Source organism: Eschrichtius robustus, chromosome 1 (genome assembly GCF_028021215.1).
Source record: "Eschrichtius robustus isolate mEscRob2 chromosome 1, mEscRob2.pri, whole genome shotgun sequence".
NCBI lineage: Eukaryota > Metazoa > Chordata > Mammalia > Artiodactyla > Eschrichtiidae > Eschrichtius > Eschrichtius robustus.
In genome coordinates, this window is record NC_090824.1 from 146220923 (window position 1) to 146365101 (window position 144179).

Sequence of the window (144179 nt, forward strand, 5' to 3'; positions counted from 1 at the left end):
TACTTTATAACACGACATCTGGGGTAGATATCTGCTATAGTCAAAATTTCTATTTTTTTCCTCTTCCTAAAGATATTGTTCCGTGACATTTTTGTAAACAGTAGTGAAAAGGAGGCAATGATAAAAAGAAGTGGTAACATGTCCAGGATAATTAGTTACTAAGCAAGTGAGAGCAATTAGTCTAGACAACCAATGAATTTTTCTCTTAAAATATTTTCAAGGGTAGGTTTATTTTCAACTGTTTGTTAAAAGTCTATTTGATGCGAATTCTATGTCTGATAACCTATACTCAATTACTATTCAAAAACTTCACACATATTATTACAACTGTAGAACTTCAATACTGTAGTGATAATAAAACTTGAGAACCAAAGAACACAGATTTCTTCATGAATTTATTATACAAAACGCCCCCAGAGTATTTGATTTCTCTTATTCTCACTTTCATTATACACAAGAAGCACAGGAATGAGAGGCCTTTTAAGATGACTGTAGTAGCATGAGGGTCCCTTGCATCAAGGTAGTGTACATACCTTAACAGTGTTCTAAAGGCTGGCCCAGAAAAACCCCATGTTACTTTATCACAATATGGAAAGCAATGTCTTCTTTTTCCACTAAATTATGGTGAAAAATGTCACTTTTATTTAGCATTATGGTACATAACAGTTAAGTCTCAATTACTAAAAGAATTAAAATAATTCTTAAAGACATCCTCTTTCCCCCTCCAATGATTTGAAAGTTGTATTTTTCCTGCCAATTTCAAACAAATCATCAAATTGATCTGTCATAGTCAGTTAAAACAATCAGAGGCACAAGCTCAGCACATTAGCTGTAACTTGTAGTAAAAGGATATATCAATATGTCTCTTCTCAGTTAAAAATACATAATCCTTTTATTTTATATTGCAATAAAAGAAATTAACAACACAGACACAGAAGACTAGAAAGGGGAAGAAACTACTTACTTCTGAATGTCCAGTAATTTAAACCAACCTGTACTTTTCCATAGTACATGAAAGTATTATTTAACACTTACTTTTTGAAATAAACTTTAATCTTTGGGGATAGACAATGTAAATAGGACTTAAGAGTAATAGTTCCATTCACTTCCAGGTCTCTGCTTACTGTATGATTAGGTAAAACAAGGCACAGTAGCCATCCTTTCCATTATGTTCCAACACTGATCATGTGCCTTGATAAAATGGCTGATTAGATAAGATGATGGCAACATGAAGGGAAGACTTTGGATTGTCTATTTAAAATGCGGGTAATAAGCAATTAATAAAAAATTTATTTTAAGTGCACTTTCACATGCTTTATGTTTATAATAAACAACAAACTTCCTACCTTTCTTGCAAAGGGTTTGACTACCATTTCTTTTGGCCAAATGCACTTTTCCCCAGTAAACTTAAAACAACAACAACAACAACAGTGACGACAACAACAAATCCCTGTCCTTCCATATGCTAAGAAAGAGGATTGGCTACTGAAACAGTTCATTGTAAGACACATGAAGACGACATACTGTGGCATGAGTTGTTTTTAATTTGTTGTGCTGTTACTAAAGTAAAGTTCTGAGGGTTGCAGTTAAACATTCCAAGTTCTCCCTTCCATCTTTATTGATTTTAAGATTTTGCACAGAAAACTCTTTGGGGACTAGAACAGCAGCAACTGCATCACACTGTTTTCAAGATTTCAAGTTTCAAAAGCAAATTGTTTAAAAAAAAAAATACAGCTCCTGATTTGAGTTAGATACAGGGACAAAAAAATAGCACATACTTGAAGGTTACATGGTCTACAAATGGTGGCAATATTTTCCTTGGGAGAGTAGTTTGTTGGTATATATTTTTTAAATATGCAAAAAGGCTCAACCTCAAGCAGTAATAAACACAAGCAAAAGTGATTTAACCCTTAAAATAAATATTCAGAAAAACCTCTCTGTACATACAAGTGAAAGAATAAGTAACACTTTCACGCAAGAAAAAAAAATAATAATAATAATAAAGGATTTGTTCATGTAAGTAGCTGAAATCTGCTGTTCCAGCCCACATATCCCCAATAAAGAAGGGAGGCACAGACATAGGTGACTACTGTGGTTCACTATTTTACAGCCTTTTTGTACTGGGTCACTATCACCACCAATTTTATCCCTCTTGTTATATTTATTAAAATTTTAAATTTTTTTCTTTCCCTCCCCCCTTTTTTTTTGTTTTTTACAGCATGCCAAATCCTTTGGCATAAGTGATGGCCTTCAACAATCTCTCTTTAAGTTTTTCTTTGCTTGAATATTCCGGAAGTAAAAGGACATTAAAGCAAGTATGAGATGTAGGTAACCTATATAGAGAGAAAGGGGAAAAATAGGAAAATAAGTCATGGGAAATATGCTCAGTATTAAATGATCCTACTTTAGATGGCATATATGTTGAGATGGTTTGCAATGCAGACTATACATTAATGCAAGTCATGGATAAACTTTCTGCTCTTGCCATACAACTACCAAACAGCAGTTTGTCTCTATCTCATAAATTACTCAATGCTAATAATGATGATGGTCGATGATAACATATTGCATCCACAAAATTATTACCACATACCAGATATTGTTTTAGGTACTTAACCCTGAGAGCTCATTTAACTAAATTTTCTCACAATAAACCTACAGACTGGGTGTCAGTTTCCCCACTGTAGAGTTGAAGTCACTGAGAAGTTAAGTAACTTACTCAAAGGTGGAGGTAATATATTCAAACCTCGTTTCCAAAATTTCAAAGTCTGGGCTCTTTAATGCTTATTAGAAATATTCCTGTATGACTATGTAATTGATTTGATAACCAATAAATTTACATTAATACCAAGTAATACAGACAATACCAAATAATATCAAATAATGTAGAAAACTAATAGAAATGTTTCTATACATTCAAGCTATTAAATATACTACTGCTCACATACGGTCGCTATGCACCAAATGTTAACTTACACGATGGAGAGGAAACACAATTAATGTAAAGACTATGAAATCAGTGATTCTAGCATAATCTAGGACTGAACAGACAATCTCCTGAGCCTCAACTTCACCATTCTAAACAGATGACATAATATGGCTTTCAATTAAAAAATTCTCAACCAAAAACTAAATGAATCACACCAATTTATAAAATTTCAAATCAAGTGAACTCCATAATAATTTTTAACCTGGCCAGTGTTCAAAAATTTTCTCAAACATTAACAGCAAAATATTCTCTGAACTAATATTTCATGTGGTTTGAAGATTTCTATATAAAATTGCAAAAGTGCTCAGAAGCTTCTGGATAGATCACACATGTGTAATGTGGAATGCAAGGTTTTCAGTATACAGTCACAATTTAATAATTACCTTTCTGTGTCTGGGCCATTTTTGGCTATAATCATCTTTAATTTTCCTAGTCCGCCCACAGGTGCCCTGTCTGTGCCCGTTGTAAACTGCAAGAAGAGTCTTTTCTGCTCATCTGTAAATGAATGAACAATTTCCCAGAACTCCCTAATGAGAAAAGATAAAATACTGATTTTAGTTTGGCATTCATTATAACGAGCACTAATGTAAGTCTATGATTTGCATTAAAACCATAATAGGAGATAACCTGGAAGTTAATATCAAGTATCCTGAAGATTCTTTTCTGGTCATCTAGGACCTAGGAATTCCACTACGCAAATTTATCTGAAGGAAACAGTTTTTAAAAATATAAGAGCTCTTGTTCATCACTACATTACCTACAACAGTAAAAACTGTTAAACCTAAGTGTCCAACAAAAGGAAATAATTATGTAAATTGTAAATATATAATCAGTAAATCAGTAACAAACAAAAGACAAAATGTGTGTACTGTGAAAAATTAACTCTGGATGTCTTCAGGTGTGTGTGTGTATTTTATTTACCCCTCCTTCTTTATTTTCTTTGTCTACGTGTGTGTATATATTTTATTTACCCCTCCTTTTTTTTTTAACTTTGGGTTTGTTTGTTTGTTTGTTTATTTATTTATTTAATTTCTGTGTTGGGTCTTTGTTTCTGTGCGAGGGCTTTCTCTAGTTGCGGCAAGTGGGGACCACTCTTCATCACAGTGCGCGGGCCTCTCACTATCGCGGCCTCTCTTGTTGCGGAGCACAGGCTCCAGACACGCAGGCTCAGCAGTTGTGGCTCACGGGCTTAGTTGCTCCACGGCATGTGGGATCTTCCCAGACCAGGGCTCGAACCCGTGTCCCCTGCATTGGCAGGCAGATTCTCAACCACTGCGCCACCAGGGAAGCCCTACCCATCCTTTATTTTGTCTGCTCATACCTTACACAACTTTGGGGGAGAAGGTGGTACAGATTAGAGACAAAAGGAAAAGAAAAAAAAATAAAAAACAAACCCCACACCTAAAAGTACTAATAAAAAAGTATACAATTATTATATAATCAATATCAATAGTGAGTGCTGTGGAAGGGGAGATGGGGGATTATTCTGATATATCTGTCATCTGCAGTTATTTTAAGAGAATAATTTAATCCCTGGCATTCCTAAAACCTATGTGATAAAAGTCATGTTATAATGATGCTTGTTAAACTTACTCTAAAAACATAATGCAAGCACATTAAGAACAATCCTGGCATGCTTGTTTGAATAATAATCCATAAATTTAACATACACACTACTTCTCAGATAAAAATTTTTAAGATTTTAGAAAACAAAAACATTTTTAATTGGTGAAAGAACGCATTTTTTAAATTTAATTTTTATTTTATATTGGAGTATAGTTGATTTACAATGTTGTGTTAGTTTCAGGTGTACAGCAAAGTGATTCAGTTATACATATATCCATTCTTTTTCAGATTCTTTTCCAATATAGGTTATTACAAAATACTGAGTTCCCTGCCCTATACAGTAGGTCCTTGTTGATTATCTATTTTATATACAGTAGTGTGTATATGTTAATCCCAAACTCCTAATTCATTCCTCCTCCCACCTGTCCCCTCTGGTAACCATTAAGTTGGTTTTAGAAGTCTTTGAGTCTGTTTCTGTTTTGTAAATAAGTGCACTTGTATCATTTTTTTTTAGATTCCACATATAAGTGATATCATATGGTATTTGTCTTTCTCTGATTTACTTCACTTAGTATGATCATCTCCAGGTCCATCCATGTTGCTGCAAATGGCATTATTTCATTCTTTTTTATGGCTAAGTAATATCCATTGTATATATGTACCACATCTTCTTTATCCATTCCTTTGCTGATGAACATTTAGGTTGCTTGCACGTCTTGGCTATTGTAAATAGTGCTTGCAATGAACACTGGAGTGCATTTATCTTTTCGAATTATCCTTTTCTCCAGATATATGCCCAGGAGTGGGATTGCTGGATCATATGGTATCTCTGTTTTTAATTTTTAAGGAACTTCCATACTATTCTCCATAGTGGCTGTATCAATTTACATTCCTAGCAACAGTGCGGGAGGATTCCCTTTTCTCCACACCCTCTCCAGCACTTATCTTTTTGTAGTTTTGTTGATGGCCATTCTGACCGGTGTGAGGTGATATCTCATTGTAGTTTCTATTTGCATTTCTCTAATAATTAGCAATGTTGAGCATTTTTTCATGTGCTTTTTGGTCATCTGTATGTCTTCTTCGGAGAAATGTCTATTTAGATCTTCTGCCCATTTTCTGATTAGCTTGTTTTTTGATATTCAGCTGCATGAGCTGTTTGCATATTTTGGAGATTAATCCCTTGTTGGTCACTTTGTTTGCAAATATATTCTCCCATTCTGTGGGTTGTCTTCTTGTTTTGTTTATGGTTTCATTTGCTGTGCAAAAGCTTTTAAGTTTCATTAGGTCCTATTTGTTTATTTTTGTTTTTATTTTCATTATTTCAGAAAGATATTGCTATAATTTATGCCACAGAGTGTTCTGCCTATGTTTTCCTCTAAGAGTTTTATAGTATAGTCTTACATTTAGGTCTTTAATCCATTTTGAATTTATTTTTGTGTATAGTGTTAGAGAATGTTCTAATTTCATTCTTTTCCATATAGCTGTCCAGTTTCCCCAGCACCACTTACTGAAGAGACTGTCTTTTCTCCACTGTATATTCTTGCCTCCTCTGTCATAGATTAATTGACCATAGGTGTATGGGTTTGTATCTGAGCTTTCTATCCTGTTCCATTGATCTATATTTCTATTTTTGTGCCAATACCAAACTGTTTTGATTATTGTAGCTTTGTAGTATAGTCTGAAGTCAGGGAACCTGATTCCTCCAGCTCCATTTTTCTTTCTCAGGATTGCTTTGGCTATTTGGGGTCTTTTCTGTTTCTGTACAAATTTTAAAAATTTTCTTCTAGAAAATGCCATTGAAAATTTGATAGGAATTGGATTATCTGTAGGTTACCTTGGGTAGTATAGTCATTTTGACAATACTGAATCTTTCAATCCAAGAACATGGTATATCTTTCCATCTGTTTGTGTCTTCGATTTCTTTCATCAGCATCTTATAGTTTTCAGAGCACAGGTCTTTTTTCTCCTTAGGTAGGTTTATTCCTAGGTATTTTATTCTTTTTGATGCGATGGTAAATGGGATTGTTTCCTTAATTTCCCTTTCTGATCTTTCATTGTTAGTGTATAGAAATGCAAGAGATTTCTGTATATTAATTTTGTATTCTGCAACTTTACCGAATTCATTGATAAGCTCTAGTTTTCAGAAGAATGCATTTTAATATTTATTTGAAAGTTCTTTCCAGAAACTTGGCAGAGAATGTCACACTTCCTACATCCATAATTACAATTCTAGTTTTTGATATTCTAGTATTCCAGTATACAATTTCTATTACCAAAATGCTAGTATTTTTGTTGGTGTAATGCCATTATTTCTAACATAGCTTAGCAGCTTTATTAGAATTCTTGGCTCTCTCCACTTCCCTTCCCTGACACTCTAATATCCTCCCCACCCTTCAGTTCTTGCAAACCCCCCATTCACCTAGAGAAAACAATTTAAAAAAAAACTACACAACAGGACATTGGACATGGAACGTACAGGCACAACTCTCAGGAAGGAGTGAAATCATACCACAGTTTAGGTCATTCCTTTTGGGTGGCTGGCAAGAAAAAGCAAGTCTGCTGTAACCCAGAGCCCTTTGTCAGGGCAGAAAAGCTTCCTCACCCTTCAGGAGTGTTCTAAAGCCAAACTGATCAGCCACACCTGAAGAGGCAGACCAACGGGTGCCCTTGAGTAGAGGAGACAAACCCTGAAGGAAGCAGCAGACCAGCAGTGGTCACTGTGACAAGTTTAGCTGTTTCTCTGGTTCTTTCTAAAAAATTAGAACTTAAAATATTAGGTTAGTATCAGTTTATATAATGAAAATACTTACTGAGCAAAATTCTTCTTTCCCTATAAGTGTTATGTTCTACATTAAAACTGTGAACTAAGAATGCAACTATTTAGAAAACTGAAGATGAAAAAAAGAAGTTGTTGTGTTTCTACATTAAAGTGGTAGCTGTATGGATTGCATCCCACTCACATCTTCTAAAACCTATCCAGTATATAAAGGAGACAAATTCCAATAAAAACACCCATAATCTATGCCTAAGTTAACTAGAAAAACAGAGTGGAAAACTCAAACTGACATGTAAACTGGAGTTTATATATACACCTGAGTCCACACTAGCAGAGTTCAGCAGGAGCTCTGTGGAAGAACGGGGTGTGCAGAATAACATGGGCTACGGTTCACCCGAAAAGGGCAGAGCCCTACCCCAAGAGTGAACTACTAAGGGCAGGTAAGAGCACTGGCAACAGGAAAGTATCTTGGACCAAATATGGCAGTCTTAGGAAGACATCATGCCTGAAAGGGATAGGGGGCACCATGGAAAGCAGAGGTGTCCCTTGAAAGTAGCTTCTGGTTGTAAAGGGATGAAAGCAGCTGACAAAAATTGGCACTAGTCAGGTAGAAGGCACTGGGCCACATAAACACACATGGAACTCAGTGAGAGATGGACAAATCTGAAATAGAAATTAGAATTCTCTAAAATACTCAAGAAATATGCAAAATAAACTTGGAAATAAAGCTAATTTATGTGGTGACTAAAGAAACAATATGACTAAAATTTCTACTATGGACGTAGGAGGTCAGAAACAGAAAAGCAAAAATAAAAAGTATTTTTAAAAAACTAAAGAAATATAAAGTATTTAACTGCATAAACATAATAGTTTTCATTTGCAAAAAAACCCCTGTAAGCAAAGTCAAAAGACAAATGACAAACTAGGAAAAAATATCTGCCAATTTATTCAAGTGCTAATCTCCCTAATACAAATATAAAGTTTCTAAAAATTAAAATGACTGAGCAGCAAAATGAGCAGAACTATAAAAATTACTAATAGCTCTTAAGTATAAGAAAAGATGCCCAAACTCCCTCATTCATAACGAGAAAACCACAAATTATAACTACACTGAAATGCCATTTCTCAACTAACAGACAGGTAAACAGCTGAGTTTAACAACACACTGGGTTTGGGAAAATTGTAAGAAATGAGATACTCATATATTACTGGTGGGAGTGCAAAATGTCACAATTTCTGTGAAGGAGAATTTGGCAGTATTTAGCAAAATTACATATGTATCTACCATTTGGTTCAACAATCCCACTTTTAGCACCACTTCCCAATTTAATGATGTCTCTACATATGTATGGAATAATCCGTATGCAATATGATTCACTGTGACATTCTTCTAACAGGGCTGGAAATAACCAACATGTCTGTCTACACAATACGACAGTATTCAGCCACACTTTATTTTTTACTGCTGAAGTAAAAAACGTAATAGGACCCAGGGTCTCCTAACAACACAGCCAAAATGTCCAGCATACAATCCAAAATCACCTCTCAAACCAATAACCAGGAAAATCACATGAAAGAAAGAGAATCAACCAATGTCAACACTGGGATGAATAAGATACTGGAATTAACTGACAAAGATTTTAATGAGGTCATCATAAAAATGATTCTACAAGCAATTACAAGTTCTAGTGTTTCAAAACTGAAACATTAGAAACTCTCAGCAAAAATTAGAAGTTATAATAAAAAAGATCCAAATGGAAATTACAGAACTAAAAAACAGAGTAAGAGAAAAATACGAGACGGGCTCAATAGTAGAGTCAAGATGACCAAGGATAAAAATCTGAACAAAAGAGAAAATAGACTGAAAAAAGATAGAGCCTCAGGTACATGTGGAACAATGACAAATGACTGAACGTTGGTATCATTAGAGGCATAGAAAGAAAGGAAAAAGAGGGATTTCTCTGGTGGTCCAGTGGGTAAGTCTCCATACTCTCAATGCAAGGGGTCTGGGTTTGATCCCTGATCAGAGAACTAGATCCCGCATGCATGTCGCAACTAAGAGTTCACAAGCCACAACTAAAGATCCCACATCCACAATGAAGATCCTGCATGCCACAACTAAGAGTCGGTGCAGCCAAAACAAATAAATAAAGGAATACTTAAAAAAAAAAAAAAAAGGAAAAACAGAGTGGTACTGAAAAAGTATTTCAAGAAATCATGGCTGAAAACATCCCGTGTTTGGAAAAAGACACAAACCCAGACTTAAGAAGCTAAGAAACCCCAAATAGCACAAACAAAACTGTTCTTCAGAAATAAAGGGGAAGTCACCCACAGGCAAAGGAAAACTAAAAGAATTTGTCATTAGCAGATCTGCCTTTGAAGACTAACTAAAGGAAGTGATAAAAGATGGACTCTGAGGCAAACAGAAGAAAGAATAGAAATAGTAGAAATGCAGGTACATACAACAGCCTACCATCCTCCTCATGAATTTTATAAATCATATGTGATGACTGCTACAAAAATTATAACAGCATTAATATTCAAGACAACGATATTTAAAAGTGGGGTTTTCCATACTTCACGGGAAGAGATTTTGATAGCAATATCACATATGTATAATGTAATACCAACAGCAACCATGAAGAACACTATACTAAGCAACACACACAAAAAAAGAACACTAAAGTCATGAAGAAATCCTTAAAAATGTTCAAGTAACTAAGTACCCCACAGAAGGCAAAAAGGCATCAACAAGGAACCATAAAGAAACAGAAAACAAATAAAATGGCAGACTTGAGCCCTAACATACCAATAATTACCTTGAATACAAATGGCCTAAATATACCAATTAAAGGCAAAGATTGACAGACATGAGTCAGCTATTTTTAAGAAACTCATTTCAAATTCAGCAACAAAGATAGGTTGAAAAGTAGAAAGACATAAAAAGATATATCATGCAAACAAAAAGCAAAGCAATACAAAACCAGGAATGGTTGTATCAGATTCAGAGCAAAGAAAATTACAAGACATAAAGAGAGACCTTACATAATGATGGGGGCTGGGGGTGGGGTGGGGAGTCAAATTAGAAGTATGGGATTAACAGATACAAACTACTATACATAAAATAGATAAGCAACAAGCATTTACTGTACAGTACAGGGAATCATACCCAATCTTATAATAACCTATAATGAAATATAATCTGCAAAAAAAAAAAACACGATGTTGTACACCTGAAACTAACACAATATTGTAATACTGCAAATCAACTATAGTTCAAAAAAAATTTTTTTAAAGCATTCACATATGATCTTAAGATATGTATCAAGCAGGAATTATGTTATATAAAAGATAGAAATAAAATTAAGACCTTAACTTAAAAAGTAATTTCTCCATAAGGAGGAGCACAAGATATCTTCAACTATTCTCAGGGAAACATTAAGATGCTACACAGTCATAACTATCTGTGGTCAATAATATCACTAACAGAGATACTGCTGTGATAATACTCACAAGTGAGGTTATCCTTTCATCATGTTATCTCAACCCTTTTATGGGTCACCTTTGAACTTCAAGTAAATAGCAGAACCGTGGTTGCTAAAAGTAAAAAAGCTCACAACTGCTGCTAGAAATGACCAAGGGTGTGCTAAATAGAGGAAATATCAGTAACCTCCCACAAACCAGAATGAAGAATAAAATAACAGAACAAAAGAAAATAATAGAACATAAAATAATATAAAATATTTATTTCTAGATACAATTGATATTCATTACGGTTTTCACACACTTGAGTCTTAGAGTAATAACCTTCAGAGACAACCTCCAGGAATGCCTTCCCATCTCACTCCACCAGTGACTGCCAAAAGGGCATCTTTGTCCCCTTAAACCCACCTTAGCAGGAGAGGAAGAAGCCTATGTCTTTCAGGATTGGACAGTAGTAAAGAAAAGAAGACAATAGCATTTGCTGGGAAGCAGTTAAGACTGGGACTGGGAATCTCTGCTTCTTTCTGTGAGAATTTGGAGTCTTCAGATGTACAATAACAATTCTAGTATGTATCTTGCCATGTTGTAAGGATTAAATCAAAGAATGTACCATTTCACACAAAAGATGCTTCATATAGGGTAGGTAAGTAACATTTCACAGAGTTCAAAAGAAAGGAGAAATACTCGGAAGTGATAGTTCTATTTTCCTCATCATGTAACCGGCAGTAAGCACATTCTAACCAGAATTACTAGGAATATTAGATATTTTATACCCCCAATGCAGAAAAAAGCATGCCACTTACATAAAACACATCAGTCAGGAAATAAATCACAAGATTAACAATAAGAACTGGTGATTGATTATATTACAAATATACCTCCAATTTTATAGATTGAGAATTTGTGAGTTTGCTTATTTGGGAAGTAAAACCTGGAGACAAAGGTCCAAAGCATAAAGCACACACCCCTTTGGTGAATTAAATCTTCCTTTTAAGAACTAAGCACCTTACCTAATCACAACAGAGTCCCTGGTATAGCCACCATCATATTCTGTAGTTTCTTCTAGTGCTTGGAAATCTAGATTCTGCAAATTCAAGAAAACATGTCTTAACATCTATACCACACTATTACAAACAATTAATCAATAGAAGATATTTTTGCAAACCCTTGCTTTCTTACCCGGCTTCCACAAATAAGCAATTCGATTTCCTCTGGTCTGAATAAGTACTTTAAAGGAGATTCATTAGTCACCATATGAAAACCTCTCCGAAAAGCCTTGAACTGTTTTTCTACTGATTTATTGAGAATGTAGTCAGAATAGAGATTGACAAATTCCTGCAGAAAATATTAACCACAAGAACATCTTATAATATGCAGTACAACAAAACACAACGAGCTATAGGGCTGCATAACTTTTTTGTTTTTATTTTCCCAAAGAAAAAACATTCAAGAATATTTTTTAAAATTCAAACTTTACACACACAAAGGAAAATACCTTTAACAATTTCACAGCTCTCTATTATAGTCAATATTAAACTGTAAAAAGGTCATGCACAAATAAGTTGATACAATTTTAAAGTTCTCTCAATTAGGTATGCAAACAAAGAGACATTTAAACCATTTATACATCAATTTATAAAAGCTAACATTTTTAATAAAGTGCAATGTACTGGATATGTATAAGCAAACAAGGAGGTCGCATGTTTTCTATTCTAGAATATTTGGGGAGCTGCCTACTGTATCCAGTTCAACAAAAATATTGGTGTTTTAACTGATGCCCAAGCTACTATACCAAATCATAAATGGAAAACATACTTTTGTATCCTAACTTAGTGAATATAATACTTTATCAAAAATTATATTAATATAAACACACACTTATTAAAGGTTTTATACATATCATAATTTCCCTGTTATGTTCTGGGTTATTCCCCTGTTTCCAGATGCATACTTTTCTAGTCAACAGAAAACACAGAACTGACTTCTTTAAAGTATTCTTTAATACTTTTCAGATGTATACTTAAGGCACATATATGTGTGAGTACATTAAATGCAATTATCATCTGCTTGGTTATAAGGACCTTAATTACAAGGTCCCTGTTTCCCTCCCCTCTACAGCTTAATATGAGAAACACCCCACTTCATGCTTTATACCACAGCCACACTGAGCCATTCACTACCTCCTACGCACGCCTTCTTTCTCTAAAAGGGGCTTAGTGCCCAACCATGTGCTCTCATACCAGCTTACAGCCAAGATTTAGAAAACTGTGGTTATTTCATTTATAATAACTTGGTTACTTGATTTCTTGGGTCTCTGTATGGATGATATTAGATACTCCTTTAAAAACTGCAAGCATATATGATTTAAAATTCTGTTAATAAAGAGGAAAGACAAGGATGACATAAAAACATTTATTACCTTCCTGTTTTCATTTGTAATTGGAATTTTATCACCATTTTCCTTTAGATCATACATCATTGGATTACCAAAAAGATCCGTCTGAGATATCTGGAAAGTGATCATCATATCATCTTCCACATTCCCTTCATACTCCAATAAGTCTTTTAAACTCTGATATAGAACCTAACAATCAGAAATGGAAAATTAAGGCTACCACAGAACTACAAAATACAACAGTTTGTATCACTCTTCTTGGGAAAAGATTAAAAAAAAAAAACCTTTAACAATAAGAATTAAAGCATAGATAGTATTCTTGCCCCAAGAGTTTATATGTAGAAACTAAAGAAAGACTGTCAGTCATTGGTGATGTCCCATTCTCTGCTGAGAAACCCCACACCAGCTACTTAGCTATGGATCTCACACTGTGCTCTTATGAGAGCCTTAGAGGTGTCTCAAGGTTAAAGAGCGGCTGTAGCCACCAGCCCCTTATTCAGCGCAGCTCTGATTTAACTGGGCAATTTCATGATTTCATTAAAAACAAACAAACAAACAAAAAATTAAAAACACTTTCCTACAGAATCAATCTTTACAAAGCCAGCTTGCTGACAGCAATATGTAGAAAAGTTCCCCTTCGAGTTTTTAAGTGTTTATGGTACTTCAGATAGATTAAAGCAACTTTATCTTACTAGGTATAGATATTAACAAAGATTCCAAATGAAAGCTTTAGAATTTTTATATAAATGAAACTCTATATTTGCTTTTAAATAAAATCTAAAAGAGAGAAGAAAAAATGACCAAAGACTTACAGGGTGAGAGTCTCCCAGGTCAAGAAAAGTTCCTTTTTTCCCCATTAGCTTCCTGTAGACAACCATGGGAAAATGTACATCCAGTATACAGTTATTGTAAATAGCCAGACCCAGTACTATGCCAATCAGAGTGAACTGACCCTCAGTTTCAAAAGAGGATGGATTAAACCAAAACAATTTTGTAGATTCATCATATGTGAACATACCTATAAGAAATGATTTTTAAAAATACATTACTTTCACATTTTATTACAGACTGATGAACAAATATTTATACATATAAAATATAAAAATATACAATAATTATACATGTAAGTTTATGTGCACTACGTATAGAAATATTTTTTCTCTTACATTAGCACTTGAGAAAACAAAGTTCAAATACATATGAATGTTATAAATTGTGGCAAATGGTAGCATATATTTTTAAGAAGCCAAGGAAATAAAGTAATAAGGCATTTTGGTGGCATTTTCTAAGAAGTTAGGGAAAATGTTCATTAAATTCAAGTTCTCTAATCTTCTACTAACACAAATGAAAAGTTAATCTGCATTCACACTTTATCCACTCAATCGTTGAAAAATAAATGTAAAAGGAAAAAAGGTTAATCATACTTTGAAAATGTTTCACTTATAAAAACATATTCAATCCATACATACTGTTTTAAAAAACAATTTTGAATTTCATTAAGGAAAAGTCTGTGTTTTCCCCAAATTGCACAATGGTTCCATGAAGTTTTTCCAGCACCTTTCTAACAAAGATGCCAAGTACTTAAACTCAGGTAAACTTGATAAACTTAGATTATGCCCAAAAACCAAACCCATTTAATACACACATTAACTGTGAGCCAGTAAGTAAAACAAAAGTAATTTGTATTTGTAGTCTTCTTTCAGTTTCACATGGTCTTCACTATTTTAAACGCAAGCTTGGAAACCTTTTTGATATCACTCATTTAAAAACAGGAAACTGAATAACCATTAACAAGGTAGATTTATCTCCTTCCCTTTAAAGAAATATCTAAGATAAAAGTTAAATGATATTTTAATTGAATTAACAATTTCATTTTACTAAAATGTTTTTCACTTGCTACTGTGAAACTGAATGAAAATATTTTAAGAATTAGGTCTGGAAAACAGGGGGAAGTTCCAATAGAACAAACTTTAGAAATCAATAGAGCATATAAATCAATTTATAAGTTTTTTAAAAGCTTTGAAAATGTTTCTTCATTTTCACATTCAGTTTAAGTTAAATATAAAGGTAAATTTAAAAGGTCCCCTTGATCATAAGAACATGAATTAAACTAAGACATTCTTCTAATGCAATTTAATGTTCATGATATAACATTTTATAAATTATCCAATTCATACTTGAATTTCACAGTTTATATCCAACTTTTTTTACAGGCCTAAGTTACAATACCCACTGAAGTGTTTAAAAACTTCATTTAATTATAAATATGGTATTAACAGGGTCAGAACAGTTAAAAATAATTACAATTAATAACTTTGATGAAATATCACAAATGTATGTCCTTGGTCTCAAGGGTAATAAATTACAAATTAATCAGAATGTAAATTACACAGGTCACTACTCTCATCTTTCTGTGTGAAAGGTAATAATCTTAAAGTTCAAGGAGATACCATTTGGGGCACATTTATTTTCAGGTTCCTGGAAGAAAAGCTCCATAAAGGGTGGCTCTTCTAAAATATTCCTTTTTGATATTTCTATTGTCAGCATTTTAATTGTTTTACTATCAAGTGGAACTGTTTAATGTATGTTTTTTCTTAAAAGTATTTCTGCATATAATGTAAGTATACTTTATAGCTAATGTTTAACTTTTTTAGATACATCAGAACCTACAGCTAAAGTTTACCAAATTTATGAAGCTCATAAATTTTCTTTTCTATCTCAAAAAGGGCATGGTTCTATGTGTCTAGGTTTACTTTGAATGAATTACATACAAAATGGCATAGCTTTCGGATTAACAAACATTAGCTAAAATACAAAGTCTTAACTATTATATTTATGTCATGAACTCAAAATGTCTATTTTCATTTGCAAGTAGACTAAGAACAATTACAGAAAAGTCAGTTCACTGTACATACTGAGAATCAATAGACTTTACCGGTTCAATTCTCAAAGCTTAAGGAAAATGATCTGTAGTACTCTCTGCCACATTCTTCACAATTATGATGGTAGCTTTTGAGAAATTCTTTTCCTATAACTGTCATGCATTCAATTTTAAAAGTAAGCAAACCCAGTAATCAAGTAGTTATACTGTAGAAATTGAATCAGATCGGAATTATACAATAGTATACTACCTAAGAAGCTGTTGTCTTTTTCCTGTCCTACTTTGCCAAGTTTGTCTATTACATTGTCTATCAGTGAAACCCAAATTCTTCACTTTTAGACTGATATATTATAGATCAGTTTTTCCCAAACTGTGTTCAATGAAAACTCTTCTGGGAAGCAAATACTATTAGATGCAGGATGGAAGAAGGGTTCTGGAGTTCAAAAAGTTTGGGAAAACATTACAATATTAAGCCCAAGAAATCCTGTAGCAAATAAACCAAATTAATTTGATATCAGCCAGTGTTTCCAAACTTTGAGCATGATACACTTGTGAGACATTCCCAACAGTCTTCAGACCATTATTTTATGAAACTCTTGTCTCAGAAATGCTATGGGTCAGACTTCCCTGGTGGTCCAGTGGTTAAGAATCCACCTTCCAGGGGCTTCCCTGGCAGCACAGTGGTTAAAAATCTACCTGTCAATGCAGGGGACATGGGTTCAATCCCTGGTCCGGGAAGATCCCACATGCTGTGGAGCAACTAAGCCCGTGTGCCACAACTACTGAGCCTGCGTGCCACAACTACTGAGCCCGCATGTTGCAACTACTGAAGCCCACGCACCGAGAGCACATGCTCCGCAACAAGAGAAGCCACCGTAATGAAAAGCCCGCACACCGCAACAAAGAGTAGCCCCCGCTCGCTGCAACTAGAGGAAAGCCCATGCGCAGCAACAAAGACCCAATGTGGCCAAAAAATAAAAAATAAAATATTTGTCTAAGTTATCTAAATAAGAACTTGAATAAATGAGTGATGCAGGATCAATCCCCAAAGTCCACAAATTCAGTCATTATCTGTGACTCTAGGTAATCCATACCAAAATCTCCTTCTGTTGCTCTTCATAACTGAAAATATTTATAAACCTAGGTAAATAAATTCTTAATTCAAAAAGATATGACACCATGATCACATCACTAAAATATTTACCAATATCTGGATTGAAGATTTCCTCCACAACCAGCTGAAAAAATTCTTTGGAAACACCTCCCTCATCAACTCCTTGTTCTCCTTCAAATTCCACATACAACTGTTTCTTCAAGTCTGCAGGATTTTCCATAGCGATCATCTCTAGCTAGTGAGTGAAAAGATAAAGTGAAAAGGTGAATGCCAGTATTAGGATGAAAGAAAATAAAAATAAGGTGTAGGGGTAGGGAGCAAATAAAAGATAATGTTTTTGATATATTTTAAATGGAAACAGGAAGCAAACTGGTAAAAAGCCAGTGAAGGCAAAGATTCAGTCTCATAGATAATGGAAAAATAGGACAGAAAAAAAACCAGCATAGAATTCTAAAAGGGTTACTTTCTAACTACTGATCTGTCATGAAATTAACACACGGTAGAAAATTAGAATTAGGTTTTCTGTAATTATGTATATAACAAACCTGGGCAGTAAGATTAGGACATGGAAAAAGGTCAAGATAACAAAAATGCCTTAAGTAACTACTCAAATTATTTCAGGAAAAACAATGGCATATAGAAGTTTGACTTCAAAACTGTTCACTTGTAGTTCTTTATGTTTACTAGAATAGAAGCTCAAGAATTAAGTCTTAATATCTATTAAACCATAAATAAAACAATTTCAATTAAGAAAAATACATTTAGGGAAGCAGTTTATGGTCTCCTAATAACACCTTAGGTACAAATTACCATTTTAATGGATTAGAACATAATTTATATCCACTTTTTTTTGAAAGCAGATGAGACATATACTTGCTTATATCCTTACTCTTAACTTCTTACCAACAGTTATCAAACCCCAGTTTCAACATTTCTTCAACTGTAAATCTTTACCAAATACTTTTTGTATCTATAGAATAATATAATGATTGCACTCAGTTATTGAGATTAATCATAAAATCAACACTGTATTCTAACGTGAAATATTTATACTGCAATTTGTTGTCTTATGTGTCGGAAATTTAATAACAGCATGCCTGACTGATCATCCACCTTATTTGCTAAAGTGACTTTAAATCTGCCAAAACAGAATATATTTAAGGGTGTTCAGGTTTTTGCAACTATTCCAACTAGAATCTTTAAAATGGTTTTGAGCAATGCAAACATCATCAGAGTAAGTGTACTATAGTCAGTCCTAAAGTAATTACTTTAAGTAACACACTAGTTTGTACATTCTAGTGTGTCTATAAAAAATAAAATCTCACAAATTCATGATTCAGGTCAGTTGCCCTAGATCAATGTTCTTAAAGCTGCCAACTGCAATTCATTAGCGGGTAGTCCAATCCATTTAATGCAAACCAAATAAGGGAAAAAATCAGAATGCATTCCACATAGTACTGGCACCTACTGTTCTGTGAAACTTTTGCTTCAATTATATGTACAGGCAGTTATGCACATGAGTACTGGAATGCTATGTAAAATATCTCTTACTAGGGGTTGCAATCAAAAACATTTGAACAAAGGCCAAAATGATCTCCTGGATATCTTCGACTTTTGGATTCTATGATTCTGTGAATTTAGAATCTTTAGCTTTAAGGAATGTCTATCCCGTACAACAGTGGTATCTACCATTTGCAAAATCATTTTTATGCCAAGTTGTATTAAGATAATTTATTTTTGAGACAGTGTCGCTGTGGAAAGATTGAGTCAAATACTCTGTATTAGTCCCAACTGTCACTTAACATAATTTTTAACCTTTAAACTTTAGCAAGGAACTCAGTTGAACCTGTTTCCTCATCTGCAAAGGGGGAAAAAAAATAGGATGGTATTCTTCACACTGCAAAGTTGTGAAGGCTTAATAAGAAAGAATGTATGAGAAAGAGTTCTAGAGTGGGTGATATTGTTAAGATAACACATCATATTGTTAACTTTTAAAACACCTCTGCTCTTTGAACAAAAAATTCTCAATTTGATTTTATAGCCTAGTCTCAAATTTTGGAAATAACTTAGGGGAAAAAAAATAGTTCCAGTTGGAAACCTGTTTCAAGTCACTGGCTATAAAGAATTCCAAGGACTAAGTCAGAATTATCATCTTAGCTCAAATGTGGTTTACCCATCAGGCCAATATCCCGTATTGCCATGAAACGCATTGCTAATTCCTTCTCCCAGCTTCCACCTGCCTAGGTGTTATAGAAATGTACATCAATGTTTATGTACACCCTTACAACACAAAGACAAACCGGCTTCTATCAGGTACAGCTAGCTATTCCAAGGTGGAAAAAATAATTTTCTGTTATTTATGTGTCCTGTATCTCTTCCTCACTAACATTTATAACTGAGAGCTGACTCTGTGTCAATGTGACTGATACTTTTTAAAGGATTTGGTGTAGTTTCTAAAGGATTCAGAGGCCCTGTGTTCTAGTCTTAGCTCCACACAAGACACTTCATATCACAAGTGAAGCAAATTTATCTTCACTCTTAATAAAATGTTACATGTCTGTCCATTCCCACCAATCTTCACTCCACTCCACACCTTGAATGCCAAAAGAATTTAATGCAATATGTTCTATTATTATGATAATTATAAACAAGTCACTTTATCTGTTTTAGTTTCATCTGTAAAATGAGCATAAAAATATATCAATAAGTTAATGTATGTGAAGCACAGATGAATTCCCTGCACAACAATTCTTTATAAATACTAGCTCTTATTATTACTTTTATTTTATTGGCTCTCAAATTTTTTTCAGGCTTGGCTGAAAATTTAACGACTCAGCTATAACGGAACAAAAACATTCCGGTATTAACAACAAACCAATATATAGCACTTCATATGCCAGGACACTTTACACGTATCAACTCATTTAATTTTCATAAGAATCTTATCAGGTCGGTAATATTATTAATCCTATTTTACAGATGCATACCCTGAAGTAATGAGATTCATAAACTTGCTCAAGTCAGTCAGTAAATGGTAGAACAGAAATTCTAGTCCAGACAGCAAGCTCTTTACTATGCTTTACTGCCTCTCCTCAATGACTAGCAACAATCTTTTTTAAAATATTGAGTGATTTTCATTGTTATGCTCTTCTGTATGTTTCAATCTTTTTTTTTACAATAAATATATATTATTTTTAGAATAAGGACATATTCAAATGTAAATATTTGTAGAAAGAATGATTTGAAAAATAGACTGCAACTGAATTCCGTGGGAGAAAATTTCCCATTATTAATTTTAGATTATCATTCTCAGATATACTACGTGGTTCTATAAATTATGGTATAACTTATGACATCAGTAGCCTATCTTTTACAAAACTTACTTTTGTGGTAACAAACACATAACAAAATTTAGCAATAATTATTTTGACAAAGGCCATTATTAACGGACTGCATTTATTTTTTCTTAAAAACAAGCACTTCTAATTCACTGTTCAATTAGAGAAGACTTAAGAATTAAATAGTAAAGGTATATCACTTTATGTAATAGACACATACCATTTAAAATTGAATTTTTTTAATCAAAAGCTATCTTGAAGGCAGGAGAATATTTGGAAATTGGAAGAATATGTCAATGAACAGTCTTTAAAAGGGGAATTTGCATGCATCCTTTAATTAAATTCATTTATTAGTACACAGACCTGGATTTTTACATATAGGTTTTCTTAAAGTAGGGTACACTTTGTATTAATTTAATATGGAGACTGGCAAAAGACAGATTATGTCAAATGTATCCTGATTCATAGTCGAAAAAAAAATTCCTTAATGGTATGGATATTTAAGTAGAAGTAGTAGTATTCAGATAAAATAGACGTCTCTAATACTTAAGAATGCTTAGGATCCGTAAGAATGGCTGGCTTAAACTACTTCAGTCAACTTACTAGAATCTACGTTTAAACACTTTGCTAGTGAGTACATTAAAACTATTGACTGGAATGAGATTTTTAGATTACCTGGATATATTTAGTTTTTTCATTTCTCTATAAAGAGATGAGGAAAAGTTGTTTATCTTAAATATAAAGTTTAGATGTCTGGGTAACAGCCAAATCATATAATCACATCTGCCTGTGAGACCAGGAACCCTGAGTTCTACTTCCAATTCTGTTATTAATTTCTGTAGGTCAGAATCTGAGTTTCATTTTCCTCACATGTAACAATTAAGGAGTTTGACAAGTTTCATTGTTTTAAATTATTTTACGATGAATCTATGTAGATCTACTTCACTCTCTTGCTCTACTTAAAGGACATAAATCAGGTATGAAGTTCTTCAATTCAATTAGAATAAATCTTAAGAAACTGCAATGGCCATTGCATTAAGCACAATATAGTGAATGTAGAAGATACAATTAAACATACCTAAAGGAGCACAGAAGAATCTTACTCCTAAAGCACTGTAGGTCAACTGACAAGTAAAAGAATCAAGTTTTGTTTCAATAATAACTAAGGGTGTCTATCAAGGAAAATGCTGGGGACTGGGTTAGACAGTATTAGTATAGCAGGGCCCAGAAATAAATGAGTGAGTGATTTTTAGAAGAGACTGAGCATAACCTCTTGGCAGTAGGGCTTGCATTTGTACCTATCACCTTTAATATGTTCTAGTTCTTATTTTTGCACTTTCCTATCCAACTCTACATCTTAGCCATTTCTTTTGGTCTTTAGATCTCTACTCAAAATTCTAGGACTCCCTGACTAATCTGAACCAAGTCTCATACCACCATCACCCCTTACCCCTATGCCTACAATCCTCATCACTCTCTTAAAGCCTGCCAGTTCTTAAACATGTAATTGTATATAAAAATGGCCTCAATAAATATGTATATATAAACTGTACCAACAGCCATCTCCCAAATACTGGTTTCCAGTCTGGCTTTATCAGAATACCTGGGGTTACTAACAGAAATATATATTCCTAGGCTATACATGAGAGCTCCTAATCTGAATCTCTAGTGGGTAGAATTTAGGATTTTTTTTTTTTTTAAACAAATTTCTCATTCAGATGCGAAGGCAGTTTGGGGCACCTCACAGACAGCAATACTGTCTTCCAAAATACTCATACCCTCAACTCAATTTCCTAACATAAAAGGTAATTAAAAAAATTTTTTTTACATCTTCTTCCCTTGAAGATGCTTTGTCTAAGAAAAAAGTGACAAATTATCTAAAAGATAATTTAAAAGAACATACAAATAGATAAATGTTATTAGCAAAATACTGTAAAAACCTCATCGCATTAGGATCGTTCTCATTCAAATGAAAGCTGAGTTCTGAGCCCGTTTATCACTGTACTATTTCCTACGGAACAACAAAAAGCAGTAAAAATAAGTCGTAGGGAGAAATATTCCAGTAATTTAAAGGTGTAGGGGTAGTTTTTAAACGATTCTGATATCTATTTGTGGAAAGATAACATATATTTCATTGATTTTTAAAATTTGCTTTTCTGTTTTCATATTTTAACATCTCTGAAATCAGGATATAACATAAAATTGACAGCATCTCAAAACTAAATTGGCAGCATTTGTTCTTTTTAGCTGTAATAAAATAATAGTGTGTCCTACAACCAGTGAAGGTATCTTAGGTTTGATAAAATATTGTAAACACTAATACTCTTATTGTCATCAAAAACAGTTCCTCTAAAAACTCCAGTTAGGAAACAATTTGCTACTCTGGTTTGAATTATATGGTACATGAAAGCAAGGAATGTATTTTTCTTTAAATAAAAAAAATCTATAATCATTAATTTACTACCGCTCCCTCCAAGCTAGTCAGTCTTACAATTAATAACTGAAAAATAAGACCCAATAGAAATACTCAAGAGTGCCATATTTTCCAGGAAATAGTCACTATCTTCCAGGCCTCATTTATAAACCAACGAGTAGATGAGCTCCAAGGCTCCTTTTAGCTCTTAAAGTCTAAGGCCCTATATAACCTTGATTAATTATTAATATTGAGCATACCACGAAGTTTCTCATTTCCTCTTCTCTTCCTGACCCTACCCTGTAGTTCAAAATTAGCAGGTCATAAGAAAGTGGTCAATAGGTTTATTTCGTTTGTCAAACTGTGATATAAAAAGATGAGGCTTAAAAAAGGCAAAGTAGATCTTACTGGGGAATAAGATGTTGAAAATCCATCAGTACTTCTGAGAGTGTACCTGAGAGGATCACCTTAAACTACTTTTTGTTATTAAAACACTATAACTTTATCATGATCATCATCTGCTATGAATGTTTCCCAAAAAATTGGCAGATTATCAATTTGACTTCCAAGACCTATTTTGATGCTTTTTATTTTTAACCTTTTCACACTGTGTTATTAAAGAAGGAAAGAAGGGGAGGGAGGGAGGGAGGGGGGAGGAAGGGAGGTAGGGACGCGAAGGGAGGAAGAAAGTTAGCAGTAAAATCTGCTTAATGTGTACCCCTAAGAAGCTCCTCAGTGGTCATGATTCATCTTTACATCTCTATTGCTTAGCAAACTGCCTCACACAAAGGGTTTCTGAAGTGGTAATATTCAAGTACAGATATTATCTAGTGAATCCTAATTTATAATAGGTCAATTGATAATATTTAGCTTTGACATAATTAAGCTGAACTCACTAAAAAAACAATTTGTTAGCATAATTTAAAAGCTCACAGTTAACTTTACCCTAACACTTGCTCAAAGGACATCCTTATAAACTAAAATGGTTGTTTCCTCAAAATTCTAGAGGATAATTTTTAAAACAGAATAAAGTAAGTATACAATAAGCACCTAAACTTTTGTAGGTTCTTAGTCTTGCTTTACTAGGGGGGGAAAATGGGATGCTGTGGGGGAAGACAGTAAGGCTCAGTAGATTTCTGAGAAGGCAGCTAAGTAAGGTAGACAATTTTTTAAAACTCTGGATTGAATGTTACAGAGAGTAATTTCATTGTTTTTAAAGGCCAGGTACAGCTTTTGCTGGAAACAGATGAAAAGATCCTAACCCAAGAAGACAAAGATAAAATGTGTAGTTTGGGGATTTGCAGTTCTGCTCTAACAACGGAAATTCATAAGATAGACCTCAACATGCTTTCCATAAAATATCATCACACCCTTATACAATACCCTATCATTCTGCTAAACTATGGAAAATAAGTTGCTGGCTGTGTGATGATCAGTTATTAAGTATATTAAGTCAGTAGTTATTCATGTAGCTCAAAACTACTAAAGTAAAATTAAAAGGGCACCAGAAAGCAAGCAAGCAATGATAATTACTCCAAGCTACTACTGCCCCTTTCTGTCTCCGGTGAAAAATTGCCTGAGTTGCTTAAATAATGAAGAATCTTTTTTCAACATTAGAAACCTATTTGGTATTAAAAAAAAAAAAAAAAACGGTAACAAAGAAAAGCAGCACAGAACCTCTGCAACTTTTAAATTTCTAAGATGTCAAACAACTTTTTCCACTGGTTTAGTTTTATAAATTCTCAGATTTAGACAAATCCATTCTAAAACTAAAATATATTTTGAAATAAATTTCATTACTTTCTAGCTATCTGTGTCATGGGTTCTTTTCCTTTATTAGTATAGAAGACTGACTAGACTGACTATATCTTAATTTTAGTTGCCATTAAATTTTACTTGAAGTTGATGAAAAAGAACTAGCAATGCCAGGTACATCTAATATTATAAATACAATAAAATCCTGTGATAAAGAACCCTATAACAAATGTAAATGTTGGTACAATGTGATTGGCAATTGGTTTCTGTCTTCTGGCCAGGCTTACATTCTTAAATAGGGGCACTAAAATTCTTATTTTCTGTGGAGGGAAGGAGTGAACAAAAAGCAACCCATCTGGAGAAACAGGGAGCTAGAAGGTGGGTACCTGTGTTCTCAGTATTCTCCCAGTTCAGTCTCCCTGGATTGTGTTGATAATACAGGCACCATTAATTACAAGATTCCTGGAATAGTTGCTGTTTTCCCAGAAGTTCCAACCAACTCCAAGGCCCAGTGTAGTCCATATGTATATGTAAGTAGGAAGAAACTACCACCATCAGGCAGTGCCAAACAGGGACCTTCTGAGTGACCCTGAAGGAACTCCTACCAGCAGCATGCACCACCTGCCCGGGTCACTTCATTAACCTTACAATAATGCAATACTCAACTTCACAGTATGGCATTTTTAGACACCACTTATTATTTCATGGTGTGGTTTTATTCTACCATTTCTCCCCATTAAGACTTGACATTCACTTATTATTGGGTATCTCCACAACCCCCTTGTTTCTGTGCTCTGCAACATCCACTTCTCTTCTGAATGACAAAACTTTGGGGTTAGTTGTCAAGATTTAGAAAATTTATTCTTTTTCAAAGAGAGAGTGATCATGACACAAGACAATCAATATTTTGTGGAACATTTATGAACTTGGACAGGAGCAACAAAAATATAGTACTTACATTTACAATAAAAAAGTCCATGTGTTCCTATACTATATAATCATATACATACATTTTCCCCCCAAAGAGTCACTTATAAAATGAATTCACTGAACTGTATCACAGTCTCCCCATCATTAGGTATTCAATCTAGTACTAATTTTTAAACAGTAGCCCAACTTACCCGGACGAGTGCATCATCTATGATATGGTCACGTCTGACTTTGAGTCTCAAATATGGATTCAACTGCTGTCCTTGAACTAAGCTGTAGAGAACAGTGATTCTTCGTTCACTGTACATGCGAATTCTATTGTCATAATACAATCCCAAATTCTTTGTGACAGCATTCAATATAAAGGGACATGTCATAAAAGAGAATTTGTTCTCTGTTTCTACTTTGAAAAAAGTATAATCTTTATCCATTTCTAGAACATCATTCAGTGGTTCATTAATAAACTCTTCAAAAGGGATAAGTGGTTTTCGACAATCCAGAGTTTTAACAGCAAGTTCAGTTTCTAGTGGGTCCACTCGAGGACCTTTCTTGTTCCTTCTTTCTTCTCCCAATAGCTCCTGAAGTGTCAATTCACTGGACTCAGGAATGGGCTCTTCATCATCTTCTTCATTATGATTTGTGTCCACTTCCCCTCCCACTACATTTGCATAGTAAACCATTTTCAAGCACTTGGAAGCAGCAACAATAGCATCATCATCGTTCACTAGATTTCGATTGTTAAAGTCAGTGCTTATGACTTTGTATGTAATAAGTTGCTGAAACGTTTCCATCATTCTCCGAATCTGGTCTGCACTGTATTTAGACCACAGTCTGACCAGTTTTCCTTGGGCTGCAAGGGGTAGCTTACTCATTGCTTTGCAAAACAGTGGCAAAGCCATTTCCAGATATTCAGGACTGTGGAGATTTCTATTCTCCATGACAATAATGAATAAATTCAGATAATTAGGATCTCGGGAGTATACATTGTGATATGTCAAGTCACATTCCACATTAGGTGACAAATACACAAGTGCATTGAGAAAGGCAGTTTCTATTTTTTCATTAGAGAGCAATCTGGTGTAGACCCTTCTAATGGCCTCAATATCCACAGACACATCATCAGGACCTAATTTTTGTAAGTTGTTATCTCCTTGTGAGCTATCACTTATCCTTGAGGAAGATGCTTCTGAATCTTCTTCCATAGCTGCAGCAGAACATGCAGCTTTTTCCTTTTCATCTTCATCTTTGTCTTCATCCTTTCCTTGAAGAGATTTCAGTTCTTCCTTGGTGTGTTGTTTGACTTTCCGAAAGCTTTGTACCAATGCCTCAGCACTAGAAAAAACTCTTCCAATAACACGAATTAAAGGGGAATAATCCTCCCTCTCTCTACATAATTCTAGAATTTCATATACCGTCTCTTCTGTTAGGTAAGTCACATCTAGAAAATTAGGAAAAAAGAGAACATTTATTTTCATAATATATATGTATGTTTGCTTTCTTTAAATAAGTTCTAGTGAAAAATAAAATCACCAAACACGTTGCAATAAATACCATTTATGATTTACAACTCTTTTAAAAAGTATCTTAATACTTAGGTTCAACCAACAAAATATGCTTACTTATTTTTTTTAATGTACTGCTAACAACTTTACTCATTCTTTTATATTCTATATATATTCTTATATATAGCTTTTAATGAGCTCAAGCTCTTTTCACAATGATGGTATATATTAACGTGCAGTTTTAACTGTAAATATGAACCAAGATATGATGTGCCGACTCATCACAATATACCGCTTACAACTTCGCTTTATTTTAGAGCAGAAACACCACTATTTTTCTGAGAGGTTTCTTTCTTATTTCACTACTCTGCTTTCAAAAGACTAGGAAGGCAAGGTTTTAAGAAAGATTTCTTCAGAGTCCTCTTTTGGAAATAGCCCTTGTCCTAAAACCAGACTAGTTCCTTTCTGAGTCTTCCTTTCTGAGTCTTAAGTTTTTTTTTCAGGGTGGCCATTCTGTGGGTGACCGAGAAGGATTAATGTATCATTTCCCATAAGCTCTGAAGTTGACAGACACTGCCATCTGCAGCCAGGTTGGAATAAATCTTACACAGTGACAGGAAATAGTTACAAAGCAGTGAAAACAATAGGATGGGAAGAAGACAACTTATGAGCAGACAAGTGAAACAGACTACTACGTAGTCACCAAAATCTGTTTCCTCTCCTTCCTGGGCACAGAGTTGGACACATTCTCAGCTTTCCCAGCTTTTTGAGATAAGTGCTACTTTCAGGCTAATGCTTTTCTCCTTCTGGCTAATGGGATGATGCTTCTAGGATGGTTCTGAAAATCGTGTTAAAGACAGTGCCATTACAGCTGCAACTCTGAATGACTGCATGAACCAGAACTCTCTGCCAATCTAAAATATTATGGCTGTTAGATGAGCTAGAAACAAATTTCCACTGTTTGTAATAAGCTAGTATTCTTTCTGGGGTCTACTTAATACTGTATTCTAGCTGATCCTTACAAGTAGAGAAGCCTTTCATTTTCCCCATCTTGCCTTCAGAGTCTTTAAAATACAAGTAATGACCATCTCCCCCTAAGCTGATATATTACCACTGTTTTTGCAGCTTGTAGTATTTAAATCCATGGGAGTTTTATTATGATTTTCTATTATATCCATTCTTCCCCATAAAGAAATAACATCATAAAAGGCAAAAATGACAGGAGGCCCTGAAAGGCCAGACTGAATATCAACTTATTACACATTTTCAGAGTTACCATAATGTTAACAAATTAAAATTCTAATGTAATCACAGAAGAAACAAAGAAGAAGAGAATACTTCAAGGACTTTTTGAGATAAAAATCTCTGGAGCCATGGGCAGTTGCAGCGGTGAAAGAGTTTGTTGCAGTTTGCTGGAATTCATTTTACTTCCTTCTCATATCTGTCTTTAAATATAGCGGCTTAGGCCCCCACTGTCAGCTTTTGCCATTAGACTTTTTACATTTGTTATTATTCACTTTCAGACAAAACGAGATAAACCTATACCTCCCATTCTCTTTAACAACAAAATTTAAATCTATACATACACTCCCTTAAGAGGAATAGAGTAAGTTTGGAGGTTACAGAATGCATGAGTGCTTAAGGTGAGTGCCACTGCATGAAATACATTAGAAAAAGAAAGAAAAACTCCATGTGTTCCTTCTCTTTCACTTTTCTTACTCGAGAAGAAAATACAAGCACACACACAAAAATGAATTTTAACATGCTGTTTTCTAAAACTCCAAGTTCTCATCTTACTCAAATGTTGATTTATTTTGTGCAGTTTAATATGAGCTTTCATAATGTTTGACTTTTTTCAAAGAAGTTACCGAGTACAATGATTGGAGTGAAAAACAATGTAAAACATTCAAACTCAAAGAGTAGTAAATCCCAATGCTTGGGAACATCATACAACAGGCAATGTGTTGATTTAACACCTCATATCATAAAACTCCCGGGCACTTACCATGAGTTTCAGCTAAAAAAAAAAAAAAAACAAAAGAAGAAGAAGAAAAAAACTAACAATTTTAAAATTAAAATTAGCTTAGCTATAATGCACTCACCCTCATGATGTTATCAAAAAAACTCAAAAAGAACCAAACCCACCCTACATTCTCTCACTTATTTTCTGAGATAAGCCTACATAATTACAAAATTTCACCTACCAAAGCTGAGAAATATACCCCAATAACACTATTTTTTGTTATGACTTGCATGAATATTAGATTACTAGATATAAAATAAAATGTTTTAACAGTCACCAATTTATTGCATACAATAAACAGGAGCATAAACGATTGTATTTTAAATGAAAATACAGAAGTAAAAATATTTCAATCCTGTAGTCAAATGACTACATTAATAAAAGAAGTGAAAACAGCCTTTAAACAGAAGATAACCAAATTTCACTTTACAAATCAATTCTAATAGCAAAGAAAAGAATGAATGCTCTGGGCAGAGATAATTCAAAAACCCTGAAAGGGGGTGGCTGGGCGTGTGTGTGTGTGTGTGTGTGATCCCTAATGACTATAAAACATGTCTGGCATTACTCAAAGTACTCAAATGTTTGACAGGTAAGACTAACCGATTACTAAAAGTATATGAAACGTCTAATGACCAACCACAAGATCTCATTCTCAACTAACAGAAAGTTGAGTAATGCTGGGAAATACCCCAAAACTTTTGTGTCCTGATTAATAGCAGTTTAGTTTACATGGCTGTATCAACTTAAATTTTCTCTTGTGATTACTTCTAACTCCAAAGCAAGTGCTATAATTGTTCTGTATCTGAAATGTGATCCTCTGAAACTGCTCTCTTTCCTCCAGCTCTCTAATATATCTGGGCAGACACTTTAGGCTGGCTAACTCCAAATCTATTCACCACATTTACCCCAGCATGCCATTGTGATAGAAACTGAAAACTAAACACTAGTATTCCAATCCTCACTTGCATTGGGGGACGGTATGTGACACAGGTCTGCCAGTGACCTAAGTGGAAGCCTACTGGTGGACTTCTGAGTATTTGTTTTCCTGATAAATGAGACAAATATGACTAACTCATACTTTGAGTAGAAAAAAAATCATTTATTCTTATTAGCAGATGTACAAAATAAGCCAACTAATATCATTTTCAAATTACCCAAGCAAAGACTATACAGGTCTCCATAAATTATAAAACTGTCCTTCAAATTTAAAAAAAAAAAACGTGTTTACTAATATTTTGAGACCACTTTTCATACAGGCCAGTAAAAATTATCGAACTGTGGAAGAAATAAAAATGAAGCACCCCAAATAAAGAGCTTTTGTCATTTTGAATTAACTATTCAGATATGTTATTTTACAGGAAAGAGAACAAATGATATATTTTGTCTGTTAACTCTAAGAAGATGTATTGGTAAAACAATATTACTGACAAAAGTCTTAATCCCTTTAATCAAAAGAGTGACAGCCTTGTCATCAAATACTTAAGCAGAGGATAATTTTAGAGTCATGTAGATAATCCTATCTTCATTGTGTCAAATGGACCCTTATACTTGTAATGAACACATATAAAATTTCTTAATATGATTCCTACCTCTGCTTTTATATCTGCTTCATAGTAAAAGACAATACAAAATGCAAATGGTTAGTGAATGAGCAGCTTCCAAAAACCGAACCACAAAAATACCAAATTTTATCACACCACGAATCTAATCTTTGGTCCTTGCTACCAGACTGTCAACACCTTCTTTTATGGGTCATAACTCTTTAAGAACGAATCCTTAAGGTTTGTTCTATTCAGGATATTTAGGCATCTTCTGCTAAACTTCAGTAACCTCTTCCTGAAGAGTGTGAAACTGCTAACTGGGAGCTTATTTCGCACTATTTTAATTGGAAAAAATTATAATATGTTCTTATGAGACCAGGCTGCCCCAAAAAAAACAAAAACAAAAAACACCTAATTTCTTAAAATATAACCAGAACATAGTAACTATCTATTATAAATAACTATCCAGTTAGGACATAGGACATTCTGTTTCCTAATCATCAAATAATAAAGTTGTTAACAAAGAGTTGCCTTGCATGCAGTAAATATGGCTTATCTTACAGATAAGCAGCGTTCTAGACCCACGCACCCTCTGTTGGCATGACATGCTCTTCAGAACATCTTCAAGTGATTCTGACATTCTACTAATTCTACATAAAATGTACTAATACTTTATTCACATGGTGTTTTGTTTAAAATGTTAAACTGAGTTTTTCAGACATAAATGTAAATTAGTTAAAAAACATTGCATTTTGAAATATAAACATTAACGTTTGAGTATCAATAAAAGGAGGTACTCTACTGAGAAAACAATAAATGAGACATTTTTGTATGACATACCTGTATATTTTATGATATATGTGTATCTGAAAAATACTCTTAATCTATAAAATTTTAAACTTAAATTCTTATGCGAAAAGAGTTTGGGGCAGACTATTCAACACCTGAAACTTTGTAACTACAGCTAACATATATAATTAACACTCGAAATAAAAGTACTAGTGCAGTTACTATATTTATAATTCCTAGTAAAAATATACTATAGTAAATACAGGTGTTGCAGGAAAAAGGGGGCAGGGGGAAAGAGTGTAGTATATTGGAAGAAAGTACAATGAACTGCTAAATTATATAGACTTGAGCTTAAACAGTACACAAAGACTGGGGATAATCACCCAATAAGTACCTCTAAAATGAACCACATAGCCAAAAAGAAGATGGGTACATCCATCCTGTACTATAACCCCCAAATGGCTTGCTGCCTTCAACTGTGGCAGCACATCCTACATTCACAGTAACAGTTGTTCTTATGGTGCACACTTGCTGGGGAAATATGTATAATGCAACTTCCACATTAACATATTGACAACGTTCACTTATTTATCTAGTGTGTGAGCTAATTCATGGAATAGAAATATTCATGCAATAAAGCTGCAATAAAGTTATGAAAACAGTTTTATTATGGAAACAGAGTAGAAGCTATTAACACAATTCCATTTCACTAATTAATTTAAACTTGATTCAAATGACGTTACTGAAAACTTCAGAGGTAGTATCTAACTTCTATATATTCTAAACAAAAAGCTTCCTCTTTTAAAATACAATTACCTCTGGCAGGACTGTCAGTCATTCAAAAATCTGATTAACTTGTTTCTAATACCGATTTGCCTTCACTGGGAGAAAGAAAGCTTGAAGTTTATTAAAAAGAAAAAAAGTTTTAAAAGTTTTGGAATACAGGATCATTTAGAAAGAAAAATAAGGCTTGGGTAAGACTACCATTGTTAGGTAATGATTCTTGGCAGTATGAGTGTGCCAAATGCCTGGGAGAAGGTGAGCAGGATACAGGAAGAATACATTAGGAAGAAAAATTGATTATTTCTCAGGTAACTATTAACAACATTTTGCCTTGCCTTCAGAAACAGAAAAAGATCACTGATTCCTCTTTCTGCTACTTCCACTGTATAGTGCTCGGGTTCCAAAATGCATGCCAGATATTTAGTCCAGCTATTCTAACATCTAAATGACTTTGTGGCCTAGTTTAGGTTATTAACTACTACTTAATACATTTTTCCTAGTGGAAAATATTTAAAATTTCTAATCAATCCATTAGCAAAGGAACTTTTGGGAATATAATCTGCTTCTAATTAGAGATCATCGGAACAGTAAAATAGAGTGAAATCATTAACTCAGTTACTAGTTCTGTCCTCTATCACAATAAAAAATCGATTCCACTATACTATCATGTCCTAAGGTCACAAAATGAGACAAAAAAAGCAAACAGCAACACCTCACACATTTTGAAAATCTCCAATGTGGTTTTCAGTCCAAAATTCTCAATTAAAAATAGAACATCTTACCTTTAAAATCATCTCTTGCTCCTTGTCCATCCTTCTTGTTCATTTTCACGTCAGAGCAGTTGTTAGGGGCACCTTTAGAGTTTTCAAGGTAAGCTGAGCTTGCTCCTTTCTTGGAGGGATGAGGATCACAGAGTTTTGCATTAATCTTATAAAGCTCAAGGGCTTTAATAGCTGCTGCATTGTTATCCATACGACGAAAAGTTGGACAGGAAGCACAAAACTCATTCGTGCAGGCCTCATTTCCACAGCCCTCAGTTAACTGGTGGTAGTAGCGTTCTATTAGATGTTTTGCAGCTGCTCGCTTCCTGTACCAAACATTCAAACAATAAGCACAGTGATTAGTAGAGCTCTCAGGTACAAAGCTCAACAGATCATCAGCAAGGCAGAAGTTAGTCAAGCACTGAAGTAATAAACCTGCATATTAAGATGAGGTATAGAAAATGGAGATACACTATTTACACAAAACTTTTAACTGGTGAAATATTTGATACTTATTTCCTAAGACATATGATAAAGAATACCAATGCTTGTCAAAAATCATTGTTTTAATAGAATATGCTTTCCTTTGGTTTGGGGTGCAGTGGAGGGGCGCTTGTTTGATGTGCTTCAATTGTTTAGCACCACAGCTGAAAATCACAAGTTTTATGACTAAGAGTTTTAGTATTTTATCACTTTAAAAATTAACATTAAGAAAATGAGAGTCTATTTAAAGTATCAATCCAGCTTTCCTTTATATAATCACCATTTTGTTTCAACAGTCTGTAAATATTTGACTTATAGTTAACACAGAACTTCTATGTGGAACAAAGAAGGACACCCCCCCCCCATTATCTACTATATGGGAGATTTAAAAAGAAATTTATAAATAAAATATCCAAACCTTATGTTATATTATAAGAAAGTGGCTCAAAACATACAATTTTGAACCCAAAAGGTATCATTAAACTTCCTCATTAATACCATGTCATAGGAACATGGAATATTTTAAATTCCTTTTAGAGCAAAATCTTATATTCTTCTTACTTTGTGAACATAAAGTATGTGAATTAATGTTCCATTATGGCTGTTCTAGCAGACCTAGGAAGGATACTGAAGAAGGGGTTATTTCATCAAGCAAGAAGCTGGACTACATTTCTATCTCTATGGCTTATTCCAACTCTTAAGATCTATACTTCTACTATTGATGATATGAGATCACCATAACTTGAGTAGTCTACTGGATCCAAAAAAACATAATTCATAGCTATTCCTTTTGTTTCCAAATAGACATACAGGAATAAAAACTACAAATAATCAAAACAATTTAAAAAATAATTTACCTAATTTAATTCTCAAAGTGTTCCTACAATGATCTCACAAACATGTAGGACTAAATGGCAAATGGCATTAGAGTTTACATCTTGTTAATCATGAGATACATCTTGTTAATCATGAGATACATCTTGTTAATCATGAGAAACTGAACAACTAACAAGAAGACAAATAAGCGACACACTAATAAGTCAAATTTTGTCTCAAAAGTAGGACTCTGTCTCTAAACTATCAAGGTAAGTGACAAACAGTAATAACTCAAACACATTCAATTCATTCTGGTGCTCTGTTTTTCATATGTTCCATGCAAATTTACCACTCAATGCATGCGAACAGAGAAAAAAGAAAAACCCACAAAACGCACTTAGATATTTTATTATATGTAGCTATAAACAATTCCACTCCTGAAAATTAAAACATACTATTTCAGATATATCACTGTGCAAAATACTAAGTGACAACATGTGAAGAAAAAGAAATATAGAATTTATAAGGTTTATACCATACACTGCTATTCTTCCAAAATGCAATAGCTTTCCCTAGTGAGAATGTAAATAAGTATGTATTTCCTTTCTGGAAGAAAATTATGAACTTTTATCAAAAGTCTTAAAAATGAATCAGAGGATGAACCATATGAATCAAAGATCCCATTTTGGGTGAAAATAATAGGACAATTTTGTTTCTACAAAACCTGGAAAAAAATTGACATGCCCAAAAATAGATTACTAAAATGAACTGATAACCATTCACACAGTGGAATAAACAAAAATTATCAAGATATGAATTTGGCATAGATCACTAATTGATCTTTTAATTGTAAAAGTCTGTTACAAAGTACTGTCATATGAAGCCATTTTTATTTCAAAGTGTCAACAGTCATTTCCCTGAATAATGTGATTGAATGAGTTTTTTAAATTATTCTATCATTTTGTTTGCAATTTATTTTTTCTATAACATGTTACTTATATATTAAAATTAATGAATATGAAAGGGGAAAATGTTAGTGGTTTCAAAACTTCATATACGTGATTTGAATGGCCTCAGGGTTTACTAAATTGTCCGTATGAGTTTTTAAAGATTAATTTCAAAAATCAAAATACCAAAACAGTCTAGCTATTTTTCTTATTGTCCTAAAAAAACAAACAAACCAAAAAAATACTGGTCATACACATAATGCTTCTGAATGTAATACATAAACAAGTGTGAACATTAAAAACAGAACAAGACTGAGAAATCAGAAAACCGGCTTTAAGAATCAAAGTAGCTGTACTATCTGAACAACTCTGGACCTCAGTTTCCCATCTTTAAGACTCCTTTCAGTTCTAAATCTGTTAATAGGGAGGTGAGCAAGGAACTATCATTTGTTGAATGCCTGGTAACATACTGGACACACTGCAAGGGACTTTTACACAGGTTATCTCATCTGAATCCCATGACTTTGAGGATGATCTTCAGTCCACAGCCAAAAAAGGAGACAGAACTGAAAGAGTCAAATCACATATCCAAGGTCGCACAAAGCAAAGTGCAGAACTAGGATGAGAGCAGGAGTCCAGAGGTCTTCTGGCTTCAGAGTCTAAGTCGTTTCTACTATATTGTCTTACAGAAGGTGATACATTTCAAAATAATTCTTAACAATAGTAGTACTAAAAACTTTTATGGAAAAAAAATCCCATAAATAATGTGTAATTGAAAAAGTAAAATGCCTTCTGAAAAATCATAATTTGAATCTCAAATTTATGCATATCTGGTATCACACAAAACACAAAAGTTTCTTGAGGAACAGGTAGCACTATATTCTGTAAATTTAATATATCTATAATTTGTTGAAGACCTACGTGCTAGGCTTACAGATGTTCTCGCTTTAGACGACAATAAACCCTAGAAGTTAAAAGCTCACACTCTGAGGCCAGATTGCCCAAGTTCACATGCTGGCTCCGTCACTTGTTAACTATGCGACCTTGAATGAGTTTACTTAACTTCCTGTGTCTCAGTTTCCTCATCTTAAAAATGATGGCATACAGAATTATTATGGCTGTGAGAGAATTAAATGAGTTAATATATAAAAAGTGCTTAGAACACTGCATGGCACATAGTAAGCACCATTAAACTTATGGCACATAGTTAGCCACCATTTATTGTTACAATTTTTATTAGCATCCTCACAAGTCTATGATTAACTATATTAACCTGCATTCTGCTGATGCTCAGAGCTGTTACCTAACAAGTCACATATCTAATAAGAGATCTGAACCCAGGTTTGACTCAAAACTTGGGCTTTTAATACCACTAAGGGTAGATTTAATATAAAAGTAGGCCCCTCTATTTGATCTGCTTCGCTGCCCCAAGACTTAGAAACGGCAGCTAGACTGATGAAACAGGACTGAAAGGAGGCCAAGACAGAACCTCCGTGTTATTAGTGGAATCAACCACACCAAGCATTTTTCTTCTTTCCTCACTTCAGTGACACCTTGAATTACCTGTATATAATTCTGTATCCCCATCTAATTTAGAGCACATAAAAAAGCCTCTACATTGGGAATATGTACATTAATAATGACATTTTGGTAAATAACCTGTACAAGATTAAACCCTATACATCGAGTTGCCAAATCATAGGTTATGGACCAAATCTAGCATGCCACCTTTTTTTTATAGCTTGTTTGGTTTTTAAATTTTAAATGGTTGAAAAAGTCAGTATAAGAATAACATTTTGTGACATGTAAAAATTACATGAAATTCAAATTTTAGCATCCACAAAGTCTTACTAGAACACAGCCAAGCTCACTCATTTACATATTGTCTACTGCTGTTTTCATATTACAACAGCAGAGCTGAGTAGTTTTAACAGAGACTGTACAGCCTGCAGAGCCTAAAATAAATACCACCTGGCCTTTACAGAAAAAATGTCCCAACTCTTAATTTAGAGACTGTGCTTTCTGCCCTCCAGTGACACTTCCATCCAATCACATGGCCTCCTACTCTTTCTTTTCCCTCAGCAAATCATTTTATGCAGTATAATGTATAACTCCCTCAAGTATGATTTCAAAAAAGAAAGGAAAGAGGGAAAAAGAAAGATAAAGAAGAGACGAGGAGAGAAAAAGAGGAAGAAAATGAAATAGAAAAAAGGAAAGAAATGAAGAGATGTCTTTTCCCAACGGGGTCCCTTTAGTGACACCTTATCTGTCATTCAAAACCATCCCAAGAGGGGCTATGGCTAACTTTCTATAATTTCCTCACATCTCACTGCCTTTTCTTCTATGTAAAAAACAAACCAAGTATTATACTTTATATTATACTTTATAATATACTGATTTTTTATAAAGGGATTTTTTCTTATCAAGTCAAGTGAAACCATTTAGTGATAGCGCTCTCAACGCTCTTGAGATTACTTACACAGGTAATACTTTCCATTGACTTCTTTTATTTCTATGACTGAATCAATGAGACAGTCCTACAAATAAATGTTCTGTGGAATAATAATATGGAGAGCCAGAGTTACTCTAGAAAACTTGGTGGAAATCTTTTAAAAATGGTTTCACCTTAGGGGGAAGTGTACTGATGTCAGCAATTAACTTTGAAATGTATGGGGGAAAAAAGATGGATTGATAAATAGAAAGGTGGATATATGATAAAGCACCGTAAATATTAAAGGTAGAATCTAGATGACAGGCGTATGGCATCAACTGTGCAATTCTTTCAATTTACCTGCATGTTTTGAAGTTTTCAAAGTAAAACACTGGGGGAAAATACTGTTGCCATATTGTAACTTTTTAGACAGCAGATCAAATGGCAGAGGAAATGGTTTCAGCCATCAGGGGAGGAAAAGGAAAACCAATGTCAACATCATCAATGGTACTAATACCACATTTGCCGACTCTGTTTTTGGAACAGTCCGGTACTTAACAAAAACAAAAAAACAAAACCCTATAATAATAATGATAAATACAAGAGTTAAACTCTGACCACATTATGCACAGCAACTTAATTTGCCTGTCAAGGAAACAAATACTAGGAAAGTATGTTTAATGTTCCTATACCAATGGCAAACCACTGGAATCAGAACCACTGAAACGGCTGCCAACAATATAAGAGATGGAAGTGGAAAATGATCTTAAATTGAACTTAGTAGGAAGTTGGAAAATAAACAATGAATACAAGAACGAAGAAAATGAAGAAATAAAAATAGTAACTGTCAGGGGACTTCCCTGGCAGTCGAGTGACTAAGACCCCGAGCTCCCAACGCAGAGCGCATGGGTTTGATCCCTAGTCGGGGAACTAAGATCTTGCATGTTGCATGGCGTGGCCAAAAAAAAAAAGCAACTGTCAGAAAGTGAAGATGTATCAGTGAACAGTGAGCAAACAAGACTAATTATAATACAAAACGACAGAACTTAAAAGAAATAGTAACTGTGATGTGCAACATAAGAACTATTGGTGGAGGAAGTACAGAATAATGAAAAGAGATAAAAAGGCAAAGATCAAAAGAACATGTGAATGTTAAGTAGAGGGGCTTTAATTGAAAATGAAGTCAAATGAAGATGTGAGGAATCAAGAGGCCAAAGATAAAACAGAAAGGGCCCAAGGCTTATATAATCAGTCTATAAAGCTAATAACCACTGCTTACTAGCCTCAAAGAAAGTAGAACAGCTTTGTTCCTTCTAGGATGTTGCCTTTGTAAATCCTCCACCCCCTTCCCCAAAGTTTTATTTAACATAAAAAAATTTTAAGAACGACCAATGTTATCCTAGATAGTATTAGGCCTTACAGAAATAGATCCGACAAAAAAACATCTGTGACACAGCCACGATCAGGTTTAAGGTTGGGTCTATTACAATGGATTTGAGTGAATTATTAGATTATTTCAATTGTGAACTCATTATTACCATGATCCAAGCAACAAGCCATTAACTATAGAATAAGATACAGTTTTCACAAAAATAAGTTTTTATTTAAATTGTTATTTTTTTACTGTCAGAAATATGTTTACTGTAATAATAAGTCCTCAGTATTCTTTTATTGAGGCTTTAATCTCAATGCCTAGAGAGTTTGTTATACAGTAAACACAACTGTAGAACTAAATATTTATTCAAAATTACTCACCTTAAAAAAACTTTTTGTTTTTTAAAACAGTGTGACATTTTAGAATGAAGAATAAACAAAATACAAAATATATCCATCCACCTCCCTCCAATTAAGATCCTAAAGGGAAAGGAATACAAAGTACATGCTGGCATTAGTGTAGCGCAACTACTAATTCTCTGTGATGATCATGAAATATGGTCTTTGACTTTTATTTCTGATTCAAAGACAATCAAGACAAAACTTGTACCTTGACTAATTATACATCTGAGTGTCTACCATGGATCAGGCAATATGCTGTAAATTCTGTGATAAAGATCTGGTTGGCTGACTATTTTGCATTCTAGATAGCTGGATCACTCTTATAAAATAATCTTTTCTAGGAGGTTAGGGAGCTGAGAAAACCTTGGAGTTATTTAAAAACTTAAGAGCTTTTATATATACTGTTGAGAAACACCTAGAGTTCTTTCAGTGTTAGGGTGAGAAAATTCTTAAGACTTAACTTTGAATTTATACTAAAGATTATTCAATACACATCAAAGTTAGCTTTGTATAGGTGATAAATGAGCCTATAGGTGCATTCCTATCAACTGAACTGTAGAATTACTACATCTATCTGAACAAAGATAAAAAAACTAACCAGCCAACCAGAAAGGACAGCATGACGGAGAAAAAAGAAGCACCAGAACTGATTCCCCCACAGAAACTCTGACTTACATGTGATCCCAAAACCTTTTAAGAAACCTCCAAAACCAATTAGAAAGTTGCAGTACCTCAGGCAAGCTCAAAGCCTAAACCAGCCAGAAATGTGTAAGAAAAGTTGTTTCATATCAATTGCCTCAACCCCTCCTCAAACTGGCACAGTTCACAATAGTGATGAAAAGCCCAACTTGCAGCATCACCCTTGGAAACAGAAAAAAAAAAAGAGAAGAATTATGTCCAACATTCTCAAGGGGGCTGCCCAAAGAACTACTTTCTGTCTTGCCTAACTCAGAAAACTGATGGAACTAGCATACACTGACTGGATGCCTAGGAAAAACAAAAGACAGTTCTCTGGCTTGCTGTAGCCTCAGAGAACCTTAAGTGCTACAGAAAGACACAAGAGAAGGCAAAAGACTATAAGCTCTTGAAAAAAAACCAATAAACCTCTTCAATTGGGAAATTACAAGCACAAGTCCAGAGAAGATGCACTCCCTAAAAGGTTTTAGAGGTACCAAGAATCTCTAGCTAGGCTGAATGATGGTGATCTTCTCCTCTATGAAGCCAGACCATAAAGACTGGGAGAGAAGCTGTTTTCCAAATGCAAAATCCACATCAATAACGACAAAAAAATAAGGCACATAAAAAAACAGGGAATCATGACCCAGTCAAATGAACAAAATAAAGTTCTAGAAAATGACCTAAAGAAACAGAGCTCTACGAATTAAATGACAAAAAATTCAGCCTAACTGCTTTAAAGAAACTCATAGCACTACAAGAGAACACAAAGAGAAAACTAGATGAAATCATGATACATGAACAAATGAGAATATCAAAAAATATATATATAAAGAACCAAAGATTCTAGAGTTGAAGAATACAATAAATGAACTGAAAAATTCTCAAGAGGTAATGGCAGATTTGATGAAGCAAAAGAAAAGAATCAATGAACCTGATGGGCAGGTCTTTGAAATTCTTGAGTCAGAAGGAAAAAAGAAGAAAAAGAAAAAAAAGAAAAATGAAGAAAGCCTAAGGGACTTATGGGACATCATCAAGATGACCAATATATGCATTAGGGGAATACCAGCAGGAGAAAAGAGAATGAAGCAGACAGCTTATTTGAAAAAATAATGGCTAAATGCCTTCCAAATATGAGGAAGAAAAAAATGGTATCTAATTTTAAGAGGCTCAGAGGACTCCAACTAGGATGAACCAAAAGAGGCCCATACTAAGATGCATTATAATCAAACTATCCAAAGCCAAAGATAAAGAGAAAATCTTGAAAGCAACAAAATGGAAACTACTGGTCATGTACAAGGAAGCTATCAGCAGATTTCTCAGTAGAAACCTTCCACACCAGAAAGGAGTGGGACGACATATTCACGAAAAATACCTTCCAACCAAAACACTATTATCTGGCAAAACTGACTTTAAAAATGAAGGAGATATAAAGACCTCCTAGCATAAACAAAAGCTGAGATAGTTCACCACCACTAAACCTGCCTTACAAGAAATGCAAAAGGGAGTCCTACAACTTGAAACAAAAGGACACAAAACACAACATAAAAGTATATGAAAATATAAAGCTTTCTGGTAAAGGTAAATTTATAGACAAATACAGAATCCTGTAATATTGTAATGGTGGTGAGTAAATCACTTTTAATTCAGGTAGAGAGTTAAAATATAAAAACATTTTAAAAACTCAACTATATGTCAACAGATATGAAATATAAAAAGGTGTGATTTGTGTCATCAACAAAAAGGGGAGAGACGTAAAGAAGTAAAGTTTTTGTATGCAGCTGAAATTGTTATCAGTTTAAAATACTTCATTACAACTGTAAGATTTTATGTAATTGCCATGGTAACCACAAAGAAAATACCTATAGAAGATGCACAAAAGAAAGAAAGGAATCAAAGCATGTCACTACAAAAAAAAATTAACAAAACACAAAGGAAGGCATCTCAGAGAAAAAGAGGGGAAAAAATAACTACAATATATACAAAAAACAATTAACAAAATGGCAATAGTAAGTCGTTCCCTATCAGTACTTACTTTAAATGTTAATGGATTAAACTCCCAATCTAAAGACACAGATTGGCTAAATGGATTTAAAAAAGAAAAGACTCAACTATATGTTGTCTACAAGAGTTACTTTAGATACAAGGACATACACAAACTGAAAGTGAAAGAACAGAAAAAACATCCTATGCAAATATAACCAAAAGAGAGAAGAGATACATATGATCAGAAAATAAAGAAAATATTTATATATAAGAAAATAAAGTCAAAAACTGTCAAAAGAAACAAAGGACACATTATATAATAATAAAAGGGTCAATTCACCAGAAAAACACTACAATTATAAATATATATGCAGAGCACTGAAACATACTAAGCAAACATTAACAGAATCAAAGGGAGAAATAGACAGTAACACAATTACAGTAGGACATTTCAGTACCTCACTTTCAATAGTAGATATATCAACCAGATAGAAAATCACTTGGGAAACAGAGGACCTGAACATCATAATAAACCAAATGGACCTAACAGACAAATAAATGACACTCCACACAACAACAGCATAATCTACATTTTCTCAGTTGCACATAAAACATTTTCTAGGAAAGAGCACATGTCGTGCCACAAAATGAGTCTTAACAAAATTTAAGAAGACGGAGATCATACCAAGTATCTTTCCCAACCACAATGGAATGAAGTTAAAAATCAAAATCAAAAGGAAAACTTGAATATCCACAAATTTATGGAAATTAAACAACATAATCTTGAACAACCAATGGGTCAAAGAAGAAATCAGAAGAAAAATTAGAAAATATCTTGAGACAAACAACAATGAAACACAACATACCAAAATGTATGGGATGCAGCAGAAGCAGTACTGGGGAAGTTTATAGTGGTAAACACCCACATTGTAAAAGAAAAAAGACCTTGAATCAATAACCTAACTTTAGACCTCAAGTAACCAGAAAAACAGACTAACTCAGAAGGAAGGAAACAAAGATTATAGAGAAATGAAATAGAGCATAGACAACTGAAAAAATAATCAATGACAGTAAGAGTTGTTTTTGGAGAATTTCAAGAAAATCAACAAATCATTTGCTAGACCAAGAAAAAAGAGAAATGACTCAAACAGCAAAATCAGAAATGAAAGAAGAGAAATTATAATTGATGCCACAAAAATAAAAAGAATCATAAGAGACTACTAACAACAAGTATACACCAACAAATTGAATAACCTAGAAAAAAATGAATATATTTCTACAAAAGCCCAGGATAAGATAGCTTCACTGGAGAATTCTACCAAAGATTTAAAGAAGAATTAACACCAATCCTTCTCAAACTCTTTCCAAAAAATGAAGAGAAGGATACACTTCCAAACTTACCTATGAGGCCAGCATTACCCTGATACTGAAATGAGACAGAGCTACGAGACAAGAAAAATACAGGCCAATATCCCTGATAAATATGGATGCAAAAATCAATAAATTACTAGCAAGTAGAATTTGACAACACCTGAAAAGGATTATACACCATCGCCAGGTGGGATTTATTCCTAGAATGTAAGGATGCTTCATCATATGAAAATCAATCAATGTCATACAGCAAATTACCAAAATGAAGGACAAAAATAACATGATCATCTCAACTGATGCAGAAAAAGCATTTGACAAACACCCTTTCAAAACAAAAAGTCAAACTAGACACAAAAGGAAATTACCTCAACATAATAAAGTCCATATAAGCAAAGCCCACAGTCAATATTATACCCAATGGTGTAAAACTGAAAACCTTCCCTCTAACATCAGGAACAAGGGAAGGATGCACACTCTCACCGTTTCTTTTCAACATAGTACTGGCAATCCTAGTCAGAACATTCAGGCAAGAAAAACAAATGAAGGCATCCAAATAGGAAAGGAAGAAACAAAATTATCTTTGTTCACAGATGACATGAATATGCAGGAAACCATAAAGATCCCACAAAAAAAATGTTAGAACTAATAAATGAATTCAGTAAAGTTGCAGGATACAAAAATCAACTTGCAAAAATCAGTTGTGGGGCTTCCCTGGTGGCGCAGTGGTTGAGAATCTGCCTGCCAATGCAGGGGACACGGGTTCAAGCCCTGGTCTGGGAAGATCCCACATGCCGCGGAGCGACTACGCCCGTGAGCCACAACTACTGAGCCTGCGCGTCTGGAGCCTGTGCTCCGCAACAAGAGAGGCCGCAACAGTGAGAGGCCCGCGCACTGCGATGAAGAGTGGCCCCCGCTCGCAGCAACTAGAGAAAGCCCTCGCACAGAAATGAAGACCCAACACAGCTAAAAATAAATAAATAAATTTATTTTTTAAAAAAATCAGTTGTGCTTCTATAAACTAAAAATGAACAATCTGAAAAGGAAATTAAGAAAATATTTCCATTTGCAACAGCATCAAAAATAAAATACTTATGAACAGACTTAGCCAAGGAGGCAAAAGACTTTTACAGTGAAAATGACAAAAAATTTCTGAAAGAAGCTAAAGAAGACACAAACAAATGGAAAGACAGCCTGTGTTCATGGATTGGAAGACTTAGTTAATGTTGTTAAAAGGTCCATACTACCCAAAGCAATCTACAGATTCAATTCAATCCCTACTGAAATCCCAATGGCATTTTCTCAGAAATAGAAAAAAAAAATCCTAAAATTCGTATGGAATCTCAAAGGACCCCAAATAGCAAAACTAATCTTGAGAAAGAAAAACAATGTCAGAGGCCTCACAATTCCTGATTTCAAAACATCTTTACAAAGCTACAGTAATTAAAACAGTATGGTACTGGTATAAAGACAAGTCATACAGACCAATGGAACACAACAGAGAATACAGAAATAAACTCTTACACATACAGTCAAATGATCTTCAACAAGTTGCCATGGGTATACATGGGAAAGAACAGTCTCTTCAACAAATGGTGCTGAGAAAACTGAATATCCCCACGCAAAGAATGAAGTTGGACCCTTAACTTATACTATACAATATAAAAGTTAATTCAAGATGGATTAAAGACCTAAATATGTGACCTTAAACTATGAAACTCCTAGAAGAAAACATAGTGGGATAGTTTCAGGACACTGGATTTGGGTAATGAATTCTTTGATATGACACCAAAAGCATAGGCAATGAAAGCAAAAATAGCCAAATGGGACTATATCAAACTTAAAAATAAGAAATATCAAAGGAAACAATCAACAGAGTGAAAAGGCAACCTATGGAATACAATCTATTCAATCTTCTGGGCTCAACAGTCTATGTCAGGAGTACAGGAACCAGAGGGTTGAGGCTGGAAGATAGTAGAGGGGCCAAGGGACATCTCTCAAAGACAAGGAAGGACAGATGGGATGACAGAAAGCAAGTAAGAAAGCTCACAAAGTCTGCAACCAGAGGCGGGTGTTTTAATTAAAGGTTTCAGGGGCAGAACAGTTCAGACTGGTATGCCTATGGGAATGGGAAGGAGCAGGAAGCAGTGGTGAAGGTTTTTGAAGATAAAATGGGTGGGGAACTGAGATGTTGTTAGAGGTTACCCATGTAAACAAAGACAGCAGGGGATCTGCAGCAGAGTACAAAAGTATGAGTTCTTCAAAAGGCCTGGGAGATAACTAGATAATGGAGAGAGAAGATGACACAGCCAGAAAGCACAGCCTCAAAGGAATAGGGATTCTTATACTGAGAAAATAACAGAAACAGTCCAGAAGCATTAGTGGAAAAAGAGTAACAGTGTGTAGGAAATAACGTCAAGGCTTACAGCACCCTGTATCCAGTAATATAGAGACTGTTCTCACCAAGTCACCACTTTTCACTCCTTATTTCACTTAACCTTGCTGCGAAATGTAGGCCTTTTGGAAATTGTTGACTGTGGGTTTTCAGGACACTATTTCCTGATTTCCTCCTTTCTCCCTGGCTGTTCTTCAGATACTTCCCTTCCTAATCTAGAAATGCTTATTATACTCCCCAGGGACCAGCCATTAGACACTTTTTCTTTTGTATTCCTCTTTGGACAGTTTCATCTTTCAAGGTTTTAGAAACACCTGATGACTTCCAAATGTCTCCTTCAGTATAGTTGAAACTTTGCTTGAGAAACTAGTACTATTCCAGCTCCTATGGCTATTTTTATATGGGCTCTTTCCTCAAGGAACTTACTGTTTAAAGGGAAAAAAAGCCAGAAGATTTTAACATCATAGGGACTCAAGAGGTAAGGCAATATAAAGAGAGGCAATTTAGCCAAGATGAATCACAAAGGATGACTAGGAACTGACAACACAAAGGGTGGGAAGACCGGTTGAGATAAGAGGGAAATGAGTGAGTGAAGGCAGAAGAGCCTAAGAACATGGTCTTATGACAACTGGAAGCAGTTCAACAGTAAAAAGTTCAAAGAACTCAAAAAATATGAAGACGCAGGGAGAAGCCAAATTATGGGAGACTTTATAAGACATGATAAGAAATTCAGATTTTAGCCAGCAGAGGAGTAATCTTACAAAGGCTAATAACTTTCTCCACATAAAAATGCATGCACATGTACTCCATCTGGCAAAAAGTTTCAGAATGTTCACACACTATTCACAAACCACTAGATAAGAACACTTGCAGCAGGAGTCACTAAAGGGTTTTAAGCAGGTCAGTGACTAAGTCAAATCTGCCTTTATGGTAATTCCATTTTCGAAACTGGGACCAAAGTTGGCAAAACTGGAGGCAGGCAATCCAGTTAAGTGATGACTACTATTACAGACCAGGCAAAGAATGAAGAAGTAGCAGGAAAGAAGAGGAAACTGACGCAAGAAACATTTAAAAGATGCAGTATGTACGGGCAAATGAGTGGGAACAGCTGAATACCTAGGTTTCTAAGATGGGCACCTGGGTAGAAGGTAGTGCTACAAGCTGAAATGATAACAAAAACAATAAACATTCATTAACATACAGTGAGTGGTTTTTGTACATTATGCCCTTTAATTCTCACAAATTATCCTAGGAGCGAGGATTGTAAACTATTCCCACTAACATTTCTTAAAATTTTTTTTAAGGACACGTGTAAGATATAATGAATAAAATACAAAATTCAGGGGCTTCCTTGGTGGCGCAGTGGTTGAGAATCTGCCTGCCAATGCAGGGAACACGGGTTCGAGCCCTGGTCTGGGAAGATCCCACATGCCGTGGAGCAACTGGGCCCATGAGCCACGATTACTGAGCCTGCGCGTCTGGAGCCTGTGCTCCGCAACAAGCGAGGCCGCGATAGTGAGAGGCCTGCGCACCGCGATGAAGAGTGGTCCCCGCTTGCCACAACTAGAGAAAGCCCTCGCACAGAAACGAAGACCCAACACTGACAAAAGTAAATAAATAAATAAATTTAAACTGCTCTGCAACATACTAATTAAGTCTGGGACCCGATTCTCAGATTTAAAAAAAAAAAAACAAAAAAAACAAAATTCACATTGATTCTAAAAACTGCTTCATTGGAGTACTTCAACAAAATAGCAGAATTTTGCTCATTCTGCCTTCTGAGAAGACTCAGTCAGAGGCAGTTCATCTATTCATCCATCCCTACCATGAACCAGGAGCATGCTTCCTTGTATTTAAAACAGAATATATAGGTTTATACAATACTTTGTGGTAGAAAAGTGGACAGACTATGACTCATGTCACTTCTATGCCTAACACCTTTCATTAGTTCCTATGTCTATCAGGAGAAAACCAGGGACTTTTCAGTAGTGTCAAGGCCTTTCACTATATGGTTCTAGCTTTCTAATTCCAACTACATTTTTTACCACTTCTCCCGTCTCTTAACTCTGTATTCCAGCATAACAGTTCAGAGGATTTGTTCTGCTGTCTTCCTTGGCTCCAGGTCTTAAAAAAGTTTTTCTTCCTGCCTAGAATACTATGATCTCTACATTTATAACTAATCATCCTCAAAGATTCAGCTTAGCTATCATTTCCAGGATCACGACTGCTGCTCCCACAGTAACCTGTACTCTCAGTACACCTTATAATAACTGCCTATTAATTACATGGTAAGCTCCCTGAGACACATGATCCAATAATTTATTTATTAATAAATTAATAAATAACCTAGTGAATTTCAGAGCCTCAATGAGGAGTCTTCAATTTCTCTCCTGATATTGTCTAGATAACAGTGTCAATTAACTCTATCTTTTTCTAGTACTTAACCATAAAGGGAAACAGATGTCAGGATACCTCCCACTTTCTTAGGTATATCAGATGCACACAAAAGAATATGCAAAGGCTCAGTCTGAAGAAGAAGAACGTGCTATCTCAGAACCCATAGGAGAGAAACCTGAAAACAGAAGAGCTATCTTTATTTGATTGAAGAGATTTGTATCTTTTACTTCAGAATGTATTTCAAGATGTTATTTAATCCATAAATGTTTTTATACACATGTAAGTATATTTGAGTTGGAAGTTGTATAGAAATATTTTCTCCCACTCCATATTGAAAACAGCATCCAAGCTATATCTCAACTTCTGATTTCTGGTTCCACAAGTAAGGAGCTAGGAAGTCACTTCTCCAATCCAATAACAAGTAAAAAGCTAAAGAGACTAAAAAATCCACAACTCTTCTTGAATCCCTAGGGAGGGAGAACATAAACTGCAAACTGTTGTCCCTAATACTGAAGAGACAGGCAAATACAGGGAGTCACAGTTTTACTGAAGCAGAGATCCACAAGCAGGAACCTGTGACAGGACAGGAGACTGAGCATAGGTAAGTCTAGAGTTAAAACTCTAAGGGGGGCCAGTCACAGGGGAGCCCCCACAGTTCTTATGAGACTTACCCCAAGAAGCTCAAGCAGGTTCTCAAAGCAAGTACTGGGGAAAATCCCCTCATGCTTCCAGCAGGGGGAGGAGGAAAGGAACCATTTTGAGACACACCAGAGCCCTCTATTCTTCTTACCAAGGCCTGTCCTCAGGCAAACTAGTTTACCAGAGCCTACCCTGATGGGATATTATCAAATACTTCCTTTCCCCTTACATCTCACTATCACATTACTAAAGCCCTATTTATAGCATTTCCTTTACTTGGGAAATCATGTCCAGCTATTAAGAAAAAATTACAAAGCATACTAAAAGGCAAAAAAAAACCTATTTGTAACCACAGAGCAAGCATAAGAACTAGAAATGGCAGGGATGCTGGAATTAACACACCAGAAATTTAAACCAACTAAGAGCTAGTTAATATATAATTTACTAGCTTTAATGAATAAAGTGGACAGCATGTAGGAACAGATGAACAATGTAAACAGAGAGATGGATATCCTAAGAAAGAACTAAAACAAACAAACCTAGAGATCAAAAACATTGAAACAGAATTTAAAAATGTCTTTTATGGGCTTAATAGTAGACTGGAAACAACTTTTCTCAGTAGACTGAGAAACAACTTTTCTGAGTAGACTGAGAAACAACTTTTCTCAGTAGACTGAGAAAAGACTCTCTGAACTTGAAGATATATCAATAGAATCACCGAAAACTGAAAAGCAAAGAGAACAAAGACTAACAAACACAAAACTGACTATCTAAGGACTGTGGGACAACTATAAAAAATGTAACATACACATACAGGGGATACCAGAAAAAGAAGAGAAAGGACTATCAGAAATACTTGAAACAATGACTGGGAATGTCCCCAAATTAATATCAGACACAAACAACAGATCCAGGAAGCTCAGAAAACACCAAGCAGGATAAATGCCCCCCCAAAAACCCTACACTTAGGCGTATCATTTTCAGACTATAGATAAATCAAAGGTAAAGAAAAAATTCTGAAAGAAGCCAGAGGAGGAAAACTCCTTACCTACAGCAGATCAAAAATAAGAATTACATCTGACTTCTCCTCAGAAACTATGAAAGGAGAGTGAAATGAAATATTTAGAGTATTAAGGGGAAAAAAACACCAACTTAGAATTCTGTACCCTGTAAAATTCTTCTTCAAAAGTGAGGAAGAAATAAAGACTCAGACAGATAAAAATTCAGGGAATTTGTTGTCAGTAGACCAGCCTTCTTGTTAAAAGAAGTTCTCTAGAGAGAAGGAAAATGATACAGATCAGAACCTCAAATTTACATAAAGGAAGAGCACTGAAAAAGAAATAAGTGGAAAGTAAAGTAAAACCTTTTATTTTTCTTAATCTTAACTGACCTATCAGGTAACAGTTTGTTCAAAATAATACCATTATGTATTTGGTTACGAATACTTATGTGTGTGTACATATACGAGTGTGTACATATATGCTCATACATGTGTATATATACGCTTATATATGTATATATGTGTATATATGCTATTATCCAAGTGAAATGTATGACAGCAATGATACAAAGAATAGGAGGGAGGAATTAGGGTTATTTTGTTATTACAAGGTACTCACACTCCCTGTGATATGATATAGCATTATTTGAAAGTGGACTAAGATTAGATGTAAATGCAAACTCTATGACATCCACTGAAAAAAGTAAAAATGTAGGATAACTGATATGCTAACAAAGGAGAGAAAATGGAATCATATAATATGCTCAAGTAAAAACCACAAAAGGCAGAAAAAGAACAGAAGACAAAAATAGGAACAAAAAACAAGGGCAACAAATAGAAAATAGTAACAAACATGTTAGATATTAGACCAACTGTATCAATAATCAGTTTAAACATAACGGTCTAAATGCACCAATTAAAAGAGATGTCAGAGTGGATCAAAAAATAAGATCCAACTATATGTTGTCTATACTTTAAATATAAAGACACATATAAATTTAAAAAGATAGAAAAAACATATACCATGCTAACAATAATCAAAAGAAAGCAGGAGTAGCTATATTAACTTCAGCCAGAGGGCTTCCCTGGTGGCACAGTGGTTAAGAATCCACCTGCCAATGCAGGGGACACGAGCTCAATTCCTGGTCCGGGAAGATCCCACATGCTGCAGAGCCACTAAGCCCGTGTGCCACAACTACTGAGCCTGTGCTCTAGAGCCCACAAGCCACAACTACTGAGCCCGTGTGCCGCAACTACTGAAGCCCGCGCGCCTAGAACCTGTGCTCTGCAACAAGAGATGCCACCACAATGAGAAGACTGCGCACTGCAACAAAGAGCAGCCCCCGCTCGCTGCAACTAGAGAAAAGACCATACACAGCAACAAAGACCCAATGCAGCCAAAAATAAAATAAAATAAAATAAATAATTTCAGCCAGAGCAGATTTCAAAGCAAAGTAGTTATCAGGGTTAAAAAAAAGGGCATTACATAATGAGAAATGGGTCAGTTCTCCAAGAAGATATTATAATCCTTCATGTGTACGCACCTAACAACAGAGCATCAAATTACATGAGGTAAAAAGTGATAGAACTGCAAGGAAAAACAGAGGAATCCACTACCATAGTTGGAGACTTCAATACCTCTCTATCAGGAATGGGCAGATCTAGCAGGCAGAAAATCATTAAGTACACAGATAAACTCAATAGCACCATCAATCAACAGGATATAATCGACATCTCTGGACTACTTCATCCAACAACAGATTACACATTCTTCTCAAACTCCAATGGAACATTCACCAAGAGAGACCACATTCTGGGCCAAAAAACACACCTTAACACATTTAAAAGAACAGAAATCATACAATGTCTACATTCAGACTACAATGGAATTAAACTAGAAATAAGTAACAGAAATATAACTGGAAAATCTCAAAATACATGGAGATTAAACAACACATTTGTAAGTAACACAAGTCAAAGAAAAAACTCACAAGAGAAACTAAAAAATATTTTGAAATAAACACAACTTATCAAAATTTGTGAGATGCAGTGAAAGCAGTGCTTTAGAGGGAACTCATAACATTGAATGTATTTATTAGAAAAGAAGATCTTAAAAAAAAAAAAAATCAATCATCTAAGCTCCTACCTTAGTAAACTACAAAAAAGAGCAAATTAAATCCAAAGTAAGCAGAAGAAATACTAAAAATTAGAGCAGAAATCAATGAAATTGAAAAAAGGAAATCCACAGAGAAAAATCAAAATCAAAAGCTGGTTCTTTGAAAAGATCAATAGTAAAACTGGTAATTCTCTAACCAGGCTAATTAAGGAAAAGAGAAGGCACACAAATTATTAATATCAGAAATGAAAGAGGGCACGTTGTTACAAATCACATGGACATTAAAAAAACAATAAAGGAATACTATGAACAATTCTATGCCCACAAATTTGATAACCTAGATGCAATGGACCAATTCCTTGAAAGACACAATCTGCCAAAACTCACAAGAAGAAATAGACAACCTGAGTAGGCCTATATCTATTAAAGATATTAAATCAATTAAAAAATAACCTTCCAAAACAGAAAGCACCACCAGCAGAAGGGTTTAACAAAAATTTAAGGAAGAAACTATACCAATTCTCTACAATCTCTTTCAGAGGACACAAGTTACATCACCATAGTCTATTCTGATAAAAGGCTTACTTCTCCTATGATATAATGCATGTACAGTACTGAGCACAATGGCTTGTCATATGGTAAGTACTCAAGAAGATGTTATTACCCAAGTTCTGTAGGCTGTGTACATATATATCAGTTTATTTATATTTAGCTGATCCCAGAAAATTCTTCCTACATTTCTACAAGGGAATTGAAAAGGTAGAAATAAACATTTTACATAATTGTAGTCATTTCACTCTTTTACATAATAAATATTTACTGACTACTGCTTGTATGCCCGGCACTCTCATTAGGCTTCCATGCTATTGATAGTATTAAATGAGCCAGACAACAAAGAAATCAATATGAAACCAGTCAGATGACATTAAATCCCATGAAGATAAATACAGCACAGGAAGGGGCATAGGGAAGACAGAGCATGATCATTCTTTGAAGAAAGTTGGTCAAGGAAGGCCTCTCTGATAAGGCATCATTTAAGAGCTCTAAAGCAAGTAAGAAAGGAGGCCATGTGGATATCACAGAGAAGGGTCAGAGAAAACAGGCACAAGTCTTAAGAACACCAAAACATTAAGGGCAAGAGCATAAAGCCAGTGTAGACAAAAATGGTCAAGAGAAAATGGAAAGGTCACAGAAGTGAAAGGAAGTTCATACAGGGCCTTGTAGATCCTTTGATTTTACTCTGAGAGAGACGGGAAGCCTTTGAAAGGTTTTGAGCATAAGTAACACGGTTTAACTTCGATCTTAAAAAAGATCACTCTGGCTGCTACATAGAAAATACCTTGGTAAGGGGTAAGTACAGAAGCAGCAAGACTACTGGGAAACAACTTCATTCTTTTGGCAATTGATGGCTTTAATCAGAGTGGTTGAGGTGGAAATGGTGTTTAAAAATAAAAGTTGTTGAAGTATCAATTTATTTTAAAGGTGGAGTCAATAGGATTTGCTGATGAGCTGAGTGAGACAAAGAGAAAACAAGGATGCTTCCAAAACAAAACTTTGGATGAAATGGAAGAAAAGAAGAGTTGCCACTGATTAAAATGGCAAAAAGATTACAAGAGAAGCAGATTTGAGAGGATGAAAATCAAGAGCTCTGTTTTATTTTGGACTTAAGTGTGAGAATCAGACATCCAATTACTGTATATATATGTCTACAATTCAGAAGGTAAGGCAGAGTTGGAGATGAAAATATGCAAGTTGTCACAGTATATATGGTAAAGTTCTTACCTAGAGAGAATAGATAATGATGGCCTGAGAACTAGGTCCTTGGTCATTCCAACATTTAGAAAAAATAGGCTTTCCAAACACTGAACCATAAATCACTTGATACATTTACCCTTGGTTCCATTTACTGTATTAGTTATATACCTGAAAACATAGCCTAAGTGTTAGAGATAGGGTTGGGGAGTAACTACCAAAGATAAGAAATCTGAAGTTACTAGAAACTGCTTTGAAAACATTAAGAAAATTAAAGAGTCTAAATTAATATGTGCAAAAAGACTACTACATGGTATATATAAATTTAAACCAAATCCAAGTACATAATACATATAATTGAATAAAAAGATCTGGGTTATTGTGTTAGTTCTATTTCTAGGCTAAACTATAAATTAGCATGCAGCTCTTAAAAACTTTTACTATGTTTTTCTGCACTCTAGGAAATGGGTGACACTATGAATTCCTAAAAGCAAACAGGCATATTCTTTAATTTTATATAAATTACTATTTTAAATGTACTCAAGGTGTTCCCTAGTTAAAGGATGTCAAATGCAAATGCATCTCAAAGTGCTAAAAAAAAATCATGCTTTAATAAATTTAAGATGTTGCCATTAATAAAACACACTAGCTAATTCTTAGGTAAAAACAAGACTCCTTCATCACCTATTTTGTAAATCAATACCCACAAGATTAAGGTAGAACAAATCTTACTAAATTACTGCCTGGTTACAATTTCTACAGGTACAGGAATTTGAGAAACTGTATCAACCTCACATTCTTGCCATCCTTGGTTTTTACTACAAAATGCAAGCCTCCATCTTTCCTTTTCCATTCTTTACTCTTGATTTATCCATCTAACCTCCTCCACCAAGATTTCTAGAAATACATTTATGATATAGGCTGTCACCTATCTTCAACTGCTTTATATAATGGTTCCTCAATCTCTTAGCTTTCACTAAAACCTGATTTACCCCCAAAGGCTTTTCTTATGTTGCAACCTTTTTAGGTGAGGGTTCCATAGACAACTCAAACCCCTAAGTGCACCATTATTAATTGCTTATATTAAAAATAATGCCCATCCCCCCCAAACAAAACAAAGCACAGCACAAACACAACTTATTCTTTGAAACTCACGTTATCTACCTGAAATCCTTCTTCCTTCCCTCTCTGGTCTGGTAAATTATACCCATATACTAAAGGCTCTACTTTTCCCGAGTTATATTGCTGGCATTGTGACTTCCATGTCTGTGTGCATGATCTATCCCAACACTCTAGCCCCCAAAATATTTGACTTTCTTGACTTGAGGGTCCCTCACCTCCTCTCAATTTCAGCCAATCACTACCTTAGGCTCTGATCATTATCATCTATCCTTGTAAGAGTTTCACTTATACTGAACAATCTCTTTGACCCATCAGGCTTTTTGTAACCAACCCAACATCTTCACCTGGCATCACAACCTTTCCAACAGTGGCCATCACCAATGACATATAAGTTCAACTACTCCAATGTTAACACTCTACACACATGCCACTTCCCATATGCTCTAATAGCCAACCCTGAAATAGCACGCATCTTCTTCTAGCTATTAAAGAAAAGTCTTTAAACTGCAAGTATGCAGTAAGCTAACCTTAGCTGGCCACTCAGTAGCATGAGACTCTCAATAATATTTGGTCCACTTCTTCACCCATTTCCCCGAATAACTTTCCAAGTTTTCAGTCTTCTCAAATCCCCTAACCAAACTCCATGTTCCACAAGAACTACTTGAAAATGTTTCTTAAAAAGTTACATAGTCAGGACTTCCCTGGTTGCTCAGTGGTTAAGAATCCTCCTGCCAATGCAGGGGACATGGGTTCAACCCCTGGTCCAGGAAGATCCCACATGCCACGGAACAACTAAGCCCATGTGCCACAACTACTGAGCCTGCCCTCTAGAGCCCATAAGCCACAACTACTGAGCCCGCATGCCACAACTACTGAAGCCCACGTGCCTAGAGCCCGTGCTCTGCAACAAGAGAAGCCACCGCAATGCAAAGCCCGCGCACAGCAACGAAGAGTAGCCCCTGCTCGCCGCAACTAGAGAAAGCCCGCACGCAGCAACGAAGACCCAACACAGCCATAAATAGATAAATAGATAGACTGATAAATTTATTACAAAAAAAAAGTTACAGGGTCACAAAACTACCAAGAAATATCACCTTACTCCCATTAGGATGGCTACTATGAAAAAAACAGATAATTACAAATGTTGATGAGAATGTGGAGAAATTATAACCTTTGTGCATTATTAGGTCAGAATGCTAATTTGGTGCAGTCACTGTAGAAAACAGTACAGAGGTTCCTCAGAAAATTAAAAATAGGACTACCATATGATCCAGCAATCCCACTTCTGGGTATATACCCAAAGAAATAAAAGTAGGGTCTCAAAGAGGTATTTGTACATTGCAGCATTATTCACAATAGCTAAAACATAAGCAACCTGTGTCCATCAACAGATGAATGGATAAACAAAATATGTTACATACATACAACAGATTATTCAGCCTTAAAAAGGAAGAAAATTCTGACATGCTACAACAGGGATGAACCTTGACATCATGCTACGTAAGTAAAATAAGCCAATCACAAAAAGACAAATATTGTGGGCGCTCAGAGTATATGAGGTAGAGTCGTTAAAATCATAAAGACAGAAAGTAGAATGGTGGTTGCCAGGGGCTAGGGAGAAGGGTGAATGGGGAGTGATTGTTTAACAGGTACAGTTTCAGTTTTGCAAGATGAAAAGAGTTATGGAGATGATGGTGGCAATGACTGCACAACAATATGGATGTACTTAATACCACTAAATTGTATACTTAAAAACAGTAAAGGGCTTCCCTTGTGGCGCAGTGGTTGAGTATCTGCCTGCTAATGCAGGGGACACGGGTTCGCGCCCTGGTCTGGGAAGATCCCACATGCCACGGAGCAACTGGGCCCGTGAGCCACAGCTACTGAGCCTGCGCGTCTGGAGCCTGTGCTCCGCAACAAGAGAGGCCACGATAGTGAGGGGCCTGCGCACCGCGATGAAGAGTGGCCCCGGCTTGCTGCAACTAGAGAAAGCCCTAGCACAGAAACGAAGACCCAACATAGCAATCAATCAATCAATCAATCAATCAATCTTTAAGAAAAAAAAAAAAACAGTAAAGATGGTAAATTTTGTTATGTGTATTTTACCACAAAAAAAATTTTTTTAAAGGTTACATGGACACATAAATTTGAGAAATACATTTTATAGCCCCTTCTTGGAGATGCACAATGTACATCAGCATTTTAAAGGATTTCCACTATTTTCGGTAAAGAAATCTGCTGTTTAAGTCTGCATGCCCCAAGTTTAATCCACAACCACTTTTTCAAGAAGCACACAGTGGTGTAGCTGACCTAATTTACTAAGAAAATTGACAGTTCAGACACAAATGACTTTGACTTCCCCATTCTTACCTACCAACACATTTAACATCACATATGCATTTTTACTTCCTTCTTCTAGTTTCGTAAGATGAGGGTCTTTGCTCTTATTCAAGAGAAATCCCTACACCTATATTCTTCATTCCAACCCTTACTATCTTAAAAACCTTGCTTCAACAATTACCACTTCTCATATTCTCTTGAACTTCTTATATTCTCACAACTAATCACTGAAGTCTTACCTACTTCACCTTCCATTTTTCTTTCATCCAGAAAACTTTATCTTGAATTCCTAATATACCACTGCCCTTATTTAGGCCCTCATTGACTGAAGCCCTGGTCAACGTACCACCACATGATTTCTCCTCAATCCTGCTTCGCTGTTGGCAAAGTTATTAAAAATATACACCTAACAAGGTTACTACCCCTACTTAGCAAATTCTTTACTGACTCCCAAATACCTGTGAGAGACAGGCCAAGGTCCTTTACATAGCTGCAAGCACCTAGTCCTTTCTTTCAAGTCTCATCTCCTTCAATTTCCTACCTTTCAGTCAGTCTATGATCTAAGAATCCTCAACTGCCTACTGTTCCCTACATTCACTATGCTGCTCTATAACTCTGCTCCTGCTTCTGCCTAGAATGTGCTACCTAACTCCCAGTCACACTTCAAGACTTAACTTAGCCTTCCCTGATCACCCCTATTTCCCTGCCATCTGGATTAGGTCCCTATTGCATCAGGGTACTTGAGTACCCTGGTACTTCTTTATGTTCATGTTCCATCCTGGGTATCCTTCTACCACAATGATTGAAATGATTTGCTTCTGGGTCTTTCACACTGAGTAGACTAAATTTCTGTAGGTTAGGAACTAATCTTATGCATCTCTGTATCCACAACACAGCACCCAATATCTTATACACAGCAGGCACTTAATAAATGATTGTTAAGCTGAACTCTTTCCCCAAAACTGCTAGGTGAGCAAAAATATATAAGAATCCAGGGGCATGCAATTATCTATCCAGAAGCAGTAATCTAGTAGCATGTTACCAAGATTTAGAGGTATTTATTTGGTAGGGAAAATATTAGACATGCGTATTCCTATCTTCCAATTTACTTTTTAAAGCATTATACTCTCTTTAACTGGAAATTATTTTCAAATTATGTGATACCATTTAAAGCAATCTAGGGCAACTTAAAAGACACCACAGCCTCAACCAAGTTATACTTACATTCGGCTAGCTTCAATGTCGTCAGACTGAGGTTCTCCTGATGATCTGTAAAATGCAATTCAGGAAAGTTAAGCAAAATATTCCATATTTCAAAAAGGGGCAAACATTTTATTTTGGAAGACAAATTTGAAAACAAGATTTAATGGTTAACAGTTTTAAAAGTTCAACATGAGAAAAAAGTGATCAAATCAGATTGCCATACAACACATTTATTGTAAGGGCTAGACTAATAAAAACTCAGTTGTTTTTTTTTTTAAGGAAAGGAAACTGTAAACACTATATTTAGATACCAACATACAAACCAGTGTAATAAATCATAATTATTCACAAAGTCAAATATTTATAATAAAAACCCACAACTATGAAACCTTCTACAGCCAAGTATTGGTTATCCACACAATATCAAAAGTATTCACTGGTATTAACAGTCCCAAGCTTTAGATGAGGGATCAGCAAACTACTGCCTGGGATGACAAACTAAGGCCTGGGTTGGCCGCCTATTTTTGTAAAGTTGTACTGGCACAGAATCACGCTCATGTATTTACGGCCGCTTTTACATTACAAAAGCAGAGCTGAGAAACTCTGTCGGAGACATGTGGCACACAAAGCCTAAAATATTTATTACCTAGCCCTTTAAGAAAAAGTTTGCCAACCTCTGCTGTAGATAATTCAAATTTCAATCTAATACCCTTATGAATTTTGAGACATTTAAGTCTGTTTTACCATTCTGACCATGATTACCTTATTTCAACAATCAAAGTAGCTTTCCCTGAAAATACACTGACAGGATGTACTACCTGTCAAAATTGTACCATCCTAGGGTATTAAAATTTTGCTGTGGATAACTGTGAATTGACTTCAGTTATAAATAGTTCCCAGTTATTTTCTTTTTTTTTTTTTTAATATACTGCTGCTATTTTAAGTAGAAATACTGAAAATTCTAAGACACTAAGAAGCCTTTTATTTTCATTTTGGGGCATGAACCAATTTTGCCAACCCCACCATGCTGTTAAAAATAAATTCCTGTTACTCTATTCACTTTTACAACCAGCATCAGTCAATATATATTGTATTAAGGTGAATCAACGTAATACTGATTTCTGACACTTTCAATTCACAAAACAGGTAAAATATTTTTTAGAGGTCAAAAGCTAAATTTTCAAACTGACATTACAAGGACTTGATTTGTAAATTTATCACTGACTTGAGACTTCTAATTCTAAACAACTTTTAACAAGAGAATCTTAAAATCAGAGCCACCAGAATAGAAAAGAATCTGTTATCCATATTTCTTAGATTTTAAAAAACTCACTTCTTTATCAGACTTTCAAAATTACCCCTCACTGAGTGGTCCAAGGACAAGAATGCAAAAAATAAAAATAAAAAATAAAAAAAAAATCCAGCAGCTCAAATATTTATTTTAGATCTTCTTTGCAGTATATTTACATTTTCAATTTTGCACAAAATGATATTAGAACTAAAAACTGGGGCATGCTGGAGGTGGCAGTGACTTGGCAGTGACACAAATGCAAAAATTTCACTCCACCCTCTCCCCCAGGGAGCAAGCAAATCACCTTTGTGACACACCTGGTCTCCACCAGCCTTGTGGGTAAGTACCCCAAGATTGCTTCCAAACTTGTATCTCTCAGACAGAAGAGCTAAAAAGTGATGATAACCCCATGTACCAGCTGACTCATTTTTGAAAGTGCGACCCTCCAGCATCAGATGTCATACTGTAAGGAGGCAGAGCAGGCTTGCAAAACAAAAAATAAACCTGCTGGCACTAAGGGAAGAGAGGCAGATTAGAAGCTTTCATACATGTAGGCGGCAAAACTTTTAAAATTAACAGGGAAAGAGAGAGAGGGGAAAAAATGAGGACACAATGACAGGGAAATTAAACTGCTACTGCAAAAAGGTAAGATGCAAGCAAGAGGAAAAACAAATCCAAGTCTCAGAAGCACAATTTGTAACTGCTGCAAAGTTTTGAGATTCTGAAATGGGATAGAGGTTAAATACATCAAATGGTAACTACATTCTATTTTCCAAAGTCTATTCTCTAAACAAGAGGATATGTAAACATTAGCACCAAAATGTCATCAAATTACTGTAAATAAACTAGATCATTTAACATTAACATATATTAACGTGAGCTACCAAAAACCACTTTTAAGTCAAACCAAGTAATTTAAACCAATTCAGTCAACAAGAAGAACAAAAGAATAAGGATTGAAGATTATTACCTTAAAACAATCTATCCTAGGTCTCTTAAACAGAGTTAGCATAATTGTTTTTTACTCAAAACAAAAATCGTTTTTTAATCAGAGAAAGGTGAATATACACTGAACAAACAGAAGCACCTTTTACCTTACAGTGAGCAATAAGTAATAGTACCTGCCTGAATAAATTTCTAGTCATTCTGCTTATTGTATTCTGTCTGTTTTATTCTAAATATTCTAAATAATTAGAATATTATTTATTCTAAATATTTTACTAATTTTCTAAATAATTTACTAAAGAATATCCTAAAATTAGGATCCAAACTCTCAAAATTATAAAATACCTAAGATCTAACAATAGTTTCCAAGCTTTAATTTAGCCCCTGAAGAGTCTCTTTATTCTTTACTCTCAAGTTCTTGGAAGTAAGGATCTGGTACATATTGTAATTTTACCAAATTGAGGACATATAATCAAAGGAGAAAAAAACCCAAAAAGTATTGACTTAGGTTAACCTAAAGTTCGTCAGAATAACAAATCAGAAAAGAGATTTCTATGAGGTGCAGCTTCTCTAGCCTGCAAGCCCTTCCACTGTAACTCTCTAGGAGAGACAAGTATACTATATTTATTAAAACTCTCACCACATAAGCACACTTTAAAATGCATATTAAGACTTTTTTCATAGTTTTTTTAATGTTCATAATAAAATGTTTATTTAAAAGCTTGAAATTTTTTAGAAATACTTTCCTGTTTATTCATACAGATAGGTCTGGGGAAAAGGCACAAAATATTTTAGGAAGGAGATTAAATGGAGAAACAGGTCAACTCTTAGGTCCACTACTCTTAGCAGTCAGTATTCCTGCCAACTATATATTTTCTTCATTTTTTTACAGCATGTATTTTACAATGACAGCCTTTTAAAGGCTGTAAAATAACATTCAAAATTACCTTTTACAAGCTGTGGCCATTCGGTGACATCAGGGTGATCACAGCTTTGAGTCACTGATTAAAAACAGGTTGTCACACCAGTCTAGCTGCTAACTTGATCTGAGCGTAGGTTTAATAACTCTAATAAATTAAACAAATCTTTAGTTAGAACACTTTAACATATAAACCCAATTCATTGTTCAAAAATAATCTTCAAAGGTTCAAATTAGGTGCCAATGCAACATTCATCAGAAGAGTAATTATAGAAATGTTTTTAAGGACTATTTTCCAGCATTTTTTTTTCCTTAAATGATTTCTTCACTTGAGAAAATATAATAATCTCCTGTACTTTTATGAAGTGTTACAGTTTACAAAGCACTTTGGTCAACGGCATCTTAAGTCTAAAGACAATTTGGGCTCTACCTATTCAGAGCAGATACTATAGAAAGAATTTAAAAAAAGAAAAAGAAAAAGAAAAAACCAAGCAGCTTTAGAGTGATTAATTGACTTGCCCAAGATTTTAATATTAGTGTTGAAGCCAGGACTAGGATTAAAAACCCAGATATACTGACTGCCTATCCAGAGTTAGTATTTTGTAATTTCATTTAGTTTTGCTATAGAGTCTCATGATTTACAAATATGAACAAAGATTTAAAATATGGATTGACACCCCACAATTACAATAATTTAAATGGGACTAACAGTAGTAGAGTTTTCCAGGTAGTCAAATGCTTAATGGAATAGTTATACACCCACACCCACACAGATACACACACACACCACCACCCCCCAGTCTATTCCTACTTATTCCATATTTAAATAGGATAATCTAACATTAGCCAAAACTCCTTGGGTATTTCATGAAAACATGTTCTCCACATCAGCCATAAATCCACTAATATTCAATTTCATGAGAGAGAATGGCAAAATATGAAAACATTCCCTCCTCCCTCAACCTAGTATCTTTTGATCCTCTTACTTGGCCTTAGCTGAACGTTCCTGATTCCTGATTATCATGGTTCACATTTATCAGGCATCCTAATCACACTGTAGTTTCAGGCAAAGATACACATCTGAAATATCCCAGAATCAAGAGCTCATGTCCTGCAACTAGTTTTTCCCCTGATGATTTCCCTACCAAACTATATATCCAGGCCAAATCTGAAAAGTGAACTAAGGAAAGATGAGAAAATTAGGAGAGAAAAAAAAAGATCCTTGATAGTTAACACCTTCCAAGTGACAAGAGACAACCACAGAAGGTGGTTTACATCATGGATCCAGAGCCCTATATAAAACAGCAAGTTATCTGAGAACCCCAAGAGAAGGGATGAAACATCAATGCTTAAGCCCATACCTCTGCAGCCTATGAACTTGGGCTTCAAATTCAGATAAGGGTGAGAGTTGGCCTAAGAATACATTAACTTTAGGGGACTCCAATACAGGCATACTTCATTTTATTGTGCTTCACAGATATTGTGTTTTTTACAAACTGAAGGTTTGTGGCAGCCCTGCATCAAGCATGTCTATTGGTGCCATCTTTCCAACTGCATTTGCTCTCTTCATGTCTCTGTGTCACATTTTGGTAATTCCTGCAACATTTCAAACTTTTTCATCATTATTATATTTGTTATGGTGATCTGTGATCAGTAACTTTTGATGTTACTACAACAACTTGTTGAAGGCTCAGATGATGGTTAGCATATTTTAGCAATATTTTGTAATTAAGGTATGTACATTACTTTTTTAGACATAATGCTATGGCACACTTAATAGACTGTAGTATAGCGTAGACGTAACTTTTATATGCACTGGAAAGCCAAAAAATTCATATGATTAGCTTTATTTGCCTTATTGCGGTGGTCTAGAACTAAACCTGAAATACCTCTGAGGTATGCCTATAAGTGAGATTTTTAATCCCTGGAAGATATAATTCAAATTTCCCAGATTTTCCTATCATAGTTGCATGTTTTCTAATAAAAACCTAGAATATTCCTGAGGTCATATGGGAAAGAGATAAGGCGCCCCTGAAATGAACAGTGTTTCCTGTGGGTTCCTCAAAAGACTAATAGTGTATGTGGATTTAAAAGATGCAAGTCTAACTTTCCAACCTGTAAACATAAAAATGAGAAAGTCAAAATACCTTTTAACTGATTAATTAATTGAGATGAATTAATTCATTAAAGAGCTACGTGTGTTGTGAAAATTACTGAGGCAAGTCCTCTCTTCTAGACCTCCGTTTTCATGAGGTCCAGCGCTCCACAGAGCAAACAGGTTCCAGAGTCAGTCTGGATTCAAGTCCCTGTTTGGTCACTTACTAGATGGAAAATCTTGGGCAAGTTACTTAACCTCTCCAAGCCTAAGTATCCTGATATGCAGAACTAAGATAACAGTAGTATCTATTTCAGAGAGCTGTCATGAGGATGAACAAACATATATATTGTTCACAACAGTGTCTGGCACATAGTAAGAGCCCAACAAATGGAAGCTATTATTAACTCATAGCCTAACAGCCAAACTCACCCTCTCAATCTTCTTATGCAATTATTTTACTTCTCATAGCATACTAACCTCTTCTAAACTTCTTCAGAATCCCACTTGGATTCCTCATACAGTCTACCTGGTAGCACAGTGATTTAGCACCTAGCACATGCTTTAAAAATGGCAGACACCCAAATTTGCTGAATACATTTGTCATTATTCTAACCATGACATTAAGATATACATGCAATTTTGAATTCCAAAAAATAAAACAGAAACATACCATATTTCGCCAAACTTCTGAGGAGCTGGTGAATTCTAAAATCAGGCTCTTACAGATTTTTAACCTAAAATATAAAACACCTCACTCAATTCTTTTTACACAGACAACTGGATGGACAACTTTCATAGAAAAAATTTTTTCTAAAATTTATTATAAAAGCAAATTCATTTGTAATACTTATGAATATCCAGAAACATATTAAGAGACAAATGCCCCTAATGCTGTTGCCAGGATGCATGGAAAGGTGGTTAGACAGGCCCTGTGGTCTGAGTGCTTTCAGCTGGCAGAACCATGATACCCATTTTCATCCACAGAACTTACTGCTTGCTGTTTCTTTACTCTTCCCTCCCTCCAAAAGGCCTGAAAATATATGAAAACTGTTTAACTACATGCCTCTAATTCCTTCAGATACCTACAGCAATTAAGCTTTTAATTAAATTCCATATGCTGAGGACCTGCTATATTAGGTACATATATGGGCATCTGCCCAACTACCTCCTGGAGTAGCAGCCTTTGGCAGGTCCCTTGACCTGTAAGTCTTCGGTGTCAGGTTGTTGTAATAGAGAAAATATTTTTAAAGTATGTAGGACAATGCTGCCTGGAGCATAATAGGGCCTCAGTGTATGGTAGCAAATATTATTTCTTAAATCAAACATTTAATACATCTATCAAAACTTAACTCTTATCAAAAACCAAATTCTGAAGCTTAAATCATGCATCCAAATAATCACTGTAAATTCTTAACTCATTTGTATATAATCAGATCATTTCTCAGCTGAACAGGAACTAAAGTTTCTTAATACATTTCCTTTTATTGTATATGAAGAAACCAAGTCCCCCACCAAATCAGGAAACCCACCCAGCATCCTACAGGTTGACGGCAGAAAATGAATATACTATACTGCATACAAATATTTTTTTTAAAATTAACCAAGTGTTAAGAGTACTGAGTCTCAAACTCTGTTCTATATAATACAATCACCTAAGGAACCTGTAAAAAATGCAGATACTTACTTTATCTCAACCTCCAGAGACTGTGACTCAGTACATAAAATGGGGTTGTGTGAATCTGTATTTTTAACATACATTTCAGGTGATATGCATACCCCAATTTGAGAAACTTTGCCTTAGAAGATTAGGAACACATAATTATAGAATGTACCAAATCTACGAAGATATAGGATAAGTAACAGAAACTGTAAGCACCAGAAATGTTAGCTGCACTCTTTGCAACTTTAACCATTAGCACTCTTACACCAGACCTAGTGCCTTTATTTTATTTATATCCGCATTCCTCTCCAACAGAGGGCTCAGTCTAATAATCTAAGAATAAGAAATGAATCAAATAATAAGAAATGCCTGTACCAATCTACATCCACCTGTCCCTGTAACATTTTCACTTATCCTTAAAATAGTCCATCTGCCTGCTCTCACTCTTTCTCTCTCCCTCTCTACACAGGTGCATATATATTACTACTACATCTGTCATGTCCTTTATCTCCTCTCCAACAGCCTATTTCCTTCACCTCCTTGTAACCCTAGGTCAAACTTAATTTCAGACTACCTTTTCTATCACTTTTTTATTGTGTCCACTCAGCAATCCTGTTCTCCTTTATGCCATGTTTATGGTGTCTTAAATTTATGGGAAAGCTACTTGTTGAAAGTCATTAAGTTTTGTACATTTGTAAATTTCACAACAAAAGACTGTTCCAATAACTTTCTGGTGTAAATTTTCCTGTCTTTAGGCTCTCCTCATTCTAGTCCATTCTGCAGTTAGACTAAAATTTTAAAACACTGCTTTCATATAGTACTTTCAACATAATTCCCTCAACTCCATTAACTCTTTACAGTACCATTTCCTTACTCTCCTTCCTTTAACTGCCAGAAAGGCCTGAAAACCATTAGCTCAGATGCTAATATACAAAACCTTCCACATACTGAAAGTTTTCTTATATAAGTCATCATCATTCTTGTATGTCCTAAATCCTATGGCCTCTTAATCCTACTTTTTCTCTGCTGCATTTCACACTGCTAACCATTTCTCACCCCTCCTGGACTTCCATAATGCTGTACTTGCCTGTATTCTTCTACCTCTGACAGGATCTAAGTCTTCTGCTAGTTCATCTTCCTACCTCTCAATCACAGCCACTCTCCAAGTTTCTATCAATAGCCCCTTTTCATAGATTAAGAATTAATTTTCTGTGCAATGTCATCATTCATTCCTATAGCACCTCTCTATACTTACAATCCCTAACTCCACATCTTTAAGACTTCATGTCTTGAGTCATAAGCCTGCTACTCTCAATTACCAATAGTACACATGCACTTGGATGTTTCATTAGCATCTAAAATCAAGTTCAATTATTCCCAAAAAAACTTACTTCACCCTGAATGTGCCTAATCTTGTTGTCCTACTAGTTACAGAAAGAAAAAAATTGGTGCCATTCTTTATTTTCTCCCCCTCATTTTTTTTTTTTCTTAAAAGGTAGGAGTGTTCTAAATTTTGATGGAAAATCTGTATTTTAATCGCTACTCTTTTTTTTTAAATTAATTAATTAATTTATTTATTTATTTTTTGCTGTGTTGGGTCTTCGTTTCTGTGCGAGGGCTTTCTCTAGTTGCGGCAAGCGAGGGCCACTCTTCATCGCGGTGCGCGGGCCTCTCACTATCGCGGCCTCTCTTGTTGCGGAGCACAGGCTCCAGACGCGCAGGCTCAGTAGTTGTGGCTCACAGGCTCTGTTGCTCCGCGGCATGTGGGATCTTCCCAGACCAGGGCTCAAACCCGTGTCCCCTGCATTGGCAGGCAAATTCTCAACCACTGCGCCACCAGGGAAGCCCCACTCCCCCTCATTTTTATTTAGCCTATCCAATGTATGGTTTGATACTAAAGGTCATTCAAAGAATGTCTACTAGCTAAAACTAATACAATGTTATATGTCAATTATAACTCAGTTTAAAAATATGTTTGAGTGTTTACTAAGTGGATGAAGACATAGTGGTAAAGAAACTAGACAATCTTGTATCCTCATGTAATGGGGGAAATGCGCACAATAAAAACCACAATAAACTAGGTAACTGCAATGCATAGTTAAGTGTTGTGAAGAAGAAACCAGGATATGTTAAGTGTACATATACAGTATTCTGACTTAGTCTGGGGAAAAAGGAAAGATGTTCTTCATGAAGTAACATATAAACTGAGCTTTGAGGCATGAGCAAGGTTTATCCCAGATATATTAAGAAAAACCGTGGAAGGTAATGGTACCACTACCAGTCCAGTCACCCATTAGAAAATTCTGAGTCATATTCTAAAGAGAAGGCCCCTCTCTTTCCAGTACAACAAACCGTTCACCCAGTGCTATCAATTCTACCTCAGAAATTCCCCCACACTCCAACACTGCCCCCAATTATTCCTTTGTTGGTTTTGTTCCAGAGTAACGTTTCCGATGAAACTATACATAATTTGGCCAAAACCTGCCAGTCCAGCCTCTTCTCTCAGACTAGACCACACTTTTAGAGAACATATATATCATTCATTTTTATACTTCCAGTGCTTGAAAATGTTCACAAAATATACTTCACAGGATAAACATCTTATGAAGAGGAAAGTTTTCTTCTACATGACTTGCTTTAGAGGTCATTTAACTAGTGAATACAAGATTAAAAACAAGTTGTCTGATTGTAAAGGCCATGCTCCTTCCCTTGTACACTTCTAATTTATACCCAAATCCTGTAAATTTTTTCTTTGAAATATCACTTGCATCCTTTTTTCTCCATGCATAGTCATGTTACAGATGCTCATTACTTCATCTAGCTTTACTTCTTCCTCTATCCTTGACTCTGCCACTAGAATTATCTTCCTAAAAACCCAAATTTGGGCATATCACTCTCACACTCAAAATCTATACTTTCCCAATGCCCACAGGATAAATTTCAAACTATCATATGAAGTCCCTGCCACCGGCTTCCACCCATTCCTACAAGCCTTACTGGCCACTCTATGAAGTCATTACCAAGTACTTGATCTAGTCCCATCATTGGATTACTGGCTATCACATACTGGCCATCTGTATTTCTGATTTCAATGCTTTTGTTTCTCACGACACTTCATTCAGAAATACTTCTCTCTCCTTTGCTAACCTCCATCCCCCACCCACCTATTATGCCCTGTTTAAAAAAACTCTATTCATTTTAAAGGCTGTATCTCACAGAGTTCTCTAAGCTCTTCTGTAAATAACCACTGTCTTGTCTGGGAACTATATGTTCCTAATACTATAAAATAATTTCTTAATTTCCACCCTAAATTTATTATTTTATACATTATAGCTATCTGAATACGTTTCTCAGTGTCTCTAGCTGTAAGCTGGTGGAGGGTAGGGCTCATCTCATCCATATGTTTATTTTCATAGTAATGGGACTGTTTTCTTGACACCACACCTCCCTCTACAAGGGGAAAAAAAAAAAAAAAAAAAGGAATAAGGATCATGGCCTGACAAAGGATTCTAAACTAGCTCCAAATGCAATTCATGGATGAAGAAACAAGGGTATCCTTTAATTCCAAATTAACACAAAGTTAACCCAATGCCAATCTAACAAAAGTTTATTTTGAAGCTCAAACATGTAAGAATAACCATGAAACTTTCATTTTTCTCAAAGAATAATGCCTCTCTCCCAAGAACTTGTTCTACCAGGGACTAAAGCATAAAATATTAAATAGTATAATTAAAATCAATACAACCCCTTCAAAAAACTTTGACAGTATCTACTAAAATTAAATGTAAATCATTTAGTTTAGTCATTTACCCTATGACTTAAAAATTCCACTAAGTACACATCAAATAGAGTACATATGTTCACTAGAAGACGTTCAGTGGAATATTGAGAGTAACAATATTCTTAGTAGCCCCAAACCAAAAATGACTAAAATGTCCATCAACAGCAAAATGATAAACAAAATATAGTTGGCCCTTAAACAACCCAGGTTTGAACCATGCAGGTCCACTTATACGTGGATTTTTTTTTTTTCAGTAAATACATTAATACAGTACCACACTATCTGCAATTGGTTGAATTCACAGATACAGAACTGTAAAGTTCTCAAGGCCTACTGTAAAGTTATATATGCAGATTTTCAACTATGCAGGGGATGGGTACCCCAGCCCCCTACCTAGTTCAAGGGTCAAGTGTACTACACAGAAATTATAAGCAACCAACTACAACCAACAATGTGGATGAATCTCACAAATATGTTATGTGAGAGAAGCCAGACACAACTAAATGTGACTGTTTCTAATTACATAAAATATAAAAACAGAAAAATCTAATTTATGCTAGTAGAAGTCAGGATAGTGGTTACTCTTGGGGAAAGAGAGGTAGTGACAAAGAGAGCACAAGGGGCTTCAGAAGAGCTGATCTTGTTTCTTGATCTGAATGCTGGCTAAACGTGTGTGCTCAGTGTGTGAAAGTTAAACAAGCTACGTGCACACTTACACACTTCTGTATGTGTATTATACTTCAATCAAAAGTTTATTTTAAAAAGCACAGTATGGTATGAGCATTAACTAAATGTTTAAGTGGAACAGAAAGTTAAGTCCAGAGAAAGATCCAAAAGTATATAACAGTTGCTTCTAGTCATAAACAAGAAAACTGGACAACATATGAAACAGCTGTTTTCAGACCCTGGATAACAGGCAGTGTGAGACTGATCCATGAGAACGAACAGAAATGAGGTGAGCCCTTCCAATGCTTGAATTTCTTCATGGAGGCAGCTTTCCAACCTGAGTCAATGGAGAGGAAACACAGTCAGAGGACAGCAGTCTCACTGAGGTAAGAAGCAAGAGGTCAGAGTTGAGGCTGAAGTGGGTGGAATTTTTAATAAGACAGACTGCCACAGAGGGGAGCTATGCAGAGGAATCTCCAGAAATCTGTCACTTGGGGGTCCTTTTGAGTCTGCCACTGTATACAAAACTGCATGAATAAAGGGAAAGACTATATGAAGCTGGGGAAAGAGGAGCTGTGAGCTGAAATATCCCCAGTGCTCATACAGGACTAGGAGATTCCTAAGTTCCTCCCAACCAGAGTGAAGAGAATATGCTGACACTGGGGACATTTAGTAGAGAACTAAGAAGGGCCATGCATTTGTAGTAGCTACCAGCCTTAAAGTAAAGTCTTCTCTAGATACACCCTAATAAAGCCTTGAAGAGCCTTGAAGGGATCAAGCTGACCAGCGAGTTACTTAGCTTGCTGGCAAAACAAAGTTTAACACTCTAAAAGACAACAAAATCCAACAACAGACTATAACAATGTTCAGTATCCAATAGGAAAGTACTAAATATGTAAGCAGGAAAAGACGGCCCATAACCAACAGAAAAACCAATCAATAGACCCTGAAATGAAAGAACTGATAGAATCAGTAGACAAGAACTTTTAAATAGCTATTATAAATATGTTCAAGGATTCAAAGGAATACATGAAAACAAATCAAATGGAACGTCTAGAAATACAAAAAGTAAATAAATACATACATATTTATATAAATATATAAAATATCTGAAAGTACTTGACCCTGCAGGGGAAAAAAAAAGGACAGTGAAATACAAGACAAAGTAAACTAAAGCACAGAGAGACCAAAAAAAACTAAAAATGTTAATGACCTAAAGATAATATCAAGTAGTCTAACATTATACATGTAACCAGAGTAACCCTGGAAAAAAGAGTGTAGAAGGAAGGGAGCTAACTTTAAAAAAATACATGTGAAGAAATAATGACTGACACTTTTCCGAATTTGATGAAAACATAAACACAGACCAAAAAAACAAAACCAAAAACTCAATAAATCCTAAGCAGGATAATCACAAAGAAAACCAGCAATGAAGAGAAAATCTTAAAGAAAAGCCAGAGGTAAATAAAAAGACTTTAAGTACAGAGGAAGAAAGATAAGTATAACCACAGACTTCTCATCAGAAACAAATGCTGAAAAAAAAATGTCAACCTAGAGTTATATATCAAGTGATAAATATCCTTCAAAATATGAAGATAAACCTCTATACATCTACCAGAATGGCTACGTCAAAAAGACTGACAGTCCCGAATGCTGACAAGAATGCAGAACAACTGGAAACTCTCATAAAATTGCTGGTAAGAGTATAAAACAAAACAACCAAGTTGGGGAAAAGATCTGGCAACTATCTTATAACCTAAACTGCACTCCTAGGTATTTACCCAAGAGCAAAGAAACCAAATATATCTACACAAAGTCTTTCACACAACTGTTCACTGAAGGCTTTTCACAACAGCTAGAAACTGAAAATAGCCCAGGTGTCCCTTAAAAGAAGAATGTAGTTACAAACTACTGACACATGCAGTACCATAGATGAATTTCATAAACATTATGCTAAGGGAAACCTTATACAAATAAGTATCATGATTTATATTTATATGGAATTCTAGAGCAAGCTAAACTAATCTATGTTAAAGTGATCAGAACAATGATTGACTTGGGGGTGTGGGTGATGTGGGGACAGGAAATGGCTAGGAAGGGGTACAGGTTCCATAACTTGATAGGACTTTGTGTTGCAAAGATGTAAGCATTTGTCAACACACATGGAATGGTATATGTGACAGACTGTATTTTCTAAAGATGGCCACCCACAATATAATCCATCCCACATGCTCTTCTTACAAGGTTAACATTGGCATTCTCCCATCAGCTGGTGGGGTCTATGTGCCTTCTCCTTGAATTTGAGCAGCCTCGGTGACTTTCAATCAATAAAGTATGGTGGAAGTCTGTGCTCTTTTATAAGCTAGACTTTTGATGCTAAGTTATAAAAATGCCATGCACTTCTGCCTTGGTCTCTTGAGATACTCACTCTTGGAACGCAGCCACTCTACAGTGCTGAAGCCAGCCACTTGGCAATGAAGTCAAGCAACCATATACAAAAGCAACATCTAAGTGTTCTAGACCAGAGCTCCAGTTGAAGTCCTGACAGCCAGCATCAATATCCAGATGTGTGAGCAAGCCTTTAGATGATAACAGCCTCGACTTATCAGGTTACCTCAGATATCAAACAACTCCAGCTGACATGTTTGAAGTCAAGACAAGCTATCCTTGCCAGTCTCTGCCAAAAGTACAGATTCATAAGCAAAATAAATGGCTGCTGATGTTTGGGGTACACTAAGTTTGGAGTGATCTGTTAGGGAGCAATAGATAACCAGAACAATATACTAAATTCAGTTAATAATACTAAATTTCTAAGTTTTAGTTGACTATATATGATGAAGTTAAGGATGAGATATTCTAACATCTACAACTTACTTTGAAAAACATCAAAAATAGTAAGACAAATTAATAGATGGATAGATATAAGACAGTAAATACAGTAAAATGTTAATTGTGGAATTACATTCTACAATTATTTCACATCCATGTAAGTCTGAAAATTTTCCTAATAAAATGTTGAAGAGTGAAATAAAGGCATTTTCATATAAATAGAAGCTGAAATTTTTTTTGGCCAATAGACTTGGTGCTTTAGAAATTTTTTAATTCTTCAAGTAGAAGGAAAACACCACCACATAGAAACTTAGGTCCATGAAAAAAGTCTACACAAATCTACACAAAGGAAAAGAAATGAAAATGGAAAATATGGGCAAAACATCAAAGAATGCTGCTTTTCGTTTTTAAATTTCTTTATAAAACAATTGACTGTTTAAAGAAATAATCAGAAATTCTATTGGGGAATTAATGGAAGACTACAATGGCAAAAAGGTAAATGAATTTATAATGTATTAGAATTCTTACATTATACTCTAAGAGGTCTAATTTTGAAGGCAGACTGAGATAAACTAAGGTGCATACTGTAATACTAGTGCAACCACTGGAAAAAAAACAGAGGTAGGTATAAGCTAATAGTGGAGATAAAACAGACTTCCGAAAAAATGCTCAATCCAAAACAAAGCAGGAAAGGAAGAAAAAAAAGTAGTATAGATTGTACAACTAGAAAACAAATAGTAACCTGGTAGTGTTACTATTGAAAATTACAATAAATATAAGTGGACTCAAATTAAAAAGCAGAGATTGTAAAAAATCAAAAAAATGCAACTATACACTATCTAAAAGACTTATTAAATATAATAGCATATAAGTTGAAAGTAAAGAGATAACAAAAGATATAATATGCAAACACGAATCATAAGAAAGGAGAAGTAGCTCTATTAATACCAGACAAAGCAGACTTTAGGACAAGAAACACTACCAAAGAACAGAGACATTTCTTAATGATAAGGAATCAATTCATCAAGGAGATCTTCCAGTCCTAAATGTGAATGCATAATAACAGAACTTGAGAATACATGAAGCATGGGGACTTCCCTGGTGGCGCAGTGGTTAAGAATCAGCCTGCCAGTGCAGGGGACATGGGTTTGATCCCTGGTCCGGGAAGATCCCACATGCCGCGGAGCAACTAAGCCCATGAGCCACAACTACTGAGCCTGAGCTCTAGAGCCCACGAGCCACGACTACTGAGCCTGCGTGCCACAACTACTGAAGCCTGCACGCCCCAGAGCCCGCACACCGCAACTACTGCATCCCGCACGCTCTAGGGGCCCACATACCGCAACTATGGAGCCCGTGTGCTGCAACTACTGAAGCCCGCCTAGAGCCCGTGCTCCGCAACAAGAGAAGCCACCGTGATGAGAAGCCCGCGTGCCACAACAAAGGGTAGCCCCCGCTCGCTGCGACTAGAGAAAGTCCACAGGCAGCAACAAAGACCCAACGCAGCCAAAAACTAAAAAGAATAAATAAAGAAAATACATGGAAGCAAAAATGAAGAGAAGTGAAAGAAAAGATGGCAGGTTCACAATTATAGTTGAAGATTTCAACACTCCTCTCGTTAATTAATAAAGTATCCCCCCCAAAAAAATCAGTAATGATACAGAATACATGCCTGTCTAAAAAAGGACCTGTATCCTGAAAAGAAAAAGAATGTGCAAAATATTTGGATACTCACAAAAAAAGACATACATGTGACCAATTAACACATGAAAACATCAACATCATTAGTCATCACGCAAATGTAAATTAAAACCACAAAGACACTTCACACTCATTATCTGGCAATTATTTTTAAAAAATAAAAACAACATATTAGCAAGATATTAGCAAAGACGTGGAGAAACTGGAACCCTTGTGGGAAGATAAAACAGTACAGCTGCTATGGAAAATGGTATATTGGTTTTCAAAAAAGTTAAACACAGAATTACTATAAGACCCAGCAATTCCATTCCTAGATATATACCCAAAAGAACTGAAAGCAGGGACTTGAAGAGATCTATTTTTAACACCCAAGTTCATAGCAGCACTATTCACAATAGCCAAAGGAAGGACAGAACTCAAGTCTCCATCAATGAAAGAATGACTAAACAAAATGTGGTATATACACACAATAGAATATTATTCAGCTTTAAAAGGAAATTCTGAAATATAATGTAACATGGGTGAACCTTGAGGACATTATGCTAAGTGAAATAAGCCAAAAGCAAAAGGACAAACATCATATGATTCCACTTACGTGAGTACCTAGAACAGTCAAATTCATAGAGTCAGAAAGTAGAACAGGGGCTGGAGGGAGGAGGAAGAAATTGGGGGGTTACTGTTTAATGGGGATGGAGTTTCAGTTTGAGATGATGAGTAAGTTTCAAAAATGGGTTAAGAATGATGGCTGCACAATGTGAGTGTACTTTATGCCACTGAACTGTACAGTTAAAATGGTTAAGATGGTAAATTTTATGTTATGCATATTATACTACAATTAAAGAAAAAGAAACTGCAGTGGGATACCACTACACACCCATGAGAAGATCTGCAATTTATCTGAGAGTATCAAATGCTGACAAGGATTTGGAAGAAATGGAACTCTCATACATTGCTGGTAAGAATGCAAAATGGTACAACCACTGGGAAAATAGTTCATCAGTTCCTTATAAATTTAAACATAAAACTACCGCATGGGGACTTCCCTGGTGGCCTAGTGATTAAGAATCTACCTGCCAATGCAGGGGACACGGGTTCAATCCCTGGTCCAGGAAGATCCTACATGCCGCGGAGCAAATAAGCCCATGCACCACAACTACGGAGCCTGCGCTCTAGAGCTCGTGAGCCACAACTACTGAGCTCACATGCCACAACCACTGAAGCCCGTGCACCTAGAGCCAGTGCCCCGTAATGAGAAGCTACCACAACGAAAAGTAGCCCCCACTCGCCACAACTAGAGAAAGCCCGCGCACAGCAATGAAGACCCAACGCAGCCAAAAAAATAAATTAAATAAATGAATAAATAAATTTTAAAAATAAAAAAAGATAGGTGTACTTTACTGGATATAAATTACTACTTCAATAAACATGATTTTTTTCTTAATTTATGAAAACAATATATAAAAAGATGGCATTTTAAATCAGTGGGGAAAGGATCCCTTAGGTGGTCTAGAGCAGGGGTCCCCAACCCCCGGACCGGTACTGGTCCGCAGCCTGTCAGGAACTGGCCACACAACAGGAGGTGAGCGGCAGGCGAGCAAGCGAAGAAGCTTCATCTGCAGCTCCCCATCGTTCACATTACCGCCTAAACCATCCGACCCACCTCCACCCCCTGTCCGTGGAAAAACTGTCTTCCACAAAACCGGTCCTTGGTGCCAAAAAGGTTGGGAACCGCTGGTCTAGAGAATTAGCTGCCCAAGTGGGGATATTTAAATATTAGAACTTAGATAAGTTAGATATTTTCACACAACATCCAAATATATGCCAAATGCAATCCAAATCTAAACCTAAATCATACAATATTCAAAAAAATGCTGAATGTACTCAGATCTAAATCTATAAATCTAAACCTATAAAGTAACCTCATAGAAGTGCTAGAAAGTATGAGATTTCTGTATTATCTTTGTAAGCATGGTGAAACTCAGAAGCCAAAAAGGACAGATAGATTTACCTATACCAAAAAATTTTAATTTCATGACTAGATACTATATAATAAACAATGAGGTAAACCAGCAGACCTATACAATGTGTTGGGAATGAAACTTGCTTAAAAAGATTTTTTTAAAGAGTAACTGGCAGTATCTATCAAATCTTTAAGCTGACATAGCCTCATGGTCTAACAGTCATTTTACAGAAATCTACCTTACAGAAATAATATGTACCATTATTTGTAATATCAAAAATTGAAAACAACCTAAATTCCACAATAAAGAGTTCCAAAATATATTATGAACTCTGAGTTAGTTTCCTAGTTCAGTTCTAAAGACTGATAGAAGTTAGAAGTCATAAGATTGATAGTCTTCTATCAAGTTTACTTCAGGACATATGTTCCACATCAAACATTCTTTTCTTTCTTGAGTTTTTTCTTTTGTTCCCCTTTCCACCAAGCTAATAGGGTAAAATTACCTGTAGTTATGTGGGCATGTGATACCATACATAGATTTAATGCAGTAATTAAAAAGTATTGTTCAACTCCATACTTTCAGTTGTTCTAGCCAAAACCTCAGTGTCATCTTTTACTTCTCCCTTTATTTCACACTTATATCTGACCTATTACCAAATCCTGCAGACTATAATTTCAACACGTATCAATAATTCAGCCACTTCTCACCAACCTGATAGGCCTCACCTTGTCCAACTCACCATCATCACCTCCTATCTGTATTGTAATAGCCTGCCAACTGGTCTCTTGATTCTGCCCTTCTCTTTCAATCTACGACCAACATGGCAGCCAGAGTGATCGTGCTAAAACCTAAATCAGAACTTTCCACTCTGCTCAAAAACCTTCAATGGCTTCCCATCTCACTCAGAGGTAAACGTCAAACTCTTTATTATGACCAAATGATCTGTATCCTACATTCCCCTTCTGACTCGATTTCCATCATCTACTTTTCTACAGCCCCACAGGCCACCTCACTGTTCCTCAAACACATCAGGCACTCTCCCACTTCAGTGTTTCCTTATTCACTACACCCTTTGCCTGAAATACTCTTCCCCCAGTCATCCACATGTCTAGCTCTCGCATCTCCTTCAGTTCTTTACTCAAGTTATCATCTCAGTGAGGTTTTCTCTGGCCACACTATAATTTGCACTCAACCCCTGCACTCTCAAATACTTCATACCCACTTCCCTTATTTTTCTCCTTAGAAGTACTATGCAACATACGATATATTCTACATATCTTGTTTTTGATGTTTATGATCTCTCTTTCCCTACTACGTGTAAGTTCCGTGAAAACAGGAGTTTTGGTGGATTTTGTACACTGCTGTCTCCACTAGCACCTAGAAAAATGCCTATGACATAGTAGGTGCTCAATAAATATTTGCTAAATGAATGAGGTAGATGCACATGTAACCACTCACATGGAAAAGATTTCTGTAACAAATAGTTAAGAGAGAAAAAAAACAAGTTGTACAGAATACAAGTTCAGGACAAAAATCTATGCACAAGCAATGAATAATCTGAAAATAAAATTAAGAAAAATTCCATAAGCAGTAACATCAAAAAGAATGAATCTTAAGAATATATAACAAAATACATTTCTTTTGAACAGAAGTGTAAGACATGTACAACGAAAACTACAAAACACACAAAAAAATTAAAGACCTAAATAAACAGAAAGACATCCCATGTTCATGGATCAAAAGACATAATACTAAGGTAGCAATACTCCTCAAATAGACCTACAGATTCAACACACACCTTATCAAAATCCCACCTGCCCTTTTTGCAGAAATTGACAAGCTAACCCTAAAATTCACACAGAAATTCAAGGAACCCAGACAGCCAAAAAAAGAAGAGCCAAGTTTGAATATTCACATTTTCGAATTTCAAAACTTACTACAAATCTACAGTAACCAAGAATGTGTGTTAGTGGCTGAAGAACAGACATACAGATTAATGCAAGAGAACTGAGAGTCCAGAAATAAATTGTTACATTTATGGCCAATTGATTTTCAACAAGGGTAACAAGACAATTCAATGGGAAAGAATAGTCTTTTCAGCAAATGTTTCTGAGACAGCTGGATATCTATATGTAAAAATAATAAAGTTGGACCCCTACCTTATATAACACCATATGCAAAAATTAACTCAAAACAGATGACAAACATAAATGTAAGAGCTAAAACTACAATTCTCTTAGAAGCAAACGGGTATAAATCTGTATGACTGGTCAGACAATGGTTTCTTATTGGGTTGGCCATAAAGTTCATTCGGGTTTTTCCATAAGATGTATGGAAAAACCTGAACAAACTTTTTGGCCAACACAATAAATAACACCAACGACAACAAAAGAAAAACAAACAGGACTTCACCAAAATGTATAACTTGTGTGCCTCAGAGGAAACAATCATGAAAGTGAAAAAACAACCTTTTGGGGGGGAAATACTTGGAAATCATATTATCTGATAAGAGACTTGTATCCAGAACATATAAAAACGCTTAAAAGCCAACAATAAAAAGAAAAATGACCCAATTTTAAAACAGCAAAGAATCTAAATAGATCTCTGAAGATGGACAATCAGGGCATGAAATGATGATCATTAGTCATTTAGCAAATGCAAATCAAAATCACAAAGATACCTTCACGCCCACAAGATGGCTAAAATAAAAGGAACAGACAATTGGTTTGGCAAGGAAATAATTAGAAAGAACCCTCATATACTGCTGATGTAACTGTAAAACACTGCAGCCACTTTGGAAAAAATGTTTGGCAGTTCCTCAAAATGTTAAACACAGTTAGCTAAGACCCAACAGTTTCACTCCTAGGTATTTACCCAAGAGAATGAAGATATATGTCCACACAAGAACTTATATATGAATGTTCATAACATGAGTCATAATAACCAAAAAATGGAAACAATCCAAAGTTATCAACTGATTACTGAATAAACAGTATGTGTATACTCATACAATGTAATATGAACCTCCAAAATATCATTTAAGTAAAGGAAGACATACACAAAAGGACATATATTTTATGATTCCATTTATATGAAACGTCCCGAATAGGCAACCCATAAAGTAAGGAAGCAGATTAGTGGTTGCCACTCTTCAGGGGCTGAAGAAGGAAAGAATGGTGAATGACTACTAACAGGTACAGGGTTTCTTTTGGTGATGATGAAAATGTTCTAAACTTATATAATGGTGATAGTTGCCAATTGAATATACTAAGACCCACTCTTAAGGGTGGAATTTATGGTATGTGAATTATATCTCAATAAAGTTGGAAATTATAAAAACTATAAAAAGTGTATGGAATGATTTTTTATAAAGTACAAGTATCTGTACTTACACAGATGTATTTGTTTGGTATTCACCAGGTGTTCTTATGTTTTTCTACATTTAAATTGAACAACCGTTAAGTTTTGGAACTGGCTAAGAAAGGAAGAGGAAACTTTCACTTCTTTTTATACTTTAAAAATACGTATTTTTTTTCTGTATTTCCTTATTCTCAAAAATAATTAATTCTACACACCAATATTTGAGGGGAGGGGCAACCAACCACGACATATAAAAGGCTCTCTGGAAATATGAAAGTTCCAGGATTTCTGGTTTTATGATTTACAGGAATAACCTAACATTTAAAATTGAGGCTGCGCCGGCAAATCTAGGTGTATGGTCAACAGGAGTAAAATTTTCGGATCACAATCACTGTGCGTTGGAAAAGAACAGAACTCTCTAATGTGACCCTTGGCCCTCCCCTCTCTCTGGGTTCTGTGAACATTTCCAAAAGTAAACAAACTATGCTATTTACCTGTTTGAAAAACTATAAAAGGTAAACTCATGATCTGCCAACATTAAAATGCTATCTTTCCCCAGTATTTACTTGTGTTTATTATGTGACTTACTAGCAGTGAGAAAATCTTATCTCAGTGTAGATCCCAAGTGTCATCTATGAAAAGTCTTTAAAAATTCCAAATTACCAGAATTATTTCAATTTCCTGACTTTAATTATAAATCACTTATTGCAATCAACAATTCCATGATCTGAAAACAGAAGCAATGTGCCACACACATAGTCCCAATGACTTATTATTCTGAAATTTTCCTCTGGGTTCTTTCTGTACAATAGTTAAATTGAGTTCAATCTTACATAGAGCTTAACCTAAAATTAAACACAGAATTACATTAGCATTCAGCGCACACACAAAAAATATTTATAATGCAATATACTAAAATAACTAAAGGTAGGTGAGTTTTCCTAGAAATAATCCTGAACACTATTTTACATTTAATTTATTATGTTTCACCTATCAAATGTAGCATCTAAACTCATAAAATCTGAATTAAGGACAAAAGACCATTAGCTTCTAATTTAACCTCAAAATGCTTTTAAAAATTCACAACATATAATTTTAAGTGAACTACACTGCATCTGTTAAAAGACAGAAAATTGTTTTTCTAAAGACCATCCATACTCGAAGGACGTAAATATTAAACATTGAGAACATTTAATTTTCTATTAATGTCTGGTAAAACACTAAAGTGTAGCCTAATTACAAATTTTCTTTTGAGCAGTTTATCAACTGGAGTAATATTTCTCTAACTGGAAAAAAAATGCAGTTCTTATCAATCAGTAAATGAACATTCATTCATCCAACACTCACAAATGCCTGAAACTGCACATGAAAAAAAATGAGATCGACATTTATTTTTCTCATTGAACCTTCAATTCAAAAGTAATTATTTAATGTCAGTTGAGCTAAGTACTTATTCAGGAAACACAGAATTCAATAACCATACCACACAAGAAAGCCCTAATACTAGTAAGTACAAAGAGATTCTAAAAGGAAGGCTTCCCTGAGTAATATTTAGGCTGAGCCCTACAGGATGGGTAAAATTTGTTGGCTAACTGTGTTCTAGGCAGACTGAAATGCACTGGGCAAAAGGTTTGCAACAAGGAGCCTGGATAGTTCAAAAAACTGAAAAAAGGCCAATATTGTTAGGTGGTTCTAAACAAAGGAGAGTGTGAATTAAATCTGAGGAAGCAGAGAGAATCCAGATCAGATGGGACCTTGTAGACCAATTAAGGATTCTGCATTTTATTCTAAAAGCCACAGAAAGCCAAAGAATAGTTTTAAAAAGAAAGTAACAAAGTTAGACTTGTATTTTTAAAGGTTCACTGGAAAAGACAGAATTGTTATTTGTTTATAATAATCTATAAGAATTATAAACTAATAAAACTGATGGGAGTTCACCCAAGTTAATGGATACAAAATTAACACCAGCAATGATCAAATGTAACAGAAAAAAGATCCTATTTACAGTGCAAAAAAATATGTATAGATCAAATATCTAGGAATAAATTTAACAAGGTATGTATAAAAGGAATTTAGGAAGAAAACTGTAAAATACAGACTAAATGGCAAGATAAACTATGTCAATTCTCAAGTTAATTTATGTATTCAATGCAATTCCAATTAATATCCCCAAAGAAACTTGATACACTGGTTTTAAATTATTATGGAAGAGTGAAAGTCTAAGAAGAATAAAAGTTCTGAAAATGAATAAAGGAGTAGGCTTTGACTCAGACTTCAAAGCTTAATATAAAGCTATTTGAAATAAAACAATGTAGTACCAGTGTTTAAAAAAAAAATTAAAAAATTAAAATCAAACCCAAGCATTTGGCAGATGATACAGGTGATATTTTAAAAAATTAATGGGGAAAAGATTCAATACTTAATGTTGGGACAACTTGTTTTTCATATTAAAAAAAATTTGATTCCTAACTCCCTCCCAGATGGACCTAAATGCAAAAAAATAAACAACAACAAAAACCTCTCAACTATTAGCAGACAATATTAAAGGGGGATTTCTTCAATAAAAAACAGAAATCATAAAAGAAAAGACTCATGAGCTTCACTTCAAAAATTGAGATATATCCCAAAAGAGAATATCACAATGAACAATAAGTAGGGTTTTATATTTTATTCTTATTCTGATAACTTTCCCGGCTGCATTATAAAGAATGTTGGGTGAGATGATCTCCAAGATCCTTTACAACATAAATGCTGCATAACACGGTGTCACTTATTTTCTTTTAAACCATTTCTTTAATTTATGAAACATTTAAAACATACAGAAAATAATAAAATTCATATCCATACATCCACCACCCAGAATTAATAATCAAGGAAATGCTAAAATGAGAGTAATATTTTGCTAAAATTTCACACCCATCAAATTTGCAGAAGTTTTTAAATCTGACAATCTCAAGTATGGGCTAGGATGCTGGAAAAAGAAATGTCCGTACACTGCTGATAAAGTATATACTGACATAACCATTTTAGAGAAGAATTTAGCAACATCCAGTAAAGTTATTCACAATCTATTTCCCAGCAGTTTCACTTCCATGAATCTTCCCAAAGAAATACATGCACAAAGAAATGTGTCAACATGATCACTGCAGCATCATTTATAACAGCGAAAAAGGAAACAACTCAAAATATCCATTAGTAGTGGGACACATTTATTTGATATATCGTACAATGGAGTACTATACAGCAGTTAAACCAAATAAACTAGAGCTACATGCATCAACATACATATCCCAAAAAAGTTAAAAAAAAAAAAAAAAGCTGATGAAAGAGCTGTACAGTAACAATATCATTTTGTAAAAATTTTAAAACACAAAATCCAACATCATATATAGCATTTACAGATACAAGTACACATATAGAGTAAAAGTATAAACAAGGATATGAAATTCAAGAACCTCGGGATAGTTATTACCTTGGGTAAAGAGAGAAGGTAATAGGACTTGGGGTGAGGTGGCTACAAGTGCATATGTAAGACTGCATCTGGTTCTCTGAGGATCAAAATTGGCATAATTTATAGTTCTGAGTGAGGGGTAAATGAGTACCTGCTACATTATTTACTCTGTTTTAAATGTTTTCTTTTTTAATTAAAATATATACAAATATTTTAAAAAGAAAAAAATGAGCACATACTATCCAAGCCGAAAATTACTTTGGAGATCATCTAATCCAACCTACTTCCTTTATAAAAGAACTAAGGAAAGATATCAGAATAAGAACACAAAATAAATACTATTGTAGTCAACGCCATTTTAAACACATACTATGTAGCTAAAAAAGCACTTAAGGGTATTAGACCTTGATCGCTGGAGAGAAAACCTTGGTAGGCTGAATAGTGGTCAGCCCCAATTTCTCAAAATCTGGTGTCAGCTAGTAATATGGAATGGGCATGTGTGCGCACATGCGCGCGCACACACACACACACTCTCCTAGGAGTGCCTTGTCAAATTCAGCACAGGAATAGGCAGTAAAGTTGGTCTCTGGCCCACTGTCCAGGCTGACCCCTAGTCCATCTTTACTTAAAATTACTTGAAGTTCTGAGGCCTAGAGGATTGTTCCTGATGATACTTCATTATATCCTGATCATAGTGCATTAGCCCACAGCAGATATCTAAAAGTAGTCCTGAACTAAAAAGTAGCTCATTCATCCAGTACTTATAAATAACTAAAACAGCACACAGAAAAAAAAGAGAGAGACAGCAAATATTTAGTGTTCACATAGAATCTTCAATCCAGGAGTAAATAAATTGTTTAATTTCAGCTGAGGTAAGTGACCTACCTATCAATATTTTACAACTGAGATCCATCTACTTTTAAGTTCACCCCTCCCTACCCTTCATCTACCCAAAACATGGAAGAGGAATTTTGAGGAGGAGGGAGGAGACTGACTCAGATACTGAGTTAAATGAAACTCTAAGATTTTACTTTTTATTTTGAAGATAATATGAAATATAGTGCACTGGGTAATAATTAAATTTAAAGAAATAGATGTTTTTAAATGCAGAAATCTAGTTTTATGTATATGAAAGTCTAATGTTTGCTCAGCTTTTCTAATATATTATACTTAAGTGTTCTCATGTCAGCATTAAAGTCAACTTTTAAGAAGCAGTTCCACCTGTTTACAGGGCAGAAATAGAGACAGATGTAGAGAACAAACGTATGGACACCAAGGGGGGAAAGTGGCGGGGGCGGTGGTGGTGGTGGTGGGATGAATTGGGAGATTGGGATTGACATATATACACTAATATGTACAAAATAGATAACGAATAAGAACCTGCTGTATAAAAAGTAAAATAAAATTCAACAATTCAAAAAAAAAAAAAAAAAGCAGTTCCATTTTATCAAGGACAATGTCCCCCTATGTTAGCTACCAAACTTTATCCATTTAATTTTCTATTTTCCTTCTCTGTTCTTTAAACATGTTTGATATGTGTCCTGGTCCATTTAGGCTGCTTATATAACAAAATACCATAGACTGGATGGTGTATAAACAACAAAAATTTCTCACAGTTCTGGAGTCTAGGAATTCCAAAATCAAGGCACCGGCAGATGTGATGTCTGGCAAGAATCACCTTCCTGCTTCATAAATGGCCATCCTATGGCTAGATCCTCACATGGCAGAAGGGAGGGAGGAAACTCTTTGGGGTCTTTTAAAGGGCACTAATTCCATCATGAGGGCTCCATTCTCATGACCTAATCAACTCGCAAAGGCCCTACCATCTAATGCCATCACAATGGGGGGTCAGGATTTCAACATATGAATTTGGGGGTGGGGGGGGACATAAACATTCTATAACAATATGTTACAGACATAGTAAAATGTGTAAGAAATTGAGTATGAATGAAGCAGCTTAACTAATTAGGGAAGCTTTTCATTTCTTAGGAGCTCTAAATTTGGATTATCTTAAACAGCATAGTTTTCTATCACCAACATGGAATATGGCACATTATCAGCTCACTTCAGAAAACTAGAAAAAATGTTACCTAAATATTCTTTGTGTGAAATGGGATTTATCAATTAGTATACATGTCACATACAATAGGTGTTCAAAAGACAGGTAGTTTCTAATTCTCAAAATAAAAACTTTATTTAGCAAAGGTAAATATTTAGTATCCTTATTCATGGCACACTGTAAGGTTATCAATATTGGCAAATACACACACAAGGCACAACAAATAGAATTCCTAAGAAAAAAGTACTAATTAATAAGCTGGAAATAACCCAAATTTCTCCCTGTGACCCATTAGCTTTATATAGAAAACACTGCTGGGCATCTCATCCTTTCCCTTCCAAAAAACAGGATTATGCTTTACATATGATAAAAGATAGGAAAGTATTTGTTGTATCGAGAAATTCCTGTAGTGGTACCTGCAGTGCTAGAGCTATCATCTGAGAAGAAAATAAAGAACATCCCTTTTAGAAAGGGTGCTAAAGAGTGCAAGTGACAAAATGTGACATTTGTCCATACTGAGTGGTACATACACGGTTGTTATATTATTCTTTGTACTGTTTGTATATTTAATTTGGAAGGAAAATTCAGAATTTACGCTGCATCACAAAGAATATAAAAATAAATGAGTTAGCATATTGGCTACAGCTCACAAGGGCAATTAATCCTAAGACTACTTTCTCACATTCAAGAAGGAGACTGCTGAAGTAGAAGTCTATTAGAAACTTGAAATGGATAAGCCATTCTTTTTGATACAAGGAGACAAAAGTCAACAAATGAAAAGAATATGTGTAAAGTACTGGTAGCATCTTCATTCAGCCCCTAGCTATGTAATTTGTGTGTAGCACTACTCGTCTCAAATGTGAAAAGGAACATTCTGAATTACTGCAAGTATGAAAAATGGGCACCTATTAAGACCTTAAAAAGAGCTACAAGACTGCATACCACAAAGAGACAGGTCAAAAAAAAAAGTTTCATGTTTTATTTCTGTAACATAAAGGGATCTGTGCTTGACTAACCTCATCTGTTCCCAAAGGGTACAGAAGATCAACTTCTGGAACACAATGAACTGTTAAGAGTCACCACAGTAGTCTCCACACTGGCAAGCCAAGAGTTTCATTGAAAGATTTTTATCCTACTTGGGTTAAGTGTTCAGGGCTCGTACACCACCTCCTTGCTTTATTTGCAGCACAGATGTTGACTTTAATTAATGAAGTCTTACTTAGGATTCTCTTCCACAATCCACATATGACATCTTATATGAGATTCCGAAGATTTCCTAAAATTGAACTTCAGGAATAATTTTATCTAGTAAGGTTCTAAGTCTCCAAAACCTCTTTTCCTTTCAGGTCAACCTTATGATTCACTTGCCTTTATCACATTAACAGGAGAGGTCAAAAGTAAAGCAAATTACAGAAGTGATTTGACTTTGGACTAATAATACTGAATCACATCACTAACTATTAAGATCTACTGTTTATTTCAAATGTAGTTACCAAATATAAAATAAATTCACATACTAAGTATTTCCAAAAATAATATATCTATGGAAAGGTTAAAAATGTTAGTAGAGAAAAGCATGAAAATATACCAAGGTTCCAACTGTCTGTCCACCACTAACCAACCTGTTTTCTTGGGCAAGTCACTAAATCAGTTATAAGGTCACTTTATAGAGTACCATTAATTTACTTTTTCAAGAATGATCTCATTTGAAAATCATTCCTCAGAAACAAAGCAAGTATCGCCTTTACTTGACAGAAGGAAAAGAGCCAAGGCTTAGAAAGCTAAATGGCCTACTCATGCCCAGCTAGGAAGCTAGAGAAGAAGGATGAACCCACAATCTTCTGATACCAAAGTTAGTGCTTCTTCCTCCACATCAATGGTTCTCCATGGCTTTCGTTCACAGAACCTGTTGAGACTCTGAAGCACTTAAAATTTTATATATAATTTTAGGGCGTTCACAGTCACAAGGCTTAGAATCAAACAGTAATAACTGTCAGCTAAATCTCAGGTGCAAACAGCAGTAAAAAAAAAAAAAAAAGTACTAGCCTTATTTCATTTTCAGATAGACCTTATACTTAATGATCTTTTTTTTTTAACTTAGTATCCATAATGGTATTTATGTGTTAAAGATAACAGATAACTCAGATCAAAGCACTGTTAAGTGACAATTTTGAGATTAAATGAAAATGAAAAGTTGGCAAAGAAATTTATCATGTATTTGTAAGTCATCTCATTAAAAAACTATTTATAGGGACTTCCCTGGTGGTCCAGTGGTTAAGACTCCGCACTTCCACTGCAGGGGGCATGGGTTCGATCCCTAGAACTAAGATCCCACATGCTGCGTGGTGCGGCCAAAAAAAAAAAAAGAAAAAAGAAAAAACTATTTATGTAGTATCTTTAAGTATTTCAAACATCTCATGTTTTGGACATAGGATATATGCTTGTAGATTAACACTATTTCCACTTACTGTAATTTTACTTTATTTTCTTTATTAGAAGAAAAAGCCCCACTTCCTCCAGTAACTGCTATAGTCAGAAAAGGCATCTTGTTGAAGGGTGCCTTCTACTAATATCATAGAAAACACTCACTTAACTGCAATAAGGTGGGTGGGCATTCTCAAAGCAAAGTAACACTCCTCCCAACAGGTAAGACAGAACATGTACCATTGTGTGCAGAGTCCTGACCTGGAGTCCAGAGGCTCAAAATGTGCCCTGGCTCTGCCACCTGGTGACTTTTAAGAAAACCATCTTAAAGCTCTGCACTTCAATTTCCTCATGTGTAAAACAGGAATAGCCCTACTCAGACTCACAACTTCTGTGAATTTATAACCAGAAGACAGAATGATGACTGTCCCAGAAAAATACCAGAGTATTTACAGGCAACTTGCCAAAGTAAATTTATTTTTTTTATACGTATACATACGCACAAACACTAACACACTATGTGCCAGATATTGGGTGGAGGATTGGGACCAAGATATGAAGTATCTAACGTGTGCCAGATAGTGTATAAAGGAAGCAGTAAAACAATATTCTTTAGAACAGGAGCTGGGAGTAGGAGGTGTTGAGTCCACAGAACTGCCTGAGTGGAAGGGCACCAGGAGAATGGGGTTCCATTATTTGACAGGGTTTCACAAAAAGTGTTATATGGAGAAAGTCACTAGACTATACACTTCCAAAAGACAGAGACATGAGTCTTGTCTTTATAGCCCCTACACCAAGCTCAGCTCAGAGTAGCCACAGTAGATACCTAATAAATGTTAGCTGATAACTAAGTCATCCATACTCTGGTAACACACTCTCTGGTAAACACCAGAAGTCCCTGTCCTTAAAAAGTGAGTTCAAAACCAGTAATCAAAATAACAATGTAAAGGATAATATGTTAGAGTCCACTGTCTATACGGTGCTTTGAGAACATTCAGAAAAACTGGGTAGGAAGACTTCAAAGGATAATACTTATTAAGTGCCTATGTGTTAGGCATTTCACGTGCTTTAATCCTCACACCTCTGAGTTAGTCTCACCACCCCATTTTACAGATGACAAAACTTGCAGCTCGAGATTAAGTAACTTGCCAAGGGTCAGACAACCAGGGGTAAGCCAGAATTAAAAGCAGGATCTAACTCCAAAGCTATTTACGCTATACATACCATAATGTCTTTGGTTTTTATACTTTACCTTTACATTTGCAGTGGGGAGAGAGCAGGGACTGTCAAAATCAGCCAAAACTTTGTCGTCCTGAATCATCATGAAAAGAGCATCTAAAACTTTACCCAAGTATTTTACTTGAAAAATCACTTCTGAAAATTGGTCTTCACTCATAAAAATCATAAAACTAATTTTTCAACAGCTGCATATGTATACTTAAAGTCATGTTTCTACATTTTGACCTATACAACTACAGGTCTAAACAAAAGGGCACAACATGACTGAAGAACATGACCAGTAATCATTTAAGAAAACAGACACTTACTTGTAAGTGTTTGGGCTGAAAAATTTAGGTATGATCCAGAGTTTTAGATTATTCCACTGACTGCATATTGAGAGAAACAGCAAATTATTCCAAATATTTTTTTAAGGGGAGAGGGGATTGTTTTTGGAGGGGAGAGAGGAGGAGTCATTTAGAAATGATCTATGGTTTAAGGAATAAAACATTAAATGTCATGTGTCAAAGACACTGTAGGTACCCAACAAATCTTGTTAAATGGACTGGGCAAGTGGGATGAGAATGTGTCTTCCTCTCGCTTCTGACTACTTACTTAAGAAGCTATTTTTTAAGCCATGAAAGAAAGTGTAAATTTAAGAGATATGAAATACAAGCAGCATATAAAACCTGTGAAAAGGAATCAGAACATTGTAAACTGTGTAAACTCCTCAGTAACCCAGCAATGTCAGAAGATGGTGTACATGCTACTCAGCACATTAATGCTACTTAGTAAATACTGACACAATAAGACTTTCATGGTTTACATTCTAATTTTTTAATTTTTTTAAAATTGTTTTTGGTTTGCTATTTAAAGCATTCCTTTAGTGCCACAGGAGTTTAAGTTTTTTTTTTTTTTTTTTTTTTTTAATATTTATTTATTTGGCTATGCCGGGTTACAGCTGCGGCATGCGGTCTCTTAGTTGTGGCATGCGGGATCTAGTGCCCTGACCAGGGGTCAAACCCCCGCCCCCTGCATTGTGAGCCCAGCGTCTTAACCAATGGACCACCAGGGAAGCCCTGAGATCATTATTTCTTCAAGCTACTTCTTGTTTCTGTTTTGTCATGATTAATAATTTCTTTAATGGGTTTCTGGTCATTCTTTGGACTTATCAGCACCATCAATAATACTGTATTCATTTCATTAAAAATGTGATAAGCAGTTCAGATTTACAAGCAGGATCTAATTCCAAAGTTATTTCCACTTCTTTTTATCTTCCTAAACTCTAAACTTTTTTACATGGTTTACAAAATAATCTCTTAAGTAAGGGTAGTTACTCGTCAGAGGTGTGAGATAAACACTTCTCAGCCCTCTTGTCCAAATCACTTGACAACATTTACTGGCTATCTCAAGGGTCTTTCACAGGTAACTTTTTAACAGTTGTACTTCTGAACTTTAGGTCATTTCCATTTCAATCCCCCTTCTCCCCCCTGCCCCCAGACAAAATTCTGGAGTAATCTGCTGCTTCTCTCAATATTGCAGATAGTGGAATGATCCGAAATTATGGGTCATACCTGTATTCCTTTCTGATTGATGGAGGGTAACTTTGGACTGTAAGCCCCATATGCTATTAGCTGACATTCTCGACGGCACCCTAGCCACTTAATAAATATAATAACAAACAGACTTCGTAATGTTTTTTTTAACATATCCATCGAACGTTTTAAAAAATTCGGAAACTAAATTATCTTTCAAGGATTCTAAGATTAACCAAACAGCGTCCATATTAAAATTATTTTTAACAATTTTATGGACCAAAACGTCTGTCGCATTAAATTCTGACTTTACCAACAAAATCCTCCACACCATGACGAGTCCTTTTCATTTTCTCAACTGGAAAAAAAAGGGCCAACTGTTTGCAGGTTTGCATTTAATAGTCTCCAGCAAACCCAGTAGCTCACGTTTAATTTCAGAATCGCCATGAGTAATCTGTGAACACAACCCTTGGGCTTGATTTACCACTTCATCCGCCCTCCCTCCCCACCAGTCCATCCCCAAAACCCCAACCCACCAAAGCACACATCTAAATATTTCTTCACCAAGAAGGCCAAAACCTGGAAAACACCGAGGAAGAGCTCCCCTTGGAAGAAAAATGCCAGCCCTTCCCAGCCTGAGGCCCAGGCCGGCTCTGCGAGCCCCGCTCCAAGAAGGGCCACCTCTCGACGGCCAGCACGCCCCGCCCCGGGCGCGCTCGTGTCCCCTCGGGCGACAAAACCCTCCCTCCCTGCGGCGCCCAGCCAGGACTGACAGTCACGGCAGGAGCAGCAGCAGCCGCTGCTAGCAGAGGCCTACTTCTGGCACCGGCCTCTCCAGACCGCGCGCGCCCCCAAACACTCGCCCCGGCGGGGGTGGGGGCGTCCCTACCCTCGCCGGAGCCTGCCCCGAAGGGGAACTTGGGCGGCCGAGGAGACGATGGAAGGTGCCACCCGGCCGCCCCGGCCCAGGCCCGGTCCTCAGCCACACTGACCTGTCGTCGCCCCCGCGCCTGGGCTGCGGCCCCCGCAGCAGCAGCCGCCTCACTGGTCGTCGCAGCCCTCGCCCGCCGCCTCCGCCCGCCACCGCCTCGTTCCCTTTCGCTGCCGCCACCGCCGGCGCTCATGCGGGACCCGCGCTTCCTTCTCCGGAGACCGAGACCGGGAAAGGAGGCGCAGGGGCCGCAGAAAACCCCGCGCTCGTCGCCAGCCGCCGCTCCGCCGTTGCCTGTCCGCACCGGGGGGCTACGGGGCCCGCCTGGCCGGGGCTAGGTGCGAGATGGTCGGAGCACAGCCCCGAAGAGGAGCCGAGAGAGGCGCCGCCGCCCGCGGCCGTGAGCGCCGGGTCGGCAGAGGTGAAGCGCAAGTCGGCGCGGCGGCGGATGGCGGGCGCCCGAGCCGGCGGAAAGCTACGCGGAGGCGGGGTGCGCGAGCAAGAGAAGGGCGGTGTGTCGAGGTTCCGGCGAAGGGGAGTCAGGCTCTTTCGTCTCCTGCAGTCACCCAGAGCCCAGCGCCACCATCTTGGGAAAAACGCGGATCTCGCGGCCGCGGCGCAAGCGGGGAGGACGGCCTGGGCGGGCCGAGTATCCCGGCAGGCAGCGCGCGCCACCCGGCCGGGCGAGGGCTCCAGGCCTGGACGCACGGACGCGGGGCGGGGCCGGTGTGCGCGCGGGAGGGCGCCGCGCTCTGCCCCGCCCCCCACCGCCGCCTCCGCTCCCCTTCAGCTTGCCGTCGTCGCCAGCGCAGGGGCTGTTGGGAAGGGGAAGTAGCTAGCGCCTCCTCGGAGTCCCACCAGGGTTGGTCGCCATATTGGCACTGGGAAGTGGGGGCGATGCCTCTTTTGAGCCACCGTGGTCTGTGGCCCGACAGAAAGCAGGCGGTACACTCCGGAAACCCCCTGGAGCCCTCTGGAGTGTTGGCGAGTCCCGTGGTCTACCCAACCGAGGAACGTGCCTGAACTTGGACGCTCCCGATTTTGTTGGGGAACGAATCGGCTCCGAAATTGCGCCAAGGGGGCTTTGACAGCTGCCAGCCCCGCGGTCGGGCAGAACACTCCATATTCTAGGTCTCCGATCCCAACCCCTTTACGCCCTGAGCTGCTTTGTAAACTTTGCAGAGGTAGCCCAAGAGTGCGGACCAGCTTTCAGGGGACCAAGGTCATATGCTTAGGACTTTTACCAACACACGATGTGTCACTAGTTTACATGAAGGTGAAAGCCTGTCTCCTGCAATTTTGACCTTCAGTAGGTTGTCGATAAAGAGAAAGTGGCCCCTTAGTTGACCCCAGCTGGATACAGGCTAATTCTGATCCGTATGACGACTGAATCCATTTAAAGCTGTGCGCCTTCATATTTAGCCCCAAGGTCACCATCTTATTTAAAAGGATTTTTTTATGGCTCTGCAACACTTACTAGCAAATCTGTAATGGGGTCACTAACAATTCATATCCTTACGGTTTGTGGCTTTTGCTGATAAGTCCATAGAATACCATATGAGATCCCATTCATTTAGTATTGAAACTTTTTATATCAACAATAATACAGAGCAGTGAATTTAGCTGTCATTCTTAGAACATCTTTTTTATGTAGTCATATATATGTGTATATATATGTATATACACATATATATGTATATACATATATATACTGCTTCCCAACTAAAAAAAATAAGTTAGTGGAATTTAAATTATTCTAGGACAACTGATGATAACAGTATTAAATCATGCCCAATTTTAACTCAGTTCCTTATTCTTTTTTCATTTTCTTCCATTACAGATTCTCATTTGGAAACTTTGCAGTTATGTTTTATGGGAGAGATTAGTTAAAATCAGTCTCTTAAGGATTTATCTTTGCATATTTTCAAAATAGGCAAGTGTAAATCTTTAAAGACTTTATTAGAGTAAAGTAAAATATTACTACAATATCTAGCATATGAAGATTCTTTCAGCGATTCTACTTCCTCTTAAGTAGAAATTGTCTGAATAATTAAATGTAATTTTATTTTGTAATAACCTGGTATATCAAATGTGGCAGAAAACCATGAGTTCCAAGAAAATTAAAGACAAGAGAAATAAACCTCTTAATTAAATGTCAGTTAAATGCCAATTCTTTACTAAGATCAAAGAGGATCCCAATTCCTCCTTGAAATCTGGAGAAATTACCCATAGCCCTTTTAGCTCGTTAATATTAAATAGGCATTCTTACGTGTGATGCTAGTGTCAGACTTGTTTCAAGAACCCACTGTGCTGTTTGCCTTGTCCATGTTCAAATTTCAAAATGTTTGCTGGTAAAAATTACCAGTATGGAACATTGTCAGGAATCCTTAGAATAATAGTGTTCCATCTCCATATATATCAGTTTTTATGAATAATTTTTTTTCCCAAGTCAAACCCATATTTTTCTTCAGGTACGTTTTCCCAGAAAAACAACTTAGTAGCTACCAAGTTAAGTAGTAAATTTGTTAGACTACTGTAGGCAAAATGAGACCCAGTAGTTTCTAAGTTTCTCATTTCAGGTGTAAAGTGAAAGGAGCAGTTTAATTTTTTTAGCATAGTGCATTAATTCCTTTAACAAACTTTGAACTTCTACTATTTACCCAGAACTGTGCCAGGCTTTGGAAAACAATAAAAGATCAACAATCCCTATCCTTGCCCTCAAGAACTCACAGTCCAAGAGGAAATCACCAGTAAAACAAAATTTATTTCAGAGTAACCCAACAGTTTTTATGGAACAGTTTGCCCCAAATTGCTGATGAAGTTGGTTTTTCAAGAGGGCTGTTTTGCTGCTCAAGATTTCTTTTTGATGTGAGTCACAACAGATGAATCAAAATGCAAAAACACAATTTTTTATTACCTAGCATGCCCCTGGGATCAGGAAGAAGCTGAAAGAATGGAACAAAAAATGGTCGGATATGGTGGGATAAAAGTTACTGTTGCTATATTTAGGTTGCATCAAAATGTTACACACTCAACTATTGAAAAAGACTAGGCTTTCAGTATATGAGTAGCTCTCAGTATTTAAGAAATACTGTTGTAGCAAAATTAATTCCATGAAAAACTTTGCCTGGCATATGACAAGTGCTCAGTAAATGTTAGTGCTTAGTAATAGCTGCAGTGATATTAGCATTATCTGTATCATTGTTTATCATTACGGACTTCAGGCATTAACTCCTTCACACCTTCACGCTTATTCCTACAGATTACCCAAATCTGTACTCCCCCTGATCTCCTGTCCTAAAGTATGAGCCATCTTTATTCCTTTCTACAGCTAATATATATATTATATATATATGGGGGGAGGTGCTCCTCAAGACTTAATCCCTCAGTCATTCCCTCTCCTGTTCATTAATTCTCCTATTAACTTTGTCTTTTCTGTTTGGAAATGCTATCAGATTGCCATTTCCTTCCAAGTCCCTCTTCAAGTACTGAAATTTAGCATGTGCCCCCATTTTACTATCAATATATACATTGCTAGTATTAATGTCAGTAATGGCATAATGATCAAATTTAAAAGTTGCTTCTCAATTTTCATGGTATCTGACCACTTTGCAGCCTTCCGCACTGCTAACCACTACCTACTGGGAACTGCTCCCTTGGTTCCATCACCCTGAATTCTCCATCTTCTGTGTCTTGGACCACTCTTTCTCTTCTTTACAGAATGCTTGTTCTCTCTACTTTTGGTTCTCTTCACCCTCCATTATTACAGTCTCTCACAGAACTGTTTATGTATACTCTTTCTCTATCACTTATATAAGTCAGGAATGAAATCTGAATCTTGAACACTGACCTCATTCAGAAACTTGAGACATGTATCTTCAGCCCCTTATTGAAAATTTGTATTGAATATCCTACAGGCACCTCAAATTCATCCATGTCTGAAATCGAACTGCTGACTGTGTCCCATTTATCATCATTAACTGAGATGTGGATAATTGTGGAGAGAAGCAGGTTTTGGAAGAATAAGCAGGAATTGGTTTTTGCAAATGTTAAATTTGAGATGCCTATATGTCTGTAGTACAGACTGATTGCTAGTTGGCTCCTAATATGCACTCTACTCTTCATCCATGATAATGGAATATCTAGCCAGATACACAGTTGACTGTAATAAACTCTCTAAGTGTGGCCATGTCACTAAGTTCTGGCTAGTGAGATGTGAGCAGAAATGATGTGAGCAACTTCCAAATCATACTCTAAAAGAAATGAGATGCTCCTTTCCCTTTGTCCTTTTCTGATGATTGGAATGTGGTGGGGTTGTGAGCTAGAGCAATAATATGTGTCCCTGAGGACTTCCTGAGTCACAGTTTGTATACCAGTGAACTTTGGTGTGAGACAGCTACTAACTTCTATAATCTGCCATGGTTACTCTAGATACCTTTCACTGCAGCTGACCTTGTATCCTAATATCCAAATGAAGAAATCAAGGAAGCAGGTGGACATAGTCATCTGGAGTTAGGGGTGAATGAAACCAAATCATGCTACATTCTTTGACTTGATTGATGACTTTACCATCTGTGGCAGTCCCCAATCATAATGTTAATAATCCTAGATTTCTTCCTCTTCCTCACTCTCCTGACACTTAGGAGGCAAAGTTATATATTCCTTAAAGAATTGATTTTAGAATTAGGTAGCATAGCAGAGTGGTTAAGAGCATAGGTTCACAATTTATTAACAACTGCAAAAATGCTGGGCAAAATCATAAACTCCTCTGTGATTTGGTTTTCTCATCTGTAAAATTGGGTTGCTGTAAGGATTACATGTTAGTATACATAAAAGCACTTAGAGTAATGCTGGGTACGTAGTACAAGCTCAGTAAAGGTGAGCTTTTTTTTAATCCCATGCAAATTCCAGTTCTGCCACTTACCAGATATAGAAACTTAAATTAAATATTCAATTAATCTCTCTGTTTCCTCATCAGTGAAGCAGGAAAAATGATAGTACTGACCTCATCCGGCTACTGTGGAGAGTGAACAGGGACAGTACATGTGAAGTGTTTAGTGCCTGGCATATGGGAAGCGTCCAATAAATGGGAATAGGCACTATTATTACTATTAATAGGTGTTATTGTCATTATTATTATAGCATCCATTTCCTTCTATATAATCCCACTGCTGCTACCATAATTTAGACCTTTAGTGTTTCTTACTTGAATCAGAATATAAACTCCAGAAGGGCAGGGCCATTTTATCTTACTTATTATTGTATCCCCAACACCCCAATGCTGGTCCAATACTTTCCTACTGAAGCATCTCATCATGGAATGTTCTTTAAAGAAACAAATGTGAATCTTATTGCTCCCTTGCTTGAATATAGCAGTGGCTCTTCATAGCTTTCTGGAAAATGTTCAAACTCCAAGAACAAGGCCCTCTGGAGGTGGACCCTGCCTCCCAGCCCCGTTTCCTTCCATTCCCCTCATGGATCCCTTCCTGGAGCGGTACTTTACAGTCATTTGGAGCCCTTTTGCCTGCAATTCGTTCTGTCTTTTAAACAATTTAAAGCACCTCCTCTGAGAAGCCTCTCTAATCTTTCCAGGCAGGCTTGTTGCTCATGCCACTTCTTCCTATCATGTCACTTTTCACATACTGTTGGTTTATGTGCTATGCTTACAATTCTGTCTCCCCTTAAGACGTTCCTTGAGAGAGGAGAGTGCCTTTGGTTTGCTTTTTGTTCCCAGTATCTATCTCCGTAGCTAAAGCCTGGCAAGTCCTCAAAAAGTGTTTGAATGAATGAGCTAATGTATGGTAAAGTAGCGTATCTTTGGATATTTCACTTTTCAACTGTGCCAAGCAGAGATACAAGGTGCAGAAGTGCCTCCCTATACAATTTAGTGGGGACAGAAAAATCAGGCAAATAAATTTGTTTTGATAAATTATCAAAGTAAGATATTTTAACTTGTTGTGAACTCCAGCAACTAAGTAAGCAACAATATATATCTTTTAATCTTTTGGGACTTTAGTATTATTTGTATAAAATTAGGATAGTGAGCAAGATAACCTACAAAATTCTCTTAAATCTACAACTTATTCAACCACTAAATTTCACTAATTGCACATATATCCAAGACTACTTAAGAAGTCATTCAAGCAAAAACCTGCAAGTCATTAAATCATGCTTTGACTATGGTCATTTCAGTCTTTGTGCCTGCCTTACCCAACTGGAGAGTAGATGGAAAAGAGGAGTTTTATTGAACAGCGGTTGCTGCATTCACACTGAATTCATGCATCCAATACCATTTTTAAGACATATCATACTGATTCTAACAGGAACTCTAACAATTTTTTAAATCTAAGGAAGTGCGTTGGTTAAATAAAATCTTGGTTAGTAAAAATAATGTAGACAACTATACTTACTGTTTTTCTTTGGGATACCTCAACTAAAGAAAATATCTAGCAAGGGAAGAATCATGAATATAGTGTGCAATTGATAAGCAATATTTTTTTATTCTTGGTTGACACAAGAGAATAAAAAATTATCAAAATGATAAAATTTACTATTGGAATTTTTTGGTATTCCTTGAAACAAAGCTTGCCTTCTTTTTGTTGTTTTTATTTTTTCTTTGTGACAGTAAACCATCATTACAATATAAAAAGACAAAGGTTTTTTAAAATTCTAACGCTGATATTATTCTTGACATAAAATATTTTATATTGCTTCTTTTTTTAGTTCCTGCTAAGCAAGATAGTGATTGCATCTATATTTCAGTACTTAATGCAAAGTTCCTGAAAATGAATTTATTTCCACAAATTGCATTTCTGCACCTATTAAGTGCTAGTTGCTTAAATAAATTGTACTAATTCTGACAACAATCTTTGCTATTATGCATTTCATGGATTAGGAAATTGAGCTTAAAATAAGTAACTTGCCCATGTCCCACACATAAAACCTAGTAGAGCTAGGGTGTAAATCCGTGGGCGGGGGGTGAGGGGGTGGTGTGTGTGTGTTGCTGCTTTCCCAGAAGACAAAGATAAGTTTTTTGAATTTCAAAAATATGTTTCATTGAAGTGTTTTCTCAATTTTCCAGTCATCACTTTTATTCATTGCTTCCTAAAAGTATTATAAGAACAATATTCTCAAATTGTTACCTGAATAGAAAGCTCCTTTTCCATACTCTTCAGTTCAAAACTGGGCTTCTGAGAGCCTCAGCCAGCCAGCACTGCCACCACTCCCTTCCAGTACTCAGTCCTAATTGTGTGATTTGGGGCCAGCTGCTTATCTTCTTTAAGCCTCAATTTCTTCATCTATAAAGGGGATGATATTGTGATGATTAAAGAGACAGTGTGCTGCTAATGACTTGGCTCAGTGCCTAGCACAATATAAATGCTCAATAAATGTTTATGAATAAATGGGTGAATGGATGAAATTGTCTCAATTTGGGATTGCCCCAGAAACAGATCTTGAGAAAATGATTTGGGTACAAGTAGTTTATTTGGGAACTGATCCCCAAAAAACATTAGTAGGGAAGTAAGGAAGTAACTTAGGGAAGGGAGACAACCAATAAAGGGTGGATTATCAATCAAGCATCCAGTATGGGCAATTAGTATGTGTATGTTGTAATTAATAAGTAATCTGAGTGGTGATACTTTGAGAATTGAGTAAATATTTCAGTATTTTACCCACTAGTTTTAGCATCCATGGGTGATCATTGCCTAAATTAACTTTACACTGGTGATTGCACAATGATAAATTTTCCTCCATTCCTTCTAGGTTTATTAGTCATGTTCTTCAGAAAAGAAGAAATTGTCCACCTAACCACCACTTTTCTTTAGTATTAATATGGATTCATAGCTTCCCTTTTTATCCATATGGTATAATACATTATATCATTATTCTTTTTGGTGCTCAAATTGTCCCAGATTTGTCCAGTTGGGGCCCCTCAAGCCAACTGTGTATCCTTTTGACATGTCCCTATCCGCCTGAGCATTTCTTTGGTTTTGGCACAATATAATGTTCAGACTTATTTTGCCCCATTTCAGTCATTTCTCAGAAACCTGGTTCCTTTTAGTAAATCTGGGCACTAGTCATTGCATCTAACTTGTCATTTCTTCAATGGCCATACTTATGGAGTATATATATATATATATATATATATATATATATATATATATATATATATTCATAATGATATTTCATATCCAACAGTGCTGGATTCTTTTGCATTTCCTCTCATTCCATATTTATCTCTCTTCTCCCACAGTGAGAACCCGATATGTTTATCACATGCTCTATCTTACAATACACACAAATTACCAATACCACTATCAACAACAAATCTACTAAGTTCAAGATTTCTTTGCAATTCTTTTAGTCCTTAAACTAAATTCCCATAAAGATGTTCAGAGTATTATGTTCAGTAGTTTCTTGAATTAATTCTTATTAGTTTGATACATAATTAGATTTTTTTGTTTCTGTATGTAGGAATTTTAGGGCTTGATTCTTTCATCTACATTAGTTTAATTTTAGTTTTTGAATATGTAAAACATTTTGATGTTTCAAATATGAAAACTACATAAAAGATATACCTGGAGATGTTTCACTCTAATTCCCACCCCTTCAACCCCATTCCCACGCACTCTCTATAAGTAGCCACTTTTATTTTTTTAAGGTTATCTTTCCTGAGTTTCCTTTTACAGAAATAAACCTACAAGCACACACATTTTTATATGTATATGTAATATATATGTATATATCCTTAAAATTATTGTCCCTTTTAAGTTTATCTCTTTTGGTATTTAAGAAACATAAATTATGACAGAGAAAACTTTACACTCATACTTTATATAATCCCCTTAGGATCCTTTATTGCGATTTCTACTATTTGATTTCTACTATTTCAACAGCTATGCAATATCCTTTGAATTCTACCTATTGTCTATGAAACAATAAATGTAACATATGTTACATGTCTATGTAACAATAAATGAGCATATTCTTCTTTCCCTGTTCTCTCTCCCTTCTCTTCTTATTTTAAAAATGGTGTTAGTTCTACTTTGTAACAACATATTTTTACATACTATTCTTACACCTAATCAACAGTTTGTTTTAGGGTTAGAGCTATAATTAAATACATTTAAATCTTATAATCAGTCCTTTTACTGACGTTTCCTCAGTCGTATCTTGGTTTAATAAAGGCTGTCTTTTAGTAAATTCCTCAGGAAGAGATCAGGCATACAGTATTCCCTGAGTTTGTTTATGTTTAAAACTGTTTTCCTACAGCTTTGATATTCAAAGCACAGCTTGGTTGGCTCTAAAAAATTCTTTGGTTCACATTTTATCTTTGATCTTCATGTATATGTTGCTCCACTCCTTCTTAGCTTTTGTTGCTTTTAAGAAATCTGATGGCAACTGGATTTTCTGTCCTTTGTCTGGTGTTTTAGTGTGGAGTCCAGATTTTTCTTTATTTTTAATGTCTAAAAGTTTTACTAAGATATGATTTGGAGATGACCAGTTTTCCAAGTTCACAGTGAGGCCCTTTTCAACATACAGATTCAGATCTTCTTTTATTTCCATAATATTTTTTTAAAATGTAGTCATAGGGTCAGATAGGACTAGCATCAATTCATCACAACAGTGGAAGTGATACATCCAAGATCAGTCTTAAGCAGATACAAACATCACAAATAACCTGAAAGAACATCTGTCTCTCACCCCCATGTTATTCAACACTATTGCACTGTTCCCACTCCCTGATCTCACACCTTTGACCCAGGAAAGTATTCCCTATAGCCAGCTAGCAAAGAAGAAAAAGACCTGAGCTTGATTCACTATGGGTCAACTTGTGAGGTTGGTATGATCAGAAAATGAAAAACAGTGGTGTAGGGTAGTGGAAAGCCTCTCAATGGGTAGAGCTTTGGGTGGTACGTCACCCATTTTGGGGGAGAGAGATACACCTGGACTCGTGGGCAATAGCAAATGACTTAGCTGATTGCAGGGGCTATAGACAAAATTGTTCTAAATAGCAAGAGACTAGGAGCATTCCCTCTAAATTAAGATAAGGATTTTCACTCTCATTATTCCTATTCAATATTTTCCTGGAGGTCCTAGCCAGTGAAATAAGGCAAGATGAAGAAATAGAAAACATACAAATTAGAAAGGAAGAAGTAAAACTATTATTATTCATAGATGACAAAATTATATACTCTGCTATAATAAACAGAATCCAAATGAATCTATAAGCCTACCTTTAGAATTAGTAAGGAATTTAGCAAGATTGTTTGAAACAAAGCCAATATATAAAAATCAATGTTTTTTTCTATATGTTAGCAACAAGAAACTAGAAAATGAAAAATTTTGAAAACGTTATTGATTATAGCATTGAAAAAGCAACAAATACTTAGTAATAAGTGTAATAAGAGATATACTACTCCTTAACATAGAAAATTACAAAACATTGCTGGGAGAAATTAAAGACCTAAATATATAGAAATTTATTCCATCTTTATAGATTAATTGACTATTTTTAAGACGTCAATTATCTTTAAATCAATGTAAAGATTCAATGCAAGTGTGATTTTAAAATCTCAGCATTATTTTGTGGAAATTAGCAAGCTGATTTTAAAATTCACGTAGAATAAAATATTTAGGATAAATTTAACAAAAGGAGTGCAAGACATGTACACTGAAAACTACAAAGCACTGCTAAAAGAAATTAAACAAGAACTAAATAAAGGGAGAGATATATCATGTTCATGGATTGGAAGATTCAATCTTCTTAAGATGTCAAGTCTCTCTCAAATTAATCTATGGATGCAATGAAACTATTTTTTGTAGAATTAACAAGATTATTCTAAAATTTATATGGAACTAATAGCCAAAATAATTTCTTGAAAAATGGTTCTTCTGTTTGTTTTTTTTTTGTATACTACCTGATTTTGAATTTTATGATAAAGCTAAAGTAAACAAGACAGTTTGGTATTAATATAAGGATAGATTTATAGATGGATGTGTCAGAATAGAGAGTCCAGAAATAAATTCACTTTTATGGTCAACTGATTTTCAACAAAAGTGCCTGAGCAATTCAGTGGGTAAAGCATAGTCTTTTAAACTAATGGGATTCTGGGGCAATTGGATAGTCATAGGCAAAATATGAACTTATACTCTTACCTTATACCATATACAAAAATTAACTCAAAATGAACCAAGACTTAAATGTAAGAATTAAAACTATAAAACTTCTAGAAGAAAACATAGGAGAAAAATTTTTGTCCCCAGCATGGGTAAAGATTTCTTTGATGTGACAACGCCAAAAGCACAATCCATAAAAGAACACAACAAATTGAACATCATCAAAATTTAAAAATTTTTTTATCAAACTACACTATTAGTAAAATGAAAAGCCACAGACTGGAGACAATATTTGAAAATTATCAATCTAATAGAGGATATATTCAGAACATATAAAGAACTCTTACAAATCAAAAATAAGAGGACAGAGAGACTTCCCTGGTGGTTCAGTGGTTAAGACTCTGCACTTCCAATGTAGGGGGCACGGGTTTGATCCCTGGTCAGGGAACTAAGATCCCACATGCTGTGGTGCAGCCAAAAAATAAATAAATAAATAAATAAATAAATAAATAAATAAATAAATAAATAATAAGAGGACAGACAATCCAATTTGAAATTCGCCAAATATTTGAATAGCCCTTTCACCAAATATAATATTCTAATTGCTAATTAACACAAGATATTCAACATCATTAGTTACTAGGGAAATTCAAATTAAAACTACAAAGAGGTGCCACTTCATGCACACTAGGATGACTACAATCACAAAGGCTGATAATATAAGGCTGTTGTCCAGGATGTGGAAAATTTTCTGGTGGATATATTAAATGGTGCAGTCACTTTGGAAAGCAGTTTGGAACTTTCTTGAAAAGTTAATCATGTGCTTGTCATATAACCCAGCAATTCTTCTAGGTTTCTATCCACAAGGAATGAAAACATACAAACCCACCAAGACTTGTATAGCATTATTCATAATAGCAAAAACTGGAAACAGTGCAAATCTCCCCCAATTGGTATATCTGTACAACAGAATGCTAATCAACAATAAAAAGGGTCAAACTACTGATACATACAACATGGATGAATGTCAAAACATTATGCTTAAGTGGAAGAAGCCAGACAGAAGACACTGTATATTCCATTTATATAAATTATATAGAATTCCATTTATATAAAATTTCTAGAAAAGGCAAAACTGAAGAGACAGAAAGATGATCAAAGTCTGCCTAGGGCTGGGAGTGGGAGCAGGGATTGGTTGCAAACTGACATGAGAGAACCTCATGGAGTGATGGAATTGTTTTAAAATTATACTGTGGTGATGTTTGCAGAACTGTATACATTTACTAAAAATTGTTTAACTGTACACTTATGAGTGGATTTCACGTATGTAAATTATACTTCAGTAAAGAGACATGAAAACATAAAATATTTGACAATCATTAGATTATTTTTACTAGTAGGCAAAGCCCTTGTATTTTTTTTAAAGATTTTTTTTGATGTGGACCACTTTTAAAGTCTTTATTTAATTTGTTACAATATTGCTTCTGTTTTATGTTTTGTTTTTTTGGCCACGAGGCACGTGGGATCTTAGCTCCCCAATCAGGGATTGAACCCACACCCCCTGCATTGGAAGGTGAAGTCTTTTTTTTTTTTTTTTTAAATAAATTTATTTATTTATTTATATTTATTTTTGGCTGTGTTGGGTCTTCATTTCTGTTCAAGGGCTTTCTCCAGTTGCGGCAAGCGGGGACCACTCTTCATCGCGGTGCACGGGCCTCTCACTATCGCGGCCTCTCTTGTTGCGGAGCACAGGCTCCAGACGCGCAGGCTCAGTAGTTGTGGCTCACGGGCCCAGTTGCTCCGCGGCATGTGGGATCTTCCCGGACCAGGGCTCGAACCCGTGTCCCCTGCATTGGCAGGCGGATTCTCAACCACTGCGCCACCAGGGAAGCGCCAAAGGTGAAGTCTTAACAACGGACTGCCAGGGAAGTCCCAGGGTCATTGTATGTTAAAAGTTGCTTCTCTCTCTCTCTTTTTCTCTCTGTCTCTGTGTCTCATTCCATGTGCCAGGGTATATACATTCACTTGGGGATCCTCTGGGGTCCCAGCCATCGTACTCTGTATATATGCTTGCTTTTATACTTGCTTGCTTATAGCCTGACCAAACTGGTCACAGGAGTTTAAATATAAAGGACAATAGGTAGTCTAAGCTTCATTCTTTAATATAGCATTTGTTGGAATCTATACTGAGAGTTATTAGGAATATGTTGGTGTGTTAATAAAGACACACTATGATTCTATTTTAGTTAGGATTCCATTGTTGATTACCACAGTAGGAAAATAGTATTCAGGCAAGGGAGATTGGTAAGGCAGGATTTGGGCATGCCTGGGTTCCTAAGAGATATAGTATGAGAAAACACCATAATATCCTTCTTAACCACAATGTTGGGCTGAGAAGATACATGCATAGGGACTGGCATTTGGAAACAAGTACCAAGAGGAGAAGTTGAGACTGCTAGTGGCACCAGCAGGTACATAATTAGGGTTGGATTAGTAAGAAAGAACCGTCATTTTGAGAGTAGAGTGAGATTGTACCTCAATGGTTCATGGCCTTAGCCTAGAGCTATCTTTATTTGGAGGTATATATATATATATATATATATATACACACACACACACACACATATATATCACATTTTCTTAATCCAGTCATCGGTTGATGGGCACTTGGGTTGCTCATTGTTTTACATGCGGCTGTCCAGTTTTCCCAGCACCATTGAAGAAACTGTCTTTGCTCCATTGTATATTCTTGCTTCCTTTGTCATAGATTAATTGACAATAGGTGTGTGAGTTTATTTCTGGGCTCTCTGTTCTGTTCCATTGTGTGTGTTTTTGTGCCAATACCATACTGTTTTGATTACTGTAGCTTTGTAGTATAGTCTGAAGTCTGGGAAGGTTTCTTCTGTTTTTCTCAAGGTTGCTTTGGCAGGCAGAGCCCTCTCACCTGCCTGCTTTTATCCCTCGCTAGCGTCCTATATTAATATATCTACTTCTTGCCTTCACTTTGCCTCTTGCTGAATTCCTTCTGCTAAAAAAAAAAAAAAAAAAAAAAAAAAACAGATTGCTTTGACAACTCAAAGTCTTTTGTGGTTCAAAATAAATTTTAGAATTATTTGTTCTAGTTCCTTGAAAAATGTCATTTTGATAGGGATTGCATTAAATCTGTAGATTGCTTTGGGTAGTATGTTCATTTTAACAATATTAATTTTTCCAATCCAGGAGCACCAGATATCTTTCCATTTCTGTTAAACCTTTTGAAATTACCCTTCATCTCTTTGGAACTCTATCCATTTGTTTTTCAATCTCTTTCATCTCTCTTCTTCATATTAGCTGATTTCTACTGATTTATCTTCAGGTTCACTGATTCTTTACTCTGTCATCTCCATTCTGCTATTAAACCCATGTAGTTAATTTATTTCAGATACTGTACTTTTTCAGTTCTAAAGTTTTCTTTTTCAAACAAAAATTAAATTTTTTTTTATTCATTGAAAGTGTATTTTCCTTTACTTCACTGAGCAAAGGTACAACAGCTGCTTTTAAATTCTTGTTTGATAATATCTGGGTCATCTCTGGTTGGCATCTGTCAACTTCTTTTCCCCTGAGGCTAAGTCATATTTTCCTGGTACTTCATGTATCAAATAGTTTTGTATTATATCCTGGACATCAGGAAGACTTATGTTATGGAGACTCTGGTTCATGTTATATTGTTCTGAATAGCGCAGGCATTTAACTTGGTTATACTCAAACTGAAAGCTGTCATAGCTGATGTGGGGAGCATGTGCACACTGTTTTCAGTTTGCTTCATCCATTCATGTTTCAGTGATCAGCAAGAAAGTTTGGCTGTGTTTAAACATGGAATTTGCGGTTCACCTTCTCTTTCTTCTTTATGGGGTTCCTCCTTATTCTCTGATGACCCTGATTACTTTGGTCTCCTTTCATTGGTTCCTCTCTCCAGAAGATAGCAACCTTTCTATCAAATGTTACCTGCCCCGCATTGTCATCTCCCTAACTGTGGCTGCCCTCGGGGCAAAGCTGGAAAACATGGGAACTCTCTCCTTTCAGGTCACTTGTTCCCAATTTCAGCTCTTTCCCCAAATCTATTTGTTCAGTCTCTAGAGCCCTCAGGCATTTTGGTATTGTTGTTACTGTTCAGAGTTCATAACTATTATTTGCAGGAAGATTAATTTATCAGGCTTTTGATCTTATATAAATTGCTTCCAATTTCTGATGGAGTGCAGCTGGGCACGGCCAACTTTATGGCTTGGTAGATTAAATAATAGTCCACCATGGAAATTTCAGTTCATGAAGTCACTTGATGTCCCCTTATCAGGCATTTAGTCTCTTTTGGAACCAAGTAGCAAGCTAATTGGAAAATTTCAGAATAGGATAAATATCATTTGCTGTCTACTCAAGAGTCACCATGGCTTACAGTTCCTGACTGAGAACATGCACCTCCCAAGGTGATAAATGTTGGGAAAGGCCTTCCTTTTTAAATGAAATCTCACTTATCTACTCTATTATCTCTATGTCTTATCCAGGCATCTTTGGTATCTGCCACTCCCAGGTTTCCAGTGTCTCTCAGTAAAATGTCGTCAATGTAGCAGACAAGGGTGATTTCCTGTAGAATGACAAGATAAGCAAATCCTCTGCAGGTTGTTCTGGCACAGAGTTGTAGAGGTTATGTAGCCATGAGGTAAGGGAAATAAGGAGTCTCACTACTCCTGCCAGACACAGTGAATTCATTCAGATGTTTTCTGGTCATTGAGACACAGAAATTATCATCTTGCAGATTCATCACTATGTACCAGTAACCAAGAACTGTACTTATTTGCTCTGGTAAAGAAAATATACCTGGGACAGCAGCTGTAATTGTAATCACTATTTGATTGACATTACAGTAATCTGCTGTCATTCTTCAAGACCTATTTTGTTGCAGGAAGGGGGACCCTTTCCAGGGCCCGAGAGTGGGCACTTGTCTAACACTCGGAAATGAATTGTCCAAGGAGACACATGTGCTGACAAAGCAAGAGACTTTGTTGGGAAGGGGCACCCAGGTGGAGAGCAGCAGGATAAGGGAACCCAGGAGGACTGCTCTGCCACATGGCTTGCAGTCTCAGGTTTTATGGTGATGGGATTAGTTTCCCGGTTGTCTCTGGCCAATCATTCTGACTCAGAGTCCTTCTTGGTGGCCCGCACATCACTCAGCCAAGATGGATTCCAGCAAGAAGGATTCTGGGAGGTTGGTAGGACATATGGACTGGCCTCTTCTCTCTCCTTTTGACCTTTCCTGAATTCTTACGGTTGGTGGTGGCTTCTTAGTTCTGCGTTCCTTACCAGGACCTCCTGTCACAAGATAACTCATGCAAATGGTTACTGTGGGCCTGGAAAGGGTAGGAAGTTTCAGTCAGTGGTTCCCCTAACAATTTGATCTACGGAGATGTGATAGGAATCACCAACTACTATATATTTCAAGCCTTTGAAAGTGGTATGATCTTTGAAATTTTCACAAGCATGTGTTTTTCTGTTTTGTTAGAGAGGCAGCTCCATAGTTTCCTTTGGTCTTTCATCCAATAATATGCTTTGCTCCACTGACTAGGGAACCAGTTGAGGATTCTGTCAATTGCTAAGGTTAGTCCAATCATACTCTCAAGATCTAGGAAAATAATTTTAGCTTGTTTTCATGATCCTCTGAGACTTAGACACAGGCTCAAAGTCTTTTTTTTTTTTTTTTTTTGATCCTTAGTGTTCCCTATCTGTTTAGTGAACCACAGAATTAATTCCAAGTGTCCACAGAAGACCTGGGTTTTTCTCTTTCTTCAGCACACAATTGACCTTGTAATTGTCTGCTACTCAGACTGGGAAATGTTAGGAGGAATATTTACCATTTGTACTTGTGATATTATCAGAAATTGTTTCCTCAAGCAATTCAAGGGGCTCTGGGTCTGTGAAATAACTACAACTTGGGACTTGGTGAAGGATTTTGAATCCTCATGGTATTTGTTCCCCAACTAAGAATTCCTTTTGCAATATGGATTAAGTTAAATTGCTTCATGGATTGTTCTTATATTTTTCTTTTATGTACCTTGTGATTGATTGCCCAACACTAAAGACACCCTGTAGGCAAGCCTTGCTAATTATCATTCTGGCCTTGTTACATATTGTAGCTCCACACTCACATTGTCTCTGGCAGTGAGTTGCTGCTACTCTGCCTCTGCTTTATCATTTTGCTATAATAAGTATCTGAGTGAAAGCAGAGAATTAATGAAGTCAGAAATTCAAACACTGTAGTACTGGACTAACTTACTAAAATATTTGGGAACAGGGGAGTTTAACGCGGTAGATTGGGATTCAGTAGGTCTTAGATGAATCTCAGGAACCTGAATTTTTGCCAAATGCTTTAGGTGATTTCAATGGTAATTATCCAGACACCCCCCACCACTCATCCCCCCCAACCATAACTCACTTCAGAGAACAACTGTCATTAATCATTAATGGCTGCCCCCAATTCTTTTGAACTCCCTACAGTCACTTTGATATGCTCCGACATTTTGAATTCTACCTCCCAAAGTGGAATTGAAACAATCTTACATTCCCCAGTCTTCTGTTTTTCTGTGCAGGGGTACTTAGGCTGTACATATTAGATAGTGGTAGCCTTCCATTTGCAGCAAAAATAGTCTTGTCTGGGACAGCATCTCCATTAGCAGGTCATTTCTATGATATGGTTCTGAGAAATGTTCTCAGAAACCTAACCTAGAGGCAGTCCCTTCTGATTGTACTGTGATCTTTGCAATATTTCTTTATAAATCTTTAACTGCTGGGCAGGAATGGGTTAACTCAATAAGCCTGGGTAGTTCAAACACTGCACATTCTAAAGAAGGGTCTGCTTTCAAGACTAACCCTTGACTGGAACCCTGGGAAATAATCTTTGAGCCCTTGTAACACTCTGAATTTTAAGGCATTACATGTCTACATGACAGACCCTGAATAAAAATTCTGAACACCAAGGCTTGGCTGAGCTTCTCTGGTTGACAATATTTCATATGTGTTGTCGCACATCGTTGCTGGGAGAATTAAGCACATCCCCATGTGAATACACTGGAGAGGACACCTGGAAGTTTGTGCCTGGTTTCTCCTGGACTTTGTCCCATCTCCTTTTTTCTTTGCTGATTTTAATCTGTATTCTTTTGCTATAATAAACTGTAGCCATGAATATAACAGGTTTTCTGAGTCCTGTGAGTCCTTGTAGCAAATCATCGAGACTGAGGGTAGTCTAGGGAAACTCTGACACACCTGCCTAAACTGGTTACAGTGGATTCTGTTGTCTTCAGTCAAGAACTATTACTGACACAGAATTGATCCAGAAAGATCCTCAAAGAAATAGAAATCTGGGACTAGTGTCTGAAATGGTTGGCTGAAGGCAGTAAGAACACTAGGTAGTGTTAGAGAATGGGACAGTAGTCCACAGCAGCTAGTAACCAAGTAGTTACTTAAATGATAGCCTGTAGTCAACTGGACTAAAGTGGGTATTGAAAAAAAGACTTTGATGAACCAAGAGATTCTTTGTCCATATCATTAAGAGGGCTCCTAGATGACATTTACAAAGTCCAACTTAAGAGAAGAAGTCTTACATAAAAGAGCTAGAATAGAAATCTGAATGGTTTGGCCTACATGGATATTTAACAGAGACTAATTGGTTAGAAAATACCAAGGACTGAAATAGTTGTGCAGTCTACTATGCCTTTTTTGATAAGTACAGTGCTAGTTCTGGTTAACCAAAGCTTGACTGATGCCATCTCAATAGAGGCAACATACTTCCTAGAAAGACACTATGGTCCCTCAATCAGAATGCGGACTTGTGTGCACCAGCTGCATCATTTCTCAGTGGTTCCAGTTGGTCCACAAGCCATCCTGAGATTAATTCTCCAGATTCTGAATGTCAGTTGTAATAAGCATGCTTGTCATCTGGCAGGATTCTCACATCAGCTCCCTGACCCATGGAGTGAGGGGCTATTGTGGTATAAACATATGCACCTACCCTGTATTCAAAAAATAAACCCAAAGTAGTGCCGTTTTACAATGGGAATGTTGGTGGTTAGTGCTACCACCTAAAACTTGAAGGATACAGAAGTATTGATTTCTACCACCTCTCCCATTTAACTTGCCTGTATGTCCTGTGCAGAAATCAGATGGATATTGGGGAGTCACATTGTGATTATAATAGGTCTAATCAAATGGTGATTTCAATTGCAGTTGCCATTCCTAAAATGGTTATCTGCCTCCCTCCCTTGTCTCTCTCCTACCTAATTTTTCCTCCATTCCTTCTCTCACGTTTTAAAATTTTACATTGTAAAATATATCATACCTACAGAGAATTGTATAAACGCTATAAGCACTGTTTCATCAGTGATAACAAAGTGTATCCCCATGTAAACACTACCCAAGATAGTATAGGAACTAGTGCTAGAAACTTAGAAGTTTCCCACATGCCCTTCTCTAATAGTAAACCTTCCCTCTAACCTAGAGGGAATCATTACGCTGCCTTAAGTGACAATCATGCCTTTGCTTTTCTTTATAGGTTTGTTATCCATATATGTGCCTCCAGGGAACATAGTATTTTGAACACTACAGAAATAAAATCGTACTATATATTTTGCTTTGTGATTTCTTTCTTTACCTTAATATATTAGTGTTCTATTGCATTGTATCTAATTACCACAAACTTGGTGACTTAAAAACACACATTTATTATCTCATAGTTTCCATGGGTCAGATCATCTGAGTTAGTTGAGTCATCTGCTCAGGGTTTCACCAGGCTGAAATGTAGGTGTCAACCAGGGCTGCAGTCTTATCTGAAATTCAGAATCCTCTTTCAAGCTCACTGATTATTGGCAGAATCCAGTTTATTGCAGTTATAAGACTGAGGTTCCCATTGTTTTACTAGCTGCCAACTGGACACAACTCTCAGTTTTTACATCCCTGCCATGTGGGTCCCTCCTTTCACAACATGACAGCTCATTTCTTCAAGGCCAGCAGGAGAATTTCTCACCAGTCTGCTACAGTGGAGTCATATTACACACCATAATAAAGGGAGTGACTATCCCATCATATTCACAAGTCCCATCAACACTCAAGTGGAGGGGACTATTGTGTGTATACTAGGGGTTTGGAATCTTGGGGCTATCTTAGAATTCTGCCTACTGCACTAAACATGATATTTATACTTCATTTATTTTAATTGCTGTGTTATTCCATTATATCTATATTATTCATTTACCATTCTACTGTTGATTTACAATTGTGTTATTGTCTAGATTTGTATTATGACAAACAAGTTACCACGAACATTCTTATTTACAGGTCTTGTTACAAACTTCTTGTGCAAGAGTTTCTCTATGATAAGTAACCAGAAGTAGAATTGCTTGTTCATAGGTTATGTACGTGTCCAACATCACTAGGTGATGACATACTGTTTTCAAAGGCATTTACCAATTTATACTCCCTCCAGCAAAGCATGAAAATACTCATTAGTCTACAGCCTTTCCAATTCTTGTTTTTTTCAGACTTTAAATTTTTTGCCAAGTTGGCAGGGTAGTAATTTTATATCATTATGACTTTGCTTTGCATTCCTGTGATTGCTAATGAAATTGAGCATCTTTTTGTATGTTTATTGACTATCTGCTTTTTCTGAAAATAATCTCCTAACTGGAAGGGCTATGATGAAAGAGTGGTTGTCGGGCTTCTTTGGGTTTTGGAGGCAACATATGCCACATTTGAGCATGCTGCTCCAAAAACTATTTACTGAGGAATCCATTAGGCTGCCAGCTCTTAGTGATCTTGAGCAAGAGAAGTCTCTCCAGCTGGAGGCTTCAAGAAAGCATCTCTGCCATCTAGCCGTTAAGAGGCAATGGATCCAGTTAAACTTGAAGTGCCTGTGATTGACTAGATACTACATGGAGTCTGTGGCAACTCACAATTAGAGAATCACTGCCAAGAACCCAGGGTTTTGAAACAAAGCTAAGGTTTCTTTGGTAAATATTCTCCCTTTCAGAAAGAGCTCTTCTCTTGTAATTGAGCTTAGGTAGATGGGACATCATATGTCCATGCATTCTGAGTGGCCTTCCTGTACTACATGTTATCTGGCCCACTAAACAATAAAGTTCCACCAAATGGGTGGTCTACAGGACAATGAATTCAAGCAGCCCATGAGGGTTTGGTAAGTTGCTTGAGCAGCTGGCTCACATTCCCAGTAGGCCAATTCTTGACCCATTGCCACCTCTCATTCAACTCTCACCTATGGACTTATGGAGATTTTACCATTACCAGTTGATCTGAGCCTAGTACACAGTTTGTCTGCATGAGATGCTCTCACCAGCCAGAAATGATTGATCATTGCATTGTTTTATCTCTACTTCAGAGAATCTCTGAAGATTAGTGGGAAATAAATCTTTCAGATGGGAAGAAGCTTGAGTGGCTCACTGAGTTGTTCCTCTACTTATAGAGCCAATTGCAGTGGCTAAAGGATAGCTAGATGGCCAGGGACTTGTAAGGAACAACATGGATATATCAGTGACAAGACTGTTTGGTTTGAAGGTGGAACTCTAAGAATGCATCTACATTGTGAGCATGTCAGTGTCCCCTGTGAATGCCACCAAAGAAACTCCTTGTGCAGTGTGTCAGTCAGGGTCCAATCAGGAGAGAATCCACTTAATAATTGGAACAGGGAAAGTTTAGTGTAAAGAATTATTAACTATATAGGGGATTGGAGTACTGAGGAATTGGCTAATTAGAAGTAAAAAGAACACTAAAGTATACAGGGATAGTGGATAAAGAGAAGATCTGCTGACCCTGGGCTGACAAAGAGCCCAGGGCCTGAGGATGCAGACCTTGTTGGAGATGGCATGGCCATGGCTCACTGGAGAGCAGAGAAGCTGCTGTGGTGCTGTGCTGATGGAACCTTCTGCTCTTCAGGAAAGGTGTCTAACCAGAGGCACCACCTAATGGAGAGTGATGCTGATGGAAGTTGCTGGGCTGCTGACCACAAAGCACTGCAGAAACTGGGCAATGGAAAAGTTGCCCACATTGCAGGAGCCCACCGAGTCAGCACTAGAAGCCTGTCCTCCTGAAACATCTCTTCAGTACCCTTTACTGACAAAGCTTAACATGTACCAGCTGGCAAAAAAATAAATAAATAAAAGGAAGAGAAAAGAAAGAAAATTTAAAGGGTCCAGATCCATTTTCACAGAGCAGGCAAAAAAGAGTAAATTTGGAGCTGAGAGGCAATAAATCGTAGGCCTAGGAGAAGTTGTCAATGACCTGGTGAACACAGCGAACTATTCTGTAGAAGTCAGTCTTCCTCTCTCTTCAGCCACCTCAAGTGCTTCCTCAATGGACTCATGAGGACAACCAGGGCTGTCTGGCTATAATTAGTAATGAGTGCCTAATCTGTCAGCAGCAAAGAACAACTGAACAACTTTGAGCCCCGCAAAAAGGCAAAAGCCACCTGATGGCAATAAAATATATTTGTCCTATTCCATCATGGAGAGGAAAATGAATAGTGGATTAGATATCAACTTTTGAAAGGAAATTGGAAATCCTTTATCACAGCTCCAGTTTGAAAAATTACAGAAAATGTCCCTGATTGTCCTAATTTGGATCACAAACCCATACCCTGGTTTAATCACTGGGGCCTATGAAATACCATGATTGGCCTACATCATGTCTTATGTCTGTGACTAAGAGAATAAGATCTTTATGAAAATGAAAGCTGCCATTCAGACCACATGGATAGAATCATGGAAGATGTGTTAGTTTGTTCAGGCTGCCATAACAAAGTATCAAAGACTGGTTGGCTTAAACAACAGAAATTTATTGTCTCATAGTTCTGGAGACTAGAAGTTCCAGATCAGGTTGTCATCAGGTTTGGTTTCTGCCAAGACCTCTCTCTGTGGTTTGCCGATGGTCATCCTCTTGCTGTGTGTTCACAAGGTCTTTTCTCCATGCATGTGCATCCCTGGTGTCTCTCTGTCCAAATTTCCTCTTCTTATGAGGACAGCAGTCATAATGGATTAGTGCCTCATTTTAACTTAATCACCTCTTTAAAGGTTCTATCACCAAGTAAATTTACATTCTGAGGTCCTGGGTGTTAGGGCTTCAACATATGAATGGCGGGTGGAGGGGTGGGGAGAGGCACACAATTCAGCCCATAACAGAAAAGGAGTGATTTCCCAAAGAGGAAAATTATTATAGATTATTTGTGACCACTTGAACAATTATCTTGCGCCAAGGTGGGAGGGGCATAACTTAGAAGCAGGGACAACCAGAAGCTGAAATTCAAATGTCACTGGACTCTGTCTCTTACCTACTTCTCTCAGTAGGCTGACTCCAAAATTTTCTACTTGCTTCAGGTAGGTGTTACATTCAAGAAGCAGGCAAATTTACTTTTATTTTTATCTCTCTCTCTCTCCTTGCATTTTTTAATGTAGGGTTGTTTCTCCCCTGTCCCTGGATGAAATTTATGGAAGATTCAATGACTTCTTGGGTAAGAAAATATTCCTCGATCACTCCAGTTCCTCCAAAGGCTCAGTTTAATAATTAAAATGTCTAATCCAAGGTAGTAATTAGAAATGCCAAAATTTATTGTTTTGGCATATTCTCCTCCTTCTTCAACTTAGGTTTATTGTAGACTGACCAACTGCATTGGAAAAGGGGGTGTGATTTCCATCTTCTGTCTTCATCGCCTTGAACTTCTACTGATCCTCCTTCTACTGTTCCTCCTTCCATCTCTCAAATCTGTTTTTACTTCACTCAGACAAAAGGAGCAGGGAATTCTTACCTGACTAGTTATGAGATGGCATTAGTGCTTCCTGAGATATGTAGATTTTTTTAAGTCAGTATCTCAGGGATGTTTCAGTGGGTTGCCTTGAGACCGTTGATCCACATCATTGAGGATCTCTCCTCTGTAGGTCCCTTGATATAGGAAAATAGATCTTCTGTGACTGATTGTTTATTAGCTTCTGAGATTTTGAAATTTTGCTCTGCTGTTGAGTTCCTAACATATTGGTGGCTCTCTTGGACAGGATCTAAGATAACTCCACAACCGCTCTTTCTCAGGTATGACCCATCTCTAATCCCTGGGAAATGTTTATCCATTCTTTTCCCTGACAAATATAGGCCTGAAGGTTGTCCAACCCAGTCACACTTTCTTGCCACACAGAGTGGCTAGCCAACCATTTTCCCTTTTAAGATTTTTAGGTATGAATCCGTGTATTAGTTTCCTAGGGCTATCATGACAAAATATCATAAGCTGAGTGGCTTAAAACAACAAAAATTTATTTTCTCATGGTTCTGGAGGTTAGAAGTCTGAAATCAACGTGTTGATTGGGCTGTGCTCTCTCTGAAGTCTCCAAGGGAAGACCCTTCCTTGAGTCTTTGAGCTTCTGGTAGCCCCAGGTGTTCCTTGGCTGGTGACAGCATAATTCAGTCTCTGCCTCTGTCTTCACATGGCCTCCTCCTATGTGTCTTTGTCTTCAGTTGGTCGTCTTCTTATAAGGACAGCAGTCATATTGGACCAAGGGACCACTCTACTCCGGTATCACGTCATCTTAACAATTACATCTGAAATGATCCTATTTTCAAATAAGGTCACACTCTAAGGTACTGGGGTTAGGACTTCAACATATCTTTTTGGAGGGGACACAACTCAATGCATAACAATTAGCTACCAGGTCACTCTGTGAGACTGTGAGGAGACACATTAAGCTCATCTCTTGACTTATGATGAAGTGGGATGCAGTGTTCTGCAGCCTACCAACAGCTCTCTCCCAAAATTCCTCTAGTAATCTGCAATCTTTTTCACAGTCTCCCCAAATTCTTTTATAGTGGAAGAGTGTATTCTTGAAGGCATCAGAGGGCTGAGAAGTATCTGGGAATAAACAGAAATCTAGAGAGGTAAAATTGGCATTTTGAACTTCTTACCAGGGAACCTTTTATACCAGAAGAAGTGGCTGAAAATAAGCATCACTTTTTAAAAACTTGTAAGCCTGGGAGACAAAAGTTAGAATCCAGGGCCTATCATGGATGGAGTCACCATGCTTTGAGATGAGACCCTGAAGGATGGAACCTTACATGTAAGGGCAAACATAAGTAAACCAAGATATTCCATAAAATTGCAAGCCTGAAATTTAATTAAGTTGACCAAGGATTACTAGTATCCTCAGGAAGGATTTAAATATAATGCAAGTGGCAAATCTAAATGGATGATGAATTAATAAAGAAATAATAAAATCTAGTGGGGTTTAAAAATATGTACAGAACTAAAATTCATGACAACAATACCTATAGGTTTGGAGAGGGTTAATGGAGCTAAAGTGTTCCACAATCCCTGTAGAGTCCAGAAAGATGACCAAAACAAAAAATAAGTTACAAGGCAAGGATGCAGGATTATTTCCAGCATGACTACTTACAGAATAGTTGGAAAAAAAAAAAAAAAAAACTTCAAAATTTAGAGTGAAAAATGCAATATAAAACCAACCAATTAATTATAAGAAAAAAAGAGAAAACAGAAGCAGAAAAGATGGAAAAAAAAGATGGGAGAACAAAAATAATTTTGTTGGTAAATACATTAAATGAAAATAGACCAAATGTTTCAGGAAAGGGGAAAAAATGGTCACACTGAATAAAATAAAACCCAACTTATGCTATTATCTTAAATATAAGAATACATATAAAAAGAAATAGGAGAAAGTTAAAGGAAGGAAAACTCATACACACTAATGAAAAGAAAGCTAATATTACCATATTAATACCAGATAAAATAAACTTTAAGGCAAAATCCTAAATAGAGATAAACAGGGATACATCATGACAATAAAATATCAAGTTACCCAGAGGGTAGAATTGATCTAAATATTTATGTATCTAATAATAGAGCTTCAAAATATGTAAAGGATAAATCCACAATCAGAGTGGAACATGTTAATATACTCCTCTCAGTAACTCATGAAACAAGTAGACCAAAAATTGATAAGCATATAGAAGATTTGAATAACACAATTAGCAAATCCAACCTAATTGACATATATATTGGTTTTCCTCACAGGACAGTTGCTGATTTATGAGGCAATGTATGTGACTGGAAACTTGAGCCTGAAAGGCAGAATGGAGTCTCCCATGGTCTCATGGTGCTAAATTCCATTAGAGAGAGAGGCCTGCAATAAACAGATAATTGGTCTAGATTTTGAACCTCATGACATTGGCTAGATTTTGACCCTGCACAGGGTAAAATAATAGCTAAGTTCAAAACCTACAAAGGGCAAAATTTCCAGGTTTGAGGAGATGGAAAATTTTACAGTCTCTTAATCAAAGGGCTGGGAGGACCATCTATGATTAATAGATTTTTTTTAAAAAGTAAGAGATGAAAAGACGAAAAATTGGAGACTTTCAACAGAGAATTGAAACTATAGAAGGAATAATTTCAACAGAGACCTGAAACTCTAAAATATATATACATTTCTACAAATGAATATTCTAGAGATGAAATGTATATTCTAGAAATGAAAAATACCATGTCTAAAATTAAGAACTAGTTGGATGGATTTAACAGCAAACCAGACATAGCAGAAGACAGGAACAATGCAGTTGAAAATAAGTCGATAAAATGTATCCAAACTAAAGTGCACAGAGAAAAGAAGAATGGAAATAAAGATAAGAGCATAAAATATATGTGAAATAAGTAATCAAATAATCTAAACAGTCAACTAATTACTATATGTTTAATGTGAATTCCAGCAGAAAAGAAGAGAAAAAAATGAAGCAGAATGAATACTTGAAAATAGACTAGCAACAATTTCTTCAAACTGTTGAAAGCTATCAACCCACAGATTGAAGATTGGTGTACCTCAAGCAGAATAAATAAAAATAAAAATATATGACAACAATAGCACAATAAACAAGAACATTAAATAGATTAAAAATGCTACAAAGTTTTTGCATTGCTCAGGTGGTAAAAATAACTACCTTAAGGCAAACTGTAGTAAATGAGGGATTCATATTGAATCTCTAGGTAACTACTAAAATATTCGAGAATACCTAATAGAGATGAATAATAGAATAACAAAAAAATGTTTAACTAATACAAAAGAAGCCTGCTAAGAAAAAATATGAAACAAAGAACAGATAGTATAAACAGAAATAAATAGCAATATTGGAGACTTAGATCCATTTATTTTATTTGTTGCATCATGTATGAATAACTAAATATTCCAACTAAAGACAGAGATTGTCACACTGGATACAAAACCAAGATTTGAGTATGTGCTATCTATAAGAGAAGAAGTTTAAATATAAGGACACAGGTAAATGGAAAGTAAAAGGATAGAAAAAATTATATCATGTAAACAGTACCCAAGAGAAAACTGGTTGTTTGTATATAATATCAAATTAATAGACTTTAAGGCAAAAAAATCACTAGAAGCAAAGAGAAATATTTCATTATAATAAAAATATCAACTAAACAGGTAGTCATTCTAAAATTTTCTGTACTTAATGTTTCACATATGTGTACCTAATAACTCAAAAATATGCAATGCAAAACTTAACAGAACTAAAATAACGAACAGCTAAAATCATGTAATAGCAGTTGGTGATTTTGAGACATATCTCTAAGTAAGTATTAGAACAGCAGTCAAAAAATCAACAAGGATATAAAATATTTGAGCAACATAATTAATCAACTTAATCAAATTTACCTATGTAAAATACCGTGCTTAACAGCTGCATATCAATTTTCTTTTTATTGGAGACTTAGATCCATTTTTTTTTATTAGTTGGAACAGTTACCAAAGTATACCATATGCTGGTCCCTCAATCAAAGTCTCAGAAAAAAAAAATAAATGAAAAAATTTAAGGTGTGCTCTCTGACCACTTTGAATTTAAACTGGAAGTAAAGAACAGAAAGATAAATAGACAAATCCTTAATAGTTTAGCAATTAAGCAACTTGCGTCTAATTAACTCATGATTAAAAGGATAAATTATAGTGAATATTTAAAAAATAGTTTAAACTGAATGGTAACATGTAGGTCATAACAAAGCCAGTTAAATGCAGCTAAAGCAATGCTTAGAGGGAGATTAATGGCTTTAAATACAATGAAATTTGAAAATCAATGATCTGAGCCAGGAACCAACAAAATTTTTCTGTAAAGGCCCAGATAGTAAATGTTTCAGGCTTTTGGGCCATATGATCTCGGTCTCAACTACTCGTCTCTGCCGTTGTAGAGTAAGAACATTCATAGACATTAAGGAGACAGGTGGTTGGCCCACAGGCCATAGTTTGCAGGCTAATATGAAAAAGAACTATGAATAATGCACACTCTTTAGATCTAGTGATCTAAAGCAGTTTATCTGACCAACCCTAAGGACTAGGGCGAAAAAATGAACAAAATCACCTCATAGCATATACAAGGAAATCATGGAAAACTTCCATTGCCTCCTCAGAGAGGTCTCCCCTGGCTTGTAAAAATCGAAATCATATTCCCCCCACACACTTTTACTTCTACCTCTTTTCCCTAGTACATTTTTTCTAGTCTAACTACTACTTTAAATTACATCCATACATAATTTTTATTATTTATTATTTGCCTTTTATCTTCCCATCTCAATTGCAAGATCTATGAAGGCTGAAATTTTGTCTCTTCCAATGCTGTATCTTTAGCACAGCCAGAAGACTGCCTGGCATTGGGTAGGTGCTCATAACTATCAGTCGAGTCTGTGAATAAATGATGGGGAAGAGCACTTTAAGTTAGAAAGTCCTAAAAGCCCCAGAAGTGACATTAAGTTATGTGCATGAATGAAGAACAACTCATAGTCACTTTCAATCATTCTGTAAGAAATGTGGCCTCAGAAGTGGGACATGATAAGTAAACCCTGGCAGATTTTTTTTTCTTTCTTTATATATGTATTTTTTTTTATTGGAGTATAGTTGCTTTACACTGCACAGGGAACCCTACTCGGTGCTCTGTGGTAACCATGGCAGATTTTTGACTGCTCACTTCAAACCTGCACTCTCCTTTATACAAGGAAAGGAGGACTCGAATTCCCTTTCCAGTCAGGAGGACATTCACTGAGAATTGCTGATATAGCCCAAACACAGTATCCTCAGCTCCCCCATCGGCATAAACAGGCAAGATCCCTGTCCAGGAAAGGCCAGTATGGAATGATAGACAAACTTGACATAACCCTCTCTCTTCCCTAAAGGAGACATTTATGGAGATAATTTCCGTGCATTTCTTTATACTTTAGCTACCCAAGTTTGAATTCCTAAACACTGTAGTTTAGTTTTCTTGTTTTTTGAACTTCGTATAAATGGAATTGGAATCCTATCTTCTTTCACTCAAAACTATGTCCGTGAAATTCATTCATGTTGTGGCATGGGTCTGTAGTTTATTTCCATTGTCATACACTGCAAATATACTACATTTTGCTAATCCACTCTACTGTTGATGGGCATCTGAGTTCTTTCTTATTTTTGGATATAATGAATATGCTGCTAGGAAGATTCTTGAAGTGGATGTAAACTGCTTCTGCTTGAATCATGACAAAAGGACTCTTCTGCCACAGAAAGAGTGTCCCAGGTTCTCCAGGCTTACCATCCAGTTTTATGATCTTCAATAGCTATTTGACTGACTATATTCTTCCATAGACAGCATAATTCATCAACACAAAATAAGCTTTATTTTCCTTATTGTTCTATTAATATGTTTGCCCACTAGAGAATATTTTGAGAATTAAGGAGATTTAAGATTCTTGAAGTCCTTTGAGCCCCTTGGGAGACATGCGCTAGATTCACTCCCTGCTTATTTATACTAATGGGATCCAGGTGTAGGACAGATACATGATATCAACACATTAAAATCTCATTTCAGTCATACAGTTCAGTCATACAGTATATTCTCCTCCAACTTTCTCAATAAAGCTTCTGAGAGCAAAATTAATGGTAAGAACTAGCAATGACTGAATTGTAGACATCTGTAAGATTCACCTGGATAGTTTGCTGACATTCAGCTTCCCAGGCTCTACTCAGAGTCTGGATCAGCAAGTCTGAGGTAGAGCCGAGAAAACACATTTTTAACAAGCACCCAGAGGAGACATCAGTGCAAGTGTTCTTTGGACCCTGTTGTGGCAGAGCTGTCAATAAGCAAAAACAGGAGGAGAAAACCATAATAGACCAAAAAGATGTAGGAAGATTACAAGAAAACCAACTGTACTTCTTGCTGGTCACAGTGGTGAAGTCCTGACTGTGTGAAGTGATTAGTACCCAGGATTCTCCACTCTGGACACATCTCCCTCCCATACCAGGGCTGAGGCAAGTTAGGGTTTTACCTTTCACATTGCCTGGTAGATGAGCTAAAACTTTAATGTTACATGTACTTACACCAAAAGAAGTCATTTGAGGGACACAATTATTTCAAAACTAAAAATAACATACTCAATTATAGATTGTGTCAGATGTAGAAATATTAAAAGAGGACAAATAAATTAAATTATCCCAATAAACATACTCAGTGAGACAAAAGACAAAATTGGCAATGTGAAACAAGAACAAAAAAAGTCTGAAAATAAGCAGAAATATTAGGTAACAAAAATAATACTTACAATAAAGAACACATTCAATGGGATGTGTCTGAGGAATGAGTTAATGAATGAGGAGACAGACTGAGGAAATCTCTTGGAAGAAAAGCCAAAAGAATTTTTTTTTTAATATATGAAGGAGAGAAATAGAAGTGCCAATATCCAGATAATAGGAGTCCCAGAAAGAGAAAATATAAATGGAGATGAGGAAATAATTGAAGGAATAATGGAGATTAAATTTTCCCAAATTAAATAAAGATGAAAGACCTCTGTTTCAAAGACCTCATAGAGTGCCCTCAAAGAGAGGTAAAGAAAAGCTGACATGTAGGTACCTTATAGTAAAACATAAGATATCAAAAGTAAAGAGAAATTAGAAGGCTTCACAGACAAAACAAATCACAGATGAGCCCAAGAATCAGATTGACATTAGATTTATTTTTCACTACCAACTAGTTGCAAGAAGACAATGAAGTAGTATATTCAACATATTGAAGGGAAACAACTTAGGATCTAGAATTTTATGTCCAAATAAACTGTCATTCAAACTTGGAGACATGATAAGATATTCTCTGAATAGAAGGTCTTAGAAGGTTTGCCAAACAAAGACCTGCATTGGAAACTAGGGTGAAATATTTGTATAAGTGGAGAGAAAAGTCTAGGAGATGCTATAGGAGATATATGAGGGAACAAGATATTTCATGCCTTGGTAATATTTGTCTTTAAAAATAAGATCAAAGAGAAAGAAAAAATGTATCGTAATAACTATGAATTTTAAATCTAGGTGTTACCAACATAAGGAGTGAAGAGTCTGGAATATTTGAAAGTGTGTTAAAATTCTTTCTTTTGGGGGGTGGAGGAGATGTAAACATCAATATCCCCCCAAAAAAGGGAGACAAATTAAAATAATGGAAAATGTGTGAGAGAACTAAAATAATACACTGAGACTGTAAAAATAGGTTTTGTTAGATCAGATTCCCCCAAAGCACACTCTGATATGAGAATGGATCTGGACAGAACATGACATTGTCTGCTACAAATGTCCAAATTGATCAATAATGTCAATAAATATAAGTGAAATAAACCTACAGTGAAAACTACATGGATGTGTAAAAGCTGAAAATATAAGAATGGAAAAAAGACACAATTGTATAGTGACCCTCTCCAACTCCACTAATATTTATGGTCTTAAACCCTATTCTTATATTATTAGATAAGAAAGGTCACTAAATAATGGTAAAAACTTCAGCACACCGGGTTGCTATCTCAGTTTTAAACATGTGTGCACCTGATAAAACAGCTTCAAAATATTGCAAGCTGATAATTCAATAATGTAGAATAGCAGATTAAATAGTTAAGTTGAAAGGCCAGCATAGTATGCATACAATTTATAAAACATGTTTATAGCAGAGCTTCTCCAGGTCCTTAAGGTATTTAAATCATTAAAGCTATTGTAGAGAGGGTAGAATGGCCCCTGGAAAAAATTGTTTCTAGGTCCAAAATGATTGGGTATTAAATTTTTTTCTTCATGATATGAAATTATTATATAAATGTAAGCAGTGGAAATTAAGAAGCCCAGATTGTTGCATGGAGAAGGGGTGTGAGGAAAGTGATAATAATCATGACAGTTTATAGGGGCTTCCCTGGTGGTGCGGTGGTTAAGAATCCGCCTGCCAATGCAGGGGACACGGGTTTGAGCTCTGGTCCAGAAAGATCCCACATGCCATGGAGCAACAAAGCCCACGTGCCACAACTACTGAAGCCCGCGTGCCTAGAGCCCACACACTGCAACGAAGAGTAGCCCATGCTCGCTGCAACTAGAGAAAGCCCGCACACAGAAACGAAGACCCAATGCAGCCAAAAATAAAATAAAATAAAATAAATAAATTTATAAAAAAATAATAATCATCATGACAGTTTGAAAGGAGAGGCTGGAGTCAGGACTACTCAGGGAATGATACTGGAGCTAACAGATGTGGTTCCGAATTAGAGAGGAAGCCTGAGGTTGGAGGAAGAGATACAACAAGCGTTTTTGATGGAAGAACTGCCAACACGGGTGGCTGATGGCATATTTGGACAAAAAGGAGGGAGAGAGTTCAAGGTCCCATCAAAGCTTTGACTGACTGACAAAGAGTTTGAGAATGCCATTGGCAGAGGCTGCCATCTTGGGAGGCCCTGACTGGTGAGCACTGAGATCCCATGTGATAACTCTGTTCATGCAGCCTCATGGAGATGGTACCAGGGAGACATGTGTTGATTATAAACTATGAATTATTATTCTTCGGACCACCGGAGGGAGGGAGGAAGGAGGGAGCATCTCCACAGGGCATGGTGTGCACGGTGGGGCAGGTTCCAGCATCTTTGATAGGGTCGTGAGTGGCATAGGACAGCAGCACCTGCTGTCAGCAGGGGACAGGACAGTTGCTTTGCATGTACAGGTGGAGAATTGGGAAAAAGAGAATAACTGGGGCATGGATTCCAGGAGACTGGTTTTATAAGGCCTAAACATTTTCTCCAATCTTAAATATCCCAATAGGGAAAAAAAAGTAAGCATAAAGTTTATATAATGTAAAATGTGAGGGTTGTGCCAGTGGAAAAGGTCTTGAGGAAGTCAGTGAAGCTTAACGTATTGTCCACATTAGTTTTGGGGACTGAAATCCTATAGTATTGAAAGTTAATTTATATTACATTAGATTGCCAGCTAAGCCCTGGGATGTTTTGTATTATGTGGAATGTGACTTTAACCATGGTCTAGAATCAGATCTGAGTCCCCAGCATGTATTTTAGGAAGTAGCAGGTGAAGCCATTGAGTTTGGCACATTGCTGAAAACTGTGCCCGGGGAATAAAGCCTGACATCACCCAGCCATCTTAGCTTACTAAGAATGCATCACACTTCCTTGATCCACTGCCAAAGCACCCAGCCAACCTCTGGCACAGAAACCAGGAGAGAAGGCTGGGTGTCTAATGTTCTCTCCACCCTCAGAAATAATCCCAAAATAATTCCACTGGACCCAGCGTGAAGCAGCTCACAAAGCAGACAGGACCAGCCTGCAGGAAGGGTGTGTCTGCTGGCACTTTCTCTGAGCTGTTATTTCAGGCCTGGCTGTGGTGGCTTGTATTGATGATTATACTTTTTCTTAGATGAGGAACAGGTTACAGCAGCCTGGCCACTGGTGGATTTTTAAATAGAGGTTAAGAGATTAGTGATATATTATGACTCTCACACTAAAATCTGTAGTGGAATTGCTGGAAACAGAAACGACTCTCCAGTGCTCCATATCCTGAGTGATACAGTGCCCAGTGACTTGTGAAGGTCAGGTCAGCGCAGAGCACACAGTGTGTCTAAATCAGTGACCGTGTCAAACAGCACTTGGAATCAGTAGATCTCAGGGAAGGGAACCGAATCGAGGCAATAAGACTGCCCTCAAAGGCATCACTGCCCCGAGGGGCATCACAGTGATGGCTCGGCAGGGTCACCCTTGCCTGAGGACCTCATTGTAGAGGCCATGCCCACCAGCAGCAGCTTCTGTAGCACAGAGCAATTGGAGTTCTTTCTCATCAGAATCCTGGAAGTCATCCTGGTGTCTGCTCTGGAGTCAGCAGATGAGTCTATCAGGGCATGTTAGAAGATGTTGATGTAATTAAAGAAACTTATTTTAGAAACTCTAAGAAAGCAGTTAGCTAAGTTTAACATCTACCTGAGTACACAAAATTCCCCAGCAACATGCACCTTCTCAGAGCACTTATTGAAAAGAACTGTCCAGGATATGACTTGAACATGTAATAATAAATGGAAGAGTAAAGAGAAAAGATGTGCTCAAAGAAAATAAAATAGACTTTGGAACAAAATTCTTTATCCTCAATGAGGATTATCGGGAAAATTTTAGGTTGGAAAGGGTAGATTTATGTGGGTATGTGTTTAGACTGTGTCATGTAATATTTAGTTATCAGAACATTTTTTATATTCCTATTTTTAGAGGAATACATTTTGAAGCATAAGTGTTAAAAATGCCACAAACCTTGAAATAATCGTCCAGTTTTAGGACAAATTTTGTAAATGTTATAAATGATTATTGTTAAGTTTTAGATGTTTATTATAAAAATAATTTATCTGATTAGAAAAGCAATAAAGGCTTATATTATTATGCTTTTCTGATTTTAAAAGTAGAACAGTAATTCATTCCAAAGAAGTCAGAAAATATATTCAAAGAGATCTACTTCCTTAATATAGAGAAAATAATGTATTTGAGCATTCACACATTCAACAAGTATTTACTGATCCTCTACTGTGTGCTAGATGCGCTCTTAGATGCTGGGATACAAACTTTAAAAGACACCATTCTCATCTTTCAGAAGTGTGCATCCTACAGAGGATACAGGCTGGAATTGGCCATGCTGTGAGAGCAGAGAGGAAGATCAGAAGAGCGAGAGGTGAGAGAAGCTTCTTGGGGCAGAGAGAATTTGAAACAAGTTACAAAGAAGAGACATGATAGGGAGGAGACAGCCCCATCAGGCAGAGGGAACAGCATGTGAAAAGGCGTGGAGGTGCAAGAGAATCTGGCAAGTTCAAGCAGTCATTTTCTCTGGCTGGAGGAGGGACACTAGCATTTGATGAGGCTGGAGAAGTGAATCAGGAGAGCCAGCTTGTGAAGGGCACTGTGTGCTCAAGAGCATGAACCTGATTTCAGATGCAAAGTGAACTTTCTGACAGATGACTCAGATGACATAGCCATTCTCCAACATAGAGGACATAGGTTTGTTCTAGGCTTTGCTCCTAATCCCATTGACTAATCTGGGTTTTGTAATGTGTGAGCTGCGGTAGCCTCTGTGTCCAACCCAATTCAAGGCAGTACCATTGCACCCTACAGTTAGCATCTTTCCACCAAAAGAAACCTTAACACAGAAAACAAGCCAGAAAAACACAGTGTCTCAATGTTCAGCCTCAGGCTGAACATCCAAGGAACCATACCTGTCCCACCTGAAGAGAAGACAATGATGGGAGAGATATCATTAATAGGAAATGGGACTACTCAGAGTTAAAAAAATAAGATGATAATGAACTAGTACTGGGACAGAAATTCCTGGATTCTCTCCAAATCTTTTTTAAAATTTTTTTTTAATTTATTTTATTTATTTATTTTTGGCTGTGTGGGGTCTTCATTTCTGTGCAAGGGCTTTCTCTAGTTGCGGCAAGCAGGGGCCACTCTTCATCGCGGTGCACGGGCCTCTCACTATCGTGGCCTCTCTTGTTGGGAGCACAGGCTCCAGACGTGCAGGCTCAGTAGTTGTGGCTCATGGGCCTAGTTGCTCCGTGGCATGTGGAATCTTCCCAGACCAGGGCTCGAACCTGTGTCCCCTGCATTCGCAGGCAGATTCTCAACCACTGTGCCACCAGGGAAGCCTCTCTCTCCAAATTTTAATCACTCTTTAATCTGTTTAAACTATCTCCCAAATCATAGGTCAATTTTGTGGCTAAATAATAACAGCTGATGTTTACTGAGCATTTTCTGCGTGCCAGGTGCTGGACAAGTTTCCATGAGATACTCATGCCTGAGCAACTGCTTGCCTCATTGTAACTCTACAAAAGATGATAAAGGGGCTCAGTGCAAGAGTAAGAACATTTTATTCTATTAATGTGAGGAGGTTTAAGAAAATTAGGAGATGAAAGTGATCCCAGTGAAATGATACCTGCAGGGGATGGTGTGAGTCTAATTTTGTCTATGTATGAAAGGCACATTAAAGAACAAATCTGTTTATCTCTGGGAGGTGGGAGACAAGCAGTTTATTCCTTCTTTAGACCTTTCTTCTAGGATGAAAACAAATGATTTTTATCATAAAATTGTTACTTTTATAAGAGGACAATTTTATCTGGCTGAATTGGAGCCCAGAACTATAAATGAAAAAAAAATCTCCATTATTTCTCTAACTGCCCCTTAAACTATTGAACCCTAAGTATTTATTTGTATCCATTGCTATGCAGGAGAGTTTTTGTTCTATCATTAGAGGGGAGTTCTTGGTTGAGTCAGTGGACAGAGGCTGGATTTGAGTTTTTGCAGCTGGAGGAGGGACACAAGAAGTGGACAGAGCAACTTTCCATGGGAGACTCAGTAGAGATGAGAGGTCAGAAGTGGATAGAACTACCGAAGGAAAACTTTGGTTGGGTCTGCCATAAGGAGAACTGTTTACGGGCTTGAGGGACTGAAGGTGGCACAGCAGTGAGAGGAACCCACTCTCCCCTCTGCAAGAGCCAAGTGATTGTCTGGCATCAGAGCATCCTGAGACCACAGGCTTGGTGTGGGCATTGTCAGATGATAGGCAAGGCTGTGGTGAGAAGGTCAGAGTGAGGCCCCTTTGGGCAGGTGTCTGGACACGTGGGAGCTGCAGCTGAAGACCAGGGCAGGTACAGCTCCTGTGGGGGTGAGAGTGAGGTCCCTTTCAGGACCCAGAATAACAGGGCAAACCTTGAGGTCAACCCATTTCAAGCCCTCAAGGGTGGCCTTGTTTTGTGATCAAAGGCTGATGGAGGCTCAGTGAGAGGTTATGTTACTAACACCTGAGAGATGATGCATTTATGACTGAGCAAGGAATTCTACAACCATTGGAATTCAGCCTAAAGCTTGGCACAGTTTTTAGTTTGTTTCATGGTCCCGATAAGTACCACAGCTGGCAAAGCAGCTGGTGGCTGCTGGGGTCCTTGTGAGGGAAATTGGCAGATGGGCCAACTGCCTGCCTGGCCCAAGATGACTTAAGGAGAGGCAGGCTTGCAGCACCAGGAAAACACCTCCCTGTTAAAGACAAGGTCATGACCATTTGCTACAGCCCATTCAAACTAAGGGCAGGTGCATTAAAGTGAAGCAAAAATTGATTGAAACATTTGTCACGTGAATAAGAACTTCCTAATGTGACTGGGGAAGCCTGACTGTGCTTGAACGCAGACCAGGCCAGAGGTCAACGTGATGCCCATGGTTTTGGTGAGACATCTGAAGACCTGTCCTGATGTGGCCATAGGTGGCTTCCTCAGGACAGGTGCTAAAGTCAATGACCAAATCAACAAAAAGACTGCTCTCCTGAGAAAGAGTTTATTTACTGAGAGAGTACTATTTTCAGATCCCTCTTCCCCAGGACAGAATTAATAAAATTTCAGAAAGAACATGTTCAACCAATGTTTTAACAACTAAATGGATTCAGTAGCCATTACACTATTTCTAGACTCAGGAAAGGACTGCATTTAAAACAATCTTTGTATCCCGTTTCAGGGTTTATTGGCGTGATATGCAGATGAAATATAGCTGCTGATAAAAAAAGAAGAGAGATTTACTGTTCAATCAATGCAGGTAGACGTCACGTTGGCCTGACAACACTAGGCTCCTCCCACAGATGTGGTGACCCGGAGCCCAGGTGTGCGGAGCTCCCGTGGAGACCCTGGGGTGGTCTCCAGCATGCTCCCAATTGTGTTCTCCACACCAGTGGCCCCTGGATCGCCCCAGGGGTAGATCCTGTCAAATAACACTGACCGCAGCATTAGAAGCCTCCTCAGACATTCACAGTGGGCCCTGAGAAGTCCTCAGGTTAAGAAATGTTCTTAAATCTTATTTAGCCAGAAATGCTCAGAGTTTCTGTTTTTGTTTTTTTCCCTTGAAACACCTCATAGCAAGGAACACTCCACTTTCTGGTAGGGACTTAAGAAGCCCTTTCCCATTGTTTTCTGAGACACACTGTCATTCCCCTCTGGAACTAAACACAGAGTGTAATTAATTCTCTTTCTGTCTTTTTGATGTGATTGTTCGTCCTCCAGGACACAGACCAGGGCTAACTGATCATCATGTTATTGCAGCATCTTGTCCAGGGCTTAGCCAACAACTGCCACAGCAGGAAACCACCTCTTCAAGGTCTAGTGTCCACCTGACTGGGGGGATGGGTTTGGCCAAGGAGACGGGACTTGGTCTTGGACTTTCTGAGGATGAGGACAGGCCTTTCCAGCTGCTAAATTGTAAGGTCTATGACAAAAATAGCTACTACACGATTTCCTGATAGCTATGCTGTTTGAGGGGTTCATATGGGGGGATGGAACACCTCTGTCCTGCGAACCCCCTTCCACTGGGACAGAGTTATGCATCAAGCATGGAGAATTGGGGTTCCTCTGGGCCCTGTGTTTCAGGGTTCAGTCTCCTGTTGTTGGTGGACAGGAATTGCACTGGAAAGCAGCTCCTGGGGAAGGAGGCACATCACTCTGTCTTTAATCAGCTAGACAAATTGCAAAAAATGAAGAAAAAGAAGAAAATTCATTCACCTTTTTTAAAGTTTATTAATCTTCAATTGATTCAATAAATCTTCAATTAATCTTAATTTTATTATAAAGTATTTTGGAATGTCATGAAATTTTTATTTTAAGCTGAATTTTAAAAAATTTTGAAATAACTGTAGAATCACAGGAAACTGCAAAAAATAGTACAGAGAGGTCCTCTCACCCAGTTTCACCCAGTGGTAAGATCTTGTATGAATAGACACAGTATCACAATCAGGATAAGATGATGATGTTTCCTGCCTCATTCCTGAGGTGGGTAATTTGTATCTTTTCTCTCTTTATTTCTGTCAGTTTTGCCAGGAGTATGTCATCATTGAAGTGTTCAAAGAACAAACTTTTTGTTGTATTGATTTTCTCTATTGCTTTTCTGTTTTCAATTCCATTGATTTCTGCTCTATTTCTTTTTTCCTGCTTGCTTTAGGTTTATTTTGTTTTTCATTTTCTAATTTCTTGAGGTGGAAGCTTATTATTATTGATTTGAGAACTTTTTTTCTTAGTTCACTTAGAGCCATAAATTTCCCTCAGCAACACCTTAGCTGCATCCAACAAATTGTGATGATGTATTTTTATTTTAATTCAGCCCTATGTATTTTTAAAATTTCCTCTGTGTCTTCCATTTCCATCCATGGATTATTTAGAAGTGTGTTGTTTAATTTCCAAGTTTGGGGAGATTTTTCTCATATCTTTCTGTTTATTGACTTCTAGTTTGATTTCTTTATGGTCAGAGAATATACTCTACATGATTTTGATTCTTTTAAATTTGTTGAGGTTTGTTTCATGATCCAGGATATATCGATACATTCACCCCTCCATATTCACAGGCTCTGCATCTGCAAATTCAACCAACCATGGATCAAAAATATGTGAGAAAAAGGAAACAATTCCAGAAAGTTCCAAAAAGTAAAACTTGAATTTGCCATGTGGGCTGACAACTATTTACATAGCATTTACATTTTATTGGGTATTATAAGTAATCTAGAGATGATTTAAATTATATAGGAGGCTGCTGTAGGTTATATGCAAATGCTTCACAATTTTATATAAGGGACTTGAGCATCCTTGGATACTGGTATCTGTTGTGTGTGGGTGGGGCATCTGGAACCAATCCCCCATTTATAGCAAGGAGCAACTATAGTCTACCTTGGTGGATGTTCCACCATGATAAACCCATCATAAGTTGAAAATATCGTAAGTTGAAAATGCATTTAATACATCTAATCTGCTGAACATTATACCTTGGTCTAGCCCACCTTAAATGTGCTCAGAACACTTACATTAGCTTACATTTGGGCAAAATCATCCAACACAAATCCTATTGTAAAGTGCTGAATATCTCATGTAATTTACTGAGTACTGTACCGAAAATGAAAACCAGAATTATTATTAAGTATAGGTTGTTTACCCTCATGAGTGCATGGCTGACTGGGAGGTGTGGCTCACTGCCACTGCCCAGCATCGTGGGAGAGTATTGTACTGCACATCACTAGCCCAGGAAAAGGTCAATATTCAAAATGCAAAGTACAGTTTCTACCAAATGTGTATAGCTTCTGCACCATGGTAAAGTCAAAAAATTGTAAGTCAAAACATTGTAAGTCAGGGACTATCTGTATCCTATCCATATTGACTGTTATGTAGTTATTGATCATTATGTTCTATAGGTATCTATTAGGTCCCATTGGCTGATGCTGTTGTTCAGTTCTTCTATATTCTTAATAATTTTCTGTCTGGTAGTTCTATTATTAATGTTATAACCTTTGGTGTTGTGTCCTCATTACAACTGCTCTTGATATTCCACTTAACTTAATTTTACCACATACACATTTTGTGTAGGGCTAGAGCCACATACTAGAATTATCTGGGAGCTTTAAAAATGCTGATGCCTGGGTCACATTCCAGACTGATTAATCAGAATCTCTAGGGGTGAGTCCTGGGCATCAATCTTTTTCAAAAGCTCCCCAGGTGACTCTACTGTGCAGCTATCGTTGAGGACTGCCCGGTAAAGCAGCAGTGTCCACAATGTGATGCAACTCACACCTCCCAGGTAACCCACCTGGGTAGAGACACAATGTCAAATGTAGTGTCTGGAGCAGCCCAGTGAGCTGAGATGGTGGATATGGTCTGTTACTGTAGTGTCCAATGTAGTAGAATGAGCCACTTGTGGCTACTGAGCAGTTGAAATGTGGTGAGTGAGACTGAAGAACTGAAGTTTTAATTTTATTTTAAGTAGCTTAAATTTAAATAGCCACATGTAGCTAGTGGCTAACATATTGGACAGGCAGCTCTGGATTCATAAGACATTTTCTGTCTTATTTAACCAGAAAAAGAAATGTGTTTTTACCCCAAATTTCCAGTGATAAATGATTCTAAGTGGAAATCTTCTCAGTTAAAAGGTATTTTTTTCATACTGAATAGTACTTTATCAGCAAAACACATGAATTAAAGTTATTTCTCTCTGTGAAGTGAAACCTTAGGAAACAGTTCAAAGCACCTCTTTGATGACAAAATTGTACTGATGGAAAATATTTGTAAATGATGCTGCTAACGAACAACACTTGTATCAGAAAAAAACTTACATTTTCTTTAACGTACTTATGTGTTATCTGTGGCTTTTAAAGCAGACTCCCAATACCCCAGTGGGTACTATTAATCTCTCCATTTAATAAGGCTTTTAGTTATCAGGAGCACAATTGTAACAGTAAAAACATTCAAATCCAAATGTGTTGGATCCAAAGAATGCTTGCAATTACACTGCAAGCAGTAGTCAAGGTGCTATGGTAAAATGCACACATCTGGGCTTTTCAGTGTTTGCAGCATGATGGATGTGTTTATAAAGTGAGCCAGCCCATGAGTTCTTCACCAGGAAGTAATTCCTCAGACAGTGACTTACCATGGCTAAGCTGGGCAACAATGGCTTGATGATAAGTCTGAAATGTAGATATTTTATACACCAAATATGAGACAACAGGAAAACAACCTATTTTTTATTCTGAAGAATTTATTCATACTCTGGTTATTTTTATTTTTATTTTTTTATTTTTTAAATTTTTTGATTGTGTGTGTTTTTTTTTAATATTGAGCTGCATGAGCTGTTTATGTATTTTGGAGATTAATGCTTGGTCCACTGATTTGTTTGCAAATATTTTCTCCCATTCTGAGGGTTGTCTTTTCATCTTGTTTATGGTTTCCTTTGCTTTGCAAAAGCTTTTAAGTTTCGTTAGGTCCCATTTGTTTATTTTTGTTTTTATTTCTCTTACTCTAGGAGGTGGTTCAAAAAGGATCTTGCTGTGATTGATGTCAAAGAGTGTTCTTCCTATGTTTTCCTCTAAGAGTTTTATAGTGTCCGGTCTTACATTTAGGTCTTGAATCCATTTTGAGTTTATTTTTGTGTATGGTGTTAGGGAGTGTTCTAATTTCATTCTTTTACATGTAGCTGTCCAGTTTTCCCAGCACCACTTATTGAAGAGACTGTCTTTTCTCCATTGTATATCTTTGCCTCCTTTGTCATAGATTAGTTGACCATATGTGCGTGGGTTTATCTCTGGGCTTTCTATTCTGTTCCATTGATCTATATTTCTGTTTTTGTGCCATATTGTCTTGATTACTGTAGCTTTGTAGTATAGTCTGAAGTCAGGGAGCCTGATTCCTCCAGCTCCGTTTTTTTTCCCTCAAGACTGCTTTGGCTATTCAGGGTCTTTTTTGTCTCCATACACATTTTAAGAGTTTTTGTTCTAGTTCTGTAAAAAATGCCATTGGTAATTTGATAGGGATTGCACTGAATCTGTAGATTGTTTTGGGTAGTATAGTCAGTTTCACAATATTGAGTCTTCAAATCTAAGAACATGGTATATCTCTCCATCTGTTTGTATCATCTTTAATTTCTTTCATCAGTGTCTTATAGTTTTCTGCATACAGGTCTTTTGTCTCCCTAGGTAGGTTTATTCCTAGGTATTTTGTTCTTTTTGTTCCAATGGTAAATGGGAGTGTTTCCTTAATTTCTCTTTCAGATTTTTCATCATTAGTGTATAGGAATGCAAGAGACTTCTGTGCATTAATTTTGTATCCTGCAACTTTACCAAATTCATTGATTAGCTCCAGTAGTTTTCAGGTGGCATGTTTAGGATTATCTATGTATAGTATCATGTCATCTGCAAACAGTGACAGTTTTACTTCTTCTTTTCCAATTTGTATTCTTTTTATTTCTTTTCTTTTCTGATTGCTGTGGCTAGGACTTCCAAAACTATGATGAATAATAGTGGCGTGAGTGGACATCCTTGTCTTGTTCCTGATCTTAGAGGAAATGCTTTTCACCATTAATCTCTGGTTATTTTTAAATGCTAATTTTTTAGTGATGGAATAAAACTAGAAAGAGAAGGAGTGCTGTCATAAGTTCATCAAGAAAAAGGACTACAGGGACTTCCCTGATGGCGCAGTGGTTAAAAATCCACCTGTCAGTGCAGGGGACACGGGTTCAAGCCCTGGTCAGGGAAGATCCCACATGCCGCAGAGCAACTAAGCCTGTGCGCCACAACTACTGAAGCCCGTGTGTCTAGAGCCCATGCTCTGCAACAAGAGAACCACAAAAAAGAGTAGTCCCCACTCGCTGCAACTAGAGAAAGCCCGCGTGCAGCAACGAAGACCCAATACAGCCAAAAAAAAAAAAAAAGGACTACAAGTGTTCAGTTATGCAAAATAAATAAGTTCTGGAGATCCACTATATAGCATGGTGCCTATAGCTAACAATAGCATGTTGTACACTTAAACTCTGCTAGGAGAGTAGATCTTATGTTAAGTGTTGTTACCACAAAAGCTTATAATAATACTAAAGGCATGGGAAGAAACATTGGGAAGTGATGGATATGTTTATGGCCTTGATTGTGGTGATGGTTTCACAGGTGTATCCTTATCCCCAAGGTCATCCAGTTGTATACAGTAAATATGTATAGCTTTTTATATGTCAATTATACTTCAATAAAGTGGTTTAAAGACAAAATAAAATAAAATTACAGAAAAGGGCTATAACTAAAAGTATTGCCTTGATTCTTCCTTCTAAAAACATTCTGAGAAACAGAAATTATAAAATATAGTATAGCCTGTCAGTATGAGAATTGGATATAATTTTTCCATATTTTGTCTTTTAATAGAAAACCAAAAACAGTGCGTGTAAACTTGGCAGAAAATGTTGAAAAAAAATTCTTGATGGAAAGATTATGAATTCTTTCTTTCCACAGCTGCTTTCAGCTCTAGGAACTGAGAGCTGTAATTTTCACTCAGGCCTATCTAAGTCCTGAGAAAACTATAACCAATCCTAAGTCTGTATAAAGAGGCTCTTCGCTAGTTGGTTAAATATGAAATCAGTCTGCAGCCAAAAAAGTCTGATATATGCATTGAGAGGAATGCCCAGACAGGTGGGGAGAGAAGCCCTCTGTGCACTAGCCAAGTTCTAGTTTTCCTCCATTCCAGTGGAACTTACCTGGTTCTCTCCAGCTCCCACCTCTCCTCCCACAGCTGCAGTTGCACGTTTCTCTGCTCCTAAAGGTACAGAAATCCAGCTCCAAACTCTGAACTGGCCGTAGAGTCCTGGTGCTGTGCTGATAGCATGGAGGAGCTGGACAGAACCATGGAAGAGCTCACATGATTTTATGATAGCAAGCTAGATAACAGGGTGAAAAGTATTTTTTTCTTTTTTTTTAAACATCTTTATTGGAGTATAATTACTTTAAAATGGTGTGTTAGTTTCTGATGTATAACAAAGTGAATCAGCTATACATAAACATATATCCCCATATCTCTTCCCTCTTGCATCTCCCCCCAACCCTCCCTATCCCACCCCTCTAGGTGGACACAAAGCAACGAGCTGATCTCCCTGTGCTATGCAGCTGCTTCCCACTAGCCATCTATTTTACATTTGGTAGTGTATATATGTCTATGCTACTCTCTCACTTCGTCCATTCCCCCTCCCCGTGTCCTCAAGTCAATTCACTACATCTGCGTCTTTATTGCTGTCCTGCCCACAAACAGATGGAGAGATATACCATGTTCTTGGATAGGAAGAATCAACATTGTGAAAATGATTATACTACCCAAAGCAATCTACAGATTCAATGCAATCCCTATCAAACCACCAATGGCATTTTTCACAGAACTAGAACAAAAAATTTCACAATTTGTATGGAAACACAGAAGACCCTGAATAGCCAAGGCAATCTTGAGAAAGAAAAATGGAGCTGGAGGAATCAGTCTCCCTGACTTCAGACTATACACAACGCTACAGTAATCAAGACAGTATGGTACTGGCACAAAAACAGAAATATAGATCAATGGAATAGGATAGAAAGCCCAGAGATAAACCCACACACATATGGTCACCTTATCTTTGATAAATGAGGCAACAATATACAATGGAGAAAAGACAGCCGCTTCAATTAGTGGTGCTGGGAAAACTGGACAGCTACATGTAAAAGAATGAAATTAGAACACTCCCTAACACCATACACAAAAATAAACTCAAAATGGATTAGAGACCTAAATGTAAGGCCAGACACTATAAAACTCTTAGAGGAAAACATAGGCAGAACATTTTATGACATAAATCACAGCAAGATCCCTTTCAAACCACCTCATAGAGTAAGGGAAATAAAAACAAAAATAAACAAATGGGACCTAATGTAACTTAAAACCTTTTGCAAAGCAAAGGAAACCATAAACAAGATGAAAAGACAACCCTTAGAATGGGAGAAAATATTTGCAAATGAAGCAACTGACAAAGGATTAATCTCCAAAATACATAAACAGCTCATGCAGCTCAATATCAAAAAAACAAACAACCCAATCCGAAAATGGGTAGAAGACCTAAATAGACATTTCTCCAAAGAAGATATACAGATTGCCAACAAACATATGAAAGGATGCTCAACATCACTAATCATTAGAGAATTGCAAATCAAAACTACAATGAGGTATCACCTCACACCAGTCTGAATGGCCATCATCAAAAACTCTACAAATAAATGCTGGAGAGGGTGTGGAGAAAAGGGAACACTCTTGCACTGTTGGTGGGAATGTAAATTGATACAGCCATTATGGAGAACAGTATGGAGATTCCTTAAAAAACTAAAAATAGAACTACCATACGACCCAGCAATCCCACTACTGGGCATATACCCTGAGAAAACCAGAATTCAAAAAGAGTCATGTGCCACAATGTTCACTGAAACTCTGTTTACAATAGCCATGACATGGAAGCAACCTAAGTCCATTGACAGATGAATGGATAAAGAAGATGTGGCACATATATACAATGGAATACTACTCAGCCATAAAAAGAAACAAAACTGAGTTATTTGTAGTGAGGTGGATGGACCGAGAGACTGTCATACAGAGTGAAGTAAGTCAGAAAGAGAAAAACAAATACCATATGCTAACACATATATACGGAATCTAAAAAAAAAAAATTGTTCTGAGAAGTATTTCTAAGTGAATAGTCATATGGTATTTTCATCCCGTTGTTTCAAAGCTTTTAAAACATATGCTCTTCTGTCTTCAATTACACTAAATCTGTAGCTCCAGCCCACATCCCTCTCTTAAGCTCCTGATACATATTTACAACTTGCATTCGTGCTTCAAAGCCTGCTCAACACATCCAAACCCCGATTCATGACACTTCCCATTCAAACCTATTCTTGTCCCTTATTCCCAGTGTTGATTACTGACTCCATCATCTATCCTGCGACTCAAACTGGGGATCTTAGAGTCATTTATGACTTTTGTTTCTTTTTCACTCTCATCAAATTCATTAGATATTGGGAGTTGCCCAGGGATTTTTATTTTTAACTAGCCCCTCAGGGGATCCTCACACAGAGTTTGGTGGCCTTCTTTGAGAAACACTTCCTGCTCCCCGGAGAGGGAACATCCATTCTGCATTCTTTTTGTTTTTACTGACTCATTCCTTGGACTGTAAGTATGCTCAAATTTTCCCCACTAAAAAGAAACTCCTTGCTCAAACTTTTTGCTCTGTATTCTTTTATAGCCAAAATCTATTGAAAAATAAACCCATGTTGTTTGTCTCTTCAGTTCTCATTCACTCTTCAGTTCTCTGCAATCCAGTGTCTGTCCCCACCACTTCACATATATTCTTGATACACTTAAAACAAACAAAATCTGCCAACCAACGCAAACCCAACCCCCCTAATGAAGCCCCCAGAGCCCTGCATGACTCAGCCTGCCACCTCCCCTCATGCAGCTCTGTCCCATTTCCCATCATTTGCTGCCCTACAGTCCTGGGTTTTCTTATAGTTTCTTGATGTGCAGAGCTCTTTCCTGCCTCAGGGCCTTTGCACTGCTACTGTCAGGACTATGATGCCCTCTCCCTGCTTCTTCCTCCCAGCTTGTCACTTGGATAGCAGAGTGAGGCCTTGCCTGCCCATCTGATTTAAAGTAAGGTTCCCTTTTATTCTCCTTTTTTTCAGCTCAGCTCCTGTTCTTTTCCTTGAGAGTGCACTTCCTAGTTTATATATATTTTACTTGTTCATCTATACTGTCTGTTTCTAGACTATGAACTTCAAAAGGGTAGGGGCTACATTAGTGTTGGTTATCACTGTACTTTGCCCGGTTCCTAGAACACAGTAGTTGCCTTACTTGTAGAAAGAGCAAATGAATTAAGCTGTTTTGTCAGAGGCCACCAAGGACCCCATCATTTCCAGGTTCTGTGCCTGGATGCATAAGTGAGCTAGCAGAAAATCCATGACTCAGCAACACCCCCACCTTCTCAACCCCCAACCCCCGCCCAGCTGGAAAAGCCTTTGGGAGTTTCGTTTTTAATGATTTCACTCTTAAAAAAAAAAAAAATCCCAAATTCTGGTTTCTTCCTCTGTACAGAAAGATGGTACTGCTGACGTTACACTGTGATTACAGGATAACCTCAATAAATCTTTTGAAATTTTGGTTTGCTTGTTTTTGCAGAACGAATGAATGAATGAAACCAAGGGAGCACTGCAGCACCCACCATGTGCCATGCTCCCATGTGGAGCTGTGATTCCTATGGTCCCCTTAGAAGTGAAGAGTTGCTGGGTTCGAGGGCTTTGACTCTCAGCATCCCTGCATGTGCCACCCTGGCTCCCAAGTGCAGTGCCTACAAGGTTCTCATTTTTGCTGCATTTACCTTTCATTCTTTGGGGATGTAAATCTGCTAGCAATAAAAATATCCAACCAGGTAATAACATATGCAATGTACGTTATCAGTGTTCCTAACAATGTTAAATGTTGATGGAATTTAACTGCTATTTTTAAGGGAACCCTTAAAAAGCTATTTTTTTTTAAAAAGCTGAGCCTGCCTAGATCCCTAAAGTGCATGCACACACACATCCTACAACAAAAACTTTAATAGATCATTAGAACTGCCCTTCAAGATGCTTTCTTAGCAGATGAGACACTCTGGGTGAGACTGGGCACTTTGTTGTTTCCTTTATTATTCAGGAATGTTTTGAAATGTAATACAAATGAAACAGAAATAAGACATATAATTGTTCAAAAGAAGAAAGTAAATGACCACTATTGCTAAATAACAAGGCTGGAAAACCCATAAGAATCACTTGCCTAGAACTAGTTTAGTAGAGTGGCTGGATGTGAAATAAAACAAATATTAAAACTCATTATAACATGGCTTACTTACTATATGCTTATAGATATCATTCTATTGTGCTGAACAGATAGAGGAGCTCAAAACTTACACACGTCAATTCCTTGTAAGTCTTTGATATTTCTTGCAATTTCAGTATCACTGGCAACTTAATCCAGGTCCTTCTTATATTTTATCTGAATTATTGGAAGTGAAATATTCCCATTACTAAGACTTAATAGCTGATCAAATGAGGACAAAAGAGCATTCATAAATGTACTTAACATCACTGCTCTGTATTAGGCCCTGTGCTAGATGCCTGGACTGGAGTGACAAAGACCCAGTGCTACCTCAGGGACACACAGGGGAAGGTGTGCCGAAACTCCCAGATTTGGTGATGGGAACAGAAATAGGATTCACAGAGTAAGAAAGAGTTTTGGGGAAAGGTAGTGAGTTCAGACTTGGACACCAAGGACTTGCATTTCCAAAGAGCAATCCAGAGGGCGATGCCCAATAAACAACTGGGAACAAGGGACTGGATCAGAGACAGAGGCCAGAGCCTGAGATGGACTCCGGAGCCAGGCTCAAAGCCGTCACTGAAGTTCTGTTAGTTGGTGCTAGTTCCCTAAGGAAATTCACACAGAAAAGGGAGAAATTCCTGAGAACAGAACTTGAATAGAGCTTATGAGTTGGGGGCTGCAGGAAGAAATAGAACAGTAGAGAAGAAGCCAAGGTCATTAAATAAGTTGTGAGGGCCAGGGCGAGTTCCATGATGGCTCGGGTAGAAGGACACATCAGTATCAGGTAAGGCAGCAAGGCCAGAGAATGGCTTTGATGTTGTGATGAGAGATGCTGGAGACAGTTGTTCATCAGAGGGAGGAGGGGAAAAGTCTCTGCCAAGGGTTAAGGAGTCAAGGCTCGAAGGGTGGAGGCTGCAAGGGCTCTGGTCTGGGAGATGTTGGTGGTGGATGGAAGGGAGGATGTGGGAGTAAGTGAGACTGATGATGCTGGGAAATGATGGGTGATTCTCCACATGGAGGCTGGACTGCTGTGGAAAGCAAGGAGAAAGATTGGTAGAGATAAGAAGACATGAGATGAGATAGAGAGAAGAGAAAAGAGGGAAGGCCTTCCTTGGGTGTCCTCGATCACTTTACAAAACTGGGAGGACAGGTAATTTGATAGAAATGGAAAGGGCAGAGGTGTCACTGGGGTATTGAAGGTAGTGACACATGCTTGGAGCAGTCACTTTAGACAATGCACAAGAAAGTCAAGAAAAGATGAACAAAGCTGTGCAGTTCCTCTGAGGGCCAAATTATAGTCGGTACCCATTCTGAGAATCAAAACAGCAGAGCTCTGTGACTTCCCCCAGAAATTCTTGGACAAGAAAAGGATGGTAGGCTGGAAGAGCAGAAATTGTAGGATCCAAAGAGTCTAGTGATTTAAAATGACCTAGGCTGGGGAGATAAGTGATGGCAGAAAGGGCAAGAAAAACCAGGGGGGAACAAGAAAGGTTTTAAGGACAGGAGACTAGGAGACTAAGACCTCTATATCCTTGGAAGGAGATACGCTATTTCAAGGGCCAGTGATGCTTCCCCTTCCCCCTTATCTGCTTGTCCCTTCCTCCTCACAGGTGTTGGTGGCAAGCAGGTTGTAGCCAGAATCAGCCTAGAGAAGCCCATATTCCTGGTGGTGGTTTCCCTGGAATGCCTGCGTCTCCCTTGCCTTATACCAATGTCTGTACTGCAGGAGAGGTTACTGCCCTAATTAAGGGGCAGGGATTGAATAAACCATATCCATAATGACTGTCAATGTTAATAAACTACCAAATGCATAAAGGCAATTAATAACAATCCTATCCTGCTGGGGATACAGTCTTGCACCATAGTTACATATACACCAAGTCACTGATCTAACCTGTTAGACTTATGGAGAATTTAAGTGGCCTGAGGGGAAACCTGTGCCTTCTGCTTGTCCTGAAAATACAGAAGGTTATAATTAATCATAAAGATGTGGCTGAACAAACAGTGTCGGTCCTTCTGTTGTTTCCTGTCGCCAGGAAAGGAGCCAGCAGCCCTGAAAGACCTGTAAAAGCAGCTCTGTTGCCTGGTGCAGCTTGGGCTTTAAATCCTTATTCTCAACCCTGCCTCCCTGCGGTCTTGGCTTTCCTCTCTCTGTTCTTTCCCTCTTTTTTGGCTTGCCAAATTTGGGCTTAGTCAGTGCTGTGGTGGTAATACCGCAGCTCTTAAGGAGCCAACTCATGCTGACTCAGAACCAAAGGGCCAGATCAGCACTGTACCTAGAACTGAGGACAGAAAAGGGACCAAACCTTTGGGCCAGGCCTGCTTCCTAGAGAGCTTCTCTTTGTTCAGACTCCTACAGATGCCTGAGTGGAGAGGGCAGGGACAATTAGATAGGTGTGAACTCCCAAGGGGAAAATACTGTTTCAATAAGAAGGGAAGATTGCAGGCTTTACTGTGGGGGAGGGAAGGGGAAGATGGGGAGTGCGAGAGCACATGCACACATGTGTTTTAAAACAACTGAACATACAAATTACTTTTAATTGAAAATTTGATATAATTATAGATTCACATGCAAATTATTATAAGAAATAATACAGAGAGACCCCCCCATATACATTTTCCCAGTTTTCCCCAATGATAATATTTTGCAAAGTTATAGTATATCACAGCCAGGATACTGACATTGATAAAATCCACCATCTAGTTCAGAGTCCCTGGTTATACTTGTACTCATTTATGTGTGTGTGTTTAGTTCTATACAGTTTGACTACTGTACATGTACATGTATAGATTTGTGTGTCCACCACCACAGTCAAGATACAGAATGCCTTATCATCACTAAAATCCCCTATGTTGTCCTTTTATAACCACCACCTCTTTCTCCACTCTTATGCCGCCCCCTAATCCTTGGCAACCCCTGCTCTCCATTTCTAAAATTATGTCATTTCAAAACTATTATGTAGGGACTTCCCTGGTGGTCCAGTGGGTAAGACTCCGAGCTCCCAATGCAGGGGGCCCGGGTTCGATCCCTGGTCGGGGAACTGGATCCCGCATGCATGCCGCAACTAAGAAGTCTGCATGCTGCAACTAAAGATACCGCATGCTGCAAACTAAGATCCCACGTGCTGCAACTAAGACCTAGCACAGCCTAAATATATAAATAAATAAATATTTTTAAAAAACTATTCTGTAAATGGAATCATACAGTATGTAACATGTGAGATTGTTTTTTTTTTTCAGCATGCGTAATTCTCTTGAGATCCATGCAAGTCATTGTGAACATACATAATTTGTTCCTTTTAATTGTTGAATAGTTATCCAGGGTATGGATAAACCAGTTTCTTTAATCATTCACTCATTCAAGCTACCTATGTTATATTTGAAGTGAGTCTCTTCCAGACAACATATAAAGGGGTTATGTGATTTTTATCTGTTCTGCCAATTTCTGTCTATCACTGTTATTTAAACCATTTATACTGAAGGTAAATATATGTTGATGCTTGAGTCAGCCATTTTATTATTAGTTTTATGTTTGTTTCTCTGGTTCTTGTTCCTTTATTTCTCTTTTCTTGCCTTCCTGGGGTTACTTGAACAAATTTTTTTATTCCACCTTGATTTATTTATAATATTTTTGAGTATATTTCTTTGTATAGTTTTTTTTTTAGTGGTCATTCTGGGTATTATAATAGAAATATGTGACTTATCAGAGTCTACTAGTAACAACATTTTACTTTGTGTTAACTGTGGAGTTTCACGTCCATCTAGATCTCTTTACTTTCTCCTGTTTTAAATTTCATTGGCTTGAATATCAGGTGGTGTTAACATTTTTGTTTCAGTTATCAAACATGATTGATGATTTATAAAACACATGAGGAGAAGAATAGTTCACTGTGTGTACACATTTCTGTTATTTCTGTTGTTCCTTCTTTCCTGATACTCCAAGATTCTTTCTTTCATCCATTCCTTTCTGCTTGATGAATTACTTCAGTCAGTCTTTTTTTTTTTTTTAAACAACTTTATTGAAGTATAATTGCCTTACAATGGTGTGTTAGCTTCTGCTTTATAACAAAGTGAATCAGTTATACATATACAATATGTTCCCATTTCTCTTCCCTCTTGCATCTCCCTCCCTCCCACCCTCCCCATCCCACCCCTCTAGGTGGTCACAAAGCACCGAGCTGATC

The 144179-nt window shown here is 36.6% G+C and overlaps 1 protein-coding gene across 4 annotated transcripts; it reads right to left on the reverse strand.

Annotated features, from left to right (window-relative positions):
• Positions 1-382: 382 nt before the first annotated feature.
• Positions 383-91995, reverse strand: UBE3A (ubiquitin protein ligase E3A). 4 transcript variants are annotated; one of them, XM_068556604.1, is made up of 14 exons: positions 91376-91995; positions 64409-64472; positions 61669-61788; positions 60094-60289; positions 58507-58551; positions 33061-33365; positions 25832-27078; positions 17295-17439; positions 14022-14227; positions 13234-13398; positions 11994-12149; positions 11825-11898; positions 3373-3516; positions 383-2333 (listed from the first exon to the last, which is right to left on the reverse strand). In XM_068556604.1, coding segments are annotated over exons 5-14 (2565 nt in total). In that variant the 5' UTR covers positions 58509-58551; positions 60094-60289; positions 61669-61788; positions 64409-64472; positions 91376-91995; the 3' UTR covers positions 383-2212. The 4 variants fall into 4 exon arrangements, with proteins under 4 accessions (XP_068412705.1, XP_068412697.1, XP_068412714.1 ...); XM_068556596.1 differs by lacking the exon at positions 60094-60289; XM_068556613.1 differs by lacking the exons at positions 60094-60289; positions 61669-61788.
• Positions 91996-144179: the final 52184 nt, after the last annotated feature.

Coding starts and splice junctions, on each gene's coding strand:
- UBE3A (XM_068556596.1), bottom strand. CDS start 61,688: ATGGCCACAGCTTGTAAAAG. Junction 58,552..61,668: donor ATGGCCACAGCTTGTAAAAG/GTAATTTTGAAT, acceptor TGCATTTTACAG/ATCATCAGGAGAACCTCAGT. Junction 33,366..58,506: donor GACATTGAAGCTAGCCGAAT/GTAAGTATAACT, acceptor TGTTTGGTACAG/GAAGCGAGCAGCTGCAAAAC.